The following is a 128,398-nucleotide window of genomic DNA, read 5'->3' as shown; positions in this document are numbered from 1 at the left end:
AGAATAGTGACCATTTTCAAATTGGTGTTGATTATGTTTACTCATCAAATTCCCAATCTGTTTAATTAAATGAGTTTTGTCCTGATTTCATCAATCATTTTTGGGAAGTCTGGTTCAGAGATATTCAGAGGCCCTATAGAGAGACACTGGAGAATAGTGACCATTTGCAAATTGGTGTTGATCATGTTTAGTCATCAAACTCTCAATCTGTTTAATTAAATTCGATTTGCTCTGATTTCATCCATCATTTTGGGGAAGTCTGGTTCAGAGACATTTGCTGATGGTTTAGTGCTATCTTTTTTTTAACCAAAAATTTTTATTAATGCTTTTAGTTTTTAAAGCATAGTCTGTGATATACCCACCAGTACTACCACCACCAAATGAACCTTTTTTGGTAACAAAAACAACGAAGCAAAGTCATGTGACACAATGATCCCTGTCTGAACATGTATGTACCATTTTCAACCTGTTATTCCCACCTCTCTGCTGAAGGAGGGAAATGCTTCCATGCCCCTTCTATGGGACCAAGTTTGTCTAGCAAAATTATTCAGAGTGTAATTATATTTGACCGTTCTTTTTGTCTTCATTGTTTTATTTATCCCATATAGAGTTCTCTAGGTTCTGCTTAATTTTTTTCTGCATGAATTTACATAAACCTTTCTATGTTTTTCCAAATTCCCCATATTCATCATTTCTTGGAAGTTTTGGATTTAAAAGGATTCAAAAGGACCATGAAATCTGGGTGTAGCTCAGAGATGATGATGGTGGTAGGGGAGTACATCTGTGGGGGCTCATTTAAATTTTACTAATGTTATTCTTTGAGTAAACCTGTTTCCTGCTCTAGCATCAAAAGGATTGAATCTAGTCAAGATTTTTCTTTTTTAATTTTGAAAAACATTCTTTACAGCTGTAATTTTTCCATGAAACTCTTACTTAGCAGGCCAGTTGACTTCAGTGATTGTCCTACCTTTTGTGTGGAAGCATCATTGAAATTCTTGCATTTACTGCTGAAGCGACAGTGTTGAGTTGTTTGGGTACGTTGCATTCTTGAGCGCTGGGTTGAATGGTTGCCACTATTTTGCTGAAAACTGGAGAACTAGGGCAGCTTGATCTTTCTCAAGTATTAACCTGTTGACTGTGATGATAATGGTGATATGGCAAAAGTTTGACACCATGGTGTGACACCTTGGGACAGCTGTTTGGGAACTAGTTATTCAACTGCCTCTTGCTGACTAAGATATGGTGAGAAAATTCAAATTCTCTTTGATGAGAAAAAGATTGATGGACAACGAAAGCCATCTTGGGCAGCGACTGACTCAGAGACAGCAGTGACCTCAAGAGGGAGTGATCTGGTAGAGTCAATCAGTGACCCCCTGGCAATATTTAGTCATAGAAGACAGACCGGTGGCTTTCAGCACTCTTAAAAGGAGTCCCATATGGGTAGTGATGGGTCTTTTTTAGGTACCAAAGGGTCAGTATTTGATGAAAGCATATGGAGGTAGGTGTCACTGATGGAACAATAAGGGTTGACTCTCTGTTTCTCAGAGCCTGGTAAAGAAATGAAGAGGTGGGGAGAAAGGGAGGGAGGGAGAGACAGACAGGCAGACAGAGACAGAGAGAGAGGGAGGAGGGAAAGGAAGGAGAGAAGGGGAGGGAGAGAAAGAAAGAGAGGCAGGAAGGAAGGGAAGGGGGAGAGAGAGTGAAAGAAAGAGAGAGACAGAGAGAAAGAGAGAGACAGAGAGAGACAGAGAAAGAGAGAGACACACACACAGAGACAGAGACAGACACAGAGAGAGAGAGACAGAAAGAGAGAGAGAGAGAGAGAGAGAGAGAAACCATCCAACTCCTCTTATCTAGCTCCAGAACATCTCAGAATTGGGCTGCCAAGATGGAAAGAGAGCATATTTCTTTTCTTTATTTCTTTCTTTTTGAGGGTTTTGGAACTGATGTTCTTTTAAAAATTTATTTCTATTTTATTTTTTAATTAATATTAAAGCTCTTTATTTTCAAAACATATGCATGTATAAGTTTTCAACATTAACCCTTGCATAGCTTTGTGTTCCAAATGTTCCCTTCCTTCCCCCCACCCTCTCCCCTAGATGGCAAAAATCCAATATATGTTTAATCCAATATGTGTAAACATATTTATACAATTCTCTTGTTGTACAAGAAAAATCAGATCAAAAAAGAAAGAAAATGAGTAAGAAAACAAAATGCAAGCGAACAGCAATAAAAAGAGTGAGAAAGTTATGTTGTGATCCACACCCAGTTCCCACAATCTTCCTCATTGTTGAACAGTTACTTCTATTAGAATTGATCATTCTATAATCTTGTTATGTACAATGATCTGGTTCTGCTCACTTCCCTCAGCACCAGTTCCTGTCGGTCTCTTCAGACTTCTCTGAAATCCTCCTCCTGATCGTTTCTTACAGAACAATAACATTCCTTAACCTTCATAGACCATGACTTATTCATCCATTCCCCGCCCAATGGGCAGCCACTCTGTCTCCAGTTTCTTGCTGTTACAAAGAGGGCTGCTGCAAACATTTTTGCACATGGAGCAGACTTCATTTCAAGCAGCCCTAACAAGGGTTTTCAGGGAAAGCCTGCTGGAACATGGGGAGTGCCCTGCATGACTGTGCTCTGGTGAGTGACTATGGTGAGGGCAAAGGGGAATTGGGGCTAGAGGTGAAGGCAGTCACCATAAGAATGGCCCCAGCAGAGGGTCACCCAAGACATTGGGGCCTGTTTTTTTTCCCCAACAGATAAAAGAAATTGAGCAAGGAGATAAAGGAATTTGCCAATTTTGTTTTTGTTTTTGTTTTTTAACAAGACTTACAATTTCATCAGTTCAGGGAACTCTAAGCAAGGAACTCGATCTCCCAAGACTGATGGATCACACCAATGCCCTGGTCTTCACGGTCGCCTGGTGGCAGGAAGGGATTAAATGGCTTCCACAGAGGCAGCATTTGTCAGAGGTAAGACTTAAATCCGGAGCTTCCTGATGTCCAGGCAGGTTCACCAGCCACCTGTTGTCTCTCCTGAGTGGATAAACAGGTACATCGAATCACAGAATGTGAGAGCTGACCCTCTAGCTCACCCCCTACACCAAGGGAACTTTCCTATAATTTACCCAACAAAATGGTATCCAGCACTTTCCTGAGGACCTCACGGAGGGAGAACTTGCCAGCCTCATGAGGCTGTTTTGCACAGAAATCCTTTAATCCTTAAAGATTTTTCCCAGTGCAAAGCCTAGATTGGCGGGGTTCTGATGTTCATCTGTTGCTTCCTGTTCCGTCCTTTGGGACCAGCCAGAATGAGTCTAGTCCCTCCTCCATTTGATAGGCCTTTAAATATCTCCCCATTATCATTCCTTCACCATTTTGCTCTGAGTCTTCTCCCAGCTAAATATTTCCAATTTTTTCAATGAACTCTCACATGACATGGACTTAAGAGCCTTCTTCATCTTGGCTGCCCTTCTCAGGACACTCTCCAACCTATCAGCGTCATTCTTGAGTCCTGAGGGCAATGCATGCTGGGTGTACATAAGAACAGAATTTACCTCTAGCTCCCAAATGCTGGCGGGAAATCAATCAGTGTCTAGAAACAGATGGAATCAGGGCTGGTGGCCCACCAAGTCACAGAGAATTTGACTCCTGCCCATGAGCTCTTTTGAGGATTTGGACGTCATTCAGCAGGGACAGTGGAAGAAGCGGCCTGTCCTACCATGGCGGCTGGCAGACCCCAGGGGACCGTGAAGGCCATTGTGAAGGACAATTGCAGTACTTCTTTCTATACCCTGTACTTCTATGCCCTAGGGACACGACCTCTGTGGGAGGATGACCCATACCTGGGCTGTGCCAGCAAGACTCCCTAGCTGACTGTCAGCAGGAAGATGGACTCGATGGCCTGGGTACATCAAGGAGCCAACACTCTAACAGAGCAGACAACATGCCAACAAGTATGTTATCGCCAACAAGATATACATGTAGAAACAGACAGACAGATAGACAGACAGACAGACAGACAGATAGACAGATACATATATAGATAGATGGTTGGAGATAGATAAAAAGAAAGAGACAGACAGACAAATGGGTAAATATGTAGACAGGATAGATTGATTAATTGATAGGTAGATAGATAGATGGATGGATAGATAAGGAAAGAGAGAGACAGACAGTTGGGTAAATAGGTATACAGACAAGATAGCTAGATAGACAGACAGACAGGATGAACAGATAAATATAGATAGTATATAGATATAGATATAGATATAGGGGATAAATTGGAGATGAGCAAAAGAGGGAGGACACTGGCACTAAGTGATTTGCCTACGATCACAGCCAAGATATGTCAGAGGTGAGACTTGAACCCATATCCCAAGGCATGCTTTCTTTTTTTTTTTTTTTTTTTTTTTTTTTTTTTTTTTTTTTTTTTCTTTTTTTTTTTTTTTATTTTAATTTTTTTATTTAATAATTACATTATATTTACACTCATTTCTGTTCCGATTTTTTTCCCCTCCCTCCCTCCACCCCCTCCCCTAGATGGCAAGCAGTCCTTTATATGTTGGATATGTTCCAAGGCATGCTTTCTAATGGGTACATGTTGCCTTGCACTGGAAGGTATATAATATAGCCCATGAAATGGGGGTTGGGTGTTTGAGATCAGAGATCCCTCCAGAAGGGCCCTCAGAAATCTTCTTATCCAACTCTTTCATTTATTTACAAAGGGTTTGGGACTCAGGGAAATGAATGATGTGCCCCAAGTTAGCAGGTATTAGTGAGATTCGAACGCAGAGCTCCAGGCTCCACCATGGGTGTCCTTTCTCTCTCGTCTACTAGTTCTTGCCCTACTTGCCACAAACGTGCTGAGGTGTCCTCTATCCTTAAAAAGCCTTCACTCGATCCTGCTTATCATCTTACATCTGTCCTCCCTTTCACAGACAAGTGACTCCACTTCCTCACCACCCACTCGGCTCTCAGTCCTTGGCAATCTGGTTTCTCATGCTCTGACTCCACTGAAACTCCAAGGTTTCCCAGCCGTGCCATCAGTACCGAGCCCGGTCGGTCTTTCCCGTGTGTTCAGCTCTCTTGATTTCACTGTGGTCTTTTGACACTGTGAGTCCCTATCCTGGATATTCTGTGACACAGCCCTTACCTGGTCCTCCTCCTCCCACTTGGCAGACAAGTGTTCAGTCTCATTTTCTGGATCGTCATTCATGTCTTGGCCCCTGGCTGTGGGTGTACACTAGGGCTCTGTCCTCTTCTCTTTCCACACATCACTCTTTGCTTTGATTTAATGAGTTCTTATGTCTCCTCTTGTAACAAGCCAGGAAAAATAATTGCTATAAGCCTCCAGGTGGGGAGAGTACAGTGGCTTTTTTGAAAAATCAATTAAATTGAAAAGTCAATTAAATTAAAAATGTTTATGCACATGCATAATAAACTACAGAATTTAGTTCTTTTTAGACTGACTTAGAGTATACAAGGTTTACTGAAAGCCAAGGGATCTAGAGCCTAAAAAAGTTGGAACTTTCTTTTGAAAATGACTCCAAATCTTTATCTTCAGATGTCCTCTCCCCTCTGAATGTCAGTCTCACACCACCAGCCTTCTTCTGGACATCCCTACAATATGCCAGATTCAGAATATCCCCCTCAAAAATTCATGATTTCCCCCCTAAAACCCACTCCTCAACATCCTTATTTCTGTGGACAAAGCACCACCACTTTTTCAGTCATCCAGGTTTAAAGGCTCAGATTGGGACCAGTAAAATGATCAAACTACAATTTTTTTCCAACCTGAAAACCTTAAAAAAAAGGAACTCTGCCCAAGAAATGAGTAAATATAGCTTAGTCCATAAGAAGAAAGAACCTCCAACATACATGAACTGCTGCCGAGTGAAACGAGTAGAAGCAGGAAAGCATCATACACGGCATCGACAAGATTATGCAATGGTCGATTCTGACAGACATGGCTCTTTTCAACGGCGAGGTAATTCAGGTCAGTTTCAATGGTCTTGTGATGGAGAAAGCCATCTGTACCCAGAGAGAGGACTGTGGGAACCGAGTGTGGACCACAACATAGCATTCTCACTCTTTTTGTTGTTTGCTTACATTTTGTTTTCTTTCTCATTTTTTTCCCTTTTTGATCTGATTTTTCTTGCACAGAATAATAATTGTGGAAATATGTATAGAAGAATTGCCATCTAGGGGAGGGGATGGGTGAGGAAGAAGGGAGAAAAAAATTCAGACCATAAAGTTTTACAAGGGTGAATGGTAAGAATTATATGTGCATATTTTGAAAATAAAATGCTTTAATTTAAAAAAAATGACAGAATTCTGAAAGTTAGATAAAAATGTCATGAATTGACAGAAGGTATTTAACATAGAGTTTTCATTGCCTGTCCCTAACCACATCTAAATTCACGCACTTATCGAAGTAAGAACAAAGAAGGTCTCAGAGTTGTGAGTCAGGGTCACTAGGGTTACATAGAAATAAACTTACCCATATTCCACTGATCCTCTAAGAAGGAGCAGGCACTGATTTTACCCAGCCACTTGAAGGGAAAAAATTGGTAGAATGTAATACAGAACCAAAGCAGAAATTAAGCCATGAAGATCAAAGAAGATCAGACAGGAAGGGAATAGCCCATTGGGAGGAACAGAAACCCAGGCAAGACCTATTTTCTCCTAGATTTCATTCAAGCAGGAACCCTGTCCTGCCAACACCCATATTTCCCAGCTCAAGGAGATATTGGGGCTATCTTGAGAGGTCTTTGCAAGAGTGATTTAGATTCACAAAGTTAAATGGAAAAGAGGACAGCTGAAATACCCAAATAGCAACTGAGAAAAGTTGAATGAAATCCAACTCACAAGCAGATAAACCCTTAGAGAAGATTATAAGTATTGAAGGAAGAATGAGTAAAACTTCAAAAAGAAACCAAAATTCTTAGAACAGTTATTATGATATGAAGGTAAATGGATCAATGTTACCTGATGAAAGAAACTCTCTAGAAATCATGAAATAGTAGCAAGAAACTCCAGAAGAAATGATTCCAAAGAAAAATAGAACTTTTAAAAAGAGTAGATTATGAATGAATTAGAACAGAAATCAAAGTTCCTAATGCAGGACTTAAGAAATACAAATAGAATAGGGAAAATTGAGAAAAATATAAATAGAATAGGAAAAATTGAGAAAAATATAAATAGAACAGGAAAAATTGAATATATGATAAAGAACAAGAATTTTTTCAGAGAGGCCTGGAGAGACTTAGAGGAACTGATGTTAAGTGAAATGAGCAGAACCAAGAGATCATTGTACCCGGAAACAAGAAGATATATGATGATCACTTCTAATGGACGTGGCTCTTCTCAACAAGATGATCCAGGCCAATTCCAATGATCTTGTGATAATGAGAGCCAGAGAGAGGACTGTGGGAACTGAGTGTGGATCACAACACAGCATTTTCACTTTTTTTGTTGTTTGCTTTTTTTTTTTTCATTTTTTCCTTTTTGATTTGATTGTTCTTGTGCAGCAAGATAATTGTATAAATATGTATGCCCATATTTGATTTACATATATTTTCTTTTACCATGTTTAACATATATCGGGTTATTTGCCATCTAGGGGAGGGGGTGGGGGGAAGGGGGAAAATTGAAACACAAAATTTTGCAAGGGTCAATGTTGAAAAATTATCCTTGCATATGTTTTGAAAATAAAAAGCTTCAATAAAACAAAATAAAATTAGGCAAATGAAGCTAATGACTTTATGAGACATCAAGAAACAATAAAACAAAATTAAAAGAAAAAAGAATAAGAAATTAGAACACAAAAAAATACATTAAGTGGAGAGAAATTCCACAAAAAAGAAGCAAAAAGCAATAATATAAGAATACATGAACTCCATGCAAGCCAAAATGACTGACTTTGAAGATAACCTGCATCGAGACAATTTAAGAATCAAAAATCTCCCAGAATATGAGAAATGAAACACTTTTGAATACCATCATGCAGGAAGTAATATAAGAAAAATGTCAAGTCCTGAGTGCTTTCCTTTCCCTCATCTTCCCATATTTAATCAATATTGTAGCTTCTTCTCTGCATTTTACTTCTTACAGTATCCCCAACACTTAGCACAGTGCCTGGCACATAGCAGGTAATACCTGTTACCTGATTGATTGATCAGTTGATTAGCAAGTTTTGTCATTTCTCTCTTTACAGGTCTCATATCCATCCCTTTCTTTCCAGTTTCACGACCACCACCCAATTTTGAATTTTCATCATCTCCTAGTTTCCTACAAAAGCCTTTTCTCTGTGCAATTACGCCCCAAATGCCAAAATGATATACCTGTAACAGAAGCCCAATCATAACTCCCCTGCTCAAGCTCTCTATCCCTTCTAGGACAAAATACAATTTCCTCTGTTTGGCCCTTGCAGTCTCTTACAACCTTTCCAGATTTATTTCATAATAACTTTCACATATTTGATTTTCTGGCCAAATTTGCCTAATTGCTGTTTCCTGAACTTGGTATTCCATTTCTCACCTCCACACCTTTGCATAGGCCATTCTGATTGCCTGAAATGTACTCCCTCCTTATATAGCTTATATATATAAGCTCATATAGCTTAGTTGCCATCTTCTACTTAAAGCTTTTTCAAATATACTTATTGGTTAGCATTCTCTCCCCCCTCCAAGTGATCATGTGTTTTACTTATCTGTTTCCAGGGAGGTAGGCTAGAATAGACTAGTGAATATGGTATTGAACTTAGAGTCAGAAAGATCTGAGTTCATATCCTGCCTCTGACATTTATCATCCATGTCACTATGAAAAAATCATTTATTCTTTTAGTTAAGTTTCAGCTTTTTTTAAAAAAAAAATTAAAAATTAATTTTATTTTAAAAAATGGAATAAGAAAAAAGAAAAACAGAAAAGGAATACAAAGCAAAATAAAACAAAACAAAAGAGAACATTGTCTTGTACCTAGCAGAACATCAGGGAGGATTCAGAATATATAACAACAATTACCAGTTCAAGAAAGTATGTATATTAGTAGAAGAAATTATATTCATGAGTGTCCAGATTTTCTTTACTTCCTTGTAAATTGTTCTTTTGTTCTCTGCTGCACATCTTGTTTATTCTTTTTTCCTCTTTCATTCCCTCCACTTCCCTCCAGCAGGCTCACTTTTCTCCAGCAGGCTATAGTTAATATAGGATATATTTATGCATACATATGTAGATATACACATATACTCCCCCCCACGCTACACATATCTTTCTTATCCCTGCTGACTCTTTTCTTTAATTCTGCTCCTTAACTTGCCTTGCTATTATTTAACCTCCCCCGCCCCCACCATGTATCATCTCTCCCTTGTCTTCTTCCTCCACTGCCCAATCCACTCCCATCCCACCATGAAGAGTGCTATACTATGATATATGTGTCTCATTGCCTATTTAACCCATTCCTGATGTGAGCAGGTTTTCAGAACTATGGGCCCTCCTTCCCCCTCTAATGACTTTGTACCTATTCTTTCTCTGCATCTTTATTGTATAACATGATTACTATTTTTGCCTTAATTCCATCCCAATCTTTCTTTTGAGCTACCCTATTCTCGATGTACATTTCCCATGTTAAATAAAACAAAACAAAACCCTAAACAGTTGTCCTTGTTGAGTTCCCTGAAATTGACTCCCTGACATGTCAAATTGTCCATTAAGTTTAGCTTTGCTTGATAGAAAGTCCTGATAATCTACAAGTTTGGTGAACATACATACATCCTTTGTCATTCAATGCTATAGACAACCTTGCTGGATGTGATATTTTTGGTCACAGACCCAGCCCTCCTGATTGTTAGTAGATACGATTCCAGGTCCCTGGTTCTCTATGTTGGCTGCTGCCAAGTCCTGCATAATTCCAACTGCAGCTCCAGTATATATGAATTGGATTTTTTTTCTTGTTTCTTGCAAAAAAAATTTAATCTGTGGGTTTAGAAACCCAGCAATAATATTCCTATGTGTTTTCCACAGAGGGCCTCACTGAGGTGGTGATGGCTGGATTTTATCTATTTCTATTTTCCTTTCCTGTTCCACCGCTCCAGGACGAGTTGCCTGGGCTATTCCCTGGATTTTTGTGTCAAGGTTCTTTGCCTGGTCACACTTCCCAGGCAGTCCAAACATTCTTATGTTTCTTCTTCTTGATCTGTGCTTCAAACCTGTCATTTTTCTTATGTTTCACATTCCATTCCATTCTTTGACTCCTTATGATCTGCCTTGCCATTCTCAGTCTCTCACAGCTTTGCTGGCTTCCCCATGCCCAATTCCAATTTTCAAAGAGTTATTTTTATCCTCGAGTAAGCCTCAGCTTCTACATCTGTAAAAAGAAAAAGAAAGCCTGAGATACAGATTAATTTTCTTGTTTCTACTTACCTTACAGGATTGCTGTGAGACTCGAATGAAATAATATATATAAGATGCTATATAAATGTTGTTATTCATTTTTGCTGTTATTGCATCTCCCAGTAGAATGTGAGGTCTTTGGATACCACCTCACACCTTTCAGATTGGCTAAGGTGAGAGGGGAAAATAATGATAAATGTTGGAGGAGATGTGGGAAAACTGGGACACAAATACATAGTTGGTGAAGTTGTGAATTGATCCAACCATTCTGGAGAGCAATATGGAACTATGCCCAAAAAGCTATAAAATTGTACATACCCAGCAGTGACTTTACTGGGTCTATGTCCCAAGGAAATCATAAAGGAGGGAAAAGGACCCACGTGTGCAAAAATGTTTATAGCAGCTCTTTTTGTGGTAGCAAAGAATTGGAAAATGGATGGTTGCCCATCAGTTGGGGAATGGCTAACAAAGGTAACAGAATATTATTGTTCGATAAAAAATGATGAACAAGCTGATTTTAGAAAGGCCTGGAAAGATTTACATGAACTGATGCTGAACGAAACAAATAGAACCAGGAATACAGTGTATGCAATAACAGCAAGATTGTGCAATGATCGACTATGAAAGACTTAGTTCTTCTCAGTGGTTCAGTGATCCAAAGCAATCCCAGTACGCTTTGGACAGAGAAAGAACTATGGAAACTGAATGTAAATCAATACATGCTATGTTCACTTCTTTTTCTGTTTTTTTTTTTAACCAATCCCATGTTTTTTTTCCCTTTTGCTCTGATTTTTCTTTCTCAACATGATTCATAAACCTGTACAAAGGCACAGTGGTGGAATTTAGAATACATTCAGGGCAGAGTAAAAATGCCAATTTGTTGCAATTAGTGCATGGAAGGGAATAATATGAAATATCTGAAAGGTTAACTGGAACCATGTTGTGAAAAAAACTTTAAATGCCAAGCTTTATTTTGTGAACAATAAAGAACAAGTAAATTAAAAAAAGAATGTGAGCTCTTTGAAGGCAGGGACTTTCTATTTTTATCTTTATAGCCCCAGCACCTAGCATGTCTAGCACTAAAAATGAATGTTTGATGACTTCAATTAAGAATTTATAACTCTAATGTTCTAAGAGCTAAGTGTATTGTGAAAGGAAATTTGCTAGGGCTTTCAAAAAGGTCAGCACTTGGGTTTTAAAGTATCAACTTTCCAAATACAAAATGGGAGAGATGTGTCTAGATAACAGTTCTGAAAAAGAGCTGGGGGTCTTAGTGGCGTGTAAGGTTTCTAAGAATAAACCTTGTGAAATAGCAACAACAACAACAAAAGGCTAATACAGTCTTATGTTCCTTTAAGATATGTATAATGTACCCTGGACTTGCTAGAGATGAACCTTCATTTCTTGGGAAGCCAACCCCAGTCTGAAAGACCTGGGTTCAAGTCTTACCTCTGACATAAGCAGACTATATGATCCCCTGCAAGTCACATATCCTTTTAGTGCCCCAGACTATTCTCCAGAATTTTTAATTCATATATATTCACTTTTTTCATATTTTCATATGAATCCGGTTAGGAGAGAAAATTCAGAACAAAAGGGAAAAACCATGAAGGGGGGGAAGGAAGAAGGGGAAAAACATTGAAAACAGTGTGTGTTGATCCATATTCAATCTATCTCTGGGTGTGAATAGCATTTTCCAACCAAGGTGTATTGGGATTGCTGTGGATCACTGAATTGCTGAGTAAAACCAAGTCCATCATAGTTGATCATCATATAATCTTGTGGCTATGTTCAATGCTTTCCTGATTCTGCTTGCTGTACTCAGTATAAATTCATACAAACTTTTCTGGACTTTCCTAAAATCAGCCTGTTGATTATTTTTTATAAAACTATATTATTCCATTACTTTTACATACCATAACTTTTTCAGCCATAAATTGGCTCATTTTTCAATTCCTCACCACCACAAAAAAGGTGCTACAAACATTTTTGTACAAGTGGGTCCTTTTCCCTCCTTTAGGATCTCTTTGGGATACAGATCCAGTAATGGCACTGCTAGATCAAAAGATATGCATAGTTTTATAGCCCAAATCGCTCTCCAGAATAGTTGGATCAATTCACAACTTCACCAATGATGTATGTGTCTCTGTTTTCCCACATCCCCTCCAACATTTATAATTGAGTTTTCCTGTCATCTTAGCCAATCTGATAAGTGTTGAGTTGTTTTGATTTGCATTTTTCTAATCAATAGTGATTTAGAGAATTTTTTCATATAATTACAGATGGCTTTAATTTCTTCATCTGAAAATTGTCTGTTCAGCCATTTCCCAATTGATAGGCAACCACTCAATTTCCAATTCTTTGCTACCACAAAAAGAGCGCATACTTACACATGTGGGTCCTTTCCCTTCATTTATGATTTCCTTGGGATACAGACCCAGTAGTAGCACTGTTGGATCAAAGGGTTTTCTAGCCCTTTGGGAATAGTATTGCTTTCTAGAATGGTTGTATGGAGCAATTCACAACTCCACCGACAATGTATAAGTGTTCCAGTTTTCCCACATCCCACCTCCCCCACATTCATCATTATCTTTTCCTGTCATCTTAGCCAATCTGAGTAGTACCTCAGAGTTATTTTAATTTGCATTTCTCTAATCAATACTGATTTGAAGCATTTTTTCATATAACTATAGATGACTTAAATTTCATCATCTGAAAATTGTCTGTTCATATCCTTTGACCATTTATCAATCAGAGAATGATTTGTATTCTTATAAATTTGACACAGTTCTTAATATATTTTAGAAATGAGACCTTTCTCAGAAATACTGTGAAGATTTTTTTCCCAGCTTTGTACTTCCCTTTTAATCTTTGGTTGGTTTTGTTTGTGCGATTAAAAAAAAAATTAATGTAATCAAAGTTGTCCATTTTGCCTTTCATAATGTTCTCTGGTTCTTCTTCTTTGGTCATGAATTCCTCCCTTCTCCAAAGATCTGATAGGCAAATCATCCCTTGGTCTCCTAATTTGCTTATACTCTTTCTGCCTAAATTATGTACCCATTTTGACCTTATTTTGGTATGGGATGTGAGATTTAGGTCTTTACAATTTGAGAAATACTATTTTCCAGTGTTCCCAGCAATTTTTGTCAAATAGTGAGTTCTTATCCCAGAAGCTGGAATCTTTGGGTTTATCAAACAATAGATTCCCATGGTCATTGATTGTTATGTTCTGTGTTGCTAATTTACATTTACTGGCAGAGAAATAATTCCAGGACTAAGAAGTCTCTTCACCAAGGAGATTTTTAAAAGGTAAAAATTTTTTTCCCCCAAAAGTATACAAGAAAGGTGACTACAGTCAGGCCTTGGTCAGATCCACATGTGGAATATTGTGTTCATTTCTGGGTACCCCATTTTACGAAGGGTATTGGTAACATGGAGAGTATCCAGAGAAAGGGGGCAGCTAGATGGGTAGAGTGCCAGTCTTGGAATCAGGAAGACATCTTCCCGAGCTCAAATCCAGACTCAGACACTTTCTAGTTGTGTGATTCTCGGCAAGTCACTTAACCCTGGTTTGCCTCAGTTTGCTCATCTGTCCAAGGAGCCGAAGAAAGAAATGGCAAACTACTGCAGTGTCTTTGAAAAGAGAACTCCGAATGGGGTCGTGGAGTCAGGCCTGGCATCCAGAACGGAGAAACAAGACGGGTACAGGGTCTTGCCGTAGAGGAGGAAGGGAAGGAACCGGGAAAGAGGAGACTCAGGGGGTCTCCCGCTAGCTTGTCCCAAGCGTCTAAAAGGCCGCCCCAGGGCCGACAGATTAGCTTTGCTTTGCTCGGTCCCACGCGGGTAGAATTTGGAGTTCACAGAATGGCAGAACTAGAGAGGTGGAAGAGACTTGGGGGAGTATCCAGTGGGCTCCGTCCAAAGGAACTCTTGCATGATACCCCCAAGGGAGGTCCTCCAGCTTCGGCTTGAAAATCCCCCCAAGCAAGGGCAGCCACGGCCCCGGGATCGGTTCTAGTCGCTGAGAAGCCTGAGACCCGGACCCAAGCCTGGCTGTGAGGGCCAGAGGGCAGCGGACGTCGGGAAACCCTTTTTTCCATTTTCACACTGGGAACTGTCCAGCAGGGGAATGAGCTGCCGCCGGGCCTGCCCCCTCAGACTGGCCCGGGACCCCTCAAACCCCCAAGCTTCCCGCAACCTCGCAACTGTGACGCCAGCACTTTAACTGACGTCACGGCTCCCCCTACTTGAGGTCCCCATCCCCCACGGAGCACCAAGAGTTGAACCTCACCTGCAGGGGGCAGGACGTCCCTCCCCACCCTAATCCTGGCTTCGGCTCCGCCTCCGCCTGGAGCCGCCTCCGGTCCCTCCTTAAGGCTCCCTCGGGAAGCCTGGGGAGGCAGCGGCGGCGGCTGCAGAGCGAGCCCGAGCCCGAGCGACAGCGAAAGCGACAGCGACAGCGACAGCACGGACTGGAGCGGGAGCGGGAGCCCCGGGGGGAGCGGACTGCAGACAGGTAGAGGCGCGGGCCCCCCAAATCCCTCTTTGCCTCCCTCCGGGGCCCCTCCAGCCTGTTGCCTCCCTTCATCGCCCCTCTTTCCTGCCCTCTCTCCCCCTTTCCAGCCCTCCGTCGCCCTCCCTCCATTTGTCGCCCCCTTGCCCCTATTTCCCTCCAGTCTCCCTCCCACTCGTTGCCTCCCCTCCCCTCCCCTCCCCTCTGTCCCCCTTGTTCTCTTCCTCCATCGCCTCCACCGGCCCTCTACTCCATCCCTCCCACTCTCCGCTCACCCCCAGCCCCGCCGCCTTCCCCACAAGGAAGTCCCCGGCTCCCCTAGCCCCGGCCCCGGCCTCCGGAGTGATCCCCCGCGCACTCGCCAACACTCCCAGTCCCTCCCCTCCGCGCAGGTAAACAGAAGCCGGGGCGGGGCGGGGCGGGGCCTCTGCCTGCAGGTGGGGGAGGAGGGGGGCCCCAGAGAGTTGGGGGGCTAGGGGGCACGGAGTGCGGCCGCGAGCCTCCGGCTCTGTGTGCAGCGGTGATTGGGAGTCCGGCCGGAGGAGGGACGTTCTGCGCGCCAGACAGTAACGTGGTTCTGACCCGGGCCGGCCTATCCCGGGCCCCGCGCAAGGACCCAGGGGCTCCTGAATCTCCTGCGCTCTCTCCGCCACTTTTCCTTCACTGTTTAAAAAATAAGTGGGGTTTAAGATTGGAGGAGGACACCGGCCTGAAAGCCTCTGCCCGTCCCGAAGTCCTAAGCCCTGCCCCGAGGAGTGTCGGGATCGGGTCTAGGAGCCAGGGCTCGCAGTAGCTGTAGGGGGGCCGCTCAGAGCCGTGTGCAGGGAGTGGTGCGGGTGGGCAGGGGAGCTCTGAGAGGGAAGGAGGGAGGCGGCTTGCGCCCTGGGAGCTGAAGTGTCCTGAGGAAATAGACTGCCGCCTCTGAGCGCAAAACTCGGGCCCACTGGACTCCCACCTGGCGACTCACCCGGTTCGAAGCCCACCTCCCACATGCTAAGGACACTGATAAGATCTCTTCTTCCTGCCTCGTATTCTAAGGACTCTGCGAGTTCTGAACCGCTTTTCTAAGCCCTCCCAGCTGTGCCATACTCTGTTTTAAGGCCTCTCTTAGCAATGATACCCTAGTACTCTGGCCCTTCCCAAAGCTGGCAGAATGTGCTCTAGACAAGAGAATCCTGAAACCAGCCAATTTTACAGATCAGGAAAGTGAGGCCCATAAAGGAGGCCCTGCCCAAAGCCTTTGGCGAGTTAGATGGGACTGAGCCTGGAAACCACACAATGTGGCCGCTAGAATGCCCAGCAGGGATCCCTCTGGTGAGATGGCCGGCTACCCGAGGACCCAGCCGTGTACCCATCCAACACGCAGGGACCACGCCTGCTGTGGACATCCACGTATCTGTCTCCACATGCCCAGAACCATCCAGCCCGGCCTGTCTGAGAAGCTGGGTGGCGTCTACTCATATGCTGGCTGGGGAAGGGACACGACGACAGCTGTCTCCGTGGGAGACCGTCTTGTCTGCCTTCTGCTAGACCGTGGGGATGACCCCTAAGGGACGAACTGAGTAGTCTTCAAGTTTCTCATACTCCCACCGGGTATCACAGATCCCTCTGCCAGCTCTTCCCCCCCACCGCCCTCGTCAGACTGGTTCCCAGCACAAGAAGGCGGCGGGGATGAGGTCATGGGGAAGCAGCTTCACCCCCACTCCACCCCAACATACACACACCCAAGCAAACTCTCTCCAGTAGCAACAAAGCAGAGCTCATGGGGACTAATTTCCATTCACTAAGCATTTACCGAGAACCCTGGGAAAAGAAGGAAAGGAAAAACTAAGCACCTGCTGTATACAAGGACACTGGGGTTAAGCCCTGGTGACAGAAACAAAATGGTCCATTCTTACTGCCTGAGTGTTACATTGGCCGTGTCGCTTCCCTCTCCCAGCTTCTTTTTCTCCTCGTGGAATTGAGGCTTTATACTTCCAACTCTGAAGTTTATGATCTTTTTATTCCTTATTAGCAAAACCCCACCATTTATCTATTGATTTAAGTACTTTATATAGTCTATCTCATTGAATCCCCTCCCAACCTTGGGAGACGCGTTTTTTTAAGCGTTCCCACTGTCGAGAAGGGGAAAGGGAAGTTGAGACTAATAAGTGACTGTTGACCCAGAGTTGTCTCAGGAAGTATTTGCAGCCCTCGTCTGACCTTTGGTCCATAGCGGTCAAGACCTGGAGTTGAGCCTGTATTTTCTTTCTTCACCTTTGATGTTCACATGTCTTGTTTCCTATCACCAAGTCACGGTCCAGGCGACAGACAATAACAGGCGATGGTTCTCACTGGGGACGGCCTATCCCCTGCCATCTATTATTTCCTATCATTATGGATGCAGGGTTGAGAGGTCACAGAAAAGAAGCCCAAAAACTTCACAGCAAGAGTATAAGTTGACTAAGTAGTGAGTTCCCCAGCCCTGGAGATCTGAGAACAAAGACTTGTCAGTTTGTCGAGGGAAGTTGTTCTGCATTTCTTCGTATCCCCAGTGCCCAGCCCAGTGCCGGGCATATACTGGCTCCTGGAAGTTGGAGCTCTGAGATTCTGGGTCTCCGTATCTGAAGCATCATGAGGAGGTGGTATAAACCATGGCGATTGTCCATTTTTTTGGGTCTCCCAGTGTTGTCACTCAACCATCCTCTCCATTGTAAGGGAAGACAGTGGGAGAAAGGGACGCAGCCTTTCCCTGGAGGTTCCTCCTCTTGAGGGTAGGATGCAACAGCGCTGACTCTGATGAGCCCCCACCAGAGGTGTGGAGTAAGAACTGGTACCAGCAAAGAAAGGATGGGCTCTCACACCCTTTGAACAGGACCAGAGTATACCAGGATGTCAGAGCTCGATGGTGCAAAGACCATATAATCATCCAGCTCCACAGGGAGATAAAATCCCTACTAGCCTCTGCTTGAACATCTCAGAGGAGGAGGAGGAAGCAAGGTGTTCCAATTCTGAATAGCTGTAATTATGAGCAAGTTGAGTTTCCCCCCCTGACCTCCATGTTAAAATTAATCTCTTGCAATCGTCTTTTCTCCAAGATTTATCCGCTGGGGCCAAAAAGAGCAGATCGAACCCCTCCTTTACAAGACAGACTTTCAGATGCTTCAAACCAATCAGCACATCCTGTCTTCTCTTCCCTGGGGCTAAATATGCCCAATTTCTTCAACTGATCCCTCTATGACATGGACCACTTGGAACCCTTCACTGCTGGTTGCTCTCCTCTGGACATTCTCCTTTGTGGTGTCCAGTACTGAACCCAATGTTCTAAGAGTTGTCCAACAAGAGCCTGGAAGCCACGCCTCCTGTCTAAATGCATCCTGAATCCTTTTCTTGGCTGCTCCGTTATACAATTGCTCCAAACCGAATGAGACCACCTCAAAAGACCCCAAATTTTCCCCCGGAATGACTGTTGTCTAACTAGGAACCCTTCCGGCCTGTATTTGTGAGACTGATTTTTTTTTTTATACCCAAGTAGATGATCTCTACTATATTTCCTTATTTTACATTCAGAACAATCAGTGCTGTAGCCTGTCAAGATTTATTTACTCATTTATTTTTGGATCCTGGCTATCTCATTGGTCATTTTCTTTCCTAGATGATGTGGTGGTGGTGATGGTGGTGGTAAAGCATTATATATTATATATATAAAATACCATTATATATAATGGTAAAGCATTATAAAATGCTTTCCATGCGACCTCATTTGTTCCTCACAATATAACTCTAGGAGTATTTATCATGGAGGGTGATAGGGAGTTTTTTTTTTTTTTTTAATTTAAATTTTATTTTAGTAATAACTTTGTATTGACAGAATCCATGCCAGGGTAATTTTTTACAACATTATCCCTTGCACTCGCTTATGTTTCGATTTTTTTCCCCTCCGATAGGGAGTTTCTTGAATAGAAGAGGATAACATAGACTACACTTGGATCCATTTTACAGATGCCAAAGTTGAGGCAGGCAGGTTCAATGATTTGTCACAAAGCCAGTTAAGTATCTGAAGCTGGATTGGAACTTTGGCTACCCAGCACCATTCCTTTTTTTTTTTTTTTTTTGCTGAGGCAATTGGGCTTAAGTGACTTGCCCAGAGTCACACCGACAGGAAGTGTTAATGAGACCAAATTTGAACTCATGTCCTCCCGACTTCAGGGCTGGTACTCCATCCACTGCCCCACCTAGCTGCCCTTAACATTTCTTTAATAAGAACTGTAGAATTCCCTACAGTAGGCATTTGCCATTCTCTTCCCTTTTTGGAAAACGAGGTCATTTGCCTCCTCCAGCCCTGCAGATCCCCTCTTATTCTCCGCCATCTTTCAGAGAACTGCTAAAGGCTTAGGATCACATCTGCTGGCTTTTGGGCCACTGGAGAGCGTAGTTAATCTGGGTCAGGTGACTTGAATTCATGGGAGGCAAGGAGGTATTTTCTCCCTATCTCCTCATTTAACCTCTGTCCTTCCCAGTCCAGAGGCGGTTTTTCTGGTAGAGAAAAGCAGCAAAATAAGTTCTGAGGCTTGTGGGTTATCAGCATCCCGCTGCCCCAGGCCCTCTCTCTTTGATCTCTCTAAAGTGGCTAACCCGACCCAAGCTTCCCGTTGAACTGGGCTGAGCCTGGGTGGGCATCCTGCCACCTTCCTTCTTCAGTCCATGTCTCGTCGTCCACGTGGAAGCGGAGCGGCGGGGAGCTCGTCTTGTCTGTCTCCCCCATTTTTCCTCCAGAATTTTCTCCTTCATATATCTGGAATCTCATCCCACTCTCCCGCTCATTCTCCCTGGAGAACCTCAGTTCCGAGGGGCCTCCCCTTTCCCAGAAGCCTCTGGAATCCAATCTTCCCAGGCCCAGAGGGCACGGCACGCTGTTCCCCAAATGCTTCTCCTCCCCTCTCACAAACCTTTAAAAGAGAGAGGGGTCACTTCCCCCTAAGGTTCCCACCATTTCCACCCCAGAGGTCAACTGGTCAAGAGAACAACTTAATCATTGGAGCTAAAGCACCTAGAACCAAATGCAACCTCAGACACTTAATAGCTGTGTGACCCTTAATCACTTAACTGCCATCTGTCCCTTTCTTCATCTGTAAAAGCGGGAATTTTGAAATAGCATCTACCTTAGAGGGATGATGTAAGGATCGAGAGATAATTTTTGTAAAGTACTTATTGGATTTCCTGGCACACAGTAGGTGCTCCATGAATGCTTTTACCTTTCTCCTTGCTCCTCTTCTATTTTATTTCAGGCACTATACTGGCAATTTCTTACTGACTGGCACATAGTAGGTGCTCCATGAATGCTTTGACCTTTCCCCCTCCTCCCTATTTTATTTCAGCCCCTATGGTGGCAATTTCTTACTGCCGGCACACAGTAGGTGCTCCATGAATGCTTTTACCTTTCTCCCTGCTCCTCTCCTATTTTATTTCAGGCACTATGCTAGCAATTTCTTACTGACTGGCACATAGTAGGTGCTCCATGAATGCTTTGACCTTTCCCCCTGCTCCTCCCTTATTTTATTTCAGGTACTATGCTGGCAATTTCTTACTGCCTGGCACACAGTAGGTGCTCCATGAATGCTTTTACCTTTCCCCCTGCTCCTCTCCTATTTTATTTCAGGCACTATGCTGGCAATTTCTTACTGACTGGCACACATAGTAGGTGATCCATGAATGCTTTTACTTTTCTCCCTCTATTTTATTTCAAGTACTATGCTGGCAATTTCTTACTGCTGGCACACAGTAGGTGCTCCATGAATGCTTTGACCTTTCCCCCTGCTCCTCCCTTATTTTATTTCAGGTAACATGCTGGCAGTTTCTAACTACTGGTGAGGATAGAACTTGAATAGGCTCCCTTGGGTGCGCCATCTTTTGAGTGGTTGAAATGATCACTGATGCTGATCTGGGATCCATGAACTTGGCTTTTAAACATTATCTTGAGAACTATTTCAATTGAATTACCTTATAATTATGTTCCATAGCAGTATTAATTATTTTGTCATTCTATTTTTAAATTCTCTGCATTTGAAAGAGGGTCCGTGGGCTTCCCCAGCCTGATTTGACTGCCCAAGGGGGCCTGGCCACAAAGTTGCTCAGGAGTCCCCCCCCCTCCCCCCGGCATTAGGTCAAATTGAAAAGCTATCAGCTTCAGAGACAAGGAGAGACAGAGACAGAGAAAGACAGAGACGAAGGAGAAAGAGACAAAGGAAAAAGAGAGATGAGACAGAGAGAGGAGGAGAAATAAGAAGAGGGGAGACAGAGGCAGAGACAGAGAAAGAGCGAAAAACAGATGGAGAAAAGGGAGAGAAGGAGGGAAAAAGGAGGGAGGGGGAGGGAGAGAGATGGAGAGAGACGAGAAACAGAGAAGAAAGAAGAGAGGAGAGGGAGACAGAAAGAGACAAAGAGAATGATAAGCAAAGAAAAGGAAGAGGAGGAGAAGGAGAAGGGAGGGAGACAGAGACAGAGGCAGAGACAGAGAGACAGAGACAGAGATAGAGACACAGAGACAGCGAGACAGAGAGACACAGACGGAGACCGACAGAGAGAGACACAGAGACAGAGGCAGAGACAGACAGAGACAGAGGCAGAGACAGAGACAGAGGCAGAGGCAGAGACAGAGAGACAGAAACAGAGACAGAGACAAAGACAGAAACACAGAGACAGAGACAGAGGCAGAGACAGACAGAGGCAGAGACAGAGACAAAGACAGAGACACAGAGACAGAGACAGAGACAGAGACAGACAGAGACAGAGGCAGAGATAGAGAGACAGAGACAAGACAGAGGCAGAGACAGAGGCAGAGGCAGAGACAGAGAGACAGAAACAGAGACAGAGACAAAGACAGAAACACAGAGACAGAGGCAGAGACAGAGACAGACAGAGGCAGAGACAGAGACAAAGACAGAGACACAGAGACAGAGGCAGAGACAGAGACAGACAGAGACAGAGGCAGAGATAGAGAGACAGAGACAGAGGCAGAGACAGAGACACAGAGACAGAGGCAGAGACAGAGACAGAGACAGAGACAGAGACACAGAGACAGAGGCAGAGACAGAGGCAGAGACAGAGACACAGAGACAGAGGCAGAGACAGAGACAGACAGAGACAGAGGCAGAGACAGACAGAGACAGAGACAGAGAGACAGAAACAGAAAGACAGAGGCAGAGACAGAGACAAAGACAGAGACACAGAGACAGAGACAGAGACAGAGACAGAGGCAGAGATAGAGAGACAGAGACAGAGACAGAGATAGAGAGACAGAGACAGAGACAGAGGCAGAGACAGAGACAGAGACAGAGACACAGAGACAGAGGCAGAGACAGAGGCAGAGACAGAGACACAGAGACAGAGGCAGAGACAGAGACAGACAGAGACAGAGGCAGAGACAGACAGAGACAGAGACAGAGAGACAGAAACAGAAAGACAGAGGCAGAGACAGAGACAAAGACAGAGACACAGAGACAGAGGCAGAGACAGAGACAGACAGAGACAGAGGCAGAGATAGAGAGACAGAGACACAGAGACAGAGACAGAGACACAGAGACAGACAGAGACAGAGGCAGAGACAGAGACAGAGGCAGAGACAGACAGAGGCAGAGACAGAGGCAGAGGCAGAGACAGAGGCGGAGGCAGAGACAGAGGCAGAGGCAGAGACAGAGACAGAGACAGAGACAGAGACAGAGACAGAGGGCGCTCTCCAGCAGCTGTCTGGCTAACTGGCCATTCCCCCCCAATCTCATTCTCTCCATGAAGGATGAAGGGGAGGTCCGGGATTCCAACGGCCTTCCCTCCCTCCCTCGCCCCTGCAGGATTAGCCATGTCACTCCCCATCGATCCCTTGGGGCCGAGGATGAGTCCAGAGGAGCTAGTGAGCCAGACCCGGCAAGTGGTCCAAGGTCTGGAGGCCTTGAGGGCAGAGCACCGAGGCTTGGCGGGACGACTCCAGGACGCCCTGACGGAGGCTGGGGCCGGGTCGGAGGGAGAGACCTTCCCGGGTCTGGATCTGCTGAAGGAGAAACACCACGCTCTTAGCCAGTCCCTGGAGGCCATTGAGCTGGGACTGGGAGAGGCCCAGGTAGGGAGTTCCCCTGATGGGTAGAGAGCTTCTGAGACCTGGTTCTGGGTCGTGGTGGTCACTGGGACTGAGGCGGGGGCAGGGCAACCAGCCTGGGCGTGTGCAGAGACCTCTGGGAGGTGCGGGGTCTTCGCGGACCACGGCGGACCCCTCGAAGGTTCTGGAGAGGCCGGGGGGTGGAGCGAGCGTGGGGGCCCCTGGAAGGGGGTGTATGGATGTTGGGGTCTAGGGGTCGCTGAGGGGCTTGGGCAGGTGCAAAAAGGGGTCCCAGGGCCAGGGGCTGCCTGGGGGTCAGAGGGACAAAGATATTCCGGGAGCCACAGAATCTCCCCGGATGAGGGACCAGGGAAAGTGAGAACCAGGGGCCAAGGCGGGAGGGACCCTGTGAGGGACGGGGCAGTGGGGGGTTTCATCAGAGGGGTGAGACACTGAGGGTGTGAGGTCATAGAGGCCGGGAAGGGCAGGTGTGGAGCCGGGGGTACGGAGGCCTTTTGTTACAATGAGCTCCTGAGAGACGGAGACGGAGCCAGAGACGGACGGAGACCGCGCGTGAGGGGCCGCTCTCGGCCCGTGTCAGCCCCAGGCCGCCCTGTGCCCCCGCAGGTCCTGCTCGCGCTGTCCACGCATGTGGGGGCTCTGGAAGCGGAGAAGCAGCGGCTGCGAGCCCAAGCCCGGCGCCTGGCCCAGGAGAACTCGTGGCTCCAGGAGGAGCTGGAGGAGACGCGGCGGCGGCTGAGGGCCAGCGAGGAGGCCGTGGCGCAGCTGGAGGAGGAGAAGAGCCACCTGGAGTTCCTGGGCCAGCTGCGGCGCTACGACACGCTGGAGGAGGAGGAGGGGCACAATGACGCCAAGGTAACGGCCGGGTTCCGGCCTGGCCCGGAGCCCCCTCTGTGTGCTCACAGGGGCCTCCGGGAACTGCCGGGCCCCAGCCGTCTCCCCGACACGCTTCCCCGGTCCCTCGGCCCCGCGCCGGCCTCAGACTCAGGGACGCTTCTGGCTGTTCCCCCCGGGCAGACCCGTAACTGGGGCAGGGGTGCTTCTCCCCCTCCCGCCCCCACCTCCACTCGGATTCCTCGGAGACGGGGTTTGGGAGGAGAAGTTCAGGGCGACATCTCCAGGGGACAGCGACCTCCTCGCTGTCGGGGGGACGGCTCCTCCTGTCCCCGGCCCCCCCAATCCCCAACCCCTCTATCCACCTTTGTCCTCAGACTCTCCTGCGCACTTTCCCTCCCCCTCATGCAGAGGCAGTGTGGCCTCATGGGCAGAAGGGCCAAGGCCAGGAGGGCCTGGATCCAGGCCCCGCTCAGGAGCTCCGTGTGCTGGACAGGGCCGCCGTCTCCCCGGCCCCAGCTACTTCTGGCCCTAAGCCCATGATCCCCCCACCCCCATCCCCCCGGAGGAGACGTCCCGGCAAGTCATTCAGGGTCACGCATGTCCCCCCATTCTCTGTCCCTGCCAGGAGAAGACAGAAGGACGCCGAGACAGCCTCTCTTCTCTGTTCCCCAGTGAGGACAAGAAAAGTCAGTGTGGAATTGGAGGGGGGGGCTTGGGGCGGGGCTGGGGTCTTGGGGAAAGAAACGGGGTTTCCTGGGGGGAGAGAGGGGTCCCGGGGGCATCTGGCCACGTAACCCACCCCTTGGCGTCCGCTCGGGGATGTGGTGATGTCGGGAGAGCAGCCAGGGCCACAGCGGGCGGTCGGGGACTGAGGCGGCGGGTCCCCCGCCAGGTCCCGAGGCATTTGGTGCGGCGGCCGCACAGCAAGGGGGCTACGAGATCCCGGCCCGCCTGAGGACGCTGCACAACCTGGTCATCCAGTACGCGGGGCAGGGTCGTTACGAGGTGGCCGTCCCCCTGTGCCGCCAGGCCTTGGAGGACCTGGAGCACACCTCGGGCCACTGCCACCCCGACGTGGCCACCATGCTGAACATCCTGGCCCTGGTGTACCGGTGAGGGCCCCTCCCCCAGGCCCTCCCCCTCCAATGTCTCACCCTGCATCCTCATCTCAGCCCGCCCCCCCCCCAGGGCCTCCACAACACCCCCTCCAAACATCGTCATCCCCCAACATCGTCATCCCCCAACGTCGTCGTCCCCAAACATTGTCATCCCCGAACATCGTCATCCCCCAACATTGTCATCCCCCACCGTGACGCCGGAACCCTCGGCCCCCAGCCCCTCTGGTCCCTGGGCCCGACCCCTGAGACATCCCCCCCCCCAGTTATCTCCACTGAGGCTCTTCCCTGGCCCCTGTCCTTCCCCCACAACCTCCCAGGGACCAGAACAAGTACAAAGAGGCCACAGAACTTCTTCAGGATGCCCTGCAGATCCGCGAGCAGACCCTGGGGCCCGAGCACCCGGCAGTGAGTAGGGGCTGGGCTGGGCTAGGACCCCTGACCCCGGCCCCCTCCCCTTCTGGCTGCGGAGAGTAGGAGGCTGAGTGCCAGCTGGAGGGCCCTCGAGACCCCCTCCTTCACTTTACAGATGAGGAAATCTTGGCTCAGAGTCAGATCTCTTAGTCCCATGGCTAAGGAGCATAAACGCGGCCGACATTCGAGCCCAAGCCCTCTGACTCCCCGACCAATGGGTCTCCGTCGCACCCTGTTCCCTCAAAGACCCCGAGTCTCTGGGCCTGGCTGCCCGCCTTCCTCTCTCTGGGCCTCGGTTTCCCCAGATGTAAAGTAAGGGGATTGGCTCCTCCCGGCTGACGCCGTCCCTTCCCTCCCCCCACAGGTGGCAGCCACCCTGAACAACCTCGCCGTGCTGTACGGAAAACGGGGTCGCTACCGAGAGGCGGAGCCCCTTTGCCAGAGGGCCCTGGAGATCCGAGAGAAGGTGGGTCTGTGCCCAGCCCGGGAAGCCCCAGGACTCCTCCTCCATCCTCCTCCATCCTCGGGGCCCTTCCCTCCGATGGATTCCCGGAGCCTTGTTCTGAGATTCTCCCAGGAGGGGCCCCAGGGACTTCCTGCTCAGCTCTCCTTCCCCCTGGGCTGATGGTGGCCTCCCCTCTCCCCCCCCCCATGACCTGCCAGCCCTGCTTCAGAGCCTGGGATCCTGGGCCTCTGGCCCCACCCCCCCAGCTGCTACCCCGCTGGATTCCTCGTTCTGCCTCTGGGCCTCCTGGAAACTTTTATTCTGACCTGTGACCTCCAACTCCTCTGACCCCCCTTGGGGCCTTGCTGTTAGGGTCCCACAGTCCCCATCCTCTGCTCCCACATGAAGCTCCCTAATTTCTGGGGAGACCCCCCATACAGCCTGAGGAGTCCCCCCCATACAGCCTGGGGAGACCCCGGCTCCTCACACTGATCCCTGATCCCTTCCCAGGTCTTGGGTGCTGACCACCCGGACGTGGCAAAGCAGCTGAACAACCTGGCCCTGCTGTGCCAGAACCAGGGCAAGTTTGAGGAGGTGGAGAAGCACTACGGGCGGGCGCTGGCCATCTACGAGGCCCTGGGCGGCCCCGACGACCCTAACGTGGCCAAGACCAAGAACAACCTGGTGAGGGCCTGGTCTGAGAAGCCCCCCTGGTCCAAGGGCCCCCAGCCGGGTTATTCTGTTCTAAGGGCCCCTGGTCCAAGGGCCCCCAGCCGGGTTATTCTGTTCTAAGCCCCCTGGTCCAAGGGCCCCCAGCCGGGTTATTCTGTTCTAAGCCCCCTGGTCCAAGGGCCCCCAGCCGGGTTATTCTGTTCTAAGCCCCCTGGTCCAAGGGCCCCCAGCCCGGGTTATTCTGTTCTAAGCCCCCTGGTCCAAGGGCCCCCAGCCGGGTTATTCTGTTCTAAGGGCCCCTGGTCCAAGGGCCCCCAGCCCGGGTTATTCTGTTCTAAGGGCCCCTGGTCCAAGGGCCCCCAGCTGGGTTATTCTGTTCTAAGGGCCCCTGGTCCAAGGGCCCCCAGCCGGGTTATTCTGTTCTAAGCCCCCTGATCCAAGGGCCCCCAGCCCGGGTTATTCTGTTCTAAGGGCCCCTGGTCCAAGGGCCCCCAGCCCGGGTTATTCTGTTCTAAGGGCCCCTGGTCCAAGGGCCCCCAGCCCGGGTTATTCTGTTCTAAGGGCCCCTGGTCCAAGGGCCCCCAGCCCGGGTTATTCTGTTCTAAGGGCCCCTGGTCCAAGGGCCCCCAGCCGGTTATTCTGTTCTAAGGGCCCCTGGTCCAAGGGCCCCCAGCCGGGTTATTCTGTTCTAAGCCCCCTGATCCAAGGGCCCCCAGCCCGGGTTATTCTGTTCTAAGGGCCCCTGGTCCAAGGGCCCCCAGCCAGGTTATTCTGTTCTAAGGGCCCCTGGTCCAAGAGCCGCCCCCAGCTGGGTTATTCTGTTCTAAGGGCCCCTGGTCCAAGGGCCCCCAGCCGGGTTATTCTGTTCTAAGGGCCCCTGGTCCAAGGGCCCCCAGCTGGGTTATTCTGTTCTAAGGGCCCCCAGCTGGATTATTCTGTTCTAAGGGCCCCTGGTCCAAGGGCCCCCAGCTGGGTTATTCTGTTCTAAGGGCCCAGCCCGGGTTGTTCTGTCCCAAAGGCCTTCCAGTTCTGCCATCCCCTTTTCTAAGGAGCCTCTCAGCCCTGACAATCCCCTGTTCTAGAACAGCCAGCCCAGGCCGCTCTCCCCTGGGACTCCCTGACTCCTGGTACCCCAGACCACCCAGGCAGAGGTAGCTCTTGGGGGCTGAGCCCTGACCCACATCTCCCGGCTTCTTCCCCCCCTCAGGCCTCAGCTTACCTGAAACAGAACAAGTACCAACAGGCAGAAGAGCTCTACAAGGAGATTCTCAGCGGGCAGGACCTCCCGGCCCCCCTGGGTGAGCATGCCCCGCCCCCCACTTCCCCTCCCCTCCCACTACCCTCCCTCCCCGCTACCACCCCCCCCCCAAGCTCAGCTTCTAGGCCTCCTGTTCCCTTCTGAACCCCTTCTTTCCTCTCTCCCAGTGAATCCCGGCATCGGAGCCTCTGGGGACAAGGAGCCTCAGGTAAGAAGAGCCCCAGGGGCTGCATCCAGGTACAGGTGACACACCCCAGAGGGACTGGGTTCAAAACCTGACCCTGAGCCTCAGTTTCCGACTCTGTAAAAATGCCAGGGACGGGCTGGACGTGGCCCATTTCAGCTCTGAAGTCCGTGGGGTGGGGCTCGGGCTGGGAGGGTCACTGCCCGCCTCGCCTTTAGGTCCTGCGCCGCAGCACCTCCTTTTCCAAGCTCCGGGAGTCCATCCGCCGCGGGAGTGAGAAGCTGGTGTCCCGCCTGCGGGGCGACGGATCCTCGGGGTGAGTCCCCGGGCTGTCCAGCCTGGCCCAGCCCCCCTTCCCTGCCGTGCCTCAGACCCCCTCCTGACTTCCTAGAACCTCCAGAAGCCCTTCTCCCAACCCCCTCGGGCTCAGACCTTTGGATTCTGAAAGCAAATGGGTTCCGCTCCACCTGGAGCATTCCTCCCCCACCTGGATCACTCCTCCCCCTCCCACCACACCCTGTAACTCCTCCCCCCTCCTGGTCAGGGCCTGTCTTCTTTAAGACCCTCCCCCACCCCCCCAGGCTCTTGTTTGTCTCTACTCGGCTGAGCTTCCTTCCCCAGACCCTTTGGACCCAGTGTTCATGGTCAGGGTAGGGGGTGGAGGAAGGGGGTCACATGTGAGAGGAGCCGGCCTTCTGTCCCTGACCCGGGGTGTGGCCACATGGCTGCCCCGGGAGGGGAGAGTCCCCCTGAGGTGTCCCAGCCGGCCCCGGGAGGGACAGAGTCCCCAGCCCGGAGGTGTCCCAGCCGGCCCCGGGAGGGAGAGTTCCCAGCCCGGAGGTGTCCCAGCCCGCCCCGGGAGGGGAGAGTCCCCCGGAGGTATCCCAGCCGGCCCCGGGAGGGACAGAGTCCCCAGCCCCGGAAGTGTCCCAGCCGGCCCCGGGAGGGAGAGAGTCCCCCGGAGGTGTCCCAGCCGGCCCCGGGAGGGGAGAGTCCCCAGCCCGGAGGTGTCCCAGCCGGCCCCGGGAGGGGAGAGTCCCCAGCCCGGAGGTGTCCCAGCCCGGAGGTGTCCCAGCCGGCCCCGGGAGGGGGAGAATCCCCAGCCCGGAGGTGTCCCAGCCGGCCCCGGGAGGGGGAGAGTCCCCAGCCCCGAGGTGTCCCAGCGGGCCCCGGGAGGGAGAGTTTTCCCAGCCTTGGCTGGGCCCGAGGGCCCCCTTGTTGGCTCTGGGTGGGCCCGACCGCCAGGCTCAGTGGGCCAGAGGGAGCCGAGGTGACTTTCCCAGGCCGTGACCAGCGCGTCTGAGCAGAGTTGAGCCCAGGGCCTGAGCTTTTCCCGTGTTAGGCTTTAATTCCGTCCCACAGAACATGATGATTTTGGCTACATTTTCATCTCATTCTTGATGTTTTTAGACAAAGTTTTGACTGGGACCCAGGACCCTCTAGTAGTTTTTGTTAACTTTTTAAAAATACACATTTCTCTATGAATCACGTTGGGAGAGAAACATCTGAAAAGGGAAAAACCATGAGGGGGGGGAACAGGCACTCCCATTCCCCCCCCCAACATAGCATGGGTTGATCTGCAGCCATCTCCAGGCCGGCTCCTTTTGGCCTCTGAAGCTCGGAGGAAGAGATGCTGGGCGCAGGGAGGAGCCCGAGGGAGCGCGGGATGATCCCTGGAGGGATCTCAGCAGCAGGGAGAGGAGGGCGAGCCCAGGCCTGAGAGGATTAAGGGGCTCTGTTTAGCCTGGTGGGGGAGGGGAAGTCCGGGGAGCTCAGCGCTGGGAAACAAGGGGGCTCCGAGGCAGGGAGGGGGCTCCGGCGGCGGAGCCGGAAGAGGTTGGAAATAGCGGCCGGTCGGAAATGACCAGTTTTTCAAGTATTTGGCTGGCCTCCTGTCAATCAGAAGGCATTTATTAAGTGCCTTCTGTGTGCTGAATGCTGGGGGGAGGAAGGCGGAAAGGCCCTGACCTGGAGGCTCCGAGTAAGCTCGGGAGCAGAGGGGCAGCCACGGGCAGGGCCCCCGCCGGACCCCGGCAGCCCCTCGCCTGCTCTGAGCTCGGTCTCTGGGGCCATTGGAGCAGCAGGAATCGCCTCGCCCTTGGGGACGCTTGGTGGTGTAGGAGTGATGGGGAGATAGGAGACAGAGCCCTGAGAGTTGGGGGTGGGGGAGGGGACACAGACCCATGGGCTGCCCCCACCCCCCTCACTCTCCCCGGTTCCGCCCCCTCCCCCTGCAGGATGAAGCGGGCTATGTCCCTCAGTGTACTCAATACGGAGGAGCCCAGAACCAGCAGGAACCAGGTAAGGGGGACGAGGTTCTCCGGGGAGAAGGGGGGCGCAGACAGAAGGTCCAGCTCGTACAAGGCCCTGGGGGGGGCTGGGCACCGAGGGGCGGGTGAAGCTTTGGCGATGCCGGCTGCCCCCGCCGGGCAGGGGACGGTCAGACTGGAAGGGGGAGCAGGGCTGGGAGAGAGTTCTCGGGACCTGTTTCCCCGCCTGTCCCTGTGAGGAGCTTGGCCCCGGCGGCTGCTAAGGTCCCTCCCGGCCTCCGCCCCTTTCTGGCGCCCACGAGGGTGCCCCGTAGGGGGGGTGGCGGCTCGGGAGGCAGTGTTACCCAGGCCCCCTTCCCCCCCAGGCGCTGGGCCGGCAGCTGAGCCGGATGCGGCCGCTGAGCACCAGCACCCAGGACCTGGGCCTCCCTCTGGACCAGCACTAGCGGCCGGGCCGGCCCGGGAGCCTCAGGAGCGTGGCGGCGGCGTGGGCGCCACCTTCCTCACCCCTCCCCTTCCACCTATATTTATTGTATTTATACCCACCTCGAGGAGTCCTCAGCCGGGGCTGAAGCCTCGGAGATAAAACCAATCCACCTCCTCGCCCCGGCCTTTGCCGTCTTTGGGAAGCATCGAGGGCGCCCCCTCCCCTCCCGGGCCTCCGTTTCCCCATCTGCAGGTTAAAGGGTCCCCATCCTCGGGTCAGTGGGAGTCCGGTTCTAGGACCTCGAGAGCTAGACCTAGAAGGGGCTCTGGGAGTCACCCAAAAGGGGGGGGCAGAGGAGGGAGGGGGCCCTGGCTACGGATGCCCCACCACAGGCAGTGTGGCAGGGAGCACCTTCCCCAACGGCCTGGGTTCAAATCCTGCCTCTGGAGGGGAGGGGAACGCCTTTTTCCCATTTAATCACTGGTTACTGCAGCAGGAGCAGGGTTCCCCCTTTCTCTCATTCCCCATTCAGAACCAGTTACCCAGGCCCAGAGTCACAGAGGCGAGGGGGCTCAGCCGGCCTAGATGGGGCTCCTCCCGGGGGTCAGACAGGAGGGAGGGAAACAGGTCCCCGAGGGAGACGGGGCTGACCCGGGCCGGGCCCCTCCCACCTCCCCCCACAGTAACCAATCGGAGCTCATCGCCTCTCCCTGGGAGACTTCCATCAGCTGTCATGAGGGCCTAGAGAAAGGCCAAAGGACCATCCTTTTATGAATAACGCACTGGCTTTAATAATAAAAGATTCAGTTACTCCGGCAGATGTCTCTGGATCCTTTCCCATCTTCCCGAGGGGCTGGGACTAGACCTTGTACCTCGCCCCCGCTCTCTGTGGCCGTGGGGGGGTCGCCCCCGCTCCCTGTGTGAAAAAGGAAGCGGCCGGGGCAGCGAGGTGGGCAGCAGGAGCACCAGCCCTGGAGTCGGGAGGACCGTTCAAATCTGGTCTCACACTTCCCGGCTGTGTGACCCTGGGCAAGTCACTTAACCCCACCTGCCTCAGCAAAAGAGAGGTCAAAAAACTCGAAGCCTCCATCTCTAGAGAAGGAAGCGGCTCAGGCTGATCCATCCCAGGCCCCCTCACTTCCCGGGGGAGCCGCTTCCCCCTAGAAAGGTCACCTTCCCCCCAGGTGACAAGGGCAGCCCCGGGCGGCGTTGGGGCAGGGGAAGCTCTTGACCAACGGTGTCTGGTTCTGGCCCTCAGGGAGGCGCCCATTGTGAGCCCCCCACTTTACAAAAGGAGACCAGGAGGCCGGTCAGGATCCAGGCGGCCTCTGACCCCGGGTCTTCCCGACTGCCCCCGGGGGCTGCAGGGCCCCGGGGAGACGGTCCCTCCCAGAGAAGAGGCAAGTCTTAAAAAAATAGCCAAAAACTTCACTTCCCGCCTCGGGCTGCCCGTCACAGCTGCTGGGCGATCTGCTCTATTCGCCGCAGGGTCTCCTCCGACTGAAGCTGCTCCAGGCTCAGCAAGGACAGGCCCAGCTGGTCCTCCTGGGGGCAGATTTCAGGGGCAGGGTCAGGGGGGCTTCCTCCCGTGGCTGATGGGCCCGGCCCTCTCGGCCCCTCACTTTGCCCGTCTGTACAGCACGGGTCCTTCCGGCCGCTGCCTTCTAGAACGGGGCCCAGAAGGCTCCCAGGCCTCCCTCGTCACGCTGGGGCCCGGGCCTGGCTCCATGGGGACAGATGACAGTGGGGGAAAGAGCAGGCCCGGGGGAGGGAGAAGTGAAGGTGCTCCCGGGAGGGCCCAGGCCCGTCTGCTCCGGAAACAGAACTGGGCCTGTGGAAGGGCACGAGGCCGGGCTGGGTCTGCCTGGGGGTCAGGGGCTTAGGCCTTCCTGGGGGCCCGGGAGCAGTCACCAGGGACGGGGGGCAGAACAAAGGCTCCGGTCAGAGGGAGGAAGGGGGGCGGCTCACCCTGTGGAAGGGCTGGGCCATCTGCCTCAGGAAGTACTTGGCCACTTGGACGCCCTCGTCCACGGTCAGGTTGAGGTTGGCGTCGGTCAGGTGCTCTTGAATCCAGCGAGGGAGCTTCCCACGCTTGTCAGCCCGCGCAAAGCGCTGAGAGGGAGGGGGGACTCAGGCTCAGACTCCCGGCCTGTGTGATGGGGAGCACTCCCCGGACCCCTGCCCCTGCCCAGCGCTAAGGGTGAGGGAGGACTCAAGCTCCCGGCCTGTGTGATGGGGAGCACTCCCCAGGATCCCTGCTGAGCTTGAGCCGGCTGTGCTCTCACCTTGTCAGCAAAGATCATGAGCCCATAGTCAGTCTTGCCCCGGATGGCGCGGCCCACACACTGGGCCGCATGTCTCATGGCATCGAAGGTCAAGAAGTCATTCTCTCGGATCTGGAACTGGTCACGGAGAAACTCCAGGCGGGCCTGGGGAGGCAGGGGCTGTCTGGTCAGGAACATCCCTCCCCCCAGTCCCCTGTGCCGGGGCACCCAAGGCTCCCTTGCTGCCGCAGGCCCTGCTCTCCCTGCCTTGGCTGCCCCAGAATCAGGGGACCAGGGGCTCAGCCCAGAACTCTGGGCAAGTCCACTCCCCACTTGGGCCTCAGTTTCCCCATCTGCGAGGAGGGTTACCTAATGGACTCTAAGGACATTCTCCACGCTGACACTTTATGTTTCCGAGGTCTCAAACATGCCCCACCCTAAGCCCCCTCTGAGCCCCTCTGACACCCCCATTCGAAGCCCCCTCCCCGCTCTCACTCTGGGGTGGAAGGTCCCGACCCCCCCCCCGCCAGCACCTCCTGCTCACCTTGAGGATCCGGCTCTGGGTGTAGACGTAGGGGACCCCGAACATGATGACGGCCCGGCCGTAGTGGTGGACTGTGGGGCCCGGGGGAGGGGGCAGGGAGGTAGAGAGAAACAGCGCTTAGCCTCTGGGAGCCAGGCCGTCCCAGGAGCACCGTGGCCCCCCCCCCCCCCCCCGCCCCCGGAGCACCTCCTCCCCGCCCCGCCCCCGGGAGCACTCACCGAAGTCGATGCCCTCAGACACCTTGCCCCTGGCCACGGAGAGCAGGATGGCCCCTCGGCCGTTCTCGCAGGCCTGCAGGGACCGGGGCATCAATGAGCGCGGCTTTCAAAGCCGCCCCCCCTTGAAGTCGGGGAAGTGGGGGGAGTGACTTCTCCAGGCCTCCCTCCCCGGGCCAGGCCCTCCTACCTCCTGGTACTTCTCCAGGGCCACGCTCGTCTCGGCTCCATCCTGGGTCTCGATGAACAGGAGCTTGTTCCGCTGGATGTTCTCCAGGATGCCCTGGGCGGCGGCAGGGGACAGTGGGGGAGAGCTTGGGGTGCTGCTGCGGGCCGGGGAAGGAGACCCCCAGGCTGGGGAAGGGGAGGCCCTGAGGGGAGGCCCCCGAGGCCAAGGGCCCGGGCGGGGCGGGGGGGCTCACCTGCTCATACCAGGCAGCCACAGTGCTCTCCATGTACTGGTAGCTGGTAAAGAAGGCGACGATCCCGTCGGGGACCACGGCGGACATCTCCAGGAGCAGGTTCCCGTAATTCCGGATCACGGCTGTGGAAAGCCAGCCCAGCCAGGGAGTCGGGCCTTCCCCCTCCGCTCAACGCCCCCGCCCCCCCCATCACTCCCCCCACTTCCCCCCCCCGCCCTGGCTCCCCCCCATTACCCCCCCCATTACCCCACTCCCACTTCCCCCCGCCCGGCTCTCCCTCGGGCGCTCACCGATGTCCTCCCTGGTCTCAAACTTGGAGCTGATGGCCACCTGGTCATTGCCTCGGCCGACGATCTGGAAAGGCCCAGGGGAGCCTCGTGGGCGAGGCCCCGGACCCCCCTCCCCCGCCCCCCACGGCTGGAGGTGCTGACCCAGCCTTCCCTGCCCCCGGCCCCCACACCCACCATGGGGCAGAGGCAGACGCGGGCGAGGGTCATGGTGAAGGTCGCCATGGTGACGGGGTGGAAGTCCAGTATCTTGGGGTAGATGTCCAAGGGCGACAGCGTCTGGGCAGGAGACATGGGGGAGCGGGGCTCGAGGGCTACAGCTGGGGGAGGCACCTGGGCGGACGTGGGGCCGCGGGGAGGCCTCGGGGCCAGGGAATGCTGGGAACTGCGAGGCGCCCCCACCCCCAGGGGAGCACAGCAGGGCCCAGGCTGGGGGCTCCAATGGGGGCGAAATGAGAACTCTAGAGGGGTCTCCAAGCAGGAGAGGGTCCGGGGGGCCAGGGAGACTGGGTGGCCAGGGGGAGAAAGCCCAAAGCCAGACAGGGGCGGCCCTGATGGCCGGGCCGCAGCTTGTCATCAACTGGGCATGTCCAGGTGATTGTGAGCGAGCCCCCGGGGCCGTGGGGGAAGGAGGAGACCCCAGCGGTGGGGAAGGGTCCGCAGGCGGGGGGGCTTACCCCTGACGTGATGATCACAGACTGGAAACGCTCAAACACTGGCTTGATGGCCAGGGAGGCGTCCATGCAGCTGGGGAGAGAGGTCAGGAGAGGTCAGGGGGCCCGAGCGGGGTCTGGGGAAAGGGGCCGGGGGGCCGGGGAGCCGGGGTCTCACCTGAAATGCAGGACGGGGTTGGCGATGGTTGGGGTCCTCTCGTCAAAGGGCTCGATGATGATGGTGAAGCCTGAGCCGGGGAGGGAAAGGTGAGGGGCAGGGGTCCCCCAGCCCCCATCGTGGAGGATCCAGCTGGAGGATCCCCCCGGCCCAGGGTGAGCCAGAACCCTCCCCCCACACACCCAGCGCCTCCTTCCCGGCTTAATCCCCAGGGTTTGGAGGGGACAGATGGGCCCGAGCAGCCTGTCCTGGGGAGGGGGGTCCCTGTGCCAGGCTGGGAGGGCGCCGTGCCCGGGGGCTCACCTCGGGAGTAGGTGCTGACCAGCGTGGCAAAGTTGGAGAGGAGGGTGAGGGGGGAGAAGTCGGCCATGTCCGCGATCTCCAGCGTGTGCAGCAGGGACCTCAGCCGCTCGGCGCAGAACCTGCGGGGAGGGAGGCGCGGGCAGGGCCATCAGGCCGGGGCGCGCCTGGGCGGGGCGGGGGCCGCTCCCCGGGACTCACCGCAAGGGCTTGCGCTGGATGCAGACGCGGTGGGCCAGGCCCCCCAGGAAGGCCGGCGGGCTCTCCTGCACCACGTGCTGGGTGCGCAGACGCCACTTCACGTACTCCAGCAGGCGCCGCAGGAAGCCCAGGAAGTGCTCTGCCGTGCGGATGGAGCCGGGCACGGCCTCTGGGGCGGGGGGGAGACGTGAGACGGGGGCCCTGGGGCCTCAGGCCCAGGCTGGCACAGGGTGGGAGGGCCAGACGGGCCTGAACCCCGCCCACGGGCCTGAACCCCCCCCAATGGGCCTGAACCCCCCCCACGGGCCAGAACCCCCCCGCCACGGGCCAGAACCCCCCCCCCAAGGGCCGGAACCCCGCCCACGGGCCTGAACCCCCCCCAACGGGCCAGAACCCCCCCCCCAACGGGCCGGAACCCCGCCCCTCCCAACAGGCCCAGGCCCCCAGGGGTGAATCAGCCGGGGCAGCAGAGCTTGAAGGAGCCCTCCGGGTCAGGCTTTGGCCCAGGACCACCCCCGGACCCACTCACCCTGTAGCACCTCGTCCGGGAGGACGGGGTTGGCCAGGTGGGCGTCCGTCTCGCGGGCCAGGCTGGCCTCTCGCAGGCCCTCCACCAGGCGGCGGTATTCCTCCCGCAGGCGCTTCTCATCTGTCTCCTTGATCCTGGGGGAGCCACGGCGTCGGGGGTCAGGGGGCAGCTGGGCGTGGTTCTGGGGAGTTCTCTAAGCCAGACTAGTCCCGGCCCCCGGCCCCCCAACTCCCCTCCCTCGGGTAACACGGAAGGTGACCCATGGCCTCTCGGGGCCCCCACCTGAGATTCTGGGGATCCCCCAGCTCCAATCTGACCCCTTCATTTTACAGATGGGGAAACTGAGGGCCAGAAATGCAAGGACTTGCTTAAGATACTGAGGCCGGATTGGAACCCAGGAACTCCCGTGTATGAATCAAGGGGAGCTCAGCCCATAGACCCAGAACCATGACATGGGAGGGGGAGGAGCCTGGAGGACCAGGTCAGGGAGTGATGCCCCTGAGCGCCCTCCCACCCCCAGAGGTGCCTCCCTGAGCACCCCCCCACTCCCAGAGGTGCCTCCCTGAGCAGCCCCCCACTCCCGGAGGTGCCTCCCTGAGCGCCCCCTCCCACCCCCTGGAGGTGCCTCCCTGAGTGCCCCCCCCACTCCCGGAGGTGCCTCCCTAAGCGCCCCCCCCACGCCCCCAGAGGTGCCTCCCTGAGCACCCCCCCCACGCCCCCAGAGGTGCCTCCCTGAGCGCCCCCCCCCCACTCCCGGAGGTGCCTCCCTGAGCGCCCCCCCCACTCCCGGAGGTGCCTCCCTGAGCGCCCCCCCCACTCCTGGAGGTGCCTCCCTGAGCGCCCCCCCCACTCCCAGAAGTACCTCCCTGAGCGCCCTCTCCCGTCCCCAGAGGTGCCTCCCTGAGCGCCCCCCGCCCCCGGAAGTACCTCCCTAAGCGCCCCCCCCACGCCCCCAGAGGTGCCTCCCTGAGCGCCCCCCGCCCCCGGAAGTACCTCCCTGAGCACCCCCTCCCGTCCCCAGAGGTGCCTCCCTGAGCGCCCTCCCACCCCCGGAAGTGCCCACACACTTGTGCACCGTGCGCTGCAGCGTCTCCAGGTTGTTCTGGCAACGGTCCAGGGTGCGGCGGGTGAGGTTCACGCTCATGGAGTCGATGCACACGTTGTCTGAGGGGCAAAGGGGCGGTCAGTGGCGCGGAGGGGGCTCGGGCGGGGGGCCGCCCTGACCCCCGCTCACCGATGTTGTGCGCCTCGTCAAAGACCACCACGGCCTTGCGGGCCAGCTCTTTGGAGACCAGGTCGGCGATCTTGGGGTCCAGGAGGTAGTGGTAGCTGTAGACAATCACGTTGGCGTGCAGGATCTGGGGGGGTGAGGAGGAATTGGGGGGAGTCTGGGCACTCCTGGCATGAGGGGGGCCATACTCAGGCCCCTCCCACCTGACTCCCCCCTTCTAGGCCCCCCCAGCACAGGCTCCTTCCTACATCTCTGACACTCCCCATTCCAGGAGCATCCCCCCCTCCCCTTCCCCGGCTCCGCCCATGCACGTCGGGGTCTGAGCCACCCCCCCCCCCCATCGCCCACAGATCCTCACTGAGTAGCGGGCCAGGAAGTACGGGCACCAGCCCTTCTGCCGCCCAAAGGCCTTCAGGTCGTCCAGGTTGTAGATGCCCCAGGGGATGGGCGCCTGCCGGCCCAGGGCGTCAAACTCCTGGGGGGTGGGGGGGGAGGCCTGGTGAGCTCGGAGCCGCCTGCCTGCCCCCCATCCCCCATCCCCCGCCCCCCCACCCCCCGGGCACCTCATAGAACTGGCAGTGAGGGACGCTGGCGTCCTGCTGGCGCTGGGCCCGCACGTAGGAGGCCGTCAGGCTGTGACACTTCCCGTCCACGTCCTTCCCAAACCGCAAGGGGGTCACCTGCAAAGGGGGAGGGGCATGACCCCCCAGGCTCACCCCCGCTTCTGACCAGAAGGTCCTCGGGCCCCCCTCCCCCCCGGGGCTGTGGTCCCCAGCCTTCTCCCCTCTGTGGTCTGGCCCGCCCCTCCCCCTCAGGCCTGGCCCCCAGGTTCATGTTTGACACCGATACAGAACCTCATCCCTCCCTGCTCAGGGACCTTCCTGCACTTCCAGTGACCATGGGATGGGGACAGAGACAAAGGGTGGGGGAGGAAAAGGGGCCTCAGGACAGGGGGTGTCGGGGCTGGGGGGGCTTAGAAAGGGGGTGCTCCAGAGCTCAGAAGACAGATCACAGTCAGGGTCCTCAGAGACCCCCTTACTCAGTATCACAGCGGGGTAACCGAGACCAGCTCGCCCCAAACCACAGGGATCGGGTGTGAGTGGGAGCCCCCCAGGGCCTCACCTCGGGGTGAATACACAGGTTCTTGCGGGAGCTCAAGGCCAGGCCCAGGAAGGGGACCTTCTCACCCTCCTGCTTCTCGAAGGAGTCCATGAGCTTCCGCAGCTCCTCAATCACCTGGCTCGGGGAGGAGGAGGGGAGGCCGGCTGCAGTCCCCCTTCCCACCCCCTCTCAGCCCGCTGTCTCCACTGTCCCCCCCAGGGGGCGCCCCCACCCCCGGGCCCAGGAAACCTCAGAGGGACGGCGGGACCCACCTTCTCGATCTCGGGCACGGTCCGGGAGCAATAGATGAGCTTGGTCACTTCCAGGGGGTGCGCCTGCTCAGGAATCAGGGGGCGGGGGGGAGAGCCGGGGTCGGGGGAGAGCAGGGTCAGGGGGGAGAGCCGGGGTCAGGGGGGAGAGCGGGGTCAGAGGGGGAGAGTGGGGTCAGGGGGGAGAGTGGGGTCAGGGGGGAGAGCCGGGGTCGGGGGAGAGCGGGGTCAGAGGGGGAGAGCGGGGTCAGAGGGGGAGAGCAGGGTCAGGGGGGAGAGCCGGGGTCGGGGGAGAGAGCCGGGGTCAGGGGGGAGAGTGGGGTCAGGGGGGAGAGCGGGGTCAGAGGGGGAGAGCAGGGTCAGGGGGGAGAGCCGGGGTCAGGGGGGAGAGCGGGGTCAGGGGGGAGAGCGGGGTCAGAGGGGGAGAGTGGGGTCAGGGGGGAGAGTGGGGTCAGGGGGGAGAGCCGGGGTCGGGGGAGAGCGGGGTCAGAGGGGGAGAGCGGGGTCAGAGGGGGAGAGCAGGGTCAGGGGGGAGAGCCGGGGTCGGGGGAGAGAGCCGGGGTCAGGGGGGAGAGTGGGGTCAGGGGGGAGAGTGGGGTCAGGACCCGCCCATTCTCCAGCTCAGACCCCACCCCCGCCCTCCGCTCCCCCCCCTCAGGCCCAAGGACCGCCTCACCCGTTGGTACGCCACGATCAAAGCCAGGAGGGAGATGGTCTTGCCGGTGCCGGAGGGCATCTCGAGGACCCCGTGACCCTGTGTGTGCCCCCCAGGAAACATTATCGCCTCTGAATCTGAGCACGTGCAAGAAATAAACCTCAGGAAGCTACAGCTGGAAGGGCGCTCAGGAGGAAGAGGCGCTCATTAAGCACCGGCTGTGTGCTCTGCTAAACACTACCAGCACGGTCGGCCTTCCCAGCCTGGGAGGCAGACGCTGCTACGCCCCCAGGGCATTAAGGGGGGCCGTGGGCCTGGGGTCGGGGGAGACCCGAATTCCAATCCAGCCTCAGCCGCTTCTAGGCAGTAGGATTCTGGGTAAGAAGCACAGGCTCTGCCAGCCTCGGTTTCCTCCCCTGTAAGTGGGGCTTCCAGCAGCCCCTCCCTGGGAGCCTGGCACAGGGACTGGCACGCAGGGGGCACCGCACTAGTTGCCCCTTCCTTTCCCATTTCACAGCTGAGAAGGCCGAGGCAGGATTTCCGGCCCAGAGCCGCTGCCGGTGTCCGGTCCCGGATCTGAACCCGGCTGCCCTCCCCGCCCCAGGGAGCCCATCTCAGCAGGAGGCGGCCGGTACCTTGGCATCCAGGGTGCGCTTGAGCTCCAGCATGTAGGAGAACTGCTCCGGGTAGATGTAGTCATAGGGGAAGTGCACCAGGAGCCCGTCTACGTTCAGCCTGGGCCGGGAGAGGCGCCCTCAGAAACACAAGCAGAGCCCCCCGGGCCCTCCTCTCTGACCCTGGGGGTCTCCTCCTCCCCCCTCCAGGGGACAGCACGAGCCCCCCCATCCCTGCCTGTGGCGGGCAGACCCTCACCTTCCCCCACTGGGGACGGGGGTCCTGCCGGCCTCAAGCGTCTGCCCACTCCTCGCCCCGCGCAGGTCCGACCCCGTCACCCCCCACCCAGTAACCTGCAGACCGCCCCCTCCCGGGAGCAGCCGAAGCCCCCTCCCACCCATTCCGCGCCCGTGGCGAGTCAGGGGCTAAAGCTCCGAAGGGGGAAAACTGGAACCTTGGGTCCAGCCCCGCCCCCTGGCTCTGGCCGACCCCCTGCTGGGATGCCCCCCCCCCCATTTATCATCTCCAATGCTTATTGGCTGGCTGCAGTTTTCCCTCCGGTGCCCCAGCCGCCCAGACTGGGCTCCCCCCGTCAGTCCCGCACGCGTCTATGGCAGCGAATCTCCCGCCATCCCCTCCGCCCCGCAGCCCTGGCGGTCAACGCCCCCATTTTGGCGGTGGGGAAACTGAGGCCAGCAGAGGGGGGCACGACTGGCCCAGGGTCGGCCGGCTCCTCAGCTTCCGCGCTCACTCAGAACCCAGGGCTCTGACTGCGGGTCCAGCGCGCTGCCCCCCGCCCGCCCCACTTCTTATCCCCGCGTGCCCCCACGCCCAGCGCCCTCCACAGAGCCCCACGCGCGCTTCCCCCTCCTACTTCATGGCGGTGTCTGCTGCGTTCGAGGCGCCACCCCGCCTCCTCATGAATATGCAGAAAGGGAACTAAGCGCAGGAATGAGCCGGCGCTCGCCTCTCATTGGTTAAATGCGCTGCGGACTCTGGAGGCGGAGCTCCGACGGGGGAGGAGCAACGAATGCGCGTGCGCACGGGGTGGGAGAGGGAAGGGAGAAGTACTAGGTAGTATGGAGCGACGACAGACATTCATAATCGCTCCCCGACTGCAGCTCAAGCGCGACGGATTGAAATAGAGAAGGCCGAGCGAAGCGATCGCCATTCATTATTGCAATAGACAATCCTAGACCTTAAAGAATCCTGGAACCTCTGAGCAGGGGGAGGGGGGGGGGGGGGAGAACCTTAGACCAGAGAGTGTCAGAAGCTGCAATGTCGGAGCTGGGAGGGGGCTCAGAACGGGGGGTGTCAGAGGTGGGAGGGGCTCAGAACGGGGGATGTCAGAGGTGGGAGGGGCTCAGAACGGGGGGTGTCAGAGGTGGGAGGGGGCTCAGAACGGGGGGTGTCAGAGCTGGGAGGGGGCTCAGAACGGGGGGTGTCAGAGGTGGGAGGGGCTCAGAACGGGGGGTGTCAGAGCTGGGAGGGGGCTCAGAACGGGGGGGGTGTCAGAGCTGGGAGGGGGCTCAGAACGGGGGGTGTCAGAGGTGGGAGGGGCTCAGAACGGGGGGTGTTAGAGCTGGGAGGGGGCTCAGAACGGGGGGTGTCAGAAATATCAAGCACATTGGATGTGGGCAATGGATCTAAGTTCCCAGTGACATTCCTCCATTAATGCAGGGCAGGCACCTTCTCGGCACCTTGCATCAATCAATCATTCATCAGTGAAGAACGTGTTTATTGGATCCTGGATGCTAAGTGCACAAAAACCTGAGCCTGCCCTGCCCTCGGCGGGCCTGCACTCTAGAGGAGAAGCCGCCCTCAAGGGGCTGCGCCTGGGGAGGGGCACTGGGTCCGGAAGGGCAGAGGCAGGGGAGGAGCCGGGCCCGCCCCACCGGGGACAAGGAGGGGGGAGGAGACGCCCCCCCACCGGGGACAAGGAGGGGGGAGGAGACGCCCCCCCACACCGGGGACAATGGCGCAGCTCATTTGGCTCTTCCCGCCCTTTCCTGCCTCCTCTAGCCGCCCCCTCCCTCCAGGTTTGGCTCCACGAGCCAGGGACCAAATGGGCCGGAAAGGGGTTTCTGGGAAGGGCAGAGCCAAAAAAGAAGCCGCTGTGGCTCTTTCCAACAGAGGTGCTCTCCACCAGCCCTGGGAGGGAGAGCGCCATTCCCGCACAGGGAGGCCTGTGGGGACAAGTGGGGACCACCACAGCATCCGAACCTTTTTTGTTGTTTTTTTTTCCGTTTTTGGTGATTTGTGTGTGTGTGCGGCCTGATAATTGTGGGAGTATTTATTAAAAAATCACATTTGTGTTTCACCTATATTGGTTCCTCGCTGTCTGGGGGAAGGGGGGAGAAAAATTGTGGAACACGGGATTTCGGGGCGAATGCTGGGAGCTCTTTGCGCATGTCTGAAAATGAAAGGCTATGAGGTCAGCGTGCGCTGCCGGGGTGGCGCGTCAGGGCTGGGACTAGAAGCCGGTCCTCCTGCCTCCGGCTGGCACCGCCAGGGGAGCCTGGGACCCAGCGCCCTGCCTCCGCTCTCTAACTTCAGGGGGAGTCTCTCCCAACACAAGCAGCCGGGTTTGGGCCCGGCTCTGGTTCCCTCCCAGAGGCGCCATCTCGTCTCCCTCGCGGGCTCTCGCCGAAGCCGGTGTTTGCGGCTCCCTCCCTCTGGGAGTCTCCCCACCCACCCCACCCCCGGGCCCAGGAGCAGCCACGGGCCCGCCCCGAGAAACCCCTCCGCGCAGCAGCTCCGCGTCCCCCAGGGCCCCCCTGGGCTGGAGGGAGACAGGGAGACCAGTGGGAAGGAGCAGGCGGACCAGAGGGAGGGGGATGCCGGGAGAGGGTCCGCAGGCACCAGGAGGGCAGGAGCTTTCATTAGAAAGTAGGTTTATTTTTCCTATTTAATTACAAACAACTCGTTCAAGACTTGAGGCACTTGGCTTGGGGGGACTGAGGGAGCAGGTTTATGGTGCCCCAGCCCCCAGGCTGCTGGTGAGGAGGGGAGGGAGGACAGCATAGGTCAGAGTTCATTCGAGGCTGGTGCCGTGTGCATGGGGGAGGGAACCTTTACTTGGGGGGTCGAGGGGGCTGGGGAAGCTGGGGCGGAGCTGATTGACCTGGCGCAGCCCTGTCAGCCCCGTGCTGGTGCTGGTGCTCTGGGCGTGTGGCTGGAGGCTGAGGGGGACGGAGGTCTCGGGGCCGGATCTGGGGAGCCCCTTCCCCTCTCAAAGGCAGGATCCAAATTCGTCCCCCTCCCCGGGCCACTGGCAGGAAGCGGGGAGAAACCCCGCCTCGCTCCTCATCTCAGCATCGGTTCCTCCTGGCACGTGGTCGGGGTCCTAAACCTTGCCGCGCTGGGGCTTCACTCTGGGGAACAGCTGGAAGACAAAGGCCCCGTGAGCCCCGAGCCCCTTCCCTGTGCGGACCGGCCTCTGCGGGGAATGTCTCCTCCCCCAAGAACCTCCCGGGCCGCTGCCCAACGAGGAGCCCCGCATTGATCCCCCCGGGCAGCCCCCGCCGCTTCTCACCCCAAAGTAGTTCCTGGGCACGTATCCCTCCTGGCCCCGCAGGGTCGCCCACCACCAGTCGGTCTCCTCGGGGCCGTCGCGGCGCAGGACAGTCACGGGCTCGCCCTCCCGGAAGGAGAGCTCGTCCCCGAACTCGGAGCTGTAGTCCCAGAGCGCGTAGACGGCGCCTCCGTGCAAGTGGCCCATGCTCTGCTCGGCCTCTGAGGCACAGAGCCCGAGTCAGGGTGAGGAGGAGGGCGGGGCCCCGCTACATCAGCCCCCCAGGACACGTCCCGCCCCTGCCCGCCCCTCACCTGCCAGGTAGGTGGCGCAGTCCGCGTAGCCCTCCCGGTAGGGGTCGCACTTCTCGATGGCCATGGCGCCGTCGCTCAGAGTTGTGGCAAAGATGGCGGCCCCGTGCTGCACCAGGGCCGTGCAGATGGCCGTGTCATTGCAGGAGGCCGCGCAGTGTAAGGGCGTCCTGCGAAGGGGCAGGGGGTGACCGTGGGGGCCGGGACCGCCGAGCTCCCCACCCCCACCGTGTCCCAACCCCCGGGGGGCTCCGCGACCCCGCCCTGTCTCACCAGCCGTGGCTGTCCGGGGAGTTAACGTTGGCCCCGGTCCCAATGAGGAAGTCCACGATGGCGTAGTTGGCGCCGCAGATGGCGTTGTGCAAGGCCGTGATGCCCTCCTCGTTGGGCTGGCTGGGGTCATTTATCTGCAGGGCGGGGAGAACAAGGGCCCGGTCAGCCTTGGCAGAGCCCCCGGGGCCCAGCGGCAGCCCCCCACCGGCCGGCCCCTCACCTCCTTCACCGCCTGCTGCACCACGTCCAGCTCTCCGGTCAGGGCCGCGTCCAGCAGCAACACCAGGGGGTTCAGGCGGGCCCGGCGAGCCTTGCGGGGGGAGCCCCCCTTCCGGAGCACCGAGCGCATCTCCTGGGGGCAAAGGAAGCCGTGTCAAAAGCGGCCCCGGGCGCCCCTCCACCACCCGCTGGGAGAAATGCCCCCTCCCCCTTCGGGGCCTGAGCTTGAAGCCCAGCTCTGCCCCTTTCCGCTCTCTGGGGTCAGGGACTACAACCGGGCAGCTTGTAAGGGCCCTTCCAGCTCCGAGAGACCAGGATTCTGGGAGTGCGGTTCTAAGGTTCAATAAGGGTCGCGACACCCCCAGTGGTAGAATGGTTCTAAGTTCTAGCTCGCCAGGGTTCTAGGGTGGTCCTGAGAGTCTGTTCCCAAGAATCCATGGGGGAAAGGAGCCAGAGGGCCAACATTCTAGGATGACTCCATGACTCCAAGACTCAGCAACGGTTCTAAGGTTATTTAGTATCTAGAGTCTTGATTCCCAAAGTCTTGAGAATAATTCTAAGCTGATGTAAGTCTAAGAGTCTATGATGGTTTTAAGAATCAGGAGAATCAGGATTCTGTGGTTCTACACAATAGGATAGTTCTAAGCTCCTATGGTCCCAAGAATCCATGGTTGTAAAGAGCCAGAGTGCCCAAATTCTATGATGATGTCAAAATACCACGATTCCAAAATTCAGCAATGGTTCTAAGGTTCCTCTATGCTTCCAAAAGCCTCAGATGTTCCACAATTCCACAATGGTTCTCAAAATCTTTCCCAATTCCAACACTTGAAGATAATTCTGATGATGTTCAATTCTAAGAGTTTATGATACTTCTAAGCTTCTGTGTTCTAAGTTCTAGACACCACAAAAGTTCTGATTCATTTGTTCTAGATTCTATTGATCCAAATGCTATAGCTAAGCTAACATTCTGGGATGACTAAGAATTTTTGATATCTTTAAATTCTAGATTCTGCCAGCTTTTCAAAATGCTTTTCTTACTCTAACAATCTGCTGGATCGGGGTTCTATTTAATGGGCCAGAACTCTGGAGAAGTTCTTACAACAAGGTGTTAACTCAGAGGAATTGCTAAGGCAATGGTTGTCTAGTTTAGCATGTGCTGTTCTCTAGTTGTCTAGTTTAGCATGTGCTGTTTTCTAGTTCAGTACAGGTACTTAGTACTTGATGTAGTTCTACATAATTCACACCTACAATGATATAATTATAACAGAACATAAAAGAGCCAACAAGGACTGGAGAAGGGACATTAGCTCCATCTCCCGCCACCGTGGTGGCCGGTCTGTCCTCCCACTTCCCCCACTGAGATTAAGGCCCGTCAGGGCTTCCAGAAAGCCAGGTCCAAGGCAAGGAGACAATAAAGAACTTTATCCCTGGCTATTCTCCTGGTGATTACTCTGCTGAAAAGAAGGCTGGTACAGAGACCTCCAGAGAACTAGCCAGAACACTACATTCTATGGTTCTAGGTTCCACGATACTTCTATGAGTCTATGAAAGCTCTGAAAATGTCCCATGACCGAGTTTCTTCAGTAGGACTATGAAAGTTCTACGGTTTTATGGTTCTTGTATCTATGTTACCCATGTTCTAGATTCTGTTGTCATTCTAAAGTGCTAGGATAGTTCTAAGAATCTATTGGATCTGGGAGTCTATGATTCTTGAATCTGTGAGGAGTCGAAGAAGGTCTTTGATAACTCTATAATTCTACAGTTTTAGATTTTAGGTTAGCTCTAAGATTCTGTGATTATTCTAACACCATATTAGCTTTCAGAACCTACGGCTCAAGATTCTGCAGTTCCAGATACTATGGCAATTCTGAGGCTCAGCGGTAGTTCTAAGAGTCCACAACGGTGCTGTATTCCATTGCTCTGGATGTCATGGTAGCACAAAGATCCAGTGATGCTTCCGAGATTACCAAAAGCTCCAAATCTATGGATCTAGACTCTAGCATTATCTTTAAATTATATTATGGTTCTAAGAACCTAGGATTCTATGGTTCTAGATTCCACAGTTCTAGAGTCCTATCAAGATTCTAAGCGTGTTTTGTGGCTCTGAGACTTTTGATTCTAGATGCCATGGTAGCCCTGTGGATCTGTGGTTCTTGTATGTTATGCTGGCTCTAAGATGTCATGTTCCACAATGGTTCTAAGATTCTGTGGTTCAGAATAAAGACAAAGAGAGGAGGGGCTTGACCCGGGAGGAAGGAGGAAGGAGGAAGAAGGGGAACGGAAGCTCTCCATTACTCACTGTGCTCTGAGGGGGCGGGGGGTCAGGCAGGCTCGGGGCCAGGGTGGGAGCCGGGGGGGCTGGGGCAGGGGGCCCCGCCCTTGTGTCAGAGCCCTCGGTGATGGAAGGCAGCTCAGGTTCAGGCCCACCGGGCCCGCCGCCACCATCGCGGGGAGGCCCGCTGCCGCCGCTGCCGCCGCCGTGCCGGTGGAACAGGCGGTTGATGATTTGCTGGTACTGTTTCTTGTGCGTGGGGGGCAGGACGGGGCCGGGGCTCTGCTCCATAGAGCCTCGGCGTTTCAGGGGCCGGGGTATCTCTGCCAGCACGCGGGCCACCTCCTCCAGCTCGGGCACCGTCTGCGCCTCCGGGGGCAGCGCCGGCTGTAGCCGCGTGGGACTCAGCGGCCGAGGCACGGCCCCCTCCTCGGTCTCCACGACCTCCAGTGCCGGGGCCAGCAGCCCCTCCAGCTCTGGCTCGGGCTCGGGCTCTTCAGGGGGCTTTGGGGGACCTAGGAAGAGAGCAGAAGAGCAGCAGTCATGATGGGGACTCCCCCTTCTGCTCATTCCCAGTCCTGATTTTGCAGCGCTCCATAATCCTGCGGTTCCCCGAGTCCCTTCTCCTTGCCCTGGCTCCTGCCCAAGTGCTGAGACCGACCTGCCCGAGATCTTGGGCGTCTGTGCCCAATCTGAGCCCCCTCCGCCCCCACCCCGGCCCCTCTGCGCCGGAGACACGCTTGCATTTGGAGCTTGAAAAACGGGGACTTGGGAGAATAGAGAAAAGCTTCCTGTGGCTCATGAGTGGGAGCTGTGGGGGGATGGGGCGGGGACACAATTTCATCTCCCTCGAAAGAGGGGGCCGGAGGTGACTCTGGTCACTTGGCAGATAATGGGCCCTTTCACTCAGAACTTTAAACCGGAGGAGGAGGGAAGCGCAATGTCTTCTCCTCCCTGCCTCCGGGAACCCCAATTTCCCACTCACCTTCGCCTCCGAGAGGCCGGGCAGGTGACACAAGCTGAGTGGCTGGAGGCTGGGCTGGGGTCTGTGGGGCTGGGACTGGGCTCTGAGGGGCTAGGAGGGGGCTCTGTGGGGCTGGGCCTGGGACTTGGGGGCTCAGCTTGGGGAGGGGAGCCCGTGTGATGATGGGCGAGCCTGGAGGCCCGGCTTTGGCTGCCCCATACTCCCAGAAGGCATTCTGCAACTTGAATATCATGGAGAGGGGGATGGGGCGCTGGCGGGGGGCCCCGCGGGCCTGGGGGGTGGTCGGGGGCATGGCGATGCGGCTGGCCGGCTGCCAGCTTCGAGGAAGGGTGCCAGGGACTCCCGAGCCCAGAGAGCGACGATATCCCCCAACTTCTGTCCGCCGGTCACTGGCCAGCGGAGAGACTTTGTAATTCCGGGGCAGAGTGGAGCTGGTGAGACCGTCCTGAAGGGGGGGCAGAGAGACAAGGTGACTTCCCACTTCTCACTTCTCCTCTCTGGGTCTCAGAGTCCTCATTTGTTCGATGAGACCCCTAAGAACCCTTCCCGCCCCCAATGTGCCTGGGTCTTGTGCTCTTTATGGACAGGAAGCCTCGGCCTGGAAACGCGGCCCCCTCACCTTGCCTGGACCACCCAAGCCGTCTAAACTGCTCTCCCGCCAGGGTAACAGCTGCAAGGAGGGGGAGGACGGACGAAGGCCCCCGAAGACGTCCAGACCTGTGGGGGAAGGAATAGGATTACGGACCGAACAGAGGAGGGGGGCCCCACCGCCGCCGAGCGCTTTCCTCGCTCCCCCTCCCCGGCCCAGCTCACGATCATAGCTGGAGCTCTGCGACGATGGCTTCTTCTCATAGGCCACGTCCAAGTCTGACTCGTTCCAGCTCTTAGGGGGACGCCGGCGGAGGGTCAGGTCATCTGCAGGGGGCAGGGGAGTTTGATCCATGTCCCACAAGATTCTACGCCCTCCCTATGATGCTCCGTCCATCCTGCAGGAGTCCTCCCCGGGGCCCGGCTCCTCCTTGCACCATAACCACCCAAGGCGCCTGTGCCCGCCTTACAGCCCCTCCCAAGCTGCCTCCTCCAGTCTCTCACCTTGTGCCCGGAGTGGCGCGAAAGCACTGCCCCCAACACCTGGGGGAGGACTCCCGAAGAGAGTGGAGCCCTCGAAAGTGGCAGGAAGGCCCAAGCGGGGCGAAGGTCCCCGGTGGTCAGGAAAGAAAGCCTGAGCGCCGTCCCCCCGAGGGGAGCCAGCCCGTCCCCCCGTGATGAAGTCGTATTGTGGAGGGGGCCCCGTGGGACGGAGGGGGCCAGAGCCAGGCCGAGGGGACGGGGCCCGGCCCAGTGAGCTAACCACAGCTTCGTAGGTCATAGTTTTGGGCCGCGGGGAGGGGGCCCGTTCCAGTGGCGAGTATGACTCTGGAGACAGGTAGAGGGGGGTGCGGGGGGAGGCTGGGCGCCCTTTGGGGGACAGGGGGCTATATGGGAGCAAGACAGGGGAGTTCTCCGAGCGGACATAGGTAGCATCCCCACTGTCCGCCACCTTCCGGGGCGAAGAGGTACGGCTAAAATGGTCAGGAGTGGGACTGGAGCTGTATCTGGTCATCTGGAGGGAAGGAAGGAGGAGAAATACCCAGTCAGTGGGAGGAAGTATGAGTGGGTTCGGGAGGAAGGGGCCAGAGTCTTGGGGGGAGACCCAAAGAAAGAAAACCGAAGGACTATGGGAAGAACATATTCTGTAATCTATTATTAAATAGCTGCTTAGTGGATTCAGAAAAGGAAGGCTGTTCCTCCAGCCGGATGAACCTTTCCCCCCCCCCAAGTACAGGATTAGTAGACTGGCATATCGGGAGGAGGGGAGGGGGGGGACTATAAACATAAGCAGACCCAGCATCTGACAGTGTCTCGTGCCATTCTTGTGGCACAGATAAGAGAGGTGAGGGCTTGATCCCTCCAAGCTGGGGGCAGAGGCGGGGCCAGTTCCATGGCCAGCCTCTAAAAGGGGTCATTCCCAACAACTCAGAAGGCAGGCGGTCCCCAGCCAGTGCCCCCTTGTTTCACACCCAGCGACTTAAAGAAGGACAAAAATGTTTGTTGAATTTAACAGCTGACAAAAAGCTGGGGAGTCCAGATAATACGTTGGGCGACACAGTCGAGAGCAAAAGCCTCTTGTCTGGCTCTGGCGAAGGGTCAAATCTCATTAGCGTCTGGGTAAATGTCAATTCTTGGTACTTGGGCAAAGACGGAATATGGCAAGTACAAGAAGGGGAAGGTGTGGTCAGCCCATAGCTTAAAATAGCACGGGGAGATGCGTAAAGCGGCCGAGACGGAGTCATCCTTTAATAAGCACTTGCCAGTGCCAGGCTTGGTTTTTTAATGGACTTGTTAATATGGGTCAACTGAGTCCCAGGCAGCCCCCGAGCCAATGGGACCATAGGCTAGAGCATCTCCAGGGCCGAAAAGCCGATCCTGCCGAGCTCTGCCCCGACTGGTGGCCCGGTGGATAGAGCTCTGGCCCGAGTTAGGAAAGTCACACCCAGCCTTGGACACTTCCCAGCCAGGTGGTCCCAGGCCAATTGCTTCATCCCGTCAGTCTGAGTTTCCCTCAACTGAGCAGGGAGGGAGATGAGAAACTACTCCAGTGTCTTTGCTAGGAAAAGCCCAAAGGGGATCATGGGCAGTCCCAGGGACGGGAACAGCAGAGTTCTGACTGCCCCCCAGCAGGAGGACTGTGTGCAACGGGGGCGTTTTGTGAAGAGCAGGGATAAAGCCCCACGGAGAGCAACCAGAAGGCTGAAGGGGGATGAGATGGGCTTCTGGAGCTGGAGGCTGGGGAGAGGGGAGGCTGGGGAGGGGGAGACTGGGGAGAGGGGAGGCTGGGGAGAGGGGAGGCTGGGGAGGGGGAGGCTGGGGAGAGGGAGAGGGGAAGGTTGGGGAGAGGGGAAGGCTGGGGAGGGGGAGGCTGGGGAGAGGGGAGGCTGGGGAGAGGGGGGGCTGGGGAGAGGGGAAGGCTGGGGAGAGGGGAAGGCTGGGGAGAGGGGAAGGCTGGGGAGGGGGAGGCTGGGGAGGGGGAGGCTGGGGAGAGGGGGGGCTGGGGAGAGGGGAGGCTGGGGAGAGGGGAAGGCTGGGGAGAGGGGAGGCTGGGGAGAGGGGAGGCTGGGGAGAGGGGAGGCTGGAGAGAGGGGAGACTGGGCGGAGCTGGGAGCTGGGGAGAGGGGAGGCTGGGGAGAGGGGAGGCTGGAGAGAGGGGAGACTGGGCGGAGCTGGGAGCTGGGGAGAGGGGGAGGTTGGGGAGGGGGAGGCTGTTCGGGCCCTGCCTGGGGGAAGGGAATGAGGCCGCGGGAGGGGCTCACCCTGGCCGAAGCGCTGGCCTGTGGGGGAGGGGTGGCGGGGGCCGGCGAGTCGGACCAAAGCGACTCCAGCTGCTTCGTCAGCTCGTCCACCTTGGCCGCCGCGGTGTCCAGCTCCATCTGCTTCAGGTCGATGTGCTTCATGGCCAAGGCTGTGGGGAGGGCGGGAGTGAGGCTCCAGGGAGCCCCGCCCCCGTCCGGAGCAGCCCCGCCCCCCCAGAGCCCTCCCTCACATTGGAAGTTCAGGTCCAGAAGCTCCCGCGCGGCGCTCTCAAAGGCCTCGCTGTCCATGGTGCCCGGGCTGGGGGGCGCGCCTGCGGGAAGGAGAAAGGCCGCTGAGCCCCGGCTGCCCCGCGCGGGGAGGGGCTCTAGGGGCCGGGAAGCAGGATCTCCCGGGGCCAGGAGGCAGATAATGACAGGGGACTCCCCGTCCCTCGGCCCCAGCACCAGCCCCCGAGGCTCGCGGGGTTATTAGTAGCCTCATTTTACTGAGGAGGAAGTCGAGGCCCCGTCCCACAACGGAGTCTCTTAGGGTCCCAGCTCTGGAACTGGACGGGACCTCGGAGGGAGTCCGATGTCAGGGGCAAGATTCGAACCCAGGACCCCGCCCCGGAGGCTAGATCCCGGGCCGCAGGGAGCGGGCTCCAGGCTGACTCTGAGCCGCAGAGACTGGGTCCGGGGCCCAGCGGAGCTCCTCAGCAGAGCGGGCTCGGAGAGGCTCTCGAGAGTTGGGGGCTAAGACTCCGGGGCGGGGGGAGGGGGGTTCAGAGGGAATGGAGGATTTAGGACTGAGAGGGGGCACGGAGGGAAGGCGTGGAGAAGGCTGGGCGGAGGCAAGGGCGTAGTGGCTGGAGATTAGAACCGGTTGGGCTAAGGCAGCCCCTCGGGTCAGCCGGCCCCGCCCCCTGCAGGGCGGGGGCGGGGCCGGGACAGGAGGTGTCTTCCTGCGGCCCACGCAGCCGCCTCGGGGAGGAGCCACCGCCTCGGCACTTCGGAACCCCGGCTGGGGCGGAGGGGGCCCCACCCTGACCGCGGGAGGGAGGGGCGGGACTCTGGGCAGGCGGTCAACCTGTTCTGATCCTCCTGGCAGACGGGAGGGAGCGTGAGAAAAGACGCTCTAAGGTGTGAGCCAAAGAACATCCTCCCCACGCTCGCTCCCTCGTGGGCTCTATGGGGCGGGGCGGGGGTGGGGTGCCTCCGTCTGGGAGCCCTCCTAGCTTCGGCGTTCCGCCGTCCGGGTTCCAAGAATCGAATCCCCCAAATCCTCGTGTCAGCCCCGGGGCTGTATGAGGGACGGACGGCAAAGGGCGCGGAAAGCCGAGTACCGGAACCCCAACATCTGGCCCAGCTGGAACAGGAGAGCCAGAAGCTGCCCGCTCCGGCTCCCCGCCTTTCCCGGCAGGGCTGGGGGGCTAGAGGAGGGCAGAGTGGCCCTTTCCTCCCACACGCGTCCCGGTGGATGGAAGAGGGAGGCACTGTGGGCTTGGAAGGGGATGGGATGCAGCCAGCCTCCCACCCGCCCAGCCGGTGAGCTCAGGCCTCTGGTATGTGGCAGGCCAGTCCCAGCAAGTCCTTTTCCTCCCCCAGGGAAGAGCAGGTGAGGCGGGGGAGGCGCCCAGCCAGGTCCTGTCCTCCCCGGATTGCACCCTGCCACCCTCCCTGCCAGATCAGACACAACTCACTCCCAAACGCTTCCCCGTCATCCTTGCTCCAGATGTCAGAAGGGGGACCCGGAAGGGGCACCCAAACCAACTGCCTTTAACTTTGGGAGCAAGGGGCAGGCTCCTTTCCCTTCCCCCACCCACAATGCCAGGGGCAGGAAATCTGTTTTAGCCCCGGCTCTACCCCAAACTGGCTCTATAACCTTGAGACGGACCCTTTCTACAAGCCCAAGTTCCTCCCTCTGGAAAAGATGGACTGATCCGATGGCCTTGAAGGTTCTAGGACTAATAGTTAATGTTCTAAGTTCCCGCTTGCCTCTAAGATTTTATGTGTTACCATTCTATGAGTCACAGCTCCTTCTAGCTGGAACACCTTCTATCCTCCTATGTTCAAACTCCCAGCTGGGATGTGTTCTAACCCTTTTCCAGCTCAGACATGTTCTAATATCCTGTGTTCTAAACTCTGTTCCAGTTGGGACATATCTTGTGTCATAAAATTCCTTCCAGCTGGAACACGTTCAAACATCCAGTGCACCAAACTTCCAGCTGGGACACGTTCTAACTTCCTTACAACTAGGACATGTTCTAAGATCCTGTGTTCTAAGCTTCCTTCCAGCTAGGGCATGTTCTAACACCCTACGTTCTAAACCCTTCATGAGCATATGTTCCAACACCTTTCCAACAAGGGCATGTTCTAACAGCCACTATACCAAACTCCCAGTTGGGGCATGTTCTGACTCCCCCACACAGTTGTTCTAATGACCGAAATTCTAAGCTTCCTTCCAGCTGGGACATGTTCTATGTTCTCCTTCCTAAGTTCAAAAGTCCCTTTCAGCTTGGACACATCCTAACATCCTAGTGGGATGGGTTCTAACTTCTTTCCAACTGGGACACGTTCTAATACTCGGTGTACTAAGCTTACTTCCAGAAGGGACTTGCTCTAAAATATGTTCTAAGTCTCCTTCCAGCAGGGACATGTTCTAACATATGATGCACTAAGCTCGCTTCCAGAGAGAAAATGTTCTAACATTCTATGTTCTAAGCTGCCAACTAGCTTATTCTTGATCCAATGGCCCTTTAGGTCGAACACTCCATTTCAGGGGGTTCCTTTCAGCTCTGATATTTTGGCTTAAAAAAATTCTCTGAACTGTTCCTTTCCCTAGACCTCAGTTCTTTTAGCCCCTCTCCAAGAGGAAAAGTTTGAGGAGAGTGGGGTGCCTAGAACCCCAAGTTGTTCAGTGTCACAGAGTAAAAGAGAGAGCCACAAGGTGAGGGAGAGAAAGGGACTAAACTCAAAGCAAACTGTTCTGGTGTCATAGGGTTGGGAAGGGACTGGAGAAAGGAACCCTAGTCTTGAAGAACCTCCAATATAAGAACTAGACAGGATCTTGCCTCCCCTCCCCATTTCCAAATCTGTGCTCACAACTACCCAAGCTAGGGGGGGTTGGGGGGGGGAGGTGGGGAAGAGAGAGATCACAGCAAGGGAAGGAAAACTCCAGGGTCACAACTTTTTCCTCGGGGATCCCAGTTTTCCCTCCTCCCAGTCCCAACTTAGCTTAGGTGATCTCCAACTCCCACAATTCAGAAGAGTCAGTCTAAGGGAAACCAGTGGTCCTGACTGGCTCCTTCCTAGAGCCTGCTCTGGGGTCCACCACTGGTTCCCACTGGACTGGGACAAGCAGCAGAGGGGGGAGGCCTCGGTCCTACACAGCTCAGCAAGGACAGAGCCTTCCAGAATGCTTCCAGAATTAGATGCTGACCTCTTATCTTTCTCTGGTGCTGCCCTAGAGGCTGGAGGGTGGGAGGACCGGGGGACTGAGAGACAAATGGCAGGTTTTGAGCCTGGATGCCGTGAGGATTGTCTCCAGATCAGGTAAGCTCAGGGGACCCCAGGAACTAGAAGAAACTGGCTACCGCCACCCAACACTCCATGTTCCTGCCTCCAGGAAACACAATATAGACGTCAAGAGCCAGGGGTCCTTTCCCTCCTGGAGCCTCAGTTTCCCCCTCTGTAAAGTAGCAAGGTTATACTAAATGATCTCTAGCCCTGGCATTCTATGTTGTGCCGGCCTGTGTCCCCACCTGAAACCCCCTATTCCTAACCCACCCTTTGGAGAACCTATTTTTAGCTCTTAATCTTCTTCTGGGTCTCAGTTTCCTAAGCTGTAAAATAAGGCCTAGGTCTAGGCGACCCTCAAGCTTCCCCAGCCCCGAATCTTATTATCGGCAGAGCTGCCAAGCACTGATCTCTGCGATATCCCCCTCCCCTGACCTCCCTTCGCACAAACTCGAGCCAGAGAATGGGGGAAAGCGCATGAAAGCTTGTGCTGCGTGAGGAGAAGGGGATTAGAGCGGAAAGTCTGAGAGCCTCCTCTGAGGCTGGGGTGGGGAAAGCCTAGCAGTGGGACACCCGGAGCTCCCTCCCCTCCCTTCCCCCACCAGCGTTCTTCCCCCAAATCCTCTTTCTGGCTAGGTTCCGTCATTTCGTGCCCACCAGGGGGCCCTTGGAAAAGTCGAGGAGGACCGGACGGATGGCTTTCTCTGGAGGGTCTGCCCTCCCTTTCCTGAAGCCCCAGACCCCTCCCTCCCCAGATTCCCCCCCCCCAGCAATCTGGGGAATGACCTCATTTTCTACCCCACCCCCCCAATTCCACCAGGTGCCCCGGGCTACTTTTACCGCCCCCCCCCTCCCCGCCCACCCCTCACTGGAGAACCAGCGGAGGGGTCCCAGGCGTCCGGCCCGGCCGACTCACTGCGCCTTCAACCGGGGCTGCCTCTGAGTCTCCCGGGCGGATCCGGGCAGGTCCCGGGGCTTCCTGGCGCCGGGGAACAGGTTTTACAGTTCAGTGTGACACAGGTTGGAGGGAGAGGGAGGGAGAGAAGGCGGGCGGAGGAGGAGAGAAGTTTGAGGGGGCGGAGATGGGGGGGGGGTCTGCTGCGATGCATCTTGGGACTTGTAGTTCCCCAAGGGTCCAGTCTAGTCCCGCGCCCCGCTGGCTTTCGTCCCGAAGACCCTAGCACTTTCCCCACTTTTCCCTCCGTCCTGAGCAGAGATCGGAGTTGGAACCCAGAGGGACGCAGCAATCTGGCTGAGGTCTTGAACCCATTACTAGCTGGGCGACTTCTCTGGGCGAGGATTTCCGAAGCCCCAAATTGCGGGGGGCGTGGGGGGTGGGGCAGACTCCGGTCCCGCTACCGATTTGGAATAGGATTTAGGAAGGAAGACTCCCACCCCGGACCACAGCTTCCGCGGCTAGAAAAAGGGGGCTTGGGAGCACGTCTCCAAGCACGCACTTTGGGGAGTGGCCCGAGGCTGGGGGCGGGGAAGACCGGCATCCCCGAGACTACAAAGGCCGGGATCCCCCGCGCAGGGCGCCCCAGCTCGGGGTAACCTGGGGGTTGTAGTCGAGTCCAAAGTGAGCCCGCCCAGGCACCCAGGCATTTAGAGCTCTGGGAGATGGGGGAGGGAGAGACGCAGGAAGCCGCCCCGTCGGGCCGCCCGCTGCGGGTGGCTTAGGAATATAGGTCCGGAGACGGGACGTGGCCATCCCCGGGTCACCCAGGGAGGCAGGGAGACCGGAGGCTGACGCACCGCCCAGGAATGCGGCCCCGCCGCCCGACCCGTCGATCTGTCCACCTCTCGAGGCCCCAACGAGGAAACCCCGTGGGCGAGAGGACAACGTTTCTCTCCTATGGCCCTGCCCACCACTCCCCAAACCTGGCATCCGAACTCCCAGTCCGGGCCCCGCCCCTTCGGGCTGCGCTTCCTCACCTCCAAGGGGGCAGCCCCCACCCCGTATCTTCCCCCCCCCTCCCCCGTCCGCCCCCATCGCCCCCGACCTACAGTGTCTCTCGCCGGGCCCAGAATCCACGTCCGAACGGTAATGACGCTTTGAGATCCTGGAGCCCAAACCGAGCCCATCCCCCACGTTGTCACCGCGTCCTGGGTCCCAGGGTCCCACTCGGCCCAGGCAGCCGAGCTCCGGATTCGAATCCCGCCTCTTGACACTTACCGAGTTCCTTCTGTCTGTGAGTCGCTTTCCTCGCCCGTAAGAAGAGAAGGTGGCGTAGACGGTAAAGGTTCTAAGGCTCTAAATCCGAGGCTCTAGAGCACGGAGACCCCCAATCCCTCTGCCTGCTCCCCCGGCCTGGCGCCCTGGCATTGCTAGCTGTTCAGGGCTGGGAGCCCCGACGCCTGGCTCCCTCCCAGGCGGGCTCGGAAGCGCGAGGGATTCTGGACCGAGGGAATCCCAAGAAGCACTAAGCGGCCTTCTCCCCGATCCCGGCCCAGCCCAGCTCAGACCCCAGACCCCGGCACCCCGGACTAGCTCTGGCCCCGGCTCCGCCCCCTCGTCTGCCCCTTTAAACCCTCCGAGCCCTACACACCTAGCTCCTCCCAGCCGGCTCCCGCTGTGCTGGGACGGCCCAAGAGCGCCCGAGGCAGAGGGGAGGATGCCGATAGCGCGGGCCCGGGACGCCGGGAAACGCGCCTTCCCTGCTCTCACTCACCCCCCCGCTCCCGGCGCAAATGGACTCGCCCAGCTCGGTAGCCACGCCCTCCGGCCCCACGTGGGCTCGCCGCGCGTTCCGGGACCCGGGCAGAACTTAGCGGAGTTCTCGGAGCTGCTGGGACCATGTCGGCCTCGGGTGAGTAGGGCGGAGCCGGGGATGGGGTGGGGGACGTAGGGCAGTGGGGGGGAGTGGGGAATGGCATTGGGGGAGGGGGGCACCGAGAGCGTCCTGCTCATCCCCCCGTCTGCCGCCAGACGTCCGGAGCCGGCTCTGCCCCGATGACTTCTGCCCGGCCACGCTGCCCGCCGAGCCGCCGCCGAGCCTCGCCCTGGACGCCCTGCGGAAGCCCGGCACCGAGCTGTGGCTCATCCGGACCCCCGCGGACTTCAGCCCGGCCAGGTGAGAGGGCCGCGGCCCGCCACGAGCGCGCGTGCACACACGCTCCCCCGCCCACGCGCTCGCCCTCGGGGCTGAGGATAGTGCTCTGGCCCGAGCCTCAGTCCTGGCCCAGCGGCCCCCTCCCCACCTGGCCCAGCGGCCCCCTCCCCACCTGGCCCAGCGGCCTCCTCCCCACCTGGCCCAGCGGCCCCCTCCCCACCTGGCCCAGCGGCCCCCTCCCCACCTGGCCCAGCGGCCCCCTCCCCACCTGGCCCAGCGGCCCCCTCCCCACCTGGCCCAGAGGCCCCCTCCCCACCTGGCCCAGCCGTCAGTCGTTGCCCTTGTGCCCCAGTTTTCGTTGTCCCTCCGGCCGAGCCCCTGCAGTGAGCTAGGGTCTTCAGTCCATTCGCTTAGTAAGCATTTATTAAGCACCTACTGCATGCTGGTGGCCGCCTACTGTGTGCCAGAAGGGCACCTCAGTGTCACCCCTAGTGCACAGGGACCCGGCCTGGAGAGGAGGAGCTGGATGAGCCTGGGCAAGTGGCTTCCTCTTGTCTGCCTCAGGAGGAAAGAATGGCCAGCCATTCGGGCATCTCTGCCAACAAAGAGTGGGGCAGACTCGAAACCCCCCAAGCAACAGCCCGGTGCCCGCTCTGAGTAGTGGGGACACAAAAGGGCCCAAGCCAGGCCCTGCCCTGTGGGCGCTCGCACTCAGACGCTGCCCCGGGACTGCCCAGTTGCAGTGGGTTCCTCCCAGACTGCCGTTAGTTCTAGGGATTCTTGGTCCCGTGCCCCTTCCCCCCTATATCCCATGGGGTTCCCCATCCCCCATTCGAGTTTTCCCCCTCCCCCACAGCCTCAATGGATGCAAGGTGCCTCTCGTGGGCTTCCAGACCGTGAAGAGCCATCGGAACGAGGCCGGCGTCCGTCAGCGCTACCACGTCCTGAGCAACAGCAGCGCCTGCCCCGAGACCCTGCTGGCCCCCTCATCTTCAGCAGACGGCCAGCTGGTCCCAGCCCCCGCCCTGCGGGGCATCCTGAGTGTCATAGAAGTGCCCCGCACCAAGCCGTCCGGCCAGGCCCTCCATGCCATCCCCACCAGCCCCCCACCACAGATCCCTCCCGGCCTGCGGCCCCGCTTCCAGGCCTTTGGGGGCCAGCCACCTGTGCTGGGGCTCCCGGCTCAGGCAGCGGAGGCCAAGTCTCCCCGGAAAAGGAAGAAGCCTGAATCGGCGGCTCTGACACCCAGTCCTGGGGAGGTTCCACCCGGACAGGGGGCGCTGAACTCTCCTCCGGGGCAGGAGATGCCGGAGCCGACCGAGCAAGTCCCAATCCAAGAAGATGTGGCAGCCCCACTCCCCCTCAAGAAGAAGAAGAAGAAAAAGAAGAAGGAGCTGGAGGGAGAGATGCTGGAGCCGGCGGGAGGAGCGCCGGAGCCGGCAGGAGAAGCATCAGTGCCAGCGGGAGGAGCGCCGGAGCTGGCGGGAGAAGCATCAGTGCCAGCGGGAGGGGCGCTGGAGCTGGCAGGAGGGGCACCGGAGCCTGCGGGAGGGGTGCCAGAGCCAGCAGGAGGGGCGCTGGAGCTGGCAGGAGGGGTGCCAGAGCTTGAGGGCAGAGTGATGGAGCCCCAACAGGAGGTTGTTCTTTCACCCCCTAAGAAAAAGAAGAGCAAGAAGAAACAAGAGCTAGGAGAGATGATGGAGCTGGGGGAGAGGGCCCCGGTATCGGAGGTCCAAAGTGACCTTCAAGAGGAGAAAGCCCCATCCTCGGCCAAAAAGAAGAGCCGGAAGAGAGAGGAGGCGGGAGGAGAGATGCTCACGCCTGAGCGGGCCGTGGGGCCGGAGGAGATGGCGGACCCACCTCCTGCCAAAAGGAAGAAAGAAGAAGTAGGAGAGATTCTGGAGGGGGCAGAGATGGCCGAGTCTCTCGGGGAGGCCGAGCCCTCACACACCAAGAAAAAGAAGAAGAAGAGGAGGAAGGAGGCGGAGGGGGAAGCCCCAGAGCCACCACAGGAGATGGAGTCCCTGGCAGAGGTCCCTGAGCCTGTCACCCTGAACCCCAGCCAGGGGGTGGAAGAGAAGAAGAAGAAAAAGAAGAAGAAGAAGCTGCATCAGGAGGAGCTGGAGGCAGGGCAGGCCTAGGCGGATGGACCAGCAGTCTTGCCCTCCGCCAGGGTCAGGACCTCCACTCCTCCCCCCCTCCCCCCGCCCCGTGGCGCTCTTGGCCCAGCCCTGGCAAGGACGGAGACGGGCTGCGGTGTCCGTGCTTTATTGGCACCTCCTGGGACCCTCCCGCCCAGCAGACCCGGCGTCTTCAGGGCACCTTCAGGAAGGGCTGGTGTAGGACTTCAAAGAGCCTGCGGGCCTGGAGAAGAAATTCACAGTTGGGCCTTCACCATTAAAAGGCACTCCCGGCCCGGCTGGTCCAGCTGTTTGTTTTCCCTCCTCTCCCCTCCCCAGCTGTTCCCAGGGTGGGAGCCCGCACCCAGACCTGGCTCTGCCGCTGACCCTTCCTCTGTCAGGGGACGGGACCAGCAAGGGGATTCTGGGGTTCTCTCCAGGGCCGTCCCTCCCCGCTCACCTTCTGAGGCCCAAAGCCAGGACACAGGGCTAAGTCATCTTGAGAGGCGGCTGCCAGCTGCTCCAGGGACTGTGGAGGGAAGTCAAAAATTGGGGCTGGCACAGCCGGGCAAGGTGACCCAGCCAAGGGGGTTCCAGGAGCCGGGGAAGGGAGGACCCGGGCCCACAGCGTAGAGAAAACCTCACCCCAAAGGTGGCCAGCAGCGTCTGGCTGTCCGTCTTGTTCACTGACTTCACCGTGGTCAGACACTCGGTGACCTGGGGGGGAAGAGCTTGGTGAGCTGGCTGCGGTGGCCTTGGACCGGGACAAGAGGAGGAGGAAGATGCGAGGGGAGGGGGGATTGATACCCTTGACACAAAGTCTTGCTCCAGCTTTTCCTTCAGTAGGTCAGCCGGCTTCTGCTCGTAGGACTTGTAAGTCTCCAGGTACCGCCCGGCTTCTTCTGGGCTGGGGAGAGCAGAAGGAAGGTGGGGAGTCCGGCCTTTGCCCCGTCGCCCCCCATTGCTCTTCTGCTGCTGCTCCCCTAAACCTCACCTCCAGGCCAGAATCAGGGTGCAGTCAGCCAGGATGCACATCTTGGCCAGATCCTTCAGGGCGCGCTGAGGGTCCTTCTGTGGGAGCCAAGGCGAGAGGCTTAGGACGACGGACCACCGGTAGGGGAGATTAGCGTGAGAAATGTCCGGTGAAACGGGGAGCGGAGGAACAGGAAGGCCGGGGCTGGAACAGACCTCAGAACAGGGAAGGCCGGGCTGGGAGGGTCTTAGAACAGGGGATGTCAGGGCTGGGAGGAGACTGAGAATGGGGAAGGTCAGGGGCTTTAGAATCATAAATTTCCTTTTTAAAACAAATTTTAAAATTCCTTTTTAAAAATTTATTTTCCCCATATGTGGATAAGATATTCATTCATGGCCAGTGGATAAAGAAGATCAGGGAAGATTAAAAAGTAGAATTTTTGTTACATAAAAGGTTTTGAATGAACAAAACCAGAGCAGCTAAAGTTAAAAAAAAAAAAAAAAAGTAGGGGGACAGCTAGTTGGTGTGGTGGATAGAGACCAGCCCTGAAGTCAGGAGGACCCAAGTTCAAATCTGGCCTCGGACAATTAACACGTCCTGGCTGTGTGACCCTGGGCAAGTCACTGAACCCCAATTGCCTTAACAACAACAAAAAGAAGTAAGTAATCAGGGATTGGCAATTTCTCCAGCAATTTCTCCAGTAAAGGTCCCATTTTTAAGATATACAAAGGATTTAAATTTAGAAGAAAAAACCGTTTCCATCAACAAACGGTCAAAAGCCATGAACGGGTAATTCTTGGGGCAGAAATCTAAGCCGTGAAGAAAAAATGGCCCAATCACTATTTACTGCTCGTAGAACCTGTAGGTCCTTTTTAAATTCAAAGTAGAGCAACTCTGTGGTTCCACCTCAGCCCATTCAGATTACCAAAGTTAATGAAAAAAGAAACGACAATGCCGAGAGGGCTGGTCACTAAGTCCGCGGAGCTGTGATCTGATAAGGCCGCTCTTGATCGCTTGACCCAAAGGTGACTAAACATGCCCTTTGCCCGGTGACGCCGCCTGGGATCTACGGCTAAAGAGCTCAAAGAGAAGTCATGGATGGAAAAGCACAGCAGCTCCTGAACTGGGAGCAGAAGAGATTTCCATCTCTTGGGCAAGGGTTGGACACACCGGTACGTGAACCCGTTCTACGTTGTAAGAAATGAGCGTTTTAGAAGCCCATGAAGGTCTGTCTATGAACTGAGGCAGAAGTGAACAGAACCAGGAGAATAAGGAGTAAAAACAGCCAACAACAAAATGCCCTAAGGGCTGCTCCACTTTTTGTTTGTTTTGGTGCTGAGGCAGTTGGGGTTCAGTGACTTGCCCAGCATCATACAGGAAGCGAGAAGTGTCTGAGGCCAGATTGGAACCCGGGGCCTCCCGACTTCAGGGCCGGTGCTCCCTCCACTGCACCACCCCGCTGCCCCTCTGCTTTTTTAAAGACTTGGAAACGACCATTCAGTGGTCAGTCACCATTGCAGAGAAAAAACCAATCAGGGAAGTGCCGGACACGGGGCAGAACGAGCCGCTGTTTTGGACATGGTCAGTGGGAGATGGTTTCCCGACCGCGCACCCTTTTTGTGATGAGAAAATAGATTTGTAATTGAAAACAAAAAAGTGTTCTCTGTGTGTGTATATATGTATGTGTGTTTGTGCGCACACATCTGTCAGAGCCGAGACCCCAGAACGGTCCAGAAGGCACCTTAGGATAGGAAGTGCCTCCCATGGGAGGGTTCAGAAGAGATCCCAGCAGCTGGGGGGCCACAGGATGGAAGGGCCTGTCCGGGATCGGGGAGGGGGCCGTGGGATGGAAGGCCTGTCCGGGCTCGGGGAGGGGACCGTGGGATAGAAGGGCCTGTCCGGGATCGGGGAGGGGGCCGCGAGATGGGGCTCCTTACCACATCTACTTGGAGCAGGAGCACCCGCAGGGCGTAGTTCTTCCCCAGCCCCTGCAGACGGTCATGGATGTAATTGGGGTGCAGGTTGTGGTAGCGCAGGCTGTGGAGAGAACCCGGGACGGGAAGTTCGGGGGACTGACTAAAGACCCAGTGCTTGCCGCCGCCCATTTTCCCCAGGAAGTTGCCTGGAGAAGGGGAAAGGGGATGGGATTCGGGGTGGCCTTAGGGGTGACTTCAGGCAGGCTCCCTCCCCTTCTCTGGGTCTCGGTTTCCTCATCTGGAGGAGGGGCTCAGACCAGACCCCCTCTTCCTCGGGAGGACCCTGAGTTTCGAGCTGCAGGAGGCCTCCGGTGTGTTACTTTGGGGTTCTCACGGGGCTGGTTCCAGGAGCCACAAGGGGGGCGTCCTGGGAACCTGGCGGAAGACTGGATCACACCTTGGGTTCACATCTAAGAAGCTGAGCATTTAGAGCCCCTCGTGACAGAGGAGGAAAGAGGCTGGAAAGGTCAGCCGGCTTAGTGAGGGCAGAGCCAGTTTAGCCGAGGTCGCGCCCGGCTCCCCGCGGCCCCGTTTGGGGGAGGGCTTTGCATCTCCTCTAGCTCCCCTTACTGATGAGGAGACTGAGGCAGCCCGGGACTGTCGGAGGCCACGTTTGGCCTCGGGTCCTGGCGCGCTGTCGGCCGCGCTGCCCGTTGGGGCCCAGCGAGCGGCTCCGGCCCTGTGGCTGTCCCCCAGGCCCATCTCCCACCACACCACCCCTGACACCAAGGACTCGGCCGGCAGTTCAGGGAGACGGATTTCCAAGTCGTGTCCATCCCCGGCGTGGATGGCGGCCTCCATCCTCCAGCATAATTGCAACCTTTCTGTGGTAAGTAGATGGTCAGATTCCCGCGGCCAAAACCGGGTCCCCTTGCGGTCAGCTGAGTCATGGCCAGAACTACTTGACCCTGGGATGACGGACCCACGGTCCCCCCTGGGCGCGTCCTACAGGCCTTTCCAGCCGAGCGGGAGCTGTCCGCTGCTCCGCCTCTGGGATCCCGAGGAGCTCCCCTACAAAGGTCAAGGAGGGGCCGGGCCCAAGAGAGCCTCCACCCCTCCTGTGGGATGCCAAGGGGTGGGGGACTGATCAGTCTCCGAGCATGGGGCACGCCCTCCCAGGTTCGGGCACTATGTGACAGGAACACAAAGAGAGGGAACCACATCCCCGCTCTCGAGGAGGGACCAGGGCCCCTCCCTACATTCTTCCTGGTCCCCTGGAATGCCCACACCCCGGCCGGCAGGGCCCGGACCTCCCGCTCCCCTCTCCCGGCCCAAATCCCGTCTCTCGGTGACTTTCTCAGAGCCAGCGTTCCTCTGAGACGAGGGGGCTGCAAGTTGGCAGCAGGGGGCACCGGGTCGGGGCTCACCTGAGGAAGAGGGCGCAGGTGCTCTGGCCCATAACGTAGTCGGGGACAATTTCTCCAAACTCCCAAGGCACGTTCCTTATGAATTTCAAGACAGGATTCCCCCTCTGCCAAGAAGCAGGAGGTGAGAGGAGAGCTTTGGCCCCCCCACTCCCTGCCCCAATCCCAGACAGCCCTTCCATCCTGCGGCCCCCTCCCCGACCCCAGAAGGGTGCCCGTCTCACCTGTCGGGGGCTCACAGTGATGCTGCTGCTCTTGGTGGGAGCTTTTGGCCCCTGAGGGCCCTGGTTGGCAGTGTTTCCTCCAGGCAGTCCCAGGTTGGGAGCAGCCTCGGGCCGGGCCCCTTGGGGAGCAGCTTCTGCCCGGGCCCCTTGGGGAGCAGCCTCGGGCCGGGCCCCTTGGGGAGCAGCTTCTGCCCGGGCCCTTTGGGGAGCAGCCTCGGGCCGGGCCCCTTGGGGAGCAGCCTCGGGCCGGGCCCCTTGGGGAGCAGCTTGTGCCCAGGCCCCTCTAGAACAGAGCCCGGCTGTTGTATAGTCGGCATAGGTTGGGGCTGCTTCACGGACAGAGGTGGCGGGTGGAGGGCCGCTCCGGCTGGACTTGAATAAGGACTTCACCTGAGGATGGGGGGAGGAGGAAAGCAGGGGGTCCTGCACCTAAGATGTACATGGCTCCCGGCAGAGTGTACGCTCACTCAGGGCAAGCTGATTTGGTGTCTCTGAGGGCTTAATAAATGTTGACTGACTGTGAGGCTGATGGTAAAACCCGGTCCCGAGGGTCTCAGGAGTCAGGAAGGGGAAAGGCGCTCAGCCCAGGCCCATCGCCTACGCCCCCTCCCCAGCCAAGTACCGCCAATGACGGGGCCCTTTGGAAAGGTTTTTCCTTCCCTGCGGAGCCCCCTCTGCCCGCCTCCTGCTCCCAGTTCTGTCCTCGGGGTCCCAGTAGAAGGAGCCGGTCTCCCTTCTAGGAAACAACCTTTCCCTCCAGGAAGCACAGACACCCTTCTTTTGGCAGAGGGTGAAACAGGTACAGGGGGAAGGGCCTGGGCCGAGGCCTACAAGGCCTAAGGACCGAGCGGGGACCGGGACCCAGCCCCCCCAGTGCCTCGCCCAGGGGCCCAGCTCCGGTCTCCTCCCGCTGCCCTTCCCCAGCTACCTCCAGGGGCGGAGCCTCCTCCTCCAGAGGAATGGTGAACCTCTTTCTCTTGGGGGGCCGGGCGGCCTCCGCCTCCTCCTCGCTGGCCATCTCTGTTCCTGGCTGGAGCAGACAGAAGGCGATAGCCGGCGTTCCGATCATTCCCGGGGCCTGATAACGTCCCAGGGCTGGCCAGAGAAGCCGGCCCCAGGATGGCCCTGGAAGCTCCCGGCATTCCACAGCCCCTGACGTTTCCCACAGCTAGAGCTCCAGGCAGCCGTCCCCGCCCCTGTGTCTGGCTGCCCCACAGTGCTCCCAGCATCATGTCCCAGCTGCCTCACAGTGCTCCCCACCCCCGTGCCCCGGCTGCCCCACAGTGCTCCCCACCCCCGTGTCCCGGCTGCCCCACAGTGCTCCCAGCATCGTGTCCCGGCTGCCCCACAGTGCTCCCCACCCCCATGTCCCGGCTGCCCCACAGTGCTCCCAGCATCGTGTCCCAGCTGCCCCACAGTGCTCCCCACCCCCGTGCCCCGGCTGCCCCACAGTGCTCCCAGCATCGTGTCCCCACTGCCTCACAGTGCTCCCCACCCCGTGCCCCGGCTGCCCCACAGTGCTCCCCACCCCCGTGCCCCGGCTGCCCCACAGTGCTCCCAGCATCGTGTCCCCACTGCCTCACAGTGCTCCCCACCCCGTGCCCCGGCTGCCCCACAGTGCTCCCCACCCCCGTGTCCCGGCTGCCCCACAGTGCTCCCAGCATCGTGTCCCGGCTGCCCCACAGTGCTCCCCACCCCCGTGTCCCGGCTGCCCCACAGTGCTCCCAGCATCGTGTCCCGGCTGCCCCACAGTGCTCCCCACCCCCGTGTCCCGGCTGCCCCACAGTGCTCCCCACCCCCGTGCCCCAGCTGCCCCACAATGCTCCCAGCATTGTGTCCCGGCTGCCCCACAGTGCTCCCCACCCCCGTGTCCCGGCTGCCCCACAGTGCTCCCAGCATCGTGTCCCGGCTGCCCCACAGTGCTCCCCACCCCCGTGTCCCGGCTGCCCCACAGTGCTCCCCTCCCCCGTGCCCCGGCTGCCCCACAGTGCTCCCCACCCCCGTGTCCCGGCTGCCCCACAGTGCTCCCAGCATCGTGTCCCGGCTGCCCCACAGTGCTCCCCACCCCCGTGTCCCGGCTGCCCCACAGTGCTCCCCACCCCCGTGTCCCGGCTGCCCCACAGTGCTCCCAGCCACCCTCCGGACAGTCCCGATAAACACTTATTAAGCCCCCACTTCGTGCCAGGCATTGTGCTAAGCCCTTGGGGCCCCAGAAGCAAAGGCCAGGCCCTGCCTGAGGAGCAGCTCCTGGAGGAGAGATGGAAATCTCTGGGGAAAACAGCAATAATCCCAGAGAGAAGGCCTCCGGAACGGTCTCCCGGAGGAGGTGGGATTTTAGGGGGGACTGGAAGGAAGCAGGAGGCAGGGGGGGAGGGCCAGGGGATGGGGGTGTTGTTTTCGGAACAAAGGAGGCTGGTGTCCCTGGATCAAAGGGGATGTGGGAGGAGGGCAGGCTGGGAGATCTGAAAAGTAGCAGGTAGACCCCTGCCCCGCTGCTGTGAGTCATCCAGGGCGAGGCGATGGGGGCTGTGTCAGAGCAGAGATGCTCTGAGGGTGACATCAACAGCCCTGGGGGAGGGAAGAGGAGGAGCAGTCCGGGAGGACTGCTGGGAGCCCCAGACGCTGGGAAGAAGCAGTCAGAGGGGGGGGGGAGAGTGGGGGAAGAGCTGCCGCCGTCAGTTTGGGGCACGTCTGCGGGACATCCAGCTCAAGATATCCGGAAGGCGGTTGGAGAGGGGGCTAGAAGGCCCCGAGACGTTAGGCCTGGAGAAGCCATCAGCATGGAGAGAATCTATAAAAGCTGAGGAGACCCCAGGGAAATACTGGGAGGAAGAAAAAATAAGCGCTCAGTGCTGTCGGAGGCCAGCTGGGGAGAGCCAGGAGACAGCGGGCGAGAGCCAGAAAAAGAGCAGTCTGGGAAGCCAAGGAGAGGCCGGAGGGCGGGGGCGGGGGCTGCACGGGAGGATGCTTGGGAGGGGGCATCGGGCTTGGCCATGAGGGGGTCCCGCCTCCGGGGAAGGATGAGCCAGGGAGTGAGAGGAAGCGTCTTAAAGTCGGCTGAGCTACAGAGGGCAGGGGCGCAGGATGAGAGCTGGGGGATGGATGGAGCCAGGAGGGGCTTTGTGAGCCCCCAGACAGGGAGAGACTGACGAGAGCGGCCATACCAGAGGAGCAGCAGCCGAGCCCAGAGAGGGTTTGCCGGGCGAGAAGGGCCACCTTTCCTGTGAGACTGGGGGGAGGAGGAGGTCCCGGGGCTGGGCACGGATGGGGGGGGGGCGCTCAGTAAGGGGTCTCGATTTTTTCCCTGTAAAATGCCATCTCAGGGAGAGGAGGAGGAGGGGCAAAATGCTAAAATAATGTTTTAATTGGGGGAAATGCATAAAACACATATGGGAAGGTGGAGGGAGGAGGAGCCACGAGAATTCTGTGGAGAGATGAAAAGCTCTAAAAGAACCGCGGCGGGCGGTGGGAGAGGGAGGGGTTCGGGAGGAATAATCCTCAGCAGCAGGGAGGGCCCGGCGGAGGTTAGGACCGTAACTTGTATGGGATGCAATGGGCAAGACCCTCCTCTGGCAGCACGTGTGGAGCTCCCCCCAATAATACCTTCTAGGGCACCCATCTCAGCACTCAGGGCTCCCGCCCCTGCCACTGTCCTCTCCCGGGGGTCCCCAGAGCCCCCAACTCCCGCCCCGCCCTTGTGTTTGGACTCCCGGCTCTCCACACGTCGCATCCCATCCTTAGTCCCGGTGTCCCACTAGCCCCGCCCCCTCACTTAACTCCGCCCCAAACTCTCCAGAACTTCCCTCCCTCTCCTTGTTCTTATGTCCTACAAGCCCCGCCTCCTTTCTTGTCTCCGCTCCCAGCGCCAGACCTCCCCGCCCCCTCTCTAGTCCCAAAGTTCCACAAGTCCCGCCCCCTAGATTGCCCCCGCCCCTCCTCCTCACGCTCCGCCCACCGCCAGTGGCTCACCTCCCGCCCAATTCCGCGTGCAGTCTCCGGGCGACCCTGTGATTGATCAGCGGGACAGCCAATCCCTGGTGCACGATGCCCTCCCCAGGAGCCGCGTAGCTTCCACGGCCACCACCCAAACTTCTCCCTCTGATCCTAGCTCGGGGTCTGGGTCGGCCGTGCCCTGCGGAATGTCTGTCGCGGGGGAAAAGAGGAAAGCCTATTTTCGGCTAGAGAGGCCCTCCTAGGCTTCTGGCAGCGGCACTTCCGGCTTTTCCGTCCTCCGAAAGGAACCATCGAGACGTGCCACTCTGGCCCTGCGCTCTATGGCCTTGGAGGACTGGGGGAGTGGAGTCGGGAGGGAGAGTCTCCGGTGTCAGTTTCTTGATGTGTTCCCCTGGCTTCTGGCCCCGTTATTCCTGAGCTGGCGCTCACTGCCCAAAGGCTGGCGATCATGATTATCATTATCAATTAACAGGCTTGAGAGGAAGGGGACTGTACATGCATGAGATGCACAGTTCTTCAGCCGTCCCAATAGCGTTTCTCCTCCTTGGTAGGACATCTAACACCGGACACTTCCTGTAGAACAAACGCTCGGGACGAAAGCGACGTCCGTCCGCCAGGGCGCTCTGGGCACCGAGGGAAGGGAACGCCCTGGCATTTTGCTGTGCCCAGAGAACGAAGACTATCTCCGAAGCGGGGGGTGGTTTCCCCCCCCCCCCTTATCTAACCCTGAGGCTCCCTGACGGAGCCGCGGCCTGAGGCGCGCGGCTGCTCGGGACCGCCCCACGTCCCCCAGCTCCCCCCTGTGGCTCCAGGAAGGATCCGGGGCCTGTGGGCAGATGGTTAAACCCGGCCGGGGTGGCCCACGGGTCTCACACCTGTCAGAGAGCTAGAGGCGCCTGTCCCGAGCGCGGGAAGACTCCCGGCTGGAGCGGGCCGCCGAACGGTCTCTCCCAGGGGCCCCGAAGGCGGCTGAAGCCCGCAGCGCGGAGCCTCCCCTCGGAGCTCGCTTGGACCTCGAAGATCCACTGTCCTCCTGGCTTTTGTTCTGCCGTCGGACTTGGACGGAGAGGCCGGTGACTCTGTGCACTTCCGGTTCATGTCGCCCATCGTCCAGCCCCGACGGAACGATGCGATCCGTCCCCTCGGCGAACAAAGAATGAGCACCCGACGGGGGAGCAGACCCCTTTCTCTTTGAACCCCTTGCATGGGCACCTGCGATAACTATTTAACGCTTAGATTCTGGGTCCCCAGGGAGGGAGTAGAACATATACAAACATATGACAGGAATCCGGGAGGGGTCGGGTATTTATTCTATTGCTAAGTATTGGGGACAACTGGGGGGTGCAGGGGAGAGAGCGCTCCATCTGGAGTCGGGAAAACTTGACTTCATATCTGGCCTCGGACACTTCCTGGCTGCGTGATTCTGAGCAAGTCACTTTAATCCCGTCTGGCTCTTTTTTCTCATCTGTAAGATAAACTGAAGAAGGAAATGGCAAACCACTCTAGTGTGTCTGCCAAGAAAAGCCCAGATGGGGTCACAGAGAGTCACGCGTGACTGAACAGCAACAAATGAACACCTGCGTATTTCCTGTACCCAAAGAAAATGCTGAACACAGAGCCACAAGCATTCATTTTATTAAAAAAAACAACAAAAACAAACTTAAACAAGCGTTAGTGCGAACAATCCTTCAGAATCAAAGTGAAGTCCCTGGCCAGCTCCAACAGAAGATTTTTTGCCCCAAGAATCTCTTTTAACACAAAGATCAAGTAGGCTTGTAGCTCCCATCCCCTTATCTCCCCCTCTTTCCAGTGATGAGATCCAGAGTAACTAGGTGCATTTGGAAGAAAGAAAGAAAAAAAAGATTGAAGTATTGATGGAATTACTCCCCCTCTGACAAGCAGGGAGGGGCACTGAGGGGGATCAGTTTCCCTTCCTGGTCCCAGACCAGTGTCTCAAAAGAAATTGCAGGCTTGAGCCCATTCCAAGTCAAGGGGCAAAGTTTATTGTAATTGGAACCCCACTGAAGCGGCCTGAATTTCAAGCAAATTTAGCAAAGAAACAGAAGCAAGGAGACACATTTAGCCAGTTCTTCATGTTATAGATACACTCATTTTATGGCCCAGAGGTAGGGACCAATTGGTTCTCACTGACCAACAGATTATCTATCTGAGTCAGCAGTGGTTTATTCACGGATGTTTCAGGCGTTTCATGCGTGGGATTATTCAGAATCAAACAGATTGTTATTCTTAGATTGGGTGTCGGAAGCCCCTGGACCAGACTCCAAAGCCAGAGGACTTAGAATCACTGACTCATTGTTAGAACAGAAGCTCCCTAAGGTCAGGGGACCTCAAAATCATCGCTGTCTCCCCTCGAATCTATATTACATCAGTCCCCCTCTGTGGAGGTCATGGGTAGCCCTATCTTATGATATCCGATCCGAAATCGGTTATATCAAACCCCTGAAGTTAAATTTTCCTTATGAATCTGTCCATGGCTCGTTTTTCCCTTTCCCCTTTCTCCATTTCACATGATCTCTCTCCTCTCATTCCCTATCATACTTCATGGTGTCTCTCCTCCCGTTCCACCAGGCCTCACAGTGTCTTTCTCACCCCCTGAATCTCTTTCTTATAGTTTACTAATTCTTTTAGGGTGCTGAACTCATAGGTTTAGCCTGCCAGCAAAGGGCATACTCCAGCCTCAAGGGGTGCTCCCCTTCTGTGGGTAAGAGTTCCCCTCTTAATGTAGATTAGCAGGAAAGAGGGGGACATATGGACACAAAGGATAAGAGAGGGATACTTGGATGCATAGTGGATAATTGTAAGAAGAGGAGTGAGCAAAGATAGGAAAAAAGAGATATACATGAAAATACTAATGATCAAGAGTTCCACTAGGGAACTTGTCTTTTCCAACATTAATTGTTAAAACCCCTTTTCTTGCTATTTATACAGTCTCCCATATTTTACTATTTCTGACGTTCTGTTGTATCTCTTCACTCTGTCTCTCACCCCTTCTCCCACATTAATCGATCTTTTGCCTCTTTGGCCATTGGGAATTCTTCACATGACTAAAGCCCGACATTTCTGAACATTTGGTGTTAAACTCCAAACTCATCATTTGGAACCAGGAATTGATCTCCTAAATCACATCATCCACGGTCATCTCTAGGCATCCTGATCTATCTTTGGCCACTGGACCCAGCTGGATGAAAATGTGAGGCAGGTGACCTTGCACTTGTACGTCACCTCCCTGATGTCACGGTCCTCTTCAAAAAATGAAAGAAAAAATAATCTCTAGGAGCAATGGCAGGAACTGCCCTACAGGGGACCCAACTGGAACTGGCCATTTGGGCAACCCAGCTCTTTTTTCCTTTTCCTTTCCCTCCCCTCTGTCCCCATGGGGTGTCGTACCTTTACTTGTCCAAAGGAATGTGAGTTTTGATGGCTGAAACTTGGCAAGACACCTAGTGGTTTAAGGGTTAGATTTCCTAAGGACCCAAATCCCTCAGACTCATTAATTGACCCATAATAGGTGCCAAGCCAAACCCCACTTGGTCATTGTTCCGGCCCTGATTGGCTCAGAGTGAATGTGAATAGCAGCTGTTTCTACAGAAACTCTTGAGCGGCTTCCCCTCCCAGTTGATGGTTTTGGTTGTTTTTTTGTTTTTTTGTTTTTTTTTTTTTTAACTTGGTAAAAGAGGTCATTGTCTGCCTCATTTCTTACCTAGCCTTAATCACTGATTGGCTGTTGCTGCAGTCACACTGAGACCTGTTAAAGACTTAGTTTAAAAAAAGCCGAGCTACATCCGGGGCCATCTTCAGTCCTGATCTATATTTGGCCCCTGGGTCCAGATGGCTCTAGAGGGGAAACGGAGGACCCCGCACAGCCCTCCCTCACTTAAATCCAATTCACTTGCCTGTCATGGTATCCCCTCCCTGATGGTCTTCTTCCAGAGGAAAAGGACAAACAACAAAAACATCTCCACACCCATAAAGGAGTGGCCCTTCTCCTGGCCAAGACAAACCCTTCTCCGGGCACAAGAGCTCCATTCTATCCCACCTTCTCCAGCAGAGTGCTCACTTTCAGTCTCACCCATTCTCCCCTTCACCCTCTCCCTGTGCACTGATGCCTCCCTGCTGCCCCCAAGTTTGCCCATGACTTCCCCCCCCCTCGCAATCATTCTATAGTTTCCCTCCCTTTTGTGGCTAAGCTCCTGGATAAGGCCTTCTGCATAGGTGCCTCCATTTCTCCTTCTCACCTTCTCAGTGCTCTGCAAACCAACTTCCAACCTCCTCATTCAGCAGAAACCTTTCTCCCCACAGTTACCAGTGACCTCTAAATGGCCAGATCTTGTGGCCTTTTCTCAGTCCTCCTCCCTTTGGAGCTCTCTGCAACCTCCAACCTTGTGGGTCACTCTCTGACATTCTCCTCTCTCTAGGTTTGGGGACATCAGTCTCTTGGTTCTTCTTCCACCATTCTGACCTATTTGCAGCTCCCGTGGACTCAATTATTGGCCCTTTGCTGACCGGCAAATCTACTTCCCCAGTCCTAACCTTTCTGCTGACCTCCAACCTCCAGCCTCCAGCCTCCAACTGGAACAGATGTCCCATACACACCTTGAACTCAACAAGTCCAAAATTGAACTCAGTAGTTTTTCCCCACTTCCAACTCCTCCTCCTTTCTAAATTGCCTTACAGCCGTCCAGGGTGCTACCATCCTTCTATCCTCCCAGGCCGGAGTAGACTCCTCACTATTTCCTCACCCCTCATATCCAATCTGTAATTGGATTTTTCTGATTTATGGCCCCTTCTCTTCTCTGACACTGCACCCACTCTGGTGCAGTCCCTCATCGCCTCACCCCTAGACCATTGTGATAGTGGGCTGCCCAAGGCTGCCCTCCAGTCCATTCTAGACCCGGCTACCAAAGTTGTTCGAGTTTGTTCCGAAAAGGATCATGCCGTCAGAGAGGTGATGCCCTGAGATGGCCCCGGATGCAGTGAGAGACCTTTTTAAGCTAAGATTTTTACCAGGTCTCAGTTTGACTGAGGCAACATTCGCCCAGTGAGTCATCAAGGTGAGAAACGAGGCAGATGAGTGATTAGGTGATTAGAAATGAAGCAGAGACAGTCTCTTTTAATCAAAATAAATAAATAAATAAATAAATCTGGGGAGGGGAAGACACTGAGAGCTTCTGGCCAAAACAGGAACAGTTCCTAGTCACGTCTACTCTGGGCTTGACCTGGGATTACTGTTGGTCAATCAACAAGAGCCAGAGTGATCTGGCTTTAAGATGTAGTCCTAACCTAAAAAGCCCAAGGTTCTTTGCAAGGTTCCAGAGATCGAAATTTATATTCCTTTGGGCAGAGTACCCAAAGATAAGGGTATAATACCCTACATGGACAGAAGGAAAAGACGGAGAGGAGAGAAGAAAGAAAAGTGTTTCCCAACTCTTCCTGGAGCACATTTCCCCTCCCCCAGGCAATAAACTCCATTAAAGTCCTTTCTAATCTGGCTCCTTACTCCATCTTCAATCCACACACTTTTATTTTTTATTAAAGCTTTTTATTTTCAAAACGTAGGCATGGATAATTTATCAACATTAACCCTTGCAAAACCTTGTGTTCCAATTTCCCCCCTTCCCCTCACCCTCCTCCCCTAGATGGCAAGTAACCCAATATACCACATGCATTATTACCCGATAATAATAACTAATATATAGTATTTTACAATTGACTGATTTTATCCTCTTCTTTATCTTATGGTTGAGGAAACTGATACAGAGATTTAGTGGCTTGTATAATGTCACACTTCTACCAAGGGCCTAAGCTGGATTTGAATTCAGGTCTTCCTAATACCAGAACCAGTTCTCTGTCTGTCTCTGTGTCTCTTTGTCTCTTTCTCTCTCTCAAAATCAAGGGTAAGTAACTTATCCAGGTCACAACAGCCACAAAGTGTCTGAGGCCGGATTGGAGGCTGGACCAGGCCAGTGCTCTATCCACTGTGCTCCCTAGCCATCTGCAGAGCCAGTTGTCTAGACATTAACTTAAATATGGCTCGTCAGCCATCTGCTATATTTTGAGTCCCCTGTTTTCCGTCCCCTTTCCTCCTCCCAGAGAATCATTGATATAACAGTTTGTTCTTTTTCTTTTTCTCTTCCTCTTTCTCCCTTTTCTCCCCCCTTCCCCATCCCTTTCTTCTCTTTTTTCTTCACTGATCTCCCTATTGCCAAGCTGGAAGGGCCAGACCCATCCCCAAATCCGTCCGTTGCTGCTCAGGGCACAAGGTTTGACCAGCTCCAAGCCTGATGTGGACGAGCTCTTCCCTAGACATCATGATGGCTCCTGCTTGCCTTCTCCCCCTGCTGGAGGTTCGTGGGATTGATCCCAGACTCGTGAAGGTCCAACTGGCTTAGCCCAGGGCAGTTCAGAGACTCCTTTTTCTTCACTTCCTCAGTAGCAAAGACGACTGGCATGTGCTGCCCATTCCCCATCTACAAAGAATATTTTTTTAAACAGAAAATAAGAGAAAATTGAAGAAAAATCAATTAGTAAAACCAATTAAATAGAATCCAAAAATATATGCAACCTTCCCCTTTTCTCCACCTCCTATCTTGGCAAGTGTAGGGTTGTGGGTGGGTGGGAGGAGCAGTGCAAAGAAATTACAAAAACCTGAGTTCAAATCCAGTCTCATTATTAGTTTTGTGAAGATGAACAAGTCACTTCATTCTGTTTGCCTCAGTTTCCTCATCTGTAAAATGAACTGAAGAAGGAAACGGCCAACCACTCCAGCATCTTTGCCAAGAAAACCCCATGATAAATATCGACAGGCCATGGTTCATGGGGAGACTTTGCAAGTCATCGAGTCTCTTTTCACAGAGGCCTTTCCAAGTTTTGTCATTTCCTAAAGCCCCGTGAGTTCTATTACAGTCAGCTACCACAATTTATTTCACTGTGGAAAGCCTTTCATTTTTCAAAGGTTCCCTTGGTGGGCCTGGCCAGCTGATGGGCACCCTGCAAGTCAGGGTTTACCCCTTGTCGAGATGCCACGTGAGCCATGTTCTTGACAGATATCTGGAAAATGGGTTTTTTTCAACTGAGCTGCTTCTAGACCAGCCCTATGGATCTTGTTTTTTTAATCTGTGCTTTCTACTTCCCCTCCTCACCCCCTAAAGGATAAAATCTTTGTATCAAATGCATACAATCCAATACAACGAATCCCCTGCGTCAGCCCCGTCCAAAAATGTAGGCCTCATTCTCTTTTAAGTCTCTCTGGCAGACAAGACATGCTTCATCTTCAGTCCTTTGGACTCTCCATTTATTATCTCATCAACTGCCTTCTGAAGTCTTTCAAAAACGGGTTTTCTCTACATTGTTGTAAGGATGTACATTGTTCTCCTTTGTGTGCTCATATCCCTCATCTTCTCCTCAAAGAGTTCTTCCCAAGGTGCTCTGAAACTGCCTCCATCATTTCTCATGGGGAAAAAAAAGTCTTGTTCCATTCAAATAGGGTTGTTTCGGGCACTGGGGTCTTGTGCATGACCACATCACTCAAAATGGAGGCGTCTACGTATGAGACAGCAGGGATCCACTTCTGGAAGAAGACATCCCCTGTGTGTGGAAACAGCCTCTTTCCACTGATTGGGCAGCTACAACCGGCTGTGTCTTTAAGGTTAGTCTCATTCTCCTTCCAGTTGCATCCGAAGGTGAAGGTCTTGCTTATAACTAGAGATGGTGGTGGGGAGAACCATATTCTCCCTCCCTTTAAGCCCTGTACCCCTAAGAAATGGGCTTGGGCAAAAAGTTATCAAATTGTGCATACCCTTTGATCCAGCAGTGTTACTTCTGGGCTTATATCCCAAAGAAATACTAAAGAAGGGAAAGGGACCTTATGTGCCAAAATGTTTGTGGCAGCCCTATTTGTAGTGGCTAGAAACTGGAAATTGAATGGATGCCCATCAATTGGAGAATGGTTGAGTAAATTGTGGTATATGAACGTTATCGAATATTATTGTTCTGTAAGAAATGACCAGCAGGATGAATACAGAGAGGCTTGGAGAGACTTACATGAACTGATGCTGAGTGAAATGAGCAGAACCAGGAGATCACTTTACACTTTGACAACGATATTGTATGAGGATGTATTCTGATGGACGTGGATTTCTTTGACAAAGAGACCTAACTGAGTTCCAATTGATAAATGATGGACAGAAGCAGCTACACCCAAAGAAAGAACACTGGGAAAAGAATGTGAACTATTTGCATTTTTGTTTTTCTTTCCGAGTTGTTTTTACCTTCTGAATCCAATTCTCCCTGTGCAACAAGAGAACTGTTCGGTTCTGCAAACATATATTGTATCTAGGATATACTGCAACATATCTAACATATATAGGACTGCTTGCCATCTAGGGGAGAGGGTGGAGGGAGGGAGGGGAAAAATCAGAACAGAAGCGAGTGCAAGGGATAATGTTGTAAAAAAATTATATATATATAATAACAATATAAAGTTATTATAAAATAAAATATTAAAAAAAAAAGAAATGGGCTTGGGGTTTTGGTCTGTTTTGTTCATTCTTTTCAGGAATTCATTCATTTTGTTCATACTTTTCACCCAGGAAGTGGAGTCCCCGGTTCCAGGAGTCCGAGCCAAAATTCCAGTCTGTATGCTACTATCGACCCGGCAGAGAAGCCCCAAGACACCAGGCGACACTTAATTCTAGCAGGTTTTGGTCTTGACATTTAAAACCTCAGTTAAGCTGTGAATCTGAACTCCTACTTTCCTCCCCCGAGACTGAAGGGAAGAATATGGCCCACCATGTCTTTGAAATAAATCTCTGTATTGTATTTCTGATTGTTAAATAGTTTAATGGAACTGGAGTAATAGAGATCCCTCAAAATTAATGGAAAACAATTGGTGGGAGCTTGAATAAATTCCAGAGACTAGACCTCCCATGAACTCCACAGGCTACCAGAGAACCCTGGGAAAAAGATTAAATTTAACATGCCTAATCTTTAAGCACTAAGGTCCCAAGTAGTTGCCATTACACCATAATTTATTCAACCATTCTCAGATAGATGGACACCTCTCCTAGTTTCCAGGTCTCTGCTGCTGCAAGAAGAGCTGTTATACTTGTACATGTATCTCTTTTTCCTTTTTTCTTTGAACTCTTTGGGGCACAGGCCAACAGTTGACTCAACTTCATCATCTTTCCTCTTGCTCTTCCAGCATTTTTCAGAAACAACAAGGTCATCCCACTACATCAAGACTTCCTATGAGGACATATTCTGATGGAAGTGGATTTCTTTGACAAAGAGACCTAACTGAGTTTCAATTGATAAATGATGGACAGAAGCAGCTACACCCAAAGAAAGAACACTGGGAAATGAATGTGAACTATCTGCATTTTTGTTTTTCTTTCCAAGTTGTTTTTACCTTCTGAATCCAATTCTCCCTGTGCAACAAGAGAACTGTTTGGTTCTGCAAACATATATTATATCTAGGACATACTGCAACATATCTAACATATATAAGACTGTTTGCCATCTAGGGGAGGGGGTGGAGGGAAGGAGGGGAAAAATCGGAACAGAAACGAGTGCAAGGGATAATGTTGTAAAAAATTACCCTGGCATGGATTCTGTCAATATAAAGTTATTATTAAATAAAATAAAATTTTAAAAAAGAGAAAAAAAATACATCAAGATTTCCTGGTACTTCTTGTAAAATGAGAGAGAGATTACATGACCATAGGCCATGAAACTACTTTCCAATGTATCCATTTACTTTCCCCAAAAGTTGATGAAAATTCATAGAATCATAGATGCAGATCTCAAAGAGACCATCTAGTTCAGATGATCTGTGCCCCCACTTGACAAACTGGAAAACTGACTCAGGTTAAGTAATCGTTCAAGGTCACACGGCAGTGAGTGTCCGAAGTATCCCTATGTGGGACAGCGACCCTTACCCAAATTAAATTCAGAGACTTTCAAGGTAAAAAGGACTTACTAGGGTCTCCTGAGAAAGGGAGCTCCCAATGACAGCAGTGTCAGTATAGGAGTGCAAAGTAGATACCACAGAGAGTGGATTATAGAGCCTGAGGGCCAAATTCCCCCTCTCCTTTCTGTTCTTTTATCCCAGGCTTACACTGGAAAATGTGGAAATCTACCCAAAGATTAAAAATCTACCCGGAGGGAAAGAATACCAGCTAATGACAAGCTCTTTACTGTATCAGGAACTTAATGCTAATTGTGGCAAAAAAAAGGACCGGGGGGGACCAGGAGGGAAACATATATTTTTCTAAGATAAGTGAACATCTGCAGCTTTTGGCTACAATACAACTTGTTATTGCAAAGTTTCAAGCTATAATTAAGGTATAAGAGGGTATAAGAGGTCCTACTGTTGTGAGAGGTCTTGGCTCAGTTTATCTCGTTCATCCCTGAAATGGCTTTTTGGGCATAAGAGCTTGTTGAGCACATGAAATCCATCATTTCTTTGTCTTCCCCTGCTGCCATTGAAAACCATGGTTTCCTGTCAATAAAAAGTTATAATAAATAAATAAAAAAGAAAATTTAAAAAAAAAAAAAGAAAGAAAAAAGAAAATCATGGGTTCCCCAGAAAACAAGTGAGAGCGTCTTTACGGCCTGGTGTTGGGCACTCTTAGTTCTCTTGTCCAAAGTCTTGTGGTCTACACATGACCTGATTGCCCTGCTACCCCCATAAGCATGGCAAATGGATTTCTGGACTCCGTAGTACCCTTGGCTAAACCTTCTTTCAAAAAGTTTTCCAGGCTTCTACCACAACCGGAGGGGTCGTCTGGGACTGGGACTGGGACTCCAGGAGGCCGGGAGGTAGATTTGAGCTGGGGCCTGCTCCTTGGGCGCCTCCTGTCCTCACCAGGAGAATGAACCTCTCCTCCCTCTGCCTCTCTCATCTGCTCCTTCCATTCTCCAAGCATGGGAGAGTCACCAGAGTCAAGGTCCGCTGGTTCCCTTTCTGAGTTCTGAAGAACTAGAGCTCCTGAGGTGGTCTTTGCTGACTCCTGCCACAAGTTTCTCTGCGGGATGCATTGGCTGGTTAGTGCTGAGAGTGTTGGGAGACTCAAGCCAATGTTATCACAAAACATTCTGGGCAATTGATACAAAATCGGTGCAAAAACTCCCGAGACATTTTGCAGATCAGGGACACCAGTAATACCTTACTGCTGGGTCCAGAGCCCAGACCCTGGAAAGCTTACTCCTTCAAATCCAGCCAGAAATAAAGGGAGGGGGCACCCCGAGGCCCTGATTGGTGAATGCTTCACCCAGCCCCACGGCAACTACTCTAGCTCTATTTCACTTTCCTTCCCAGCCATCTTCTCACCAGCTGTCTTGCTCTCCCAAGTGGACCATCTGTCTCCCTCTGCCCTGCACAAATATTATGAGTTTAGGACCATAATCAAACTGCGCTGCCTTTGTTTCTGGAAAAAATGTTCTGATCTACTCCCTTCTGGCTCCGCTCGCCATCCCTGTAACTTTCCAGCCTGAAATGGTCCTCTCTGCCCATCACTCCCCGAGGTGGATGATCTTTGTTGTCTTTGCCCATTAGAGTATAAGTTCCTTGAGAGCAGAGGCTTTCCTCACTGTGGTATTTCTATATCCAGAACACAGCACAGTTCTTGGCACACTGAAAACACTTCATAGATGCTTTTTTAATTTGTTAATTCGTTCACTACTGAAACTAATTTTCTTAGTGAACTATGGACTCACTTGGCTTTAGCTTAAGTAAAGAAAGTGCTTGTCACTCAGTCCAGAGCCTTAATCTTTTCATAGGCTAAAAAAGTATGTTTTTTTTTCTTTTTTTGTTTTTTGCTTTTTTTTTTTTCCTGAGGCAATTGGGGTTAAGTGACTACCCAGCTAGGAAGTGTTAAGTGTCTGAGACCAAGTTTGAACTCAGGTCCTCCTGACTTTAGGGCTGGGGCTCTATCCATTGCGCCACCCAGCTGCCTCTAGAAAAGTATTTTTTTTTCCTATATTTCTCTTTTTTATCTCAAATAGCTCTCTTCCAGAATGACTGGGACCGCCTTTTCATCCACTGACCAGCACAACAGGGCTCTCTACCTATGAGAATATAAATAGAATTTGAAAAAACTTCTACAAATAGAAAGGGAATTTCCACTGCTGCACATTGAGTTAGAAAAGTCTCAATTAAATTGATCCATAGTGTATTATATTTTATTTTGTTAGACATTTTCCAGGTAAATTTTCATCTGGCTCAGGCTCATTAGAGAGCTTTGTTTCATTTTTTTTTTTTTTTTTTTTGTTTGAGGCAATTGGGATTAAGTGACTTGCCCAGGGTCACACAGCTAAGTGTCTGAGTCAGGATTTGAAGTGAATTCAGGACCAGTGCTCTATCCACCACGTCTTCTAGCTGCCCTCACTGGGGAGTTTTGGGGTCACTTGTGGCCATTGCCTTCTGTATGAACTCCTATGAGGCCAGTTGGAAAAGATCCATGGACAAACTGTAGATTTTTAGAACCTGAGGTAACCTCCTGCTTCTGAAGTTATTCTTACTCCCAGCGTTATTTCTGGAAGCGTTAGCTTCCAGTGAACCAAATATTTCTATCCACTCACTTCTCAAACAAAGGCAATATAATTCTGGCCATCTGGTCTATCTTTGGAGCTAACGCTAAATCTGGGGAGACAGTCCCTTCCATCACGGCTGCCTTGACCACTGTCCTCTCATCCTTTCTCTTTCCAAACGAAATGCTTCGTTCTGTCTGTCTGTCCGTGAGTCCGTTCCCGAGATTGTTCTGTAAGTTCTTGCCTCAGAGACTGTGTGATGAGTGACAACCTTTTGCTCTTTTGGTCTATGTATGAGAAGGTGTAATAAAACTAGCTCTAGTTAGGTCTTCCTCAATCAGATCACTCTGAAATTGTTTTTGAATTGACTTATTCTCTGTAATAAGTGTATTTAGCTATTTCTCTTCGTAATAGTACATAGTAGCACACAACCTCAGTCGGTTTTTAAATTAAAATTAAATTTGAAAAATTGAATAAATGGTGTTCATATTGATCTGATGGCCTCGGTTTCCTCTTGCACGCCTTCCTCTCCCCATATAACAAAAGATATTGTCTCAAAGAAAACGTGACGGGGGCTCCACAAAACCAATTCATTGAAAAAGTGGAAAATACATTCAATGTTTCACATTCTCATCTCTGCAAGAGACTAGAAGAGGTCCCTCCTCTTTTGCCTTTTTTGGGGACGAGTGTGTTCTTGATCATTCTGCAACCTTCACTTTCAGATGTTCTGTGGTATTTCTTCTTTCCGTTTCCATGGTTGTAGTCAGTCACTGGGTAGTGTTTTTCTCAGTCTGCATTATTTCACTGCAGTCTTTCCATGAGTCTCTGTGTTCCTCACGTACATCATTTCTTACAGCACGGTCATATTCCATTACACATACGTACCACAATTTGTTTAGCCATTCCCAGATGGATGGGCATTGACTTGGTTTCTAGTTTTCCGCTATCACAAAAAGTGTTGTTATAAATATTTTCTTGTACTTGGGGATTTTCTTCTTATCACTCACGTCCTCAAGGTATAAACCTTGAATCACTGAGTTGAAGGGTATAGACATTTTAATTTATTTGCATAATTTCAAATTGCTCTCTGAAATGGTTTTATGAGTCATAGCTCCATCAATAAGGCAGCTAGGTGACACAGTGGAAAGAGCCCCTGGAGTTAGGAAGACCTGAATTCAAGTCTGGCCTCAAACACTTGCTGGTTATGTGACCTTGGGCAAGTCATTTAACCCTGTTTGCCTCAGTTTCCTGGGAAAGGATTACAGTATCATCACCATGAAAATCCCAAATGGGGTCACAAAGAAGCAGACACGACTAAACAGGAGGAACAATAAATTCCTATCTTTCCAGAAATCTCCTAATTGATTATTCTCATCTTTGTCAATTTCCTGGGAATGAGTTGAAAACCTCAGATCAATTTGAATTGAATTTCTCTTATTATTAGTGATCTGGATCATGCTTTCCTATAATAAATAGAAATTCTTTATTATTTAATTTTTTTAGTTTCCCCGGTTACATATAAAATACTTTGGGACATTTGTTTTTAAAACTTTGAGTTCCAGATTCTTTCTCTTTTTCCCCACCCTCACTCTCCATTAAGAAGGCACACGTGAAGTTATGCAAAATATCCCATAAAAATCATGTTGTGAAAGAAAACAAATCTCTCACCCTCATAAAAAAAAAAACCTCACAAGAAAAATAAAGTCTAAAAAAGTATATTTCAATCTACATTCAGACACAATCAGTTCTTTCTCTGGATCTGGATAGCATTTTTTCATCACAGGTCCTTCAGAGTACTTTGGATCATTGTATTGCTGAGAACAGCAAAGTCATTCTCAGCTGATCTTCCCCTAATATTGCTATAACTTTATACACAGTCCATTACTTTATACAGATTTTATACAAAGTACATTTTGCTTGAATTGTGGAGGGCTCCCCAGGTATTTCTGAGAACATACTGCTCATCATTTCCCATTGAACAATACTATTCCATCATAATCATGTTTATTCAGCCATTCCCCAACTGATGGACATCCCCTCCACCTCTAGTTCTTTGCCCTGAGAGAAGACAATTCTTTTTTTGAGAACCATTTGCTCATATCCTCATCTGACCACTTATCTATTGGGGAGATCATCTCTGTTCTTGATGACATATCAGAACTTCATACACGACCTCATTTTGCTTCCTCTGGTTTTATCGTTCCTCTCACTGTCAGTCTTCATAACAGATTGCATATATGTGGGACACGTTCAGGCTTCTCACCTTTGCATCAAATGGCTTTGAAAAACTTCACACAAATCGATGCATAGAATTACCTCCATAGACGATTTCAGAGAGGCCTAGAGAGATTTACATGAACTGATGCTGAATGAAATGAGCAGAACCACGGCAACAGCAGGATTATACGATGATCAATTCTGATGAATCTGACTCTTTCCAACAATGAGACAATTGAGGCTGATTCCAGTATATTGTGATGAAGAGAGACATCTACACCCAAAGAAGAACAAAGAAACTGAGCGTAGACCACAACATAACATTCTCATTCTTTTTGTTGTTATTCGCTAGCATTTTGTTTTCTTATTCCTTTTCTTTCCTTTTTGATCTGATTTTTCTTCTGCAGCAAAAGAATTGTATAAATATGTTGGATTTAATGTATATTTTAACATGTGTAACATATATTGGATTGTTTGCCATCTAGGGGAGGGGGTGGGGAAAAGGAGGTGGAAATTTGGAACATAAGGCTATGAAAGGATCAATGTTGAAAAATTATCCATGCATATGTTTTGAAAATAAAAAGCTAAATAAAAATTACCTCCACAAAATTACTTCTCTAACATTTTCAAGCATTTCTACCATATGACTTCAGGACTCCCAGTCTTGGAATTCTGTCCACATATTAGAGATTGCTTTTCTAAAACTCTCTACCCCTTTTATCCCCTAACACTCCCACCCCCATACACTTTTTTTCCTGTATCAGTTGTCTGGAAATACTGTATTCGAGGCTGATGTTAATCAAACATCAGATGTTCCTTCAAGAGATATAGGGAGCATCTTAGCTTGGAAAATTTATTTACTAGGAAATGGATAAGCTTATTCGCATCTTTGGCTGCTCCTGCTGCCCCAATAGGGATGTCTTTTTCTCCAGGGTCAATCCTGACAATTCACTTTTAGAAATTCCCTCTTTGAATATTTTCACTCACCTTATTGTATAGTTAGTACTTGACACATAGTAGGCCCTTAATTTGTTGATTGGTTAACCAGTAGTCCTCTGCTCTAGATCCCCCTGCTGCTCACCAGTATGCTAAAGCCATCCATATTCCTGCTGCTCACATCAGCTTCCATACCCAGAAGAGAACACAACAGATAGAAGACCACAATCAAGCCAATTTATTTTACAGCCCTGTTCTGACTGACTTATAATGGAACACCTAAGAAAACTACTTAGTGATAACCTGAAAACAAAAGAAAAAATGCCCGTTTTTCTTCAGGTCATCTTGGAATCTTAAGGCATCCAAGATGGAGATACTGGATGAGTCCCATCATGTAGCAACCAATTCCCCAAAAAGACAAGTTCAGGTTTCAGGTACTTTGTACTTCTTTATCTGCTAACACAATAGCCCATGAGCTCTCGAGGATGAGTTTACTTTTAATTGTTAATCAAACGATACAAGTTCAAAGCAGAATGGCAAGCTAATATATACATATATATCATAAACCTTTTCAGTATCCCGGAGGAGAGTGCGGTCAATGGTGTAAAGTGCAGCAGACCTCCAAAAGGATGATTGAGGGGAAAAGGACCATCCACTTTGTAATTAAAACATCATGGCGACTTTGGAGACAACAGATCCGACTGAGTGATGAAGTCAGAAGGCAGATTGTAAATCTAAACCTAAACATTCATAAGCACACACTATGTGGGAGAAAAGTGGAAGCAAATAAGGGACATTATGGCCAGGAGGAGTAACTCACTGAAGGACCTTTGTGGTCTTCACACTGCTCTCACAAAGCCTTTTCTGCCCTTATCTCCCATACATGTCATGGCCCTGATTGTTCGGTTTCTATATTTTTCTTTTTCACCAAGAGCATATAATCTTCAATATTCTTTTAGTTCAAAGCTAGGAGGATTTTTGGTTTTTAATAGCTCTTTTTAGAAAAACAGCTGCAGTTCAGCAAAAGCCTTTCATAAAAGGAAAATGATACTTTCTCTTATTCCATTCAGAATCTTGGTTAAGAGTCATCTCATCTGTGAGAAGACATCATCCTTCCCCGTCTCCCTTTCTATTCCACCCCCCACCCCCTGCACTTTCCTCCTGAGCTATGTGACCCAACTCCTTAGATCTTTTCCAACACATTGCAGTTCAATTATCCCCTCCTTTCTCTCTTGATTCTCAGCTTCTCCTGTCTCCTTCCCTATTGGCCTCAAACATATCAAGTCTTCACCATCTTTAAAATCCTAGACATCCCCATTTCCTTATCCTGTAATCCTATATCTCTTCTGTTTCTCAGTCAAAACCTTGGAAACATTCTCTGTACTCATTGTCTCCTCTGTCTTTACTCACTTATTTCCTCCAAATCTATCTTCTGACCTCATCACTCAGCCGGATCTGTTGTCTCCAAAGTCGCCATGATGTCTTAATTACAAAGTGGATGGTCCTTTTCCCTTCAATCATCCTTTGGGAGGTCTGCTGCACTTTACACCATGGACCACACTCCTCGGGATACTGTCTCCTCTCAGGGTTTTGCAGATGATGCTCTGGTACCCGACTCATTGCTCCTTCACAGCCTTCACATATTACCCCCTAAATATGAGTGCTCCCAGGGCATTGCCCTAGTTGCCCTTCCCCTCTCTTTCTACAGCCTATGGGTGATCTCATTAGCTCTCATTGGTTTAATGATCACGTCTATGCTGATTTTTTACAGGTCTATCTATCCAACCTCAGTCTCTCTCCTGAGTTTTGGTCTTGTATCACCAATTGCATATCAGGCATTTCAAAATGGATGTCCTAGATATATCTCAAGGACAACCAGGTGGTGACATGGATACAGTGCTGGAGTCAGAAAAACCTGAGTTCAAATGTGACCTCGGAAACTTTCTAGCTGTATGACCCTGTTTACTTCAGTTTTCTCATCTGTAAATGAACTAATAGAGGAAATGGCAAACTACTCCAGTATCTCTGGTAAGAAAACCCCAAACTACTGAAAATAATCAAATAACAACAAAATATATTTGCACTTGCCGTGAGGGCTTACATCTTAAAACACAGGCAGTGTGTTCTAAGAACTAAGACCTCATTGGCCAATACTCCCATCACACTGTTCTTTTTCCCCTCCTGAGGCAATTGGGATTAAGTGACTTGCCCAGGGTCACACAACTAGGAAGTGTGAAGTGTCTTAGGTTGGATTTAAACTCAGGTCCTCCTGACTTCAGGGCTCGTGTTCTATGCACTATGCCACCTAGCTGCCCCTCACACTGTTCTTTAGACATTGAGAAAATCACAAACTTGTAACCTTGTATCAATGTCTCTGATTCAGGAATTGAGAAGATCACAAACTTGTAACCTTGTATCAATCTGTCTCTGATTCAGGCATTGAGAAGATCACAAACTTGTAACTTTGTATCAATGTCTCTGATTCAGACATTGAAAAGATCACAAACTTGTAAACTTGTATCAATGTCTCTGATAAAGAAACTGAGACCATCACAAACTTGTAACCTTGTATCAATCTGTCTCTGATTCAGACATTGAGATTACAAACTTGTAACCTTATATCAATCTGTCTCTGATATTCATTTACCTAGAATAAACCTAACAGAGATAGATACAGAAGCACCATGGATGGGTTCACGGCCAAGTGGCAGGTGAGTGGATAGATAAGTTAGCTGGCAAACAGTCAGCTTTGCTGCTGTTACCTCTATTTAACCTACCTGGAAGCTTACAGCCATTCTTCTTTTTCTCTCAAAAACCTCCCAGAGAGCAAATGTCCCTGCTTCAATTCACTTTCAGCTTAGCAACCAATTAAAAGGCTCTTCTTTACCACTAAGTAAGCTGACAAGAAATAATCAGGATATTTACACATGCTCTCAATCAAGGAGAGAAAAGACCCCACCATCTCCTATTTCCAGATGCAAGCTCATTAAGCCTCCACATGGATTGGTAGCAAGCAGAGAGCATATAGTGTACATTCTAAGGACTGGGCTCTTATTGACTCAGCACTCCCTTCTACGTATTTATTCAGCATGTGTGTATGTATGTATGTGTTCTGTATACATCTATATATTTGATTTCTTTCCCTTAAAGCTCTTGTATTTGTAGTCCCAGTGCCTAGTGCAATACCTGGCACTGTGATGACTGCATTAGCACCCTGGATACCTTAGAATCAGCCAGAGTCAGGATAAGCAAAAGTCCTTGGTTTTTATTCTTGATCTTTAGAGATAGGATTGAATTGGATGGAAGCAGAATCTCTGTGACCTTCCTTTTTCATCTCCTTCCCAGAGTGACCCTGGCTAGTCTTTGTCCGCCCCCTAGTCCCTCTTACAATTCTCTTGTACATACCAATTATCGAGCCAGCACAGAACAGTGGGGAGGGCCATTTTCCAAGCATATGCTTATAGAGTATTGTCCAATCAGTAATTAGCCCTAAGTGCTTGAACCAACCTCAGTGCAAGGGCTTCAGCCCTCTATATCTCCCACTTTCTTTTGTTTTAGAATACAGGTGGTCATGCCATCCCTGACTTCTCAGGGAGGTGAGAACCCCCAAAAGGAGGTGATCATACCCTCCCTGACTTCTCAGGAAGGGAGATGAAAAACACTAAAAGAAAGTGGGGATTGCTAGCGGGTTTCTGGGCTGAAGGGTATTATTAGAAAGAAGTATGCACAAACCCATCAGCGTAAGAGATATTACACAAGCATATAGCAATAACGCACAGGCTATTAGTGGTGACTCTCCCCACAGTCAGTACAGGCTCTATGTGTTGTAACATACATGAATTATATATGCAAGTAATGGTATGACAAACAATATAAATCAACATTGTGTTGTAAAAGATTGCCAGAAGTCCTAGAAGGAGGGTATGTAAACAACAGTCACACATAAACACCTTCTTCAGCAGCCAAGAGATAGTCCAAAACCAATCTATTGTCCATTGCTTCACGTGTCAGGGAATCCAATGATCCCCACAAATTTTTGAAGTCCTACAACAGTCTTATCATTTCTCAGAAAATCCAATGATTCCTGAGAGTTTTCAAGTCCTACAACAGTCTTATCATATCTCAGAGAATCCAATGATTCCCGAGGGTTTTGAGGTCCTACAACAGTCTTAACATGTCTCAGAGAATCCAATGATTCCTGAGGATTTTGAAGTCGTACAACAATCTTTTCATGTCTCAGGGATTCCAATGATTCCTGAGGGTTTTGAAGTCCAACAATTTTTGATGTCCATGAGTCAAATGCCATAATTGCCATGCTCTTTCAGTGGTGGGCACAGTCAACGATGGAACCACTCAATGTTTCTTGGGTCTTCTCCTTCATTTCAAGGGTCTGCTCCATCTCTCTCTGATGGACAAGGCGTTCCTAGCTGTGTAATCCTGGGCAAGTCACTTAACCCCAATTGCCTCAACAAAAAAGAAACAAACAAAAGATAGTGGCAAATATCTGATAATTTAGCCAACAAATTGTGAAAAGGCTTGGAGTTCACCCTTAATAATATTAATCAACAGTTAATAGATGCCTATATGGCATCTGCTGCATTAAACTCTGGAGGTACAAAAAGACAAAAGTTGCTCCTAACGTTTCTGCAAACAGACCCAAGAATGGGATCTCTGGCTCAAATTTTGTCACTGTTTTTGCCTGATTTCAATTTGTTTTCCCAAGGGGACACATACCAGCTTAAAGATTACGAGTAGAAATAATTCAAAGAGATTCAAGAAAAGAAGAGAAACCAGAATGAAAATATGCACAATTATTTCCACTCTATAAACACAAACCCTTTAGATGGTAATAAAACTGAGATCAAAACCTCTGGCCAACTACTGTTTGCCCTGAGAAAATATGCTTCCACTTCTAATACCATATAAAGCACTTTGTGATCATCAAAGAGCAACAAAAATCCGGGCCGTTCTTATGATCATCATTCGAAAGTGGGGAAACAACCAGCTAATAAGATTCTAGTATCATCAGACCAAAGCTCTTTTGTGCTGTTCTATTCAATTGCCAACGGCTAGATGGCGCCATCGTGCCTGGCCTATTCGTCCTGGAGTCAGTTAAGACTCCTCTTCCTGAAATAAAATTGACCTCGATTTTACTACTAATTGTGTGACTCTGGGCAAGTCACTTAACTCTGTTTACCTCAGTTTCCACATCTGTAAAGTGGACGGGAGGAGGAGATGGCAAACCACTCCAATCTCTCTGCCAAGAAAAGCCCAAATGGGAAGACAGGATTCAGTCACAAATTTAACTGCCAAGATCAGTGCTCTAGGGAGCTTTGGCTGACAATAGATGGGGGGTTTTAGGCTGTAGCAAAAGAAAATGCAGTTGTTGCAAAAATAATCATGCAAAAGTGTGAGTCCAGATTCCTTGGGTTTGAATCCTGCGATCACTGGGAGATCCCAGAAATCATAGAATCGGTTCCTTTAATGAAACTCAATAGTGTGGGGGGTAAGGGAGGGGGAGGAGGATTCTGGGGGTCAGAGACCCAGTACGGCAGGAGGATAGGAGCCCCTGATACTCCTCTGCTATTTGTGAGCCCTACTCCCCAGTACCCTTAGCCTCCCCTCCCCCAGGCCCAAATAGAGGCAGGAAATGTTCCCCTCTCAACATCCGGCCTCTTCTTCCCACAGCTGCAGAGGAAAGTGCTTCTCTGAGAAAGTCCTCAGCACACAGAATGTTAGAGCTGGGGGGAGGAACCTCAGAACACAAGGAATGGCACATCCCAGCTGAAGGGCCTCTGGAACCCAAAAGAAAGAAGACAGAATGTTGGGACTGGGAGAGGAGAGCAATGTCAGAACCGGGAGGGCCCTTAGAACAGGGAGTACCAGAGCTAGAATGGGCATGGGGGGGGACACCTTAAAACAGAGAATATTGGAACTGAAAGGGCCCTTAGAATAGGGAGTATCAGAGCTAGAATGGGCATGGGGGGGGACACCTTAGAACAGAGAATATTGGAACTGGAAGGGCCCTTAGAATAGAGAGTATCAGAGCTAGAATGGGCATGGGGGGGACACCCTAGAACAGAGAATATTGGAACTGAAAGGGCCCTTAGAATAGGGAGTATCAGAGCTAGAATGGGCATGGGGGGGGGACCTTAGAACAGAGAATATTGTATTTAACATCTACTGGTCATTCTGCCATCTAGGGGAGGGGGGGAAGGGAAGGAGGGGAAAAATTGGAACAAAAGGTTTGGCAATTGTCAATGCTGAAAAATTATCCATGCATAGAACTTGTAAATAAAAAGCTATTTAAAAAAAAAAAAAAAGAACAGAGAATATTGGAGCTGGGAGGGCTCTTAGAACAGGGAGTACCAGAGCTGGGATGGGCACGAGAGGACCTTAGAACAGAGAATATCAGAACTGGGAGGGTCCTTAGAACAAGTAGTTCTAGAGCTAGAATGGGCATGGTGTAAGGGGTGGGGGTGGGCGGGGAACCTTAGAACATAGAATATTGAGCTGGGAGAGCCCTTAGAACAGGGAGTACCTGAGCTAGACTGGGTATGGGGGACCTCAGAACAAAGGATGTCAGCGCTGGGAGGGGCCTCAGAGTACAGAACACAGAATTCTGGATCTTAGGAGCATCCAGTTCAGTTCCTCATCTAGAAATAAGAAGGCTACGGCCTGGAGAGGGGGCAGGCTTTTGCCCATGGACACAGAACCAGTCCTGGCACAGCCAGCAGCCCTCAGTCTTCCGCCTGCAGGGTGGGCTGCCCCCCACTGCATATTTTCTTGCTGGGGGTGAGGAGTCTGGCGGGGAGTGGTACGTGAAGGCCATAGATCTGGGGTTCCTCTCCCCTAAAAAAACTGTGCCCTCAAACCCTAGGGAAGACCTTGATCAGGCCTGTAACTGCCCCCCCCCCCATTTCCACGTGAGAGCAACAAACTGTGGACGGAGCCAGGGGAGGGAGAAGGCTCCTGGAGGCCTTCCGGGAGGAGGTGGTGTTGACCTTGGTTTGGAAGAATACTTAAAAGGGGGGAGAGCCATTTAGGATGGGGAGGATTCAGGCGGGAAGGGGGCTCCCCTGCCCCTCCCTCCCTCCCTCTTTTGCACAGCTCCTCCCCTTCTCTCCCTACCATCCTTTGGTCTCTGCCTTGGTTTCTCCACTTCCCTATTTCTTCCACAAGGGGCTGGGGGGCTGGGGGGCTGGGGGGGGGGGGAGGGAGCTGAGCTGCTGGAGCTGCAGAGCTCGGATGCTTCAGCCTGAGACTCTGCTCTCTCAGGCCCGAGTTCAAATCCATGCATTCGAGGCTCCGCGTCCTCCTCCCCACCCCCGTCCCCGCCCCGCCCCGGGAGCCGGCTGGCTGGCGGGCCAGGGCAGAAGGCTCTGGAAGGGCGCACGCGGGCTACCTTCGGGGAGGAGGGAGAGGAGGGAGTGGGGGGCGAGGCCCCCCCGCCGCTCCTCTCCCCAGCCCCTCCCGCTCGGGCTCTAATCTTAGCTGCGGTGACGCGCAGCTGCTGCTGCTTCTGGGGCTCGGGCTGCTGGGGAGGGGGGCCTGGGGGGCCGGGGACGGTTGGAGGGGGAAGGGAGGGGAGGGGAGGCAAGGGGAGGAGGGGAGGCTCCGGCAGGCAAGCGCCTATTTATAGCGCCCGGAGCCCGAAATAGCGCCGGAGCCGAGCGGCCGGGATGACGCGGGAGCAGCCGGGGGCTGACTCACCGCGCCCCGCAGCCCAGCCCGCTGGGGGCAGTGGACGCGGCGGCCGCCCCGCTTCTCCGGACCGTCCGCGGGGCCCCGGGAGGGGCGGGAGCGGGAGCTTTGTCCCCCCCCTTCCCCGCATCGTCTGGAGGACGGACCCCCGCCCCCACCTCCCGGCCCCCCCCCTCAGATCGGGCCTTGCGGCGGGACTGCGTGCGGGGCACCCGAGAGCCTAGGAAGCCCCCCCGCGGATTGGGGGGGATTGTGACCCCACAGCCGAATTGGCTCCGCCCGCATTGGAGGCAGGGGGATTGCCACTATGACACTCCTCCCTTTAACGCCATCCTCCTAATCGCTGCCCCTCCCGTCCCCTTCTTCCCAGAAAGAAAGGAAGCTCCTTGAGCGAGGGGCTCGCGTGCTAGGCCCGCAAGGGAACTGAAGCCATCCCTCTCGCTAGTCTCGGGCACAACAGTCAGCGCACCGCCTCGCGGCAGAGCCCCGGGCCTCAGTTTCCCCATCTGTTGTTGTCCGCCATCAGGGAGGCGATGCCATAAGTGAATCGGAGGAAGTTGAGGGGGCGGGGCGGGACCAGGCCACCCGCCTCACTTTCCCCTCCAGAGCCCTCTGGGTCCGCTGGCCCGAGCTCCAGCGGCAAAACGAGGTGCTAGGACCCGGGTCGCCTCGGAGCTTACTCGCGGCTCTGGGTGTGTAACTGCGGGTCGCTGCCGGGAGGGGGAGCAGTAGCTCCACACATAATCCAAAGCCAACGGATAAAGCGAGATCCCGGAAAAATCTTCCCAGACGCGGTTGACAGCCCGGGGCTCGGGGCGAAAGGAACAGATAAATGCTTGTTGCTTTATGGGTCAAATTCAGGATGAAAAAACCCGCGCATAATTAAAAATAACCCCAGTCATAATCCGCAGTGAGTCATCGCGGAGCCAGCTCGCCTGGGCTCGGGACTTGGAGCGAGCAGCCCTGGAAGGGCAGTCTGTGGGGCGCGGAGGAGGCCGTGTGGCTCAGGAGACGGGGCTGACGGAGCCCCAGAGGAGGGGGGCTGGGAGTCCCGACTCCGGAGCGTGGAAGCCGTGGGTCTCAGGGGAGTCACCACCTCTCCGGGCCTCTAGAACCCAGGGAACCCCGAAGTTCTGGCATCCGTGTGCTTGTCAAGGCATCTAGAACCAGAAACAAGCTCTGCCTTGGAGGGTTGTGATGGTGGGCAAATTGTGAGCCTCAGTTTCCCGGAAAATCAAGTACTCATGCCTATAGAGCAGAGTAGTGATGTCTACTCATAAGTTGGATCTGAGGTTCAAATAGAGACACAGCAGTTTGGGAACGTTCAGAGCTCCAGAAACGTTCCTTGTTCTTGAGCCTTTGGGTGTCTATAGGAAGAAGGTCCCGAGCGGGGCACCTCCCCTCCCTGCAAGGACCTTACTGGTATACATTAGGGGCTTAATAAATGCTCAGTGCTTGATTGAATGGCTGATTCCCTCTTGCCTCTAGAAAGGGATACTGACCCTTTAGTTTTAACATGCAACGCCCTTCGCAATCTGGCTCCGGCCTACTCTCCCTAAACATTCTCTACTCCCTCAAACTAGCTTGCTAATTTTTTAATTAAAACTTTTTATTTTCTTTCTTTTAAATTTAATTTTATTTTATAATAACTTTTTATTGACAGAACCCATGCCAGGGTAATTTTTATTTTTTTTACAACATTATCCCTTGCACTCACTTCTGTAAAGCTTTTTATTTTCAAAACACATGTGAAGATCATTTTCAACATTCACCCTTGCAAGACCCTGTGCTCCAAATTTTTCCCTCCCTTGACCACAAGTAATCCAATATAGGTTAAACACGTGCAATTCTTCTATATGTATTTCCACAATTATTATGCTGCACAAGAAAAATTAGATCAAAAAGAAAAAAAAATGAGAAAAAAAAGAAAATGTATAGCTTTGCTATTATTGTCCCAAACTTTACACCCCATCTCTAGCTTCTGTGCCTTCACTCAGGTCAACCCCCTCCCTGGGATGCCCTTCTCCCTAATTTCCACCTCTTAAAAACCTGAAGTTCTTTCAAGGCTCAGCTCAGATGCCTCCTCCTCCAGGAAGTCTTCCTGGATCTCTCCTAATACTTTGTACCACTTCATAGTTTTAATGTATTCATTATAGAGTTGTCCATATCTGTTTCTTATCTCTTTACTAGATTGCAAGTTCCATGAGGACAGGGGACTCCTTCCCCCCATTTTTATCTAACCTTTATATCTTCTCCAGAACTGAACGCATAGTATCCAGTTGTGTTTTACGAGTAAATATGAGCTGTTCAACTCTTAAGTATATATATAATGGGGAAACTGAGGCCTCGAGCATGGTAAGATCGCCCAGCCAGCCACTAGCAATGAATCAAGATGAGACCCTAGGAAAAATTTTATTTTCAAATGTTCACATCAAGAAAAGAGAAAGAACAGGCTAATGAATTAGTCATGCAATTTTAAAAACAAAAAAAAAGGGACAGCTAGGTAGTACAGTGGTCAGGGTGCCAGCCCTGAAGTCAGTATCTGAGTTCATATCTGGTCTGAGACACTTAACATTTCCTAGCTGTGTGACCCTGGGCAAGTCACTTAACCCCAAATGCCTCAGCAAAACAAACAAACAAACAAACAAAAAAAAAAAACAAATTAAAAATCCCCAATTAAACACTAAATTGGAAATCCTAAAAATTAAAGATGAGATTAATAAGCTTGAGAGTAAAACACTGAATTAATAAAGAAAACTAAGAGTTATTTTTATTGAAAAAAAAAACAGTATGTATTGTCATAGCAAGAGAGGGGGCTGTGACTTTTAACATATATATATATATATATATATATATATATATATGGAGTATATATATTGGCAGAATCACAGTTAAGTGACTTGGCCAGGATCACTCAGCTACTATTTCAGACCATATTTGAACTCAGGTCTTCCTGATTTCAGAGCCAGTGCTCTAACCACTTGGCTACCCCTCCACATCCCTAGTTTGAACTCACTGAGACTTGACTACATACCTAGTCTGATGTTGGGGCTGAGGGCAATAACAAAGGAAAGGGTATTTGAGGGAAAATAAGGAGCTCTGTTGTAGCTCTGTTCTTCCCTCTGGTGGCCGGGTGGTCTCAGAAGACTCCCCTTCCTTCTCTGGGACCTTTTCTCCAAGCTGGATCCCACTTCATGGTCCATGGTCCACTTTCCCTGGACCTCCTGAGCTCCGACTGGGCCGGGGGAAGGGCCAGGTTCCCAAAGGCACGGGAGGAAGTGGGGGAGGGGAAGGGAAGGAAGGACAGAAGGGACTTCTACAACCATGAGTCACCTGGAGTAAAAACTCCAGTGGGAACAGGCAGATGCCACGGCCACAGCTTATGTGTCATCCAGGAACTGTCTGATGTCATCACCACCACCTCCAAAGCAAAAGGACGTCACCCACCTCAGCTCCAGTGACACCTCGGAGGCTGGCTCCCCGAGTCCGCTCCCCAGGAAAAATAGGAAGGGGTTTAAAGACTCAGCCCTGGGGAACCCTTCCCTGACTCACTGAGGGCCCCGATTGGGGGAGGGAGGGAGGGAGGAAATTCAGTGACCACTTTGCACTTGTACAATTCCAAGCTCAAAATCACTTCCCCGAAACTCATCTGATAAAAATAAGAACACCCATTTCAGGTTTACAAAGCACTTTGCATGGGCTGTCTCAATAACTCTGGGAAGGAAGGACCGCTAGTATCCCCATTTTATGGATGAGAAAATTGATACTCAGAAGGGATTAGTCCAGGAAAGGTCTATTTTGTCCAAGGCTTCACACCGTCAATAAACTTCTTGAAATACGTTCTTACCTTCATGTCCACGGCTCTCTTAACTACACTGACTACACAGATTTTCATTCCCCTTCCCCCACTCTAGCTCTTGGCGGAGAAGAGGTGAACTATGGGAGCAGAATGAAGCCTCCCAAGTCAGATATGGCCAATGAGGTGACTTGTTTTACTTAACAGTATTTATACAGTGATTAGAGGGAGAACGTTATTTCTAAATGTTTACATCAATAAAACAGAGAAAGAGCAGGCTAATGAGTTAGTTATGCGATCTACAAAACTAGAAAAAGAACAAATGATAAAACCTCAATTAAACACTAAATTGGAAATCCCCAAAATTAAAGATGAGATTCATAAATTTAAGGGTAAAAAAAACTGAATTAATAAATAAAACTAAATTATTTTTGTGGAAAAAACCCAGTATTTATGTATTGTTATAAGAAGGGAGGGGGCTGTGGAAGTGATGCAAAAAAGGGTGAAGCATCAAAATAAATTGTAATTGATCATGTTTATCGATCCTCTGTTTTTTATCATCAGCATTTCCCAAAAATATCTTTCTTCCTCCCAGGAAACCAACCTCATTAAAATCAAATCCCTTATTTTTTTTATAAAAAGGAAAAAACACACTTCAGAAAAATCAATCCTATCAAAGAAGCCTGATATCATATAAATCGTTCTATACCTGAAGATCCTCACCTTTGTGAAGAATGAGGGAGAACGAGAAAGTATCTTCTCATCTCTCTTCTTTTAATGTTGTTGTTGTTTAGTCTTGTCTGACTCTTTTGATCCCAGTTGGATTTTCTTAGCAGAGTTACAAGAGGGGTTTGCCATTTCCTTCTCCAGCTCATTTGACAGATGAGGAAACTGAGGTGAACAGGATTAAGTGATTTGCACAGGGTCACCCAGAGAGTAAGGATCTGAGGCCAGATTTGAATTCAGGCCTTCCTGATTTGAGGCCCAGCATTTTATTTACTGGGCAACCTGTGTATGTGTACATATACACACATATGTATAAATACATATGCGTATACATGTACATTTATATGCTTATATTTCAAATCCAGAATGAAATATATACACATAAGTTTTGGGGGGTTTCTATATCTATATCCAAAAATATAGATATAGATATATATCTTATACATGTGATCATTTACTTCCTCTCTTGGGTCCTCAGTTTATCCATCTAGAAAATAAGGGAACTGATCACTCTTTCAGCTTTGAAACTAATTTTGGAATGACAGAGTCTAAAACCAAAGTCATTTCTGATTATTCAGGCCCTTAATAAATGTTAATTGATCAATTACCCATATCCTCAGGGACTTATACACGGAAGATGTTTGATAAATGTTTGTTGATTGTACAGACTGTGCTCCATGGTTCTCTGATCCTCCCTTGAGTCCTTCAGTCTGAAGCAAGTAAACTGAGTCACTTTTAGCATCCAGCTCTATTAAGTATTAACAGTGTTAATACTTATCTTAAATATTAATATAACAAGTATTAACACACAAGCCCCAGAAGATTTGACCAATGTAGCTATCCCCTTACTGGTCAAGAAATGCAGTTAAAAAAAATGACGTAGAGAATAAACCTCCTACATATAAATCAAAAGAAGAAGAAGAAGAAGAAGAAGAAGAAGAAGAAGAAGAAGAAGAAGAAGAGAAGAAGAAGAAGAAGAAGAGAAGAAGAAGAAGAAGAAGAAGAAGAAGAAGAAGAAGAAGAAGAAGAAGAAGAAGAAGAAATATAGTTTTTGTGCAGGGGGGATGGGATTTGGCGACTCCCTGAAAGGGAAAACAGAGAATCCTATGTCAAAACAAAGCTTGTATTTAATCAAAACTCCTAAAGAATTTGAGTGTAACTTTACCAGACTGCCCAAGGGAGCCATGGCACAAAAAAAGGTTTTGTGCATTAATTTATAATTCAAGTTATCTCAGAGAAAGAGGAAGCAAGTCTGAGATATATTTGTGGCACTAAATCTTGGCAAATTAGTAAGAATTTCTCGTTTCAAGGATGTTCTAAAGGGACAAATCCCATATTCAAACAATTGCAAGTTTATGAAAACAAGAGGCCTTCAGTTCCCTTACTAGAACATTCTGGTGTATTCTACTCAATTGACTGAAATGTGGGCAGTTAATAACTGTGATGGCGAGCTAGCAATTTCAATTAGCCGTCTGGTTATTTAAGGTCTTTTAATTGAGTTTTCCTTATCAGTTTGAGACTTGAATATCGATCTTCCTCAAGTCCCTCACCAGGGGACAAAGCCAACAGACCTTGATACCTAATGGAGTTTACCATGCTGGAAAGGATCCAAGAATGGGTCCCGAATGGACCTTGTTGGTCAGGCAAAATTCCAAGAGGATCCTCACCTGTTCAGCTGCAGGGGAGTGGAGGGTTTGGCAGAAGACTTTCTTCACCACCATCCCCGGGATCAAGGGGGGAATCCCTGGCAAAGGCCAGAGCACTCCCTTCGATGGTACCCGACTCTGATATGCGAACGTAGGGTTCCCAGGCTGTGCTACCATTCTTTGACGGTCTCCGACGCCGCAGGTCCTTGCTGCGATCCGCAATCTGGTGGCCACCCTTCATTTCTAGGCTAATTTTTATTCTTCCCTCCAACACTTTACATTCTAATTCAAGCGGGTAACTCCCTCTGTCCCCTGGTGATTTCCTAAGCTATCCGCTAAAACCCATCTCAAGTGTCACCTCTTCCGATTAGCCTTCATCATCCCCCATCAGGAGAAATTGAAAGCTAGGGTGTGCAGTGGATTGAGTCCTGGAACTGGAGTCAGAAAATAAGACTCACGCAGGCATTTACAGTGACTTGATCTCCATTAGCTTCAGTTTCCTCATCTGCAAAATGGGGATAGTAATAGTCCCCCCACTTCTCAGTAGGCACCATAGAGCAGCTAGTGCTGGGCTGGGAGTCAAGAAGTGTCACCCTCCTGAGCTCAAATTTGGTTTTAGACACTTACTAGTTGTGTGACCCTGGGCATGTTACTTACCCCTGTTTGCCTCAGTTTCTCCACCTATAAAAAGAGCTGGAAAAAGAACTAGCAAACCGCTCCAATATCTCTGCCAAGAAAATCCCAAATGGGATCCTGAAGAGTTGAGATGACTGAACCACCATCTCCCAGAGTTTTTGTGAGGATCAAATGAGATAATAATTGTCAAGTGCTTACACAGTACCTGGCACTATATAAATGCTAGCTAATATCTAGCTCCTTTCTATTGCTATTGTCATCTAATAAAAGTGACTTCTGCTGGTTTTGATGTAACTACTGGTTAGGGAACTATGACAGCAGAGACCCGTGTTACCTAACTTTGTATCTCCCGCAGTGACAATAAGCATTCAGCAGCTCAATCTATGTTTGTCGGATGAGTGAATGCAGTTCGATATTTCTCTGTTCTGAGGCTCCGATTCTATCATGCAAAGATTTCTGGGAGCCTCTGAGACTATGATTCTATGCTAGAGAGAGTGTCCTGAGGATGGTGGCCAGGAAAGCGAAGGGCCTTGAGTCCATTACCACAGGGAAGCTGGGTTGAAAGAACTGGGATTATTTAGCATGGGGAAGATTGGGGCAGGGTGAGCCAGTGCACGCGATCGTCCAGTAGGTGAAGGGCTGTCCTTGGACGAATTATTCTTGTTCTAGTTGAACTAGGAGTCATAAGAAAGTTGGGGATGGGGTCTGATGTTAAGAAAAACTTTCTAACAGTTAGAACTACCCCAAAGTTGGAAGGGGCTGCCTTGAACAGTCATGGAGTCCCCCCTTTTTTTGGAAGGCAAGAATTACCCCAAAGTTGGAAGGGGCTGCCTTGAACAATCATAGATTCCCTTTTTTTGGGGGAAGGCAATTAAACTTAAGTGACTTGTCACGTAGCTAGTAAGTCTCTGAGGCTGGATTCGAACTCGGGTTCTCCTGATTCCAGAACCAGTGTTCTCCATTGTGCCCCCTAGCGGCCCTGCTTCCCCTTTCTTTAAAAGTTTCCAGTAGAGGTTGGCTGACCATTCGCTGCCAACTTTATAACAGGGACTCTCTGAGTGCATGCTCAATGCATGAGGTCACTTCCTGCTCTCCAACTGTCATTCCATTATTTTGAGGCTGAAATTCTCGGATTATGCCCTTGTAAGATTCTAAGTCTGAGATTTGAACACCGGGTGAGTGTGGAGTTCTACATCTATGAGTCAAAACCTTTTTTTTAACCTTTTTTTGTTTAATCTTCTGGGACTCGAAGATTCTAACATTCTTTGATTGTGAATCTAAGAGTCTGACAGAAGCTGAGATTCTGAAATTCTCTGGTCCCATGGGCCAGGTTGGGAGAATTCTCAGAGAATTCTTGGATTCGGAGTCAGAGGCAAATCTTTGATCTTAAGTCCGAGATTTTGGATTCTATGATTTGATGAGTTGAAGACTCACATTCTATAATTCTCAGAGACCGAGTCTGGCCTTGTAGAATTCAATGACCCTCCGTGGGCTGTGGTGCAGCCTTCAAGGCTGGGGCTATCTAGCAATGCAGGGGTTCAATTTCCAGGGCCTCTAGATGTTAGAATTCTTTCTTTCTTTTTCCTGCTGAGGCAATTAGGGTTCAGTGACTTACCCAGGGTCACACAGCTAGGAAGGGGTAAGTGCCTGAGACCAGATTTACCCAGTGATTACCCAGGATCACACAGCTAGGAAGGGGTAAGTGCCTGAGACCAGATTTACCCAGTGATTACCCAGGATCAGCTAGGAAGGGGTAAGTGTCTGAGACCAGATTTACTCAGTGATTACCCAGGATCACACAGCTAGGAAGAGGTAAGTGTCTGAGACCAGATTTACCCAGTGATTACCCAGGATCACACAGCTAGGAAGGGGTAAGTGTCTGAGACCAGATTTACTCAGTGATTACCCAGGATCACACAGCTAGGAAGGGGTAAGTGTCTGAGACCAGATTTACCCAGTGATTACCCAGGATCACACAGCTAGGAAGGGGTAAGTGTCTGAGGCCAGATTTACCCAGTGATTACCCAGGATCACACAGCTAGGAAGGGGTAAGTGCCTGAGACCAGATTTACCCAGTGATTACCCAGGATCAGCTAGGAAGGGGTAAGTGTCTGAGGCCAGATTTACCCAGTGATTACCCAGGATCAGCTAGGAAGGGGTAAGTGCCTGAGACCAGATTTACCCAGTGATTACCCAGGATCAGCTAGGAAGGGGTAAGTGTCTGAGACCAGATTTACTCAGTGATTACCCAGGATCACACAGCTAGGAAGGGGTAAGTGTCTGAGACCAGATTTACCCAGTGATTACCCAGGATCACACAGCTAGGAAGGGGTAAGTGTCTGAGGCCAGATTTACCCAGTGATTACCCAGGATCACACAGCTAGGAAGGGGTAAGTGTCTGAGACCAGATTTACCCAGTGATTTATTCAGGATCACACAGCTAGGAAGGGGTAAGTGTCTGAGACCAGATTTACTCAGTGATTACCCAGGATCACACAGCTAGGAAGGGGTAAGTGTCTGAGACCAGATTTACCCAGTGATTACCCAGGATCACACAGCTAGGAAGGGGTAAGTGTCTGAGACCAGATTTACCCAGTGATTACCCAGGATCACACAGCTAGGAAGGAGTAAGTGCCTGAGACCAGATTTACCCAGTGATTACCCAGGATCACACAGCTAGGAAGGGGTAAGTGTCTGAGACCAGATTTACTCAGTGATTACCCAGGATCACACAGCTAGGAAGGATTAAGTGTCTGAGACCAGATTTACCCAGTGATTACCCAGGATCAGCTAGGAAGGGGTAAGTGTCTGAGGCCAGATTTACCCAGTGATTACCCAGGATCAGCTAGGAAGGGGTAAGTGCCTGAGACCAGATTTACCCAGTGATTACCCAGGATCAGCTAGGAAGGGGTAAGTGTCTGAGACCAGATTTACTCAGTGATTACCCAGGATCACACAGCTAGGAAGGGGTAAGTGTCTGAGACCAGATTTACCCAGTGATTACCCAGGATCACACAGCTAGGAAGGGGTAAGTGTCTGAGGCCAGATTTACCCAGTGATTACCCAGGATCACACAGCTAGGAAGGGGTAAGTGTCTGAGACCAGATTTACCCAGTGATTACTCAGGATCACACAGCTAGGAAGGGGTAAGTGTCTGAGACCAGATTTACTCAGTGATTACCCAGGATCACACAGCTAGGAAGGGGTAACTGTCTGAGACCAGATTTACCCAGTGATTACCCAGGATCACACAGCTAGGAAGGGGTAAGTGTCTGAGACCAGATTTACCCAGTGATTACCCAGGATCACACAGCTAGGAAGGAGTAAGTGCCTGAGACCAGATTTACCCAGTGATTACCCAGGATCACACAGCTAGGAAGGGGTAAGTGTCTGAGACCAGATTTACTCAGTGATTACCCAGGATCACACAGCTAGGAAGGATTAAGTGTCTGAGACCAGATTTACCCAGTGATTACCCAGGATCAGCTAGGAAGGGGTAAGTGCCTGAGGCCAAATTTACCCAGTGATTACCCAGGATCAGCTAGGAAGGGGTAAGTGCCTGAGGCCAGATTTACCCAGTGATTACCCAGGATCAGCTAGGAAGGGGTAAGTGTCTGAGACCAGATTTGAACTCAGGACCTCCTGACTTCAGGGCTGGGGCCCTAACCACTGCGCCCCTGAGCCGCCCCCATGTTAGAATTCTTTAAGTCTAAGAATTTTCAAATAAGATTCTAACCTTCTATGATTCTGCATCTAAAACTCCAGGATTCCTTGAGTGTGAGTCTACTTCACATCAGGCCATGGTTCTTTAGGGCTAAGATTTTCGAGTTCTCTGGTTCCGAATCTGATTCTAACCTTTTTGGATTTCGGGAGCCCGAGTCCAGAACTCTTTGGTTCTGAGAGTTTAGCTGGTGAGCCCGAGTCTGGAAGACTGCACGTGTTTAAGATGACGGCCTTTCTAGGATTCGGGGAGTCTGAGCCCCATTCCAACATGGTGTAATCCTGGGACTCTAGAATCTTTCGGAGATTTCTAGAATTCTGCCGGTTTTCTAGAGTGATACCGTCTCACTTCTACAATTCTGCCTTCCCAGATCCACTAGCAAGGGGGCCCCTAAGCACCCCCCAGGGAGACCCGTGTCAGGCTCCTGCCTGCGATCCCGCGAGGGACCATGAGAGGGTGCTGTGGCCAAGCCCCAGCCCAAGATAGAAGCTTCCTCGGAGCCCTGGAATATTCCGCGGACCGCAGCCTCCCGGCGCCCGGGGACCGACCCACGCGGGTTCCACTTCTTGGTGATCCGACCCCGGCTTCACTCAGGGTCTTCCGCCCGGACCTGGCTCCACTTTCCCAACGCCTTGACCGTGACTCCACGCAGGGGGCCACTTCCCGACACCTTGACCTTGACTCCACGCGGGGGGAGGGGGGAGGGAAGGGAATTGCCGGCACCTTGACCTTGACTCCACGCAAGGGGGGAGGGGAGGCACTTGCCGGCGCCCTGACCTTCACTCCACGCAGGCTTCGCTCCCCGGCGCCACGACCTCGTCTCCAAGCGGGGTCCCCGCCCCAGCGTGCGGCCCCCCGCGGGGTCCCGACGCCGAGACCCCAACACCCGGCTCCGCCCGCTTTTTTTGTGCCGAAGCTCGGGGGCATCGGGGGGCCGGGCGCGTGCCCCTGCCACCGCGCAGTCTGGCCCCCCGCGCGCGTTCTCGAAGCCCGCGGGGCCACGCACGAGCGCGCGCCCCAGCAGAGAGCGAGGCGCTATCCATTTTTACCCCGGGCGGCGCCTAAAAATAACATCCCGGCTCGGAGCAGCGCCTGAAATAGCAGCCGCCAGATATGGCAAAGCGACTCAGCGCTTCCGGGGAGCGGAAGGGGAGGAGGGGAGAGCGCCCCGGAGGCCTCAGCCTGAGCCTCGCGGCGCTGCTCACGACACCCTCCCCCGCCCGCAGCCCCCCGAGCCCCACCTCTCCATCCCCCAGCTTTCCATCTCTGGCTACTCAGCCCTTCCTCGCGCAGCCTTCCAGCCTTCTCCTCTCTCCCCCATCCCCTGCCCCTCCCTCCTGTCTCCCCAGCCCTCATCCCTCAGCACTCCCTTCTCAGTCTCTCCATCCCCAAAACCTCTCTCTGTCCCCATCCTCCTGTGCCCCTCCTCCAGTCTCCAGCCTTCTAGCTCCCTTCCCCCTTCCCATGTCTTTCCATCCTCCATCTTCCCTCATGTTCCATTTCTCTTCTCTGCCCCCATCTCTTCCCCCACTCCTTATCCCTTCCCCCACTCCTTATCCCTCTGCCCTATCTATCCCCCCATTTTCCTTCTCATTTTCATTGTAACCTTTTTTTCCCCCACTTCCCATCTCTATCATTATCCCAGATTTCTATCCCTCCATCTCTCCATTACCCACGGAGAAACATTCTGTCAGAAGACACTGATATGTCTCCGACCCACTAATTACCACCCAGATGATCTTGGAGAAGTCATTTCGCTTCTCTGGTCTCCAGTTTACCTAGAAAATGATCTCTCTGGGGATCCCCAATCCTAATAATCCTCAGACTGTTCCAGGACTCGAGGAAAGGGTTTATCTTGGGAGTTCAGGAAGGAGAGGGCCTTTGTTTGGGGTACAATCCAAAGACTTCCCTGGAGGACTTTTAAGAAGCCCCTCAGGACATGTTGGAGAGTGATGCTCCACTATGAAAGATCCGGCTCTTCTCAGCGGTCCAGTGGTCCAAGGCAATCCCAGTAACCTTTGGATAGAAAACACCGTCTGCATCCAGAGAGAACTGTGGAGACTGAATGTAAATCAGCACATGCTATGTCCACTTTTTTGCTGCTTTTCTGGTTTTTTTCCTCTCATGGTTTTCCCTTTTGCTCTGATTTTTCCCTCTCAATATGATTCATAAAGAAATATGTATTTAAAAAGTTAGCATGCATGTAGAACCAGAAAGGAAAAAAAGACATTTGAAGAAAGATGAGGGACGAGAGATGGGAGGATATTTCGGGCTGAGTCCGGTGTGTGTATATATGGGAGGACACCAGTCTAGAAGAGCAGAGGAGATGGTGGGGGGAGGATCCTGGACTCAGTCAGAGGGGGTTTGGACCCATTCTCAAAGGGTTATTCTGGGACTGGGGTCATACTCCAAGGTCTGATCCTAGGACTCAATCTGGAGTCAATCAAGACCCAGTTTGGTGCCATGTGAAGGGCCGAGGCCAGATTCAAGGCTTCATCGGCAGCCAGGGCCAAGTCTGAGCCCCACCTCAGACAGGAACAGGAGGCGCCTTGTCCTGCATCCAGCCCAAGGCCAGGGATGGAGCAGGCACTTTATAAGGGAAATGTTTATTAAATGGAGGTTTAGGAGTTCCTTCCATAGCTGGGCGCAGGCCATAACCCAGGGCCTGTGGGATCAAGGCTTCATTTGGGCCTGAAGTTACAGAACAGGGTCTGGGCTAAGGGTCAGCCTGTGGTCAAGCTCCAGGCTAGTCTTGGCCCCGATTTAAGGTTCTAGGCCTGGGCCCTGAGTTTTGATGGGATGCTGGGGTCAGGTCCAAGTCTGGAGCACAACTCAAGGCTCGCTTGTTCCGGGCCTGGGCTTAGAGCTTGGGCTTGAGCCCAAGGGGTCAACCATCAGGTGGAGGCCAGTCTCAGAACTCGGTGTAGAAGTGAGATCAAGGCTTAGTATAGGGCCAGGGTCAAGGCTGGAAGCACAGAGTAAGTGGGCTTTGGCTGGGGTCCCTCGGATTTAGACAACACTGGCAGCCCTTGGACTCGCTTAGAGAAAGAACTGGGCTTAGAGCAGAATTAATCAGGAAGACTGATGCCCGAGAGGAAGATGGAGCGTTGTGGGGAGAGACTTGAGGCGAGGAAGTTAAAGCGGCCATTGCGGACAGTAGCCCCGGCGGGAGGTGTTGTTCAGTGTCCGGTGGAGCAGCTGAGGGCCCTGTCAGAGGAGAGAAGGGAGTGTCTGTGTAGAGTTACCAAAGCAGAGACCAGCCGCCTTGGAGACTCGAGGCTATTTGGGGATAAGAGAGAGTCAGCAGTCCTAAGGAAGTCAGAAGGGGAAGATGAGATCCAGAGCAGTCTGAGAAGGGCTGGGTCTTCTGCCATGTTCAAGGTCCTCCTGCTTTAGGTCCCTGATGAAGCAAGGGTGAGGATGAGGGTGAGCTTCCAATATTCCAGTTCTGTCTGGTGTCAGGAAATAGTCTAGAGCCAGAGCCTGGATCCGCCCCAAATACCCCATCTGGATTAAGGTTCTTAGTCCTGGGCTTTGCCCGAAGGCGTCTTCAGCCACTATTGCATCAACTAGCTCCACACTAATGACCAATGATAATTAGCTAAAATTGGAAACTGCTTCCTCCCACTCCCACCTCCTCCTGGTACCTCACCTTGGGGTGAGCTTCTCACTGCTCTGCCCTGCCTCCTCTCCCTCCCCTGCCCTGCCTTCCCCTCCCCTCCCCTCCCCAAGGATCCCTGCCACACCATCCTTTCCATCTCCCACCTGAATTTGCTGCAAATTAATTTTTGGCTATGTTTTCTTTACTTTGTCACATGATTGGCTCTTGCTATGAGTTCAGAATTCACTCCGGATCAAAGCTGAGAACCAGGGCCTTAAACTTGATCTTATAACTCATTCCGGGGCCCAAGGTACCGGTACTAAGCTCCGGGATGTATTTGGAACAGGAGTCCAGGTTATCCTAGAACCAGGCTCAGGGCTCAATCCGGTCCCAGCAGCTCAGTTTACACTTGATATCAGAACTCAGTGAAGGACCAGTGTCAGGGCTCAAATGAGATTTCAATTGACCAAGGTCAAGGCCACGTAGGGCTGAGGTGAAAAAGAGGTGTAACTAAGGTAGGGTGACTGGGCCTTTGCCAAAGGGCCACCATATTAAGACACTGAAAGCAATTATGTTTCTTCAGTATCTGAGAAACCAGAGTTTACTGCCTGATTAGCAAGGCTAATTAATTAAACTAGTGAGCCGTTTCTAACCATACTCCACCCTCTGGCACTCTCTCTCCAGCCTGGCTTCCCTTTGCTGGTGACTTCTCACTGACCTTTGGTGTTCAAGGCTTTTATCCTGGGGACTCTTCTTCCACTCTGGCCCCGTGTTTCCAGATGTCTCGGAGACATTTAAGAGAATTTAAGAAGACAATGAACTTGAGATTGATTTTTGAGCACATTTCCTACTTAAGCAAGCGGGGTCTTTTTTTAATCCATGTGCCAGAATGATGACTCTGGCTCTAGGGTTAGGGTGGAGTCTGGGGTCTTAATCTTAATCTAGTGTCAGAACTCTATCTGGGGAAGGGCTCCATTTCCCAATGAGATGCTGAGTTTAAAGGCCTTAAAGTTTAAAGTTTTAAAAGACTTTAAAGAGTTTAAAGTTTTTATTGTGTCCAATCAGGTGCTGTCTCCAGCCGGGAACAGGGCTCAGGCTGGTTTTTAGGCCATGCTCCTGGCTGTCTGACAACAGAGCTCAGTCTGGAGCCCTGGTCTAGGCTTGAGGTCACGTCGTTCAGTTTGGGGTCGTACAGGACTAATTTCAGAACATATTCAGGGGTCTGTCTGGAACCAGGGTCAAGGGTCACAAGGTCACAAGCATTTGGTCAAGGTTGAAGATCACAGATCATCAGGTATCAGTCCAGGCTGAGGCTCAGTCTATAGTTGGGATCCCAGGCTTTCCTCTGAAAACAGACGACTCCTTCTGGAGCTAGGATTTACCGAGGATTGGGAACTCACCAGATACAATGGGAAGAACACTTCTAGACAGAATGAGAAGAGATCTGGGTTCAAATCCTATTATTAGGATCTTGACCGTGTTTTCCACCCCAGTCCAGGGCTGTGGTGAAGGTTTACTGTGTCATGTTTCAGTTTAGAGAAACAGAATCCATTCCTGAGCTGGAGTTAATTCCTAGACCGGGGCCAGGGACAAAGATCAGCCTTTTGGAATGGATCTTTTTTGGAAAGTCAGGGAACGTGTCAGGGCCCAGTCCGAGGCCCAGTCAAAACTAAACCTGACAGGAAACACCAAAACAGCCATTTTTTAAAAATTATCTTCACTTAATAGTCTTTAAATATGTCAGAAAACCTTTGTGTTGTTCTACCCGACTTCCCTAGTGTTTTAAGGTTTAAATATCTTGTAAACACGGACAGACACGGCAGTCATGTTCCAAGTAGGAGGAATATAAAAGAACATTTGAATGGTAAATGGAGCTAGTAAACTAATTAGCTCGTGGCACCCTGGAACATGTCCACAACCTAACTACGGCCATCCATTATTTTTCATATATATATATATTTATTATTATTATTGTTGTTATTATTATATAACCGTGAAACTCGTTTCTTGTCTGTATCCTTGAAACTAAAATAAAATGTAATGAGAATCTTTGTTAATGGAAAAAGAAAGGGGGAAAAAAAAAAGCAATTCTTTTAGTCCCAAGGCTCAAGATTGAGGCACTGAGACTGGAAGATTCTACTTCACGCCCACCAATTAGGGAACGGCTCAACAAGTTACGGCACATGAAGGTGATGGAATACTATTGTGTGGTAAGGGATGGTGAAGGGGATGGTTTTGGAAAAACCGAGGAAAATGTACATGGGATGATGCAAGGTGAATCGAGGAGAGCTATTTTAGACAAAGACAACAACATCCTAAAGAAAATCTACTTGAAAAGACTTGGGCACAACGGCCAACTGTGATTCCAGAGGAAGGACGTCACCTGCCCGGAGACAGAGAGGTGATGGGCAAATGTGCAGAATGAGACTTTTTTTTATAATCTTCTTGGGGGTGAGGGAGTTAAAAAGAGGGGAAAAGAATAAAATAAAAAAAGGTACACAGCGGAGAACAAAAGAGTAATTTACAAGGAAATAATAAAAAAAGATGGGCCCTCGTGAATAGAATTTCTTCTACTAATATATATACTTTCTTGAACTGGTAAGTTGTTGTTATATAATTTGAATCCTCCTTGATGATCTGCAAGGCACGAGACAATCATCTCTTTTGTTTTATTTTATTTTGTTTTGTATTCCTTTTGTTTTTCTTTTTTTCTTATTCTTTTTTTTAAAGAAAAATGTTTAAAAAAAAGAATGAGACTTTTTTGGACATAGTTAATATAGGAATTTATTTTGATTATGCAAATTTGTTACAAAAGTTTCTTTCCTTTTTTTTTTTAGGGATGGGGAAGTAAGAGGAAAAAAAAATTCTTGGCAATCAGAGGAAAAGAAAAAACCTTGTCTGTAGCCAAGGCCAGGTTTCCATTCAGAGCTGGAGTTAGGTTCCATCTAGAGCTGGGAGCGGTTTAATTTGAAAAATCAGGGTAGGGCAACTAGGTGGTACAGTGGATGGAGCACCAGTCCTGAAGTCAGGAGGATCTGAGTTCAAATCTGCCCTCAGACACTTAACACTTCCTGGCTGTGTGACCCTGGACAAGTCACTTAACCCCCAAGTGCCTCAGCAAAAAAAGAAGAAGAAGAAAAATCAGGGTGAGGGATAAGTTCAGGCTGGGAGCCAGGCTCAGTCTGGAGATGGTGTTAGGCAGAACTGTAACTAGGATGGGATGGTTGGGGCTTTGTTCCAGGGTACTGACTTTAAGAAGGTGCTGGAAGGCTCGGGATTGTTTCTGCATCATGAGGACAACTAAGTTTAAGGCCCATTTCCCAAGAATAATTAGTTTAAAAGGAAAGCAGCTTGCTCCCACTCCTGTCGGAGCTTTCGGCCACAGCACAGGGGAGGTCGATCCTGACCCCCCCTCCCCCAGCAGCAGCCCTGACTGCAGTTTTAAAGTGTCCTGGGATGTTCAAGGCTGATCTGAGGGTCTCTCCCTCCACGCAGCCGTATGTCCCGCTGTCTGGCAGTTCTCGCGCTCCCACTCCCCCCAGCTTGTTGTAAGATGGTGATTTGCAGAGACACGTCTGCAGACATCATGTGCTCACGATCACTCAGGGGGCTGAAGTGCTGGCTCTGGAATCAGAGCTGAGTCTAAGTCGGTCCTGGGGTATGGTCTGGAGTCTTAGGACTGCAGGGCGAGGATCATCCTGATACCGAGGGTGGGATTTGAGTTGGTTCGGCTCAGGACTCAGCCAGGGCTGCAAATAAGGCTCAGAAAGGGCAGCCTCGAGGGCCAGGATGGAGGCTCCCAGGGACTGGGCCAGGATCCAAGTTGAGCTCAGACAGATCAGTTCAGTGTGATGTCAAAGTCAGAGATGAAGCAGGACAGAGAATAGGGCCAAGGTCAGAGGTCAGAGTTCACAGTAGGGCCAAGGCCAAGGTCAGTTTAAAATAAGACGTGGGGCTCATTGAGGGAATGATTCAGCCTGGAGCCACAGACAAGGGTGAATGTGGACTTGGACCAGGGCTCAAAGCCTTCATGAATCCAGAGCTAGCTCAGTCAGGAGTCATTCCGAAGTCCGATCGTGAAAGGGTTTGTCCTGGATCAGGACGATGTCTGTGACTGGAATCGAGCTCCTTTCAGTCTTCAGGTCCATCCATCAGGTGGATATCTGTGGTCAGGGTTCAACAGAGTTAAGACAGTCAAGTTCAATATACAAAGTCAGGTCTCAGTCAGAGTTGGGGTCAGAGCTGTAACTGGGAGGAGCTGACTGGGCTTTGCTCCAGGATGCTAAAATTTAAAGGACTCTCACTTGAAATCCTTCAGCAAAACAGTAACAACTGAGCTTAATATTTACTTAGCAAGGATGATTTAACTAACATGGGAAGCAGCTTTCTTCTCCCTCCCTCACTGCCACATTTATGGCCCTGCCCCACTTTTGGCCCTTACCCCCAAAGCCCCCTCTTATACAGTGTCCCAGAGGTCTTCAAGGCTGGTAACTCAAAGTCTCCTCCCTTTCCACAGGGCCTTTGTGGACCCGTACAGAGACCCGAACCCTCCCAAGTCCTCCCAAACCCTCCCAAACCCTCCCAAACCCTCCCAAACCCTCCCAAACCCTCTTCCCTCGGTTTGTTTTCAGATGAATTTTGGATCCATTTCAAGTTCTTTGATTAAAGCACATTTTGCACCCTCTGTTCCCAAAGGCCCCCAAACTCTGCTCGGGAGCTAGGATACAGTCTGGAACAGGAGGCAAAATTCAGAGTCTCATTTCGGCCTCCATTCTGGATCAAGTCTGGCCAGCTCGGGGTTCAGTCTGGATTCAGGGTCCGGCGACTCAATCCGGAGTCAGGGTCAGAAGTCCATCTAGGGTCAATGTGAAGGACACTCTTAGGCTGAGGTCAGGGAGTAGGGTGCCATCAGTGTGAGCGCTCAGGCCACAATCAGGGCTGGATTAAGGGCCAGGGTCAAAGGTCAGCCTGGGACCAAATTCAGGTCTGGGTCTGGACCCCACTCATTCTACGGGTGGGGTCAGGTTTCAGTGGAGCCGCTTTAAGGGTCAGTGAGAGCTCAGCGGTTTGTCTGGAGCAGGTGGGAGTTCACTTCAGGATTAGTGTCAGAATTCAGTTTGCGGATGGGCTTAGAGCTCAGGATGGAGCGAAGATGCAGGACGGAGACAGGACGAAGGTCCAGTCCGGACCTGGAGTGGGCAGAGCCCCAGCCCCGAAGTCAGGAGGATCTGAGTTCAAATCTGACACTTCACACCTCCTGGCTTTGTGACCCTGGGCAAGTCACTTAACCCCAATTGCTTCAGCAAAACGAACAAAAACCAATGAGGCGATTCAGGGCATTTCCAATAGACTCTGGACCAAAAAGGCCATCCCTGGAGCTACGGAGACTAAGAGCGGACCAAAGCATAACAAATGTTCACGTTTTTGTTTCTGGTGTTTTTCTCCCCTAGTTTGGACTGGCTTTTTGCCCACCCGACCAATCTGAGAGTATATTGAAAAGAATCGTGCCCGTTTAACCGATGCCAGATTGCTCGCTGTCTAGGGGAGGGGAAAACTGGACCAAATCTAACTAAAAGGAGTGTTGAAAACTCCATGTATTTGGAAAATAAAATACCGCGGGGGATTCTAACAGAAGGAAAAGGCGTGGGGGCTCGGTGAGGGGTCCCGGCAAGGGCTCAGTCTGAGCAGGATCGGTGGGGGGAGGGCTATGTCGGGGGGAGGGAGCCCCCAGTTCAGGGCTCGGCCTGTACATGGAGGCCAGAGCCTAAGTCTGGGGCGAGGCTCCATGTCCGCCCGATGGAGGGGTCAGTCTGGGCCGGGAGGAAGTCCGGGTCCAGAGTCCGAGCTAAAGTGGGGGTCAATGTGTGAGCAGCTGGAGGTTAGTCGGGGGCGGAGCCACACGTGCGGTCGGAGACCCCGCCAGACCGTCGGGGCCCCGGGGGCTGCCCAGCCGGGTCAGCGGGTCCCATCGCGGGGGCTCCCGACCGGCCGGACCCGGAGCGGGGGGAGGGCGGCCAAGGAGAGCCAGGCTGACCTTTCTGTCTCGGGATTCGCCAGCTCCGCCAGTGACGTCACAAAGAATTCGGCCCCGGCCCCGCCTCACCTGGTTACATAACCTTGCCACGGCCGGATGTCCTCTGTCCCCGTAGTCACAATAGGGGGACCGACAGGGAGGGGCCTGCTGTCCCGGATCTTGCCGGGAGACCGGAAATGAAGCAGGCTGACCCCATCTCCGCCCTTCACCCCGGTGTCTCCTTCACAGTCTCCCCAGCCCCTCCCTCAGTTCTTCCCAGACTCCTCCTCCTCAATCCCCCCCCATTCCCTCCAGCGTGGTCCCCGCTCCCCTCTTCTCCCCCTCCCCCGCATCTCTCCGGGGGGCTCTCTGAAGCCTCTCCGCGTCCTCCGCGTGTGTCTGACCCTCTCTGGCCCCCAACGTGTCCATCTGTCCTCTGTGACTTTGTCCTCTCCCAGTTTCGGGCTCTGGGTTTATCTTTGTCTCTCTCTAAACGTCTCTGTCTCTGACTCTCCTGTCTCTCCCTGTTCTCAGCCTGTCTCTAGTTCCCACACCTCCCTGTGTCTCGTGTGTCTCAGATTCCCTACCTCTCTGTGTGCCCCCTTGTCTCTCCGTCTCTGATTCTCTGTCTCCTCCCCTGCCTCCTCACGTTTCTCTCTCAGTCTCCATGCATCTGAGATTCTCAGTCTCTCTGTGCCTCCACCTGTCTCCAGATGCTGTCCCTCCCTGTGTACGGCTCCCCGTCTCTGTGTCTCTCTGCTTCTCTGTCTCTCTCTGTCTCTCTGATTCTCTGTCTCTCTCTGTCTCTGTCTCTCTGCTTCTCTGTCTCTCTCTGTCTCTGTGTCTCTCTGCTTCTCTGTCTCTCTCTGTCTCTGTGTCTCTCTGCTTCTCTGTCTCTCTGTGTCTCTCTGTCTCTCTCTCTCTCTCTGTCTCTCTCTGTCTCTGTGTCTCTCTGCTTCTCTGTCTCTCTGTGTCTCTCTGCTTCTCTGTCTCTCTCTGTCTCTCTGATTCTCTCTTTCTCTGGGTGTCTCTGTCTCTAGTTCCTGGTGCCTCCTTGTGTCTTTCTCAGTTTATCTCTGACTCTGTCTCTGTGTCATTCCCAGAGGCCCTCCGTGTCTCTCTCTGTCTCTGTGTGTCTCTGATTCTCTGTCTCTGTCTCTGTGTCTCTCTGATTCTCTGTCTCTCTCTGTCTCTGTCTCTCTGCTTCTCTGTCTCTGTCTCTGTGTATCTCTGATTCTCTATCTCTCTGTGTGTCTCTGTCTCTAGTTCCTGGTGCCTCCTTGTGTCTTTCTCTGTTTATCTCCGACTCTGTCTCTGTGTCGTTCCCGGCGGCCCTCCGTGTCTCTCTCTGTCTCTGTGTGTCTCTCTCTCTCTGTCTCCGTGTCTCTCTGCTTCTCTGTCTCTCTCTGTCTCTGTGTATCTCTGATTCTCTATCTCTCTGTGTGTCTCTCTCTGTCTCTGTGTCTCTCTGCTTCTCTGTCTCTCTCTGTCTCTGTGTATCTCTGATTCTCTATCTCTCTGTGTGTGTCTCTCTCTGTCTCCGTGTCTCTCTGCTTCTCTGTCTCTCTCTGTCTCTGTGTCTCTCTGCTTCTCTGTCTCTCTCTGTCTCTGTGTATCTCTGATTCTCTATCTCTCTGTGTGTGTCTCTGTCTCCGTGTCTCTCTGCTTCTCTGTCTCTCTCTGTCTCTGTGTCTCTCTGCTTCTCTGTCTCTCTCTGTCTCTGTGTATCTCTGATTCTCTATCTCTCTGTGTGTCTCTCTCTCTCTGTCTCCGTGTCTCTCTGCTTCTCTGTCTCTCCCTGTCTCCGTGTCTGTCTCTGTATCTCTGGGATTTTCCGTCTCTTTTAGCGTCCCTGGGTGTCTCGGGCCTGTCTCTGCGGATGAATCCGGCTCCCAGTGTTTGTGTGTCAGTGTGCCTCCCTCCAGTTCTGGCTCGGAGCTGTTCCCAGGCTGTTCCCAGGCCCCTCCTCCTTCCCTCCCCCTGCCGTGGCCCAGAGACCTAGTTCGCAGCCGCCGCGGTAGCTGTGGCTAAATATTTGTCTCCTAGCAACTGGCGACCGCGGCCGCCGGGCTGGGCCGGCCCAGGGCTGGGGTGCCCCGAGGAGGCGGCTGGGCCGGGCCGGGACTCGAGCCTGGGATATCCCGTGCCGGGCCTGGGCGGGCCTGGGGTGGAAGTGGGCCTGGAAGGAGGCTTCCTCCAGAGACATCCCCAGTGAGGGAGAGAAAAACACAGAGAGATAAACAGAGAAACGCACCGGGGCGGGGGTGCCGGGAAGGGGGACCTCTGCGCGGGGAGACTCCGGGGGAGAGCTTGCCAGGCCCAAAGGCGGGAGAGAGCCCTGGGCTCCGACTGTCTCAGGCCTGTGCCCGCGGGCACTTCCTTCTGCCCATCTCTGCTTATTTTCTCCCTCTACATGGGCACAATCCCAGCAATCCCTGCTTTCCCTCTGGAAGCCGGGAGAAAATGAGATCATGCAGGGAGGTACTTCAAGGAAGGGCAAGAGAAATGTCAGCTAGGTGAGCTCTAAGGTCCTTGCCTAGAACACAGAACACAGAGGGTCCCGGCCAGGAGAGCAGCCTGTAGTACCTCAGAAGAAATTCAGAACTGGGAGTGCCTTAGAACAGGGAACGTCCGAGCTGGGAGGGAGCCTTAGAACGTGGAGGAACCTTAGAATAAAGAACGTTAGAGCTGAAAAGGATCTTAGAATATGATCCTTAGAATAGAATATTAGAGTCGGAAGAGAGCTTAGAACATAGAATGTCAGAGCTGGGAGGAGACCTTAGAACTAGAATGTCAGAGCTGGGAGGGATCTTAGAATAGGGAATGTTAGTGTCAGGAGGGCCCTTAGAAGACAGAATGTTAGAGCTGAGAAGGAGCTTAGAACACGAAGTATCAGAATTGGGAGGAAACTTAGAACATAAAATATCAGAGCTGGCAGGAGCATAAAAACTAAGAGGGGCCTTTGAAAAAAAGAAATTCAGAGCTAGAACCTTTCAACATAGACCGTGAGATTGGGAGGGACCATTATAGTTAGATAAATGCTTGCCGGAGGTCGTCCAAGCCAATGATTTGACAGAAAGGGAAACTGAGGGCCATGCCCAAGGTGTACGCCAGTCCAGACACAACTCTCACTGATAGCAACACACCCAAACACACAGAGACACTGCAGGCAAGAACTTGCATTCCCCAACACACCCACTTACAGTCTCGGGCATGTATCTGAGGGTGTGAGATGGGACGCACCCACAAGCTTCAGCCCAACCCAGGACACCCCCTCCCCACACGGTGGTTTGGAATTTGTTCTTAGAGTGTTTGAAGATCACAATAGACTGCTGGAAACACACACACACACACACACACACACACACACACACACACACACACACACACACAAACTGTTCCGGATGAGGAAAGCTGGGAAAGGTCAGAGCACAATACAAAATGATAGCTGCAAGGAACCTTGGGAAGGATTTAACATAACTCTAACCCTGTAATTTGAAGAAGCCAAATTAGGGGGAGGGCCCAGGAGTTAGTGGAGTAGTAGTATGAGTCAGAGAGGAGGGGAGAAGGGATTCAAATTCTGGGGGATTCTAGGCACGAAGATGCCCCCCCATTCCTCCTGGCCCTTCCCCAGCCTCATGCAAATGTCCCTTTCCTCTCAAATTAACACAGACACAGATTCAGATCACCTGCATCCCAGTGTTATTGCTCACACTTGCACATACACATACACGCATCCTTCCCTCCTCACAACTTTTCTAACTTCCTGCCCCTAAAAAGCCCTTCCCGCTGTCAGACATCAGAAGCCGGAACTCAGGGACACACATGCTCACACTCCAACACCAACAAGCCATCCTACATGCTTACACTCAGACAGAGGGACTCTAAATGCTATTTCTACCTGTCATCTCTCTCTCTCCCCCTCTCCCTCTCAAATTATGTGGACTAGCAGATCTGAGAAGGACTGGAGAAGGACTTGGCCACTCCTCTCCCCATTTTACAGAGGGGCAAAACTAAGAAGCCGAGATGAAATCCCAAGGCCACAACGGTAGGACTGGAATTAGAATGTAAGCAAATCCACTCTCCCTAGAGCATCCCTGTCCATCATCTGCCACCCCGAACACTGGACCTGTCCCATCCCTGACCATGACCCACCTCCCCATATTAGAATGGAAGCATTGTGTATATGTGTGTATATATGTGTACATACATACATACATACACATGTGTGTATGTGACATATATGGGAGTTCCTCGGGTCGCTTAAATCACACGTCAGCTGCTAACATCTGTAAAAGCATTTAACACAGTGCCTTTATATTATATATATATATATTATACATACTATATGATATATATATAATATATATAGTAGGCTTTATACAAATGCTTATTGTCCCCCCCCAAAAAAAAAATACTGATCCAAATACACATGATCCCATTCTGCTGAAAATGAACCAGAGCATTCACTGGTCTGTAATACTAACAGGCTGTTTCTACGGCTTTCTAAGGTTTACAAATTCTCCTAAGCACCCCGAGAGGCGATATTATCAGTGGAATTTTACAGAGAAGGAAACTAAGGCTCAGGAAAGCCCGTGAACTTGCTGGGGGTGGGATTCCAACCTCCTGACCAAGTTTCTTCACTTCCTCCTCGAAGGCCGGCGGAACAATAACAACACACACACTCGCAAGGTCTCGTCTGGAGGAAATGAGATAACACACCGGAAAATATTTTGCAGGCTTGAAAGCCCTAGCTAAATGTCAGCCACTACTCCTTTCCTTTCTCATTCCCTGTTCGGGCTCTTAGCCAATAGCTCTAACCGTGGTTCAGCTACAAACCGTTTCTATTTCTTTCTTATTATATACACTATATATACACGCACATATATATACACCCACACCCACCAGTACAGAAAGACAGCGCATATATAGCAGTTGAACAGAAAAAATGGCTTTATAGAGCTGCCCGCGTTCATTAGTTTATATGTATGGATATTTATGTATATGTACAGGCACATCTCCTGCCCAATGGAAACCCAGCTTGTCCCCAAAGTCCCGGTGAAGTTTCCCACTGTCGCCAGGGCAGGAGGGCAGGGCGCGCATCCCGGGGAGCAGGGCCAACAGCAGGAACACGCCGAAGCGACTGGATCGCGTGCACCTCACGCACTTAATCATCGCCCGCTAGATGGGAGATGCAGTCTCTCTGACTAACGACGTGAGACAGCACGTAGCTGACGCAGAGCCCACGAAACGCCCGTAAGCCCGATCTAGACGGTGCGCGTCTCTGATGGCTCATCCCTCCTAGTGCCTGGGAGGTGACCCCGGCTCTCTCTGAAGCGACAACCTCCCCACAAACGGGCAGAGCGGCCAAGGGCCTGGAGACTCATCCCCAGGTTGGCCGGCAGGTGATGAATGTTTCCGCCCACGGCCCCTCTCGGAGACCATCTGGCTAAATTGTCGAGGGGCTGCGATCTGAGTCAGTGGAGTGACTGCCCACACCGATGGGTCCTTGATGTAAGGAGGCACGGCGTGGGCGCCTTACGCTGCGGCCGAGGAGCGTAGGGCTGCCTGCGAACCGGGAGGCTTCCTTCCTAGCAGACAACGTCCACGGTTCCCACGCCGCACGTGTCCGTGGCACCGAGCTATAAGTCACCGTTCTAGAACCGGCGCTACCCGTCTGGGACCGCCTTCAGCCCGCTCTGCGGGGCTCGCTGGCTCCCAAACATCTACGGGGGGAGGAGGGCAGGCCCGCGGTCCGGGGACCCGCCCCGCAGCGACCACAGGCGCTGGCTCCGCGCCTGTGCCCCAGACTAGGGCTCAGAGAGCGCACGGCTGAGACGAGGGAGCGTGGGGAGGAGGGCGCGACGCGCCTGCGCCATGTAGCGCAGGCACGCGAGGTCCCGGCGTTGCCCCGGGCAGCGCCGTGCGCCCGTTGCCAGGTAACGTCAACAAAGCAACCCGCTCTAGCCGGGTCCGCGCGCTCCTCCCCCTCCCCCCTCCCGCCGTCCCCCGGACGCGGTGACGCGCCGGCCCAGGGAACAGGCGCCGTCACCCTGGCAACGGCGGAGTTGTTTGTTCGGAGCCTCACGTGGTCGCGCGAGTCGGAGCAACGGCCGGGCTGGGAGGCCGCAGTGACCCCCCAGCCCCAGGGATGGCCGGAACATGTGGGTCCCCGGCCCGGCCCCAGACTGCAGCCCATCCTCTCCTCCCCAGACCTCCCCCGCCCCCTCCCCCCAGGCCGGTTCAGAACCCCCGATAGGGACTGTGCTCTAAAGTCCCCCACAGTCCCCCACAAACATACACACCCCTAGAGTTCCACAGGCACAGCTAAACACGTGCCCTCCTAGGGACACGCGCGCGCACACACGCGCGCGTGAACGCGCACACACACACAGCCCACTACCACCAGACACGCACCGCCGCGCACACGCACGTCCCAGACTCCCTGTCACACACGCAAAGACACAGGTGGCCGGTGACACACACACGCACGCGCACACACCCGTCCAGAAGAGAGTCCCACACAGAGACACAGACACCGGGCCCTCCCACCACCCGCACCTTCCCATCCCCAGGCAAAGCCGCGGCTCCCTGCCCTGCCCGCAGCAACCCCCGGGGGAGGGGGAGGGTGAGACAGACCCTGCTCCGGCCGCTCCCTCCGGCCTGTCTCCCCCCGCCCGGCAGCCTGGGCTGCGGCGGGCGCAACTTCAGGAGCTCCCCCCACCCTCAGTGCCACATGTGACCCGGGCCCCAGCCAATCCCCCTTCGCTGCGAGACACAGAGACAGACACAGAGAGACAGAGAGAGACAGAGACAGAGACAGAGAGACAGAGAGAGATATAGAGACTGGCCCAGATGCAGAGACAGACACAGAGAGACAGAGAGAGACAGAGACAGACACAGAGAGACAGAGACAGAGAGAGATATAGAGGCAGGCCCAGAGAGACAGAGACAGAGAGAGATATAGAGACAGGCACAGATGCAGAGACAGACACAGAGAGACAGAGAGAGAGACAGAGACAGACACAGAGAGACAGAGAGAGATATAGAGACAGACACAGAGAGACAGAGAGAGATATAGAGACAGGCCCAGAGAGACAGAGACAGAGAGAGATATAGAGACAGGCCCAGAGAGACAGAGACAGAGAGAGATATAGAGACAGGCACAGATGCAGAGACACACACAGAGACACAGACAGAGACACAGACAGAGACAGAGGGAGACACACACAGAACATACAGAGACACAGAGAGACAGAGAGAGATATAGAGACAGGCACAGATGCAGAGACACACACAGAGACACAGACAGAGACAGAGGGAGATACACACAGAACATACAGAGACACAGAGAGACAGAGAGACAGAGAGAGATATAGAGACAGGCACAGATGCAGAGACACACACAGAACACACAGAGACACAGAGACACACACAGAACACACAGAGACACAGAGACACACACAGAACACACAGAGACACAGAGACACACATAGAACACACAGAGACACAGAGACACACATAGAACACACAGAGACACAGAGACAAACCCAGAGATTCAGAGACAGACACAGAGAGACACACACACAGAAATATAAAGAAAGACACAGACGCACACAGAGAGACACACAGAGACACAGAGACAGACACAGAGAGACAGAGAGACAGAGGGAGATATAGAGACAGGCCCAGATGCAGAGACACACAGAGACATACACAGAAATACAGAGACAAAGAGGGAGAGACACACAGAGAGACAGAAAGAGAAAGAAAAACAGAAATATAGAGACAGGCACAGAGAGACAGACACAGAGAGACAGAAAGAGAAACAGAAATAGAGACAGACACAGATGCAGAGACACAGAGACACACACAGAAATACAGAGAGGGAGAGACAGACACAGAGAAACACACACACACAGAAATATAGAGACAGACACAGACGCACACAGAGAGACACACAGAGATACAGAGACAAACACAGAGAGAACAGAGACAGAGAGACAGAGACACAGAAACAGACAGACACAGAGACAGAGATAGACACAGAAAGACAGAGATGCCGTCAGAGATAGACACACATAGAGAGACACAGAGATACAGAGATAGATGAAGAAAGAGAAAGAGACAGGCACAGAGAAACAGAAACAGAGAAGAGACAGACAGACAGACACAGAGAGACAAAGATAAGAGAGAGGGAGAGAAACAGAGATAGACCCAGAAAGAAACAGAAACAGATACAGACACAGAAACAGAGAAGAACCACACAGACAGAGAATGAGAGAAACAGAAAGAATGAATGAGAGGCAGAGTAAATGAGAGACAGAGACCTAGGAAGAGAGAATAAGAGAGGGAAAAGGAAAAGGGAGGAGAAGGAGAAGAGAGAAAACTTGTGTGTCTGTGAGATGTGTGTGTCTGTGAGGTGTGTGTGTATGTGTGTGTGTGTGTCTCTGTGATGGGTGTGAGTGTGTGTGTGTCTGTGAGGTGTGTGTGTGTGTGTGTGAGGTGTGTATGTGTGAGTGTGTGTGTGTGTCTGTGAGGTGTGTGTGTGTGTGAGTGTGTGTGTCTCTGTGATGGGTGTGTGTGAGGTGTGAGTGTGTGTGTGTCTGTGAGGGGTGTGTGTGTGTATGTGTGTGTGTGTGTCTCTGTGATGGGTGTGTGTGAGGTGTGTGTGTGTGAGGTGTGTGTGTGTGTGAGTGTGTGTGTGTGTCTGTGAGGTGTGTGTGTGTGTGTATGTGTGTGTGTGTGTCTCTGTGATGGGTGTGAATGTGTGTGTGTCTGTGAAGTGTGTGTGTATGTGTGTGTGTGTGTCTATGATGGGTGTGAGTGTGTGTGTGTGAGGTGTGTGTGTGAGTGTGTGTGTGTCTGTGATGGGTGTGAGTGTGTGTGTGAGGTGTGTGTGTGAGGTGTGTGTGTGTGTGAGGTGTGTGTGTGTCTCTGTGATGGGTGTGAGTGTGTGTGTGTCTGTGAGGTGTGTGTGTGTGTGTGTGTGTGTCTCTGTGATGGGTGTGAGTGTGTGTGTGTCTGTGAGGTGTATGTGTGAGTGTGTGTGTGTCTCTGTGATGGTGTGAGTGTGTGTGTGTCTGTGAGGTGTATGTGTGTGTGTGTGTGTCTCTGTGATGGGTGTGAGTGTGTGTGCGCAGGCAGAGATGCTCTGTGTCTCTGGGGGGGATGTGTGGGCTCTGGCCCAGTTCTTGTGTCTGTTGCTGGGGGAGCTGAGGGTGTGTGCTAATACCTGCCTGTGGGTGTGATGGGAGCTTCTCGTCCCTCCCAGGCCGGCGCCTCTCTCCCCTCATGGTGTTCTCTCCCCGCACTTTGCACTCAGTGGTCTCCCGGGGCCATTTATTTGGTCCCAACGTGTGTTTTCAGGCCACGAGGGAGCTTCTCTCTCCAGGAAGCCCTCTCCCCTCCCTGAGCTCTCCCCTCTGGGCCGCCTGCTTTTCATGGCTCTCATACGCTGTATGTGCTGCTGGGGAGCAGATCTTGCTGGTGTGGACCCTTCCAATGAGACAGTCGCATAAAGCAAAGGTTTTCAGCGGGCTGAGCCGACCTGTTGTATAAGGGAGGAGGAGGAGCGGGTCGGGATGGGGGATTCTGGATCTGGCTCCGAGTTCATCTTGCCTGGGCCTGATCCGGGACGGTCACTTACCCCTTCTCACCTCAGTTTCCCTGCCTGTACAAAGGGGAGTTAGAGCAGACGGAGGCGTCCCCTCGGTCAGAAGAGGACAGAAAGGGGAGTGTCGGTGGCCGGAGGTCAGCCCCGAGCGGGGCCAGGAGGGAAGAGAAGAGGGTCCCCCTGCCGCCTGACTCACCTCAGCCCATACCTAGGCCCTGACATCACCCTGTCCTGGGCAACCCCAGACAAGCCAGACTGAATCACGGCGAGTGTCCCCTCCCTGCCTGCCACAAGCCACAGGCCTCTCTCCGCCTCCTCCACCTCCTCATGGTATGTCTGGCCCTCTGGCCCGTGGGGCGCCCCCTTACTGACCTCGCGGCCGGCCTGAGGGGGAGCATGAGTCAGGGAAGGGACCACCCCCCGGCCAGCCCCAAGAGGAAGTCTGTGGCTCCGCAGGAAGCTGGGCGGGCCCCCAGAGGAGCAGGGACAGGGAGGAGCAAGAGCTTCTGGGTCCCACCGGCTGGGGCTGACCAGTCATGCAGGAAGGTGTGGAGGGAAACGAGGTACCTTCCGAGCTCACCTAATCCGGCCCCTCCCCCAGCAGCAGCCCCGGACCCGGACCTCCCAGGGAGAAAGCCTAGAAAGAAAAAGGGGAATTCTCTCTTCTCTCAGCTTCCCTCGTGCAAACAACCCTTTCTGCAGCATCAGAGGGCGGGACTCGGCCCCCTTTCTTCATCCTCTTGTGAGGGAGAATCAGAGATCTGCTCTTAGAAGGGATCTTTGAGACTGGTCCAAGCCCTGGTCAGACATAGTACAAATAACAAAAATAATAACAGCATTTAGATGTCCGTCGGGGTTCACCTAGCTCTTTACATGCATTAATTCATTGAGTTATCACAACAATCCCATGAATTAGAAGTTTTATTATCTGCATTTGACAGAGGAAGAAACTGAGTCCCAGAGGGATTCATGACTTGCCCAGAGTCACTTAGTTTTAGCGCGTCATTTAAGGACCTGCGACATGCCAGCTCTGGGTAATGACCGAGGCGAGATTGGGACTAGAAGTTCGACTCTCAGCTATCGGTCGGAGGAGTCAAACCCGTCCAGTGCCGTGAGCCGCAACCCTCCCAATCAGACGAAAATAGAATTCCTGCCGGATTTTACTCCGTTGTAAAGTATATGTATAAATGCGCGGTTCTCCAGGTGAACATACAGCTCCCAGGGACCTTTATGTGTCATTAAGTGGGGCTCGTTTCTATTTGAATTTGATACCATTGTACGATGCCCTTTTTTACAAAGGGAGAAACTGAGACTCAGAGTGACGGGCCCAAGTCACTAACAGTATATGCTATGTTTACTAGGAGCACTCTAGGAGAAAGAAAAGGGAATAAACAGATTTTTACACACACAGAAGACCTTATATTTATATAGATGTATCACATGTATCATCTATGTGTGCAAGGCACTCTACTAAACAGAATCTCATACCAACCCTGGTAAGTAGGCGCTATTATTATCCCACTTCACAGTTGAGGAAACTGAGGCAGGCTGGAGGGAAGTAGCTTGCCCTCCTTCCTGATTTCAAGCCCAACACGCTTACCTGTTGGGCCACCCAGCTGCCCTTTGTTTGCCAAATGCTTATCTATAATTTGACTTCTATAGGTTCTTTCCTTTGCTGATAGAATATTTCTCGAGATCAGGTTCTCTTTCATTTTTGTCTTGACTTTCCTTAGATCTCTGAGTTTCATAAATGTTTATTGATCAATTGATTACTTTTGACATGGCTGATCTCATTGGATCTCCAAAACAACGGCATGCAGGAAGGAACTATAGAGCCTGGGATTGTACAGAATTCCTAGAGTTTAACTGATTTTACCCATGGTTACACAACTAGTTAGCATTGTAGAAGAAATAGGATTCATACTCCGGTCCTTCCTACTGCCATAGAATTAAAAGAATGGGAAAACAGAATTCCATATTGGGAAGGGACCTCAGGTTCGTAGGCTCATAGATCACTGACTTCGTGCCTCTCCAAAGACAGAGACGTCAAGATCTCCTCTTGATTTTCTCATCTGTCCCTCAGTCTCACCACAAGACCTCAAGCTTCCTTTTTTTGGCCTCTGCAGGCATGAATAGGAGAAAGCAACTAACCACTGATCACGTCTCTCTTCCCTGACATGTACTTTGGGAATAAGGAGATTCTGGTTGCAGTCTCTCTGCTCTACGACTCATTTACCACTCAATTGATCATGGGCAAATCCCTTTCCCTCCTCTGGGCCTAGAGTCTCTGCTCTGGAAAATGAAGGAGTTAGAAATCATGGCCGGTAAGATCCCTTCTGGGGCTGATACAATTTGGAAAGGTGTAAAGGGTCACAGATAGTGAGGGAACGTTGGATTATGTATAAGACCCTCCAGCCCAGCAAGGAAACCTGTGTCTGGTTTGGCTCCCCATCATCCCTAAGGGTGTCTCAGCCTTCCTGAGAAATTGGGGCACGACAACCTGTGTTGTAATTAAAGCAGAGTCATACTAAAGCGGCAAGGAGACATCTGTACACAATAGCAAGTTGTGGTATCTAGTTAGCACATGAGCAGTGTTCTACAGTTATATAAGGGCATTAGGGTATATAAGACTGAGAGAATTTTGAAGAAACAAACTCCTCCTGTTTGACCATCTTCATGAATTCCACCCTTTCACTCCTCACCCATGAATAGGATTCAGGCTGGTACCGAAATCCTCCAGCAAGCAGGTCCAGATAGAAAGGCATCATAGTGCTGTGTCTCTCCCTGCACCCCTGTCTTCCTAACTATAATCCACACAGAATTTTCCCTACTCTGAACCCCAAGAGCAAAATGAGTAATAATAATAGTAAAATGTGTTCTATCTCTCCCATTACATAATAACTATGCTCCATATACCCCCTATTACAATAATGCCCATTTTTCTAGAGGCAGGATGTTATTGTATCAAGGCTGTGAAGTTTAAAAATCAGAAGATGTGGATTTCAAGTCTTACTTCCTCCTTCTGCCTCCCCCCTCCAAAAAAAAAAAAAAACAGCCCAAACTTTTTTTCCTGTGTGACCTTGGTCTGCTCACTTGACAAGAAACTGGCCTCAGATAAAATGAAAAAGTTAGACTGAATGACTTCTAAGGTCCTTTCTAGCTCTTCCCTTATGAGCTTTAAGGATTACAATGTGCTTCCCCATCTTTGAAATCGATAAAATACTATTCATGAAGAAAAAAATCTGAGGTTCCGAGGAGTTCGATGGTTGTACGATCTAGGGTCACACAATCTAGAAAAATTTGCTACAGATGGGTTGAATGAATGATCAACCTCTAGTGTAGAAATGTTTGTGTTTCTGGATTCTGTGGGACCTGGTGGAGGTGATAGACATGATGAGTGAGAACTTGGACCTTGTAAAATTATGCTCAAACTCATGCCCAACAGACCAGACTGGCTCACACGAGTTCCTGCAAGTTAGCTCCAGAAGCACCGAAACTGATTTCATCATTCCTAGCCTTCTTAGGTCTTAAGGACTTTAAAATCCAGGGAGAAAATTAAGCCTTAACATGTATACATATATATTGTATTTAACTTATACTTTAACATATTTAACATATATTGATCAACCTGCCATCTGGGGGAGGGGGTAGGGGAAAGAAGGGAAAAATCGGAACAAAAGGTTTTGCAATTGTCAATGCCGAAAAACTACCCGTATATATCTTGTAAATAAAAAGCTATAATAATTTTTAAAAATTAAGCCTTAGGTTTCTCAAATGTAAAACAATATCTTGGCCCCTAGGGATTCGCCCAGATCTGATATTTCATGTCCCATGGACTAATGTCCTGCCCGGTGATCATTGTCAATAGCATTGGACTGTCTTTTTTTTTCTCCTTCTAACACACACCAAGGAATAACCTACCTACCGATAACGGAAGTCAAAATCGACCAACTTTCAATAGACTTCTTTGTGGTCTGAGAGTGAAAGGCAGTAAGGTTGGGATAATGGAAAGAGCCTGAGAAAGACTGAGAGTTAGCATGTTCTGTATTTGAAGGTTAACTCCGACACTTCCTAGCTGTGTGATCCTGGGGAAATCCCCTAGTTCCTTTCTGAACCTGTTTTCTCCTCTGTAAAATGGAGATAAGAAATCCATATTAAATAGCATCTTTATGAGACTTAAGTGAGAAATAAATGTATGTATATGTGCATATATATCATGTATGTATATAACTGAAAACAATTAAATTAAAATTCAATAGAAATGTCTGTTATTAAGGGGAAAGCCATGTCTTTCCACTCAGATCAGTCAAGTATTATAGGAAATCAACTCAAGTAAAGAAAGATGTCTTTAGTAAGTATCTGCAGGGCCAAGCATTGGGCTGATGCTAGGAACAGAATAACCGAAATCAAACCATCCGCTCTTTCAAGGAGATATCTGATTATAGGATGATCAAAAATAAGCAAATACAAAAATCTAAAAGCAGATTAAATATAATGTACTTGAGGAGGGGGTAGAAAATGCCAACAGTGGAGATGAAGAAAGACTCTTGGAGAAGACGGCCCTTGAGCCAGATGTGCTTTGGAGAAAGTTAGGAATTCTGTTCTGTGGAGGATGTCTCTGACAAAACAGCTGGCTACATCTAAGGAACAGCCACACCAAGTGATTTCAGCAGCCTTTATCTGACAGAAGGGGGCTGGCTCTCTCAAGAGATTTTCAAGATAATGCCAGGGGGTGGGGTGGGGTGGAGTGGGGGTTGCAGTGGATAGAACATCAGCCTTGGAGTCAGGAAGGCCCGAGTTTCGAATCCAAACTCAGATACTTAACACAATACTTACTGGCCCTATTCAAGTCACTTAACCCCAATTCCCTCAGGAAAATAATAATAATAATAATAATAATAATAATAATAATAATAATAATAATAATAATGCCTGGTATCCACAGATAAAAAGTGAAGGTGAAATCCCAGAAGATGGGAGAGGTAGGGAGGAAGCTTGAAGACAGAGAGTGAGAGCTAACAAGGCTCTTCATCAGCTTCTAGTATCAGATTAGTTTCTACAAGAGTTTCCCTTGATGACTTGTCCAACCAAGAGTGAGAAGTAATGAGCTATCTGACTCTGGCGATATTCCAAAAAACCTTCCAAAATCCCCGTGAAAGAAAGGGATTTCTGCATCGAGAGTAAGACTGGACAGAGGGCTGACTCAAAATCAAAGGCTTTCAGAGATTGTCATTCTAACTAGATGGAACTATCTCCTGGCCAACTCCCAATCATCACCAAGACCTCCACCAGTTCTATTCTGTTTTGTCTTTCCTGAATCCTCCTGCTTTCTCATGCTTTTTCCCTCTACTTCACCCTGCTTTCTTTCCCTTTCCTCTGCTTGGAGAGACTCAGAGACTTGTCACTTCAACTATAAAGAAACAATCCAGCTCTAAGACTGATTTCTCATTCCATTCAGTCAACAAATACAGTGTCAGAACTGAAAGGGACTTCAGAACATAGAATTCAGAATGTCAGAGTTGGGTTGGGCCCTTAGAACAGGGAATATCAGAGGTGAAAGAGACCTGAGAACAGGGAATGTCAAACCTGGGAGGAATATATTGAATATAGAATATTATATATATATATAAAACCTTAGAACAAAGACTAGATGTCTGATCTAGAATGGATCTTAAAACAGGGAATATCAGAGGTGAAAGGGACCTGAGAACAGGGAATGTCAAACCTGGGAGGAATATATTGAATATAGAATATTATATATAACCTTAGAATAAAGAATAGATGTCTGATCTAGAATGGATCTTAAAACAGGGAATATCAGAGGTGAAAGGGACCTGAGAACAGGGAATGTCAAACCTGGGAGGAATATATTGAATATAGAATATTATATATATATAAAACCTTAGAACAAAGACTAGATGTCTGATCTAGAATGGATCTTAAAACAGGGAATGTCAGAGGTGAAAGGGACCTGAGAACAGGGAATGTCAAACGTGGGAGGACGTGTTGAATATAGAATTTTAGAAGTATATTAAAAAAAAAAAAAAAGAACCTTGGAACAAAGATGTCTGATCTAGAATGGACCTTAAAACAGGGAATGTCAAAACTGGACCATTTCCGAAATCATCCAGTATAGAATGTTAAAACTGGGAGGTTTGTAAAGGTTACAAAATCCAATGGGACGAAGCAGAAAAAAGGCTAGAAGAAATGAGAAGAATTGTGTTGGAATCTCAGTTCTTCTGCTTACCACGTGGGCAGGTCATTAAACTTCATCAGACTCAGTTTCCTCCTCTGTCAAATGAAGTAACTGGATGTGCCCATTCCTAAGCTCCCCTTTAGCGAGAATCCTATGGCCTAATACTCTAATGCTACAATCTGTCCATTAATTCTCAGTCTCAGCCACCTTCAGAGGATCTCAAAGCACCTTTCCTCCTCATGCTACATTTCCTTCTCTGAGGTCTCAAAATTCTTAGCCTCTTGTCTGTCACTCAGCTTTCCCATCAATCCCTTCTCAGTCCCTCAGTCTTCTCCTCTCCCTCTTATTTCTCTCCCATTTGCCGGCCTCCCTCTTACTATCCCCCCTTTCTGTCTCTCAGTCTCCCCCTCGTCTGTCTCCATTTTTTTTCACTCTCTCCTCTTTTCCGTCTCTCCTTTATTATCCCTCAGTCTCTTCCCTGTCCCTCCTCCAGTTCCTCACACGCCCCTCCTTCCAAACGTGTTCCCCGATTTCTCGGGTCCTGATATTCTATGTTCTGTGAAACCAGGAATGTCTTTGATTTTAAAATGAAGAGTCTAAAATGCACAGATCTTCAGGGAACGGAACCAGTTAACTGCCTTCCCAACAAATGGACACCCCACAAACCCCCTTCTCTCCTGCACCCCTGAATTTCCTCTTCAGGCTGAGCCCTTCCTCCATGAATCTTTCCAGGTTTCACTAAGTCATTAACTGGCCTCAGGCCGTGGAATATCTCACCTTTCTAGGCTTGGGTTTCCTCATCTGTAAAATGGGGCTAATGACTTTTGGAGTACCTCCCCCGGCTAAAGAGCTGGAGAAAAGTGAGCTGTTCTC

The 128,398-nt window shown here is 52.3% G+C and overlaps 5 protein-coding genes and 2 long non-coding RNA genes across 14 annotated transcripts; 3 read left to right on the top strand and 4 right to left on the bottom strand.

The window, feature by feature from the left end:
• Nucleotides 1-14,689: 14,689 nt before the first annotated feature.
• On the top strand, nucleotides 14,690-31,439 carry KLC3 (kinesin light chain 3). Of its 4 annotated transcripts, XM_051989399.1 has the most exons (14): nucleotides 14,690-14,913; nucleotides 15,192-15,302; nucleotides 22,737-23,002; nucleotides 23,606-23,854; nucleotides 24,462-24,522; nucleotides 24,729-24,948; nucleotides 25,272-25,359; nucleotides 25,730-25,831; nucleotides 26,321-26,494; nucleotides 27,690-27,780; nucleotides 27,908-27,948; nucleotides 28,143-28,240; nucleotides 30,162-30,225; nucleotides 30,560-31,439. In XM_051989399.1, exons 3-14 carry the CDS (start codon nucleotides 22,745-22,747, stop codon nucleotides 30,638-30,640), a joined length of 1,527 nt encoding a protein of 508 aa, XP_051845359.1. In that variant the 5' UTR covers nucleotides 14,690-14,913; nucleotides 15,192-15,302; nucleotides 22,737-22,744; the 3' UTR covers nucleotides 30,641-31,439. The 4 variants fall into 4 exon arrangements, with proteins under 4 accessions (XP_051845359.1, XP_051845358.1, XP_051845360.1 ...); XM_051989398.1 differs by lacking the exon at nucleotides 15,192-15,302; XM_051989400.1 differs by lacking the exons at nucleotides 14,690-14,913; nucleotides 15,192-15,302 and having other exon boundaries at nucleotides 22,249-23,002; nucleotides 31,305-31,439.
• ERCC2 (ERCC excision repair 2, TFIIH core complex helicase subunit) lies at nucleotides 31,388-41,044 on the bottom strand. Of its 2 annotated transcripts, none has more exons than XM_051989396.1 (23): nucleotides 40,960-41,044; nucleotides 40,106-40,205; nucleotides 39,492-39,569; nucleotides 38,819-38,881; nucleotides 38,568-38,681; nucleotides 38,009-38,125; nucleotides 37,804-37,920; nucleotides 37,449-37,572; nucleotides 37,282-37,378; nucleotides 36,215-36,348; nucleotides 35,686-35,854; nucleotides 35,488-35,606; nucleotides 35,185-35,254; nucleotides 35,031-35,100; nucleotides 34,531-34,632; nucleotides 34,357-34,420; nucleotides 34,067-34,188; nucleotides 33,835-33,927; nucleotides 33,648-33,720; nucleotides 33,430-33,500; nucleotides 32,907-33,050; nucleotides 32,590-32,733; nucleotides 31,388-32,166 (listed from the first exon to the last, which is right to left on the bottom strand). In XM_051989396.1, the coding sequence occupies exons 1-23, from the start codon at nucleotides 41,004-41,006 to the stop codon at nucleotides 32,074-32,076; spliced, it is 2,325 nt and encodes a 774-aa protein (XP_051845356.1). In that variant the 5' UTR covers nucleotides 41,007-41,044; the 3' UTR covers nucleotides 31,388-32,073. The 2 variants fall into 2 exon arrangements, with proteins under 2 accessions (XP_051845356.1, XP_051845355.1); XM_051989395.1 differs by lacking the exon at nucleotides 40,960-41,044 and adding an exon at nucleotides 40,344-40,443.
• A 1,918-nt stretch (nucleotides 41,045-42,962) lies between these two features.
• Nucleotides 42,963-56,777, bottom strand: PPP1R13L (protein phosphatase 1 regulatory subunit 13 like). Of its 4 annotated transcripts, none has more exons than XM_051989390.1 (13): nucleotides 56,681-56,777; nucleotides 51,240-51,320; nucleotides 51,010-51,158; nucleotides 48,752-49,262; nucleotides 48,473-48,574; nucleotides 48,279-48,376; nucleotides 47,660-48,104; nucleotides 46,702-47,189; nucleotides 44,404-44,535; nucleotides 44,184-44,317; nucleotides 43,914-44,080; nucleotides 43,621-43,820; nucleotides 42,963-43,470 (listed from the first exon to the last, which is right to left on the bottom strand). In XM_051989390.1, the coding sequence occupies exons 2-13, from the start codon at nucleotides 51,295-51,297 to the stop codon at nucleotides 43,432-43,434; spliced, it is 2,523 nt and encodes an 840-aa protein (XP_051845350.1). In that variant the 5' UTR covers nucleotides 51,298-51,320; nucleotides 56,681-56,777; the 3' UTR covers nucleotides 42,963-43,431. The 4 variants fall into 4 exon arrangements, with proteins under 4 accessions (XP_051845350.1, XP_051845351.1, XP_051845352.1 ...); XM_051989391.1 differs by lacking the exon at nucleotides 56,681-56,777 and adding an exon at nucleotides 55,421-55,533; XM_051989392.1 differs by lacking the exon at nucleotides 56,681-56,777 and adding an exon at nucleotides 55,367-55,526.
• A 431-nt stretch (nucleotides 56,778-57,208) lies between these two features.
• On the top strand, nucleotides 57,209-59,723 carry POLR1G (RNA polymerase I subunit G). The gene is made up of 3 exons (XM_051989393.1): nucleotides 57,209-57,314; nucleotides 57,434-57,578; nucleotides 58,414-59,723. The coding sequence occupies exons 1-3, from the start codon at nucleotides 57,302-57,304 to the stop codon at nucleotides 59,696-59,698; spliced, it is 1,443 nt and encodes a 480-aa protein (XP_051845353.1). The 5' UTR covers nucleotides 57,209-57,301; the 3' UTR covers nucleotides 59,699-59,723.
• Nucleotides 59,724-59,809: 86 nt separating this feature from the next.
• ERCC1 (ERCC excision repair 1, endonuclease non-catalytic subunit) lies at nucleotides 59,810-69,008 on the bottom strand. Its single transcript, XM_051989394.1, has 10 exons — nucleotides 68,184-69,008; nucleotides 65,143-65,244; nucleotides 64,215-64,604; nucleotides 63,994-64,097; nucleotides 62,588-62,687; nucleotides 60,672-60,748; nucleotides 60,485-60,584; nucleotides 60,323-60,394; nucleotides 60,138-60,206; nucleotides 59,810-59,921 (listed from the first exon to the last, which is right to left on the bottom strand). The coding sequence occupies exons 2-10, from the start codon at nucleotides 65,230-65,232 to the stop codon at nucleotides 59,871-59,873; spliced, it is 1,053 nt and encodes a 350-aa protein (XP_051845354.1). The 5' UTR covers nucleotides 65,233-65,244; nucleotides 68,184-69,008; the 3' UTR covers nucleotides 59,810-59,870.
• Nucleotides 69,009-71,898: 2,890 nt separating this feature from the next.
• On the top strand, nucleotides 71,899-77,843 carry LOC127556317 (uncharacterized). Its single transcript, XR_007952414.1, has 3 exons — nucleotides 71,899-75,834; nucleotides 76,778-76,885; nucleotides 77,389-77,843. It is a non-coding gene; the product is annotated as an uncharacterized LOC127556317 (long non-coding RNA).
• Nucleotides 77,844-103,936: 26,093 nt separating this feature from the next.
• Nucleotides 103,937-112,623, bottom strand: LOC127556316 (uncharacterized). Its single transcript, XR_007952413.1, has 2 exons — nucleotides 111,804-112,623; nucleotides 103,937-109,863 (listed from the first exon to the last, which is right to left on the bottom strand). It is a non-coding gene; the product is annotated as an uncharacterized LOC127556316 (long non-coding RNA).
• Between the last annotated feature and the right edge of the window lie 15,775 nt (nucleotides 112,624-128,398).

The sequence above is a fragment of the Antechinus flavipes genome, chromosome 3, assembly GCF_016432865.1.
Source record: "Antechinus flavipes isolate AdamAnt ecotype Samford, QLD, Australia chromosome 3, AdamAnt_v2, whole genome shotgun sequence".
Lineage (NCBI taxonomy): Eukaryota > Metazoa > Chordata > Mammalia > Dasyuromorphia > Dasyuridae > Antechinus > Antechinus flavipes.
Note: the sequence above shows the minus strand (reverse complement) of the source record. Positions and strands in the feature narration are given on the sequence as shown.

Excerpts from the sequence above, each read along its gene's own strand:
- ERCC2 (XM_051989396.1), bottom strand. The coding sequence starts at position 41,006 with ATGAGGAGGCGGGGTGGCGCCTCGAACGCAGCAGACACCGCCATGAA. Across the intron at positions 33,721-33,834 it reads CCCTGGAGAAGTACCAGGAG|GCCTGCGAGAACGGCCGAGG; the intron begins GTAGGAGGGCCT and ends CGGTCCCTGCAG. Across the intron at positions 32,167-32,589 it reads TGGCCCAGCCCTTCCACAGG|GAGGACCAGCTGGGCCTGTC; the intron begins GTGAGCCGCCCC and ends ATCTGCCCCCAG.
- KLC3 (XM_051989397.1), top strand. The coding sequence starts at position 22,682 with ATGAAGGGGAGGTCCGGGATTCCAACGGCCTTCCCTCCCTCCCTCGCC. Across the intron at positions 23,855-24,461 it reads AGGGGCACAATGACGCCAAG|GAGAAGACAGAAGGACGCCG; the intron begins GTAACGGCCGGG and ends TGTCCCTGCCAG. Across the intron at positions 25,832-26,320 it reads CCCTGGAGATCCGAGAGAAG|GTCTTGGGTGCTGACCACCC; the intron begins GTGGGTCTGTGC and ends ATCCCTTCCCAG.
- ERCC1 (XM_051989394.1), bottom strand. The coding sequence starts at position 65,232 with ATGGCCAGCGAGGAGGAGGCGGAGGCCGCCCGGCCCCCCAAGAGAAAG. Across the intron at positions 60,395-60,484 it reads AGCAAGACTTTGTGTCAAGG|GTCACCGAGTGTCTGACCAC; the intron begins GTATCAATCCCC and ends CTTCCCCCCCAG. Across the intron at positions 60,207-60,322 it reads CGCTGCTGGCCACCTTTGGG|TCCCTGGAGCAGCTGGCAGC; the intron begins GTGAGGTTTTCT and ends TTCCCTCCACAG.
- PPP1R13L (XM_051989390.1), bottom strand. The coding sequence starts at position 51,297 with ATGGACAGCGAGGCCTTTGAGAGCGCCGCGCGGGAGCTTCTGGACCTG. Across the intron at positions 49,263-51,009 it reads AGGCCAGCGCTTCGGCCAGG|ATGACCAGATACAGCTCCAG; the intron begins GTGAGCCCCTCC and ends CCTTCCCTCCAG. Across the intron at positions 48,575-48,751 it reads CGCGCCACTCCGGGCACAAG|ATGACCTGACCCTCCGCCGG; the intron begins GTGAGAGACTGG and ends TGCCCCCTGCAG.
- POLR1G (XM_051989393.1), top strand. Across the intron at positions 57,579-58,413 it reads GCGGACTTCAGCCCGGCCAG|CCTCAATGGATGCAAGGTGC; the intron begins GTGAGAGGGCCG and ends CCTCCCCCACAG.